The sequence below is a fragment of the Anastrepha ludens genome, chromosome 2, assembly GCF_028408465.1.
Source record: "Anastrepha ludens isolate Willacy chromosome 2, idAnaLude1.1, whole genome shotgun sequence".
Taxonomy (NCBI): domain Eukaryota; kingdom Metazoa; phylum Arthropoda; class Insecta; order Diptera; family Tephritidae; genus Anastrepha; species Anastrepha ludens.
Window position 1 is genome coordinate 104,992,822 of NC_071498.1, and position 121,896 is coordinate 105,114,717.

The 121,896-nt window shown below is 36.9% G+C and overlaps 3 protein-coding genes and 1 long non-coding RNA gene across 7 annotated transcripts; 2 read left to right on the forward strand and 2 right to left on the reverse strand.

Annotated features, from left to right (window-relative positions):
• Positions 1-25,580: 25,580 nt before the first annotated feature.
• Positions 25,581-121,620, forward strand: LOC128855011 (serine-rich adhesin for platelets). Of its 4 annotated transcripts, none has more exons than XM_054089555.1 (12): positions 25,581-25,617; positions 30,902-31,047; positions 76,046-76,265; positions 76,387-77,117; positions 98,183-98,301; positions 98,414-98,616; positions 98,695-99,155; positions 102,463-102,840; positions 102,938-106,108; positions 107,911-108,069; positions 108,333-108,700; positions 118,911-121,620. In XM_054089555.1, exons 2-12 carry the CDS (start codon positions 31,030-31,032, stop codon positions 119,197-119,199), a joined length of 6,117 nt encoding a protein of 2,038 aa, XP_053945530.1. In that variant the 5' UTR covers positions 25,581-25,617; positions 30,902-31,029; the 3' UTR covers positions 119,200-121,620. The 4 variants fall into 4 exon arrangements, with proteins under 4 accessions (XP_053945530.1, XP_053945531.1, XP_053945532.1 ...); XM_054089556.1 differs by lacking the exon at positions 118,911-121,620 and adding an exon at positions 112,427-112,597; XM_054089557.1 differs by lacking the exon at positions 118,911-121,620 and adding an exon at positions 112,427-112,584 and having other exon boundaries at positions 108,333-108,689.
• On the reverse strand, positions 40,188-59,228 carry LOC128855013 (fatty acyl-CoA reductase wat-like). The gene is made up of 8 exons (XM_054089559.1): positions 59,023-59,228; positions 53,276-53,388; positions 46,497-46,745; positions 46,137-46,398; positions 45,846-46,059; positions 45,543-45,776; positions 43,539-43,796; positions 40,188-40,390 (listed from the first exon to the last, which is right to left on the reverse strand). Exons 1-8 carry the CDS (start codon positions 59,084-59,086, stop codon positions 40,291-40,293), a joined length of 1,494 nt encoding a protein of 497 aa, XP_053945534.1. The 5' UTR covers positions 59,087-59,228; the 3' UTR covers positions 40,188-40,290.
• LOC128855015 (uncharacterized) lies at positions 86,245-92,531 on the reverse strand. The gene is made up of 3 exons (XR_008453666.1): positions 92,243-92,531; positions 92,095-92,158; positions 86,245-86,371 (listed from the first exon to the last, which is right to left on the reverse strand). It is a non-coding gene; the product is annotated as an uncharacterized LOC128855015 (long non-coding RNA).
• On the forward strand, positions 88,392-89,258 carry LOC128855014 (uncharacterized). Its single transcript, XM_054089561.1, has one exon. The coding sequence runs from the start codon at positions 88,492-88,494 to the stop codon at positions 89,053-89,055; it is 564 nt and encodes a 187-aa protein (XP_053945536.1). The 5' UTR covers positions 88,392-88,491; the 3' UTR covers positions 89,056-89,258.
• Positions 121,621-121,896: the final 276 nt, after the last annotated feature.

Genomic DNA, 121,896 nt, shown 5'->3' on the forward strand with positions numbered 1-121,896 from the left:
AATGGACTCATTACAGGAAACCAAAGAAAATAATGTCATGGGGACTGCCCGGTCATGCTTCGACGTTGTCACCTCTGCCGAATATTCACGCTCCGAATGTTATGCTATGTATTTGGTGGGACCAAGTTGGTGTTATTTAGAATGAACTGTTAAAACCAAGCGAAACCATCAGTGGGGATCGGTATCGACTTCAATTGATGCGGAGAGGCATGAAAAAGTGATTCTATACCATGACAACGCTCGATCTCACGTCTCCAAACCCGTTAAAACCTACCTGGAAACACTGAAATGGGAAATCCTATCCCACCCGCCATATGCTCCAGATATTGCGCCGTCCGATTATCACCTGTTCCGATCGATGGCACATGGTCTAGCTGACCAGCAGTTCCATTCATATGAAGACATCAAAAAATGGATTGATCCGTGGATGAACAGTTTTACCGCGACGATATACGAGATCTACCAGAAAGATGGGAAAAAGTAGTAGCCAGCGTGAAGACGTGAAGCCACGAGTAGAGATCTAGAAGTTCTGCTGGCTAGGTTTTGCCGTCCGAATGGATACAAACGCTCCGACTCTGAAAGTATTCATTGCGGTAGAAGTAGTTGGTAGCAGAGGAAGTTCAATCCCTCCTCTACGTTAAATAGATCAGGTGGAAATGTACTTGGCTTCACTTGGTGTGTCCAACTGGCGTCGGTTAGCATGAGAAAGAAACAACTGCCGCGCTTTGTTAAGCTCGGCCAAAATCGCTTAAGCGGTTATCGCGGCAATCAAGAAGAAAAAATATATAATATTGGAAACTGTTGTACGATATTAAGACGTTTTTGATTCTTTTAATCGAAAATTTTAATATAAATGATTATTTTTGGTATGATGCTGATATATAGGTAGCAAATTAACACTCCTTAGGATATCCTCATTTAAAAAAAATGCAGTTGATAGTATTGGCAAAAGATGCAAGACGAACTACTTCAACCGCAAAGTAAATTAGTGTTACGTTAGTTCAATCCAAGCTAATTTCACTGCAGGGTAGTTGCAGATCTATATTACCAGTATAAAATATCTGCAGACATACTCCAAAACGTATACATCTATACGTTGCTATGTACACATTTTATGTCCATGCAATATTTGCCTTAGGACCACTACAAATAGTTATATAAAATCATAAATCAAATTAAAAAAGTTATACAGGGAGTATCCCCTGACGAAAAACTCTGATTCCTTCTGCCTTTTGAAAACTTCAATTAGCTGTCAAAAACATTAGTAAAAGTTCGGACATATTTCGCACATCTTTTTTCAATTCAAACTTAAGTAAAAAAAAAAGAAATGAAAACAAATTGTCCTCTCAACCAAGGGTCGTTTGTCTGTTTATCTGGCCTAGCTTTGGCCTATCTGTCCTTGCTTGCCTTTTATTGCTTTCTTTCGCCCAAACAGAAATACAGAATACTATGAATGCTGTTGTTGTTGTTGTTGAATAGCAGGACTCGATCGATTATTTGCCTTTACTTTCGACACAATTCAATTTTTATGGCCTTCTCTATGGCGCGCACTTTATTCTTCCGTTATTACTTTCTGGCCGCCTTTTTATTGCATACATTCCCGGTGTGGATGACTTTCGCGTCCCGTTAGAGTGTATATTTGTATGCATGTGCGTGTGTATTTAGTATGGAGTTCAATTTGTATTTCTTCATTTGATTTTATGTTGTTGCTGCGTCCACTTAAGTTTTACGATTATGTTCGGGCATTCGAAAATGGAAAAAGTTCAGCGGTAAGGAAAACTGAAAGCGTTCGAAGACAAAAACATTAAATTCGTTTGGAAGTGTATACTCGTACGCTTGTGATATGGAGCACCTATACACATCAATAAATATATGCAAACAAGCAAATGGGCCTGTGTATACGTAATTTTTTAGATGCAGTAGTAGCTAAGAAATTAATAGTCAGTTGATAAGGCAGGAAAAGCACAAAAACAAATTGTTTATTTAATTTCGTTGGATATTGTGGGATGAGATACTAAAAATTAGCCACGCTTTCATTTTTGTTTTTGCTTTCATTTTATTCACTCGGCATTTCGTGTCTTCCTTAACTTATATTAATTAGTTTCCATTTTGTATTTTCTTCTGACTTGTGATGGTTGCTGTTGTTGCCTATTCAGCATTCGACGATTAATTTAAATTATGTCGAAATTTATCATTATGTTGTCGTCGAAGTTGTTGTTGTAAAGAACCTATTTTGGTTGGCCTTGCTGAAGGGGTCAAGTACAAGTACACTTAAGTTATGAATACATAGAGAAAAATAGTCTAATATTAGAATGCTTTTACGTGAAGCTTGCGTAGTTCAAAAGACTCGAAACTTGGTGTCGCATGTTGAACTTGTTAAGAGAATTCAACTAGATATGAGGTAATAGCACGGGCCCGTGTTGTGTTTTTCCACCAGCACATAACGGGTTTAAATCTGGCCAAAGGCTGTCCCAAAAATTATGGCGAATATTTTAAGATGTTACAAAAACAACAAAATACAATTGTTCCTCTACTATAATCAGCGGTCGCTGTAGTCACATGGATCCCCGGGTTCGAAACCCCTGTCATGAAACACCAAATGAAAACAAAGGTTTTTTCTAATAGCGGACGTCCCTCGGCAAACCAATGGTAAACCTCCCAAAGTATCTCTGCCATGAAAAAGATCTTCATAGAAAACCATTTGCCGTTGGGTGACGGCAGGACACGCGTTTCACACTTGTGGAAACTCATTGAGACGCGCTCCACAAATAGGGTGTAAGCGCCTGTATATAATTGTACATATATATAGAGTGGGCCATGTAAAATTTGCCTTTTCAATCGGCTATAAAAAAAAAACTAATCAATATTTTTTCAAACTGCTTTTTATTTTGAAGATTGAACATTGTCATTTATGAATGAAAAATAATATCGTTCAAATGACTGCCATGACTGGCTTTACAGTAGGCCATTCGATCAACCCAATTTTTAAGCACATTTTCGATTGTTTGGGCTCCAATTTCATGAATGGCAACTTCGATTTCGTGTTTTAAAGCATCAATCGTCTCTGGACGGTTCGCATAGCATTTGTCCGTAACGGCTCCCCACAAAAAATAGTCCAACGGGCTTAAATCACAGCTCCGAGGCGCCCAATTGATATTGGAATTCAAAAACGGTAGCCAAAAGTTCAAGTCTAACTTTGGCAGTGTGACATCCTATTCAATTTTTGGAAACAAAAACTCGTTGAGCATGTCACGGAAACGCTCGTCATTTACTGTAAGCGCGGAAGAAGAAGAGGACTCACACTTTGGAAATATGTTTTCAATGTTTCCCAATTTTGTTCAAGCATATAGCGTCCCACTTCGTAAATGTCAAACCTTTAAGTAAATTATTGTCATTAAATTTGACATGTCATTTGTGTTACCATTCTCAAAAAAATAGGTGGTTCAAAAAGCAAACGCTATATGGCCCACCCGTTATTAAGTTCGGGGAAAATAAATCCATTATTTTTGCGTAAAATTTTGACGCAAATGGTTTAAAACTGTTTTATGGTCGATCTGGCCAATTTTTTATCCGGCCAACTTCGATTTTTTCTCTAATTTTATTGACGGTTCCGTTCCTTTCCTGGCTAATTTATCTGCCTTTTCATTTTTAGTAATTCTTATGTGCCCTGAAGCTCATAAGATACGTGCCCGATTGTGCTGGCCTAGTCATAGTAATGTGGTCTATTGTAAAACATAACTTAAAATCTTTAACAACTCTAAGTGAGCAATTTTTTTTATTATATTTTTATTTTTATTGGGCCATATTGCACTGCGTTCTCTGAGGTCGTCCAATGTGCTTGACCGCAAACCTAAAATTGGAGACTTTTGGTAAATTTGAGTACCTCCCCAGGCATTTTGTTCCATATTAGAGTGTTTGGATTTAGAGTCGTCCACCTCTGCTCTATGGTTTCATCATCCAGTTCGTAAAACCGGCAGACGTTTGTTTCTTTTAATTCAATCTTCCTGAAATTAGTACGAGAACCATAATGTTCCGTTTAGTATTCAGTGAGAGTTCATAAATCCTTAATATCCAGGCTTAGAGGTCTACTTGACGTACTTCTAGATGGAAGGATAAACTGTTTAGCCTGCATCTGTCTTGTAAATACTTAATACATTCAGAAATAAATTTTACTGGTATCCCATTTTAGACAGAATAATTTTCCCCGACCTACAACCTACATTTTAAAGATCATTATAACTTTTCACGAAAAATTCACTTGAGTGGACTATGCTGAAGCACTGAGTTAAAGATACATTCAATTTCTGCTGCAATATCATTTTCAATGAATCTGATATTCTTCTTCTTCTTAATTGGCGTGGTAACCGCTTACGCGATTTGGCCGAGTTTAACAAAGCGCGCCAGCCGTTTCTTTCTCGCGCCAGTTGGACACACCAAGAGAAACCAAGTCCTTCTCCACCTGATCTTTCCAACGCAGAGGAGGCCTTCCTCTTCTTCTGCTATCACTATCAGCTATCAGCTGACACCGCATCAAATACTTTCAGAGCGGGAGTGTTTGTATCCATTCGGACGACATGACTCAGCCAACGTAGCCGCTCGCTCATCATACAGTTCACTGTTCCATCGCCTGTGATACTCGCCGTCGGCAACGTGCAAAGGTCCAAAAATCTTCCGCAGAATCTTTTGGTCTCAAACACTCCTCCCTTTGTCTTCATCGGATATTGTCATCGTCCACGTTTCTGCGCCATACGTTAGGACAGGCATGATGACAGCCTTGTAGAGTGTTAGGTTTGTTCGTCGAGAGAGGACTTTACTACTCAGTTGCTTACTTAGTCCAAAGTAGCACTTGTTGGCAAGAGAGATTCTTCGTTGGATTTCCAGGCTGACAAACGAAGTCTTTCACAACCTCGAAATCAGAATTGTCAACAGTCACGTGGGTGCCGATACGCGAGTGCGCCGACTGTTTGTGTGATGACAGGAGGTACTACGTTTTATCCTCGTGTAATTATTATTTTGTTGTAGTGCAATTATTTTGACGCCATTGCAGGGACATTGAGTACCGCTAGTTTTATACGAAAACCTTGCAGCAGCACCAACTCCAGAATTTAAAAGTCGTCACACTTCCTTGATTGGTCAGATTTGCGGAGTGCAAGAAGTGAATATATTCAATCTGGGGAATTCAAAGGGAATGAGAAAACACACGAAGCTATGAAATTCTTGTGCGATATTCAAAGACATGAAGTTCTTATAGTATTGCATTTATAACATAGCAGAAGTATTAATTTTCAAATTTTTTGCAGATTTTTATTAAGCGTATAAACTTCTTGTGAGAGAAGATCCATCGTAAAATTTCCGAGGAATATACAATATTTGTAAAACCTCCAAATCCTCTAATTTAATATATGTCGTGACAAGACGTTTTTTGTACTTGCCAATTAAAGGATCAAAAATAGCCAAAATGAGTGACAATAATGGGTTTAAATATTTTGCGAGCTGCTGACAATTTATCTTCTTTACCTGAACACTAACACCTGCGCTTAGTTTGAATTTTAAACGTTATTTCTAATTTTTCGAAACAATCTTTGTCACAAACATGAAAATATAATTTCCCAAAAAAATAAAAAATCACTTCCATAGGTCGAACTCTTTGGAGAATTTGATACACTCACTCGACGCCATCGATCTGCAAAGGAAATTTTTGTCCCCTAAAAATTGTGTCACACAATGCCATATATTGACTTGACTTAAAATTTGCGATCTGTCGAAATCTATAAAGAAATATGTGACACACAAACCTAGGCGCCGAACAATCGACAAAATACGAATTTGGTGGTGGTACATATTATTATTTAGTTGGATGAGGATAAACCGCACCCTTGTGGTTGGCTGCTGCGGCGGCTCAAATTCTTATGCATCTGTCGCCTCTTCTCATCCTTATGATTTGGTTTCGACTATTTTTCTGCCTCCTGGCATTTCAAAGTACTGTGGTTAGTTTGGTTTTGTGGCCATTGTTGGGGTTGTTGTTGTTGTTGCTGCTGCTGTCGTTATCGCAATGCAAGCCGTGTTGCTGTTGTTGTCATGTCTTTAGCTCTCAACTTATTCTCGCACATCTGTATGCAAGTACAAAGCTACACGCTGCCAAATTCTGCAAAGTTGTTGTATTTGTTTTAGTTGTTGCTAACTAGTACTTGTGGCTGTGCTTATGCTCGTCGTTGGTTCACTGGGCGTGTTGCCAAACATTTCTGAAACAAATTGTCGTCGCGCTCGACAACATTCTTCTTCTTTGTGGCGTGTACACACGTTGGGCGACAGCAAAGGCAATAATAACAACAACAACAGCAGCCAATAACAATATACATACATATAGGCATACTTATGCGAGCATCCCTACTTGCAAGTAAAGGGTGTTCTGTTGGGAACATCTATCTGGAATGTAGGGCCGTGTTTTTGCATCACTTATACAGTGTTGTTGGTTGACAGTTGTCATGACTGATCACAGGAGATTACGTCATGGAGAATTGCACGAATGTACATTGCATATAATACAGGGAAATCACTACCGAAAATATCATTACCATTCGACGTGACGTTGTGAAGTAGCTAAGAAGATCATGTGAGTTGATGGCGTTGAACTGTTTTCTTGGAAGTAAATAATTAATGCTAACAACACAGCAAAAATGAAATACGAGGCTGGAGGCATCGTTAATGAAATAGAGCCATTGAAATATCATAGAAAATTTTGTTAAATTTCTCGACGGCCTTGTCTCGGATATTGCGTTTCATACGCACACGCCAAGCATGACTTCCCTTTTTGTAAGAATAAAATCATTGAAATTTCAAATTACGCAGTCTTAATGGCACACGCTATACGCATGTGTGGCTGTAGGTTTGTATGTATGCCACAAAGTAGGTTTGTATGCACTTGTCATAGCAATAACAATTCACTATCACCAGTCAGCCATCGTCAGTCGTCACAATTGCATCCTGTATCAATTTTTAGAGCACCATGGGGCGAATGGAGGGCGTGACAGTAGCAGACAAAAACAAATAAACATAAAAGATATAAAAACACAAAATAAAAAATAAAATAAAATAAAATAAGAGCAAAGTGGTAGCGTTGAGGCGTGACGGCTTCATTCCTCAGATCTGTGAATAATGTTAATTAAGTAGGGACATGCATACACACTTATATACGCACATTTACTAATGTATATGCACCTCAAAAGCTCCAAATGTGAAATATATTGTAATAAAATAAAAAAAAATGAAACCTGCAATTTGGTACCATGGAACGTGGACGCGCGCAGATTTCCTTCACTGTTTGCTACTTCTTCCAAGGCAACTGCGGATGAGTTCCTTAATTTGCAGAAAAAGGATGGTCGTTTGAGTGGTTAATTCGATTTCTGAAAATTATAGCTTATTATTATGTGGGATTGATCGAAACTGATAATAAATACAGCGTGCATTTCAGGATGGTAGTTTTTTTTAATAATTTTATCGTAAATATTTTATTATATTATTTTTAAATATTTTATGTATTGTGCAACCTTTTCATTTATTCTCAAAAAAGGTGGCGAAAAATTTATCATCCAATTTTGTTTTCGAATAACTTTTTTACATAATGAAAACAAAGCAAACTATGTTTTTGAATGTTGGAAATCTTTATTAACACTTAAACGACCGCTCAAGATATTTTTCGCGCCGTACCACCTAGCGTCGGATGATTTATTTATGGAACTCTGTGTTTCCTAGTAAATAAGATGAGTTCAGTTGTGTGTGACTAATTAATTAAAACACATTTTTTTGCCAAAATTCGTTTTTATTCATCAACATAGTCCCCTTTTAGGGAGATACAATCATTCCAACGCTTTTCCAATCTTTCGATACCGCCTTTGTAAAACGATTTTTCTTTGCCTTCAAAATAGGCGATTACTTCATCATTTGAGCCAAATCTCTTACCACGGAGCATCTTTTTGAGGTCTGCGAAGAGCCAGTAGTCGCTGGGGGCCAAATCTGGAGAATACGGTGGATGGGGAAGCAATTTGAAGCCCTTGGTGGAACAACACTTTTTTCTTCGCCATATGAGGCCGTTTCTTTGCGATTTCGTCTTTCAAACGCTCCAATAACGCTATATAATAGTCGCTGTTGATGGTCTGCCCCTTCTGGAGATAGTCGATGAATATTATTCCATGCGCATCCCAAAATACAGACACCATAATCTTGCCAGCCGACTGCTGCCTCTTTGGTCGCTTTGGGCGGCTTTCACCGGCTGCATGCCACTCAGCAGACTGCCGATTTGACTCTGGAGTGAAATGGTGGATCCATGTTTCATCCATTGTGATGTACCGACGCAAAAATTCCGACTTATTGCGCGTAAACATGTCCAAACAGCTCTTTGAATCATCGATTCGTTGCTGTTTTTGCTCCGGTGTGAGCAAACGCGGCACCCATTTGGAAAACACCTTTTTCATACCCAAATGTTCATGTATTATGGTGTGTACACTACCTGCTGATATCTTTAGAATGTCAGCAACCTCCCTCACTTTCACTTTACGGTCGGACATAATGATTTTCAGTGTTTTTTCAACGTTTTCCGGAATAACAGCGTCATTTGGCCTTCCAGTAGATGGAATGTCATCGGTGTCTGTACGACCACGTTTGAATTCGGCATACCAATAACAAATGCTTCGTTTTGATGGAGCAGAGTCCGAATAATGTTTTTCAAGCCATTCCTGGCATTGAACAGTATTTTTTTTCATTAAAAAACAATGATAAATCAGCACACGGAATTGCTTTGAATTCATTTTTTTTTTAACTCAAAAGCAGCGTCACTTAAAGCACTGTAACTTGTAAACAAATGGTCGGATTAACATATGATTTTGACAGTAAGCCTAAAAAGGTTGCCAACTTTCGAAAAAAATATTGATTTAGTACTAGTGCCACCATCTATGTGTCAGTCACACACATTATTGAACGCTCTGGTATTAGGGTTGACGCTTAGCCAGTTTACTTTTGACCAGTTTACAACCATGGTTAGTAAATTTTGCATGATTTCACAAAGTGTATTGGGAAATTTCCCTCATACTACAATCGAAAAATCATTCGCATTAGCTACGATGTACTGTCTTCTCTTCTCTAGGTTCCTTAGCACGAAGATTATTGCCAGAACTTAGAGGAGAGGGGAGAGCACAACGTCTTGAGGAGTTCCCGACTAACGCTTTTCCTGATCTTCGAAGCTCCTAGGGTTGCGTGATACATACATTCTGTCAAAAAAGTACCATTCAAAGCGTTACACATGTGCCAAGAATTAGTTCAGTCATCAAAGCATCTTTTTAACACGTTTTAAGAGATCTTCTTCAGCTCCTTCAACGAATTTTTCTTAATGGCCTCTATTGGCTCAAAGCGGCGTCCGCGGAGTGGCAATTTAAGTTTTGGGAAAAGGAAAAGGTCACTGGGTACTAAGTCCGGAGAATACGGTGGTTGCTCGATGATATTAGTCGAGTTTTTAGCCAAAAAAGAGTTCACAATATGAGCCTTGTGAGACAGTGCAAGATCCATGAGTTTTCTTTCCACAAATTGAGCCGTTACCTACTCACATTTTCTCTCAAACTTCCAAATAATTTTCTTTACTTACCGTAGAAACATTTTTGACGAATTCCGTGTGCACAATGATAATCGAGATAATCAAAGAAAATGAGTAGCATGACTTTCACTTTTGAGCGACTTTGACGTGGTTTTTTGGGTTTCGGCTCATGTGGATAGCACCATTCAGTCAGCTGTGGACTGGTTTGCATGTCAAACTTCATATATCCACGTCTTATCACCTGTTATGATGCGCTGGATAAACGTTGGGTCTTCCGATTAATTTTTTGAAAGAAATTCAACTCTCTTGGAACGAGTCGAGCAGCCACGCGTTTCAAGCCCAATTGATTGTGTAAACTGATACGAATTGATTCGTGAGACACACTAATGTCACGAGCTACCTCTTTCAAACTTAAATGATGGTTATCCAGCACCATTTCCTCGACTCTGTCGACGTTTTCACCCGTTGAAGGGCGTTGATGGGCGACCAGATCGAGGCAAATCTTCTACGACTTCTCGGCCCTCTGCAAAACCCTTATATCACTCGTAGACCCGTGTTTTTGATAAAGCACACTCGCCATAGGCTTTCTGCAACATTTTCAACGATTCGGTACACGAAATCCCGTTCAGAACACAAAATTTAAGACAAATTCTTTGTTGGATATTTTTATCCATAGTATAATCGCAAAGCACACCTGCAGTTGACTGATATAATTAAACGCCAAAAACAAGCTAATTGGCAGATAATTTTTTCATTTAATTAAAATCATTATATTACAGACATTATACTAAAGATATGTCCGTATCTCTTTCTGGGAAGCTAAAATTATTGGATGCAGCATTTTTGATTATCATAACTTATGGAATACTAGCAGCCCTGGTAGTCGTTGCTCTGCGGAAAACTTTGTTCGTCTCTGTTGCTTCACTAAACATTTTTTATACATATTTGAAATTAGTTTAAACAATCAGTAGACGTCGTTTTCTTACTATTTTTACTTTATGTTACGCGTGTGACTAAGCCATTAAACCTTAGTCCTTGGCAATGTTTCTCGTCAATGCCTCAAGTGTGTATGTGAACAAAGTTGGCGGTTTTCAACACGACCAAGTTGAAAAGAAGCCAAGCAAATTAAAAAATTTAAAGCAAAGCCGCCTATGGTGCACAAACATGACTATGAATTTAAAAGTTTCTTATTTGTGAATCTATGTTATATTGTCTTAAGATAAGTACATTAGGTAGCCAGTGTGCTAATTAAGTTAGGGTTATATTGTGTATATCTCCATTTTCGTTATAACTTGACTCCAGCGGAACCTAGGGTTAATTTGTTTCCCAGAGTATTTTTATTGCCAAAACATATTACAAATATGAATACAATTGGACTATAAACCCGGCTTCAAGCAACAAGCGCCAGCGCCACTTACCGGGTCCAATTATAAATCTAAATCAACTGCTGTCCAATCCTAACCTACACGAAAAATTTTATCAAAATCGGTCCAGCCGCTTAGGATACCATATACAACACCAAAATATCTATATGAGAAATAAAAATAAACAAATTCTAGTAGGCATTTCCTTGTTTTTTAGTCCGATTGCTTCTAAATATTTTTACTTGTCTCATCGAGTCTCTTCTTCATAAATGCTGTGAGGCTTTGGAACTATATATTTATATATATATAATTGGCGCGTACACCCTTTTTTTGGGTGTTTGGCCAAGCTCCTCCTCCTATGTGATGTGCGTCTTGATGTTGTTCCACAAATGGAACAGTTTCAAGCCGACTCCGAACGGAAGATATTTTTATGAGGGGTTTTTCATGGCAGAAATACAGTCTGAGGTTTGCCATTGCCTGCCGAGGGGCGACCGCTATTAGAAAAACCTTTTCCTGAATTTTGGTCTTTCACCGAGATTCGAACCAACGTTTTCTCTCTGAAATCCGAATGGTAGTCACGCACCAACCCATTTGGCTACGGCGGCCGCCTCTTGGCTTACGTGCCTATAAAATACAGCTCGTGGAAGAATTGAAGCCAAATCGCCATCGTGAGCGTCGCCGTTTTGCTTTTATTTAGATATATTATTCAGATTTATGAGAAAAGGTAGTCAAAAATGGGTCCAAGTAACTCGTAGCCTGACAAGGTAAACTCCAAGAGGAGGTGTATGCCATATGTGCATGCATTAATTTAGGCAGGAATGAGCGAATAGCCATTCTAAGCGACAGGTAGGCGGCTGTCAAGACTTTGTCTTCTTGTGAGATTAAGTCCTCACTGGTTCATGAGTGTTTCGAGAAACTGAATATATTAGGAAAGAAACGCACAATCGCATCCGGCTAATTTAGACCCCAGGACACAGAGGTATAATTTGGAACTAAGTAGCGAACGCATTGGTAAGAGAGGTTGCGACCTCGTAGTTAATAGAACCGAGCCCTTCCTTGCTATGGAACTACACACCATCAAGGAGAAGTTTGGGAGTGAAGAGCTAAGACTAAGGGAGGCTAGCTGACATCAAACTATGACGCCACGCCAGGCGAAAGGAGGGAACGCTCACGGAATGCTATGGTCCACAGATTCTTTTCGTTTTTGCGATCAATTCCAAGAGACTCCAATGCACCTTTTCTATGAAATCAGCGCTGTAGCGCGGAGAAGGCCGAGACATCTCGGCCATTTGCTGCCAGAAGAAAGGCAAATGAGCTCAAACCAACCCAGGTCTATCTTAAGTTTATTAAGGGAATTGGGTCGAGATGAGGTACTGTGATGAACAGAGGGCACAAAAGACAATGAGGTCGAAGTGCTAACCTCAACTAAACATAAATTTAAAACCACCAGATTAAAATAAAACAAAAAAATTCATTACAAGAATATTTTTGTTTTGCATTATCATTTTAAGTCTTCAAGCTCATGAATAAACCCCCGATACAATTATTTTAATATGTAATAATGAGAAGCTTAGACTTTATTTAGACCTACTGCCTTTATACATCTGGTTGATTTTAAGCTTACATTTTATTGTTTAGCATTAAATTTTCAAATTTCGTAACTTCCATTCTGTAGATGTATTATAAGAGATTAAAAGTCTTACATATACCTTCTGCTCAAATATGAACGAGACGTTATCAATAAAACGGTCCGCGGATGACATATGGCAAAAATAATTTTTTTGTTTTTTGGTAAGACTGTTATAAGCTTACATGGCAAATTTCAGCGTGATATGTTACATAGTTTGTTTTCTGTGCTACTATAATAAACAAGTCAAGCTCGAGTGTGTTCTTCGAATTCTCTTTTATGACTTCAATTGTCTCAAAATGTTTTCCACGGAGCGGCAACTTGAGCTTGGGAAACAGGAAAAAGTCACATGGAGCCATATCAGGCGAATACGGTGCTTGCGGAACGATATTAACATTATTTTTGTTCAAATAATCACGAACAAGACGTGATGTGTGAGCTGGTGCATTATCGTGATGCAAGAACCATGACTTGTTGTCCCACAATTTCTTCCTTTTAAGACGAATGTTCTCGCGCAAACGCTTTAAAACGTCTAAATAATATTCAGCGTTAACCGATTTTGCAATTTGTGCGATTTTCAAGCACAATTTCCTTTACTTTTCCGATGTTTTCGTCGTTTACTGATGTTGCTGGACGACGTTCATGAGGCAAGTTTTCAACCGATGTACGGCCCTCTTTGAACGATTTGTACCACTGGAAAACACGTGCACGCGATAGAGCAGAGTCCCCATAGGTTGTCTGCAACATTTTTAAGGCGTCTGAAGCCGAAATTTTGTTGGAATAACAAAATTTCAAACAAATTCTTTGTTCAACTTGAATTTCCATTGTTAAATTCGAAGAACACACTCGAGCTTGACTTGTTTACAGTCGCACAGAAAACAAACTATGTGACATATCACGCTGAAATTTGCCATGTAAGCTTATAACAGTCCTCTCAAAAAACAAAAAATTTATTTTTGCCATATGTCATCCGCGGACCGTTTTATTGATAACGTCTCGTTCATATTTGAGCAAAAGGTACACCCACAAATAAATAAATAAATAAAATGAATTAGAATCAAATCTTTTCGGGTGGGCATTTTCTTAATTGTCAGTTAGTCTTGCTTTAACTCTCATTGCATGCACATATTAATTTCGTTTTCATTGCATTTTTCATTCATTAATCAACTTTATTACTACAACAAGATCATAAAACGATCTTTATTACAACAGGCCATCAAGTACGAATAACAATGACTAAACCAAGGTTATTATTATTTATATGATATCAGCAATATATGTATCCAAAAATAAATGCAATCCAAGTAAATAAAATAAAATATAAGAAATAACAAAATGTTTGCATATTAGATAAAAATATACACCCTGCGACAAAACAATAGCGCATCAACAATTTGACCAGTTGCGACTAGTTTCCTTTGTTTTAAATGCCATTTTGTTTTTTATAAACGTGTAACTCATTGTCTAACAAAACCATTCAAATGAAAGTTCCAAGCTTTATAAAAATAATATAAAGAAATATGAAAAAATTTCATTCTTTTGTTATATGGAGAAAATGCGCAGCACCGTCAAAAAAAAAAAAAAATTAAAATCAACACTTTTTTAGTAAATCCAGACTTGCACTTTATTGAAATAGAATTTAATACGCTACAAAACTGCGTACCAATATTATTTTTAACATGCAAATAAGATGAAAAATATGTGGAATTTTTATAATTTTTGTTTAAAATTTTAAACAAGATGTATTTGGATCTCATACCGCGAATGCACGAATATTGTACAAGGTGGCGTAAAATGTATCATCCTGCTAGCTGATTTATAAATTTCCGTAAATTAAACAAGAAGACATGCAGTGGAGCACGCGGACAAAATAAAGATTTCCATCACCCAAAATAAAGTGAAATATAATCAAAATAAATACAAAAGTTATTAAAAAACAAAATGAATGACTAATGTTGTACCTCTTTGTATAAATTAATGAAAAATAGACAAAACATTTCTAAAGTTGACCACATACGGGCAGCATTGGCGGAAAATAGTTTTGTAGGGGTTAAGTATCAGGTCAGTCCATAAGTTCGTTCGTTTTTTAAAGGTGGTTTTCAAATTAAAAAAAAAGATGTTTAAAGTATTTATTAATCAATAATATATTTTCCTTCATTATTTACAATCTCTTCCCAACGTTTAGGCAAATTTTGAATTCCCTGCTCAAAAAATTTGTTGTCCTTGGAGCCAAAATTCGTTTCGATATCCCTTTTCATAGCTTCTTTTGAGGAGTAGTTCTTGTTACTCATATGGGATTGAAGTCCACGGAAAAGGTGATAATCACAAGGTCCGGAGAGTATGGTGAATGCGGCATTAGCTCCCATCCGAGTTCGTTCAGCTTGCCTAATGTTTGCCTTGCGGTATGAGGTCTTGCGTTGTCGTGGTGAAACAAAACTTTGCGACTATTCATTAAAGACGGTCGATTTTTGTTAAGTGCCTCATTCAGGTTTGATAGCTGATGGGAATAATAGTCAGCAGTTATCGTCTGGTTTGGTTCCAGAAGTTCACAATAAACAATACCGGCCACATCCCACCAAATCGACAGGAGAATCTTCTTGGGGTGAAGGCCATATCTAGTGGTCGGTTCTGGTGTTTCATTTTTATCTAACCATTGGCGTTTGCGGGATTATTGTAAAGGACCCATTTTTCATCACCAGTAACGAATCGATTAAAAAAACTTCAATTTTCAAGCCATTGTAGCAGCTGAGAACACACATTCACTCTCTGCTGAAGGTTGGCGACGGAAAGTCTATGCGGAACCCATTTTCCCAGCTTTGAAACCTTTCCCAACTGAACCAGATGCCTGTGAACTGTTCCATGCGATTAATTTAACCTCTGAGCTACCATATCGACAGTCAAATTTGGCTCAGCTTCCACGAGTTCGAGCAAGGCGTCGGAGTTAAAGACTTCAGGACGACCAGCGCGCGGGGCATCCTCCACGTCGCAGTTACCACTTCGGAATTTTGAACACCACTTTCGCGCAGTCGTCACACTAAAAACTAATTCGCCTTGTTTTATTCTGTGTTGACAGCTACATAGACACAGCTAAAGAAAAAAACAAATCAGCTGATTTACCAACACCACCTTTAGCAGATTCGCTTTGGTAAGGCGTCTTTCCAACAGATTCCAATTATGCGGCCTAATTTCTTCAACATTTCTTTAAATCAATCGGCACAAGTACTGTTTTGGGCGATTGTCAAATTATGTAGTATCCAACGGAAACAAATCTTCTTGGCGACCAAATGTGGATGCAATAATTATAAATTTCAAAACCTCGAACAAACTACAAAAGGTTCTTACTGACTAAAATGATAACTTAGAACTGAAGTGCTGAAAGCTTACAAGAATTAGAAGATAAAGAATTAAGGAAAATTGAATTAGAAATCTCGCTAAGTTCTCGGAGTGAACGCACTAATGGAATGAATGTATGCTGATCCCGCTATTACTCAAGGATGTCTCTATCTGACGATATGTCACATGACGATCTTTCAATTGACGGACAGCATCGGTTGATTCTGGCACAATAACCGTTTTTGGACGGTCTTCATGAAATTCACCCTGCAAGGATCGACGGCCACATTGGAATTCGTTTTACTAGTTTTTCCGATTGGCTAACGTGTGTGTTGTATATAATCAAAGTACAATTCGACTTTCAGAAGTGTACGATTTTCTTCCGTGACCTAATACAAGTTTGAAATCTAAAATGCCGTTAGTCTAATGCGGCATCATTCTTCCATGCCGAACTGCACTTTGGTTTTTTTTCGGGCGAATCCCAAATATTATTATATAAATACATATAAAATAATAAATATATATATAATTATATTTCTAATTGTTGTTAATGAACAAAATCGCACATAATGCACAAGTCTTGTATTTATGCGCAAATTCCCCAATGGCTTTGAAAACGAACTGCGAACATTGTGAGTCAAAAGTGGCAAATGTCTGCAGAAAGTTTTTGGTCTCGTTGTTTTAAAGTTGACAATCGCGCGCGACTTTTTTGAATCTATGGGCATTTATATATAGTACAGCTATATACATACATATGCATGTATGTATGTATGTGCTCACCCAACGACAACGGCTGCTGCACAATGACAAAACGCGCAGAATATAAAAATAAAATATAAAACAACAATAACCACATAAAATAAAAAGAAAACAGATTGAAATTAAAACAAATTGAATTTAGAAACTAAAATGAACACTGAACTAAAAGCCGCAGCAACCGAAAACAGTAAGTAGCAATCGTAACGGTGCATAGGGAGCGTTGAAATATGCGAAGCGTTTCTGGCTTGTCAAAAACAATAAAAGAATATAAATTTTCACATTTGCAAATCTATGCGCCAAAAACAACAACAACAAGCAAGCCTACACCCTGCACACTCTTCCATTGCTCGCCGCTTGACCGGTGCGTTGGCAACACCACCTTGGGCAAACCGCCGACGCCATTTCGGTGGCCTGCTGTCGTGGACGCCGTCATTTGAAAAACCTCTTACGTATTTGCTTAGGAATTTGGTTGAAAATGCCAATGTTTCACCTACCGGCCATTTTACGCTTATGCATGGACATAACACGGTGGCTGAGGGCTGTGGACTTTGGGTGGGTGCAGTCCAAAAAACAAGAAAAAACACAAAAAAAAAAAAATCAAAAACGGAAAGTAAATAAAAAGTGTGTACGGCAAAATCACGGATGTGCCAAAACATGCCTCAATGTCAACACCTTTTCATTGTATGAGACCTCGACGCCATCAGTCTCGTAATCCTCATCAAATTCATATTCATTCTCATATTTTTCAATATCATCAACATCATTCATCATCTGTGCACGAAAAGATGTGAAATTTAATTAAGCGGCGTACATACATACACAAATGGATAGAATTTAATGAAAGAGGATTGCCAGTTATACCATTTTTTGGCAACAGTTAGAGTGTCTCCATCTATTATTTGTGGTTAACTGTATTTAATATTTTTATACCCAACACATATAAGGATGAACGATGTGAAACTTGTATGCAACAACCTTCAGTTAAATATTAGGTTAGGTTAGATCTCATATAGACCTCAAGGGCCCGTAGTATTACCAATGTTTTTGGTTGGCCAGTTTTAATAAGCAGGTAATTTTAACTAGTTTTGCCTAGATCAAGGCAGTGGCAAAAGAGGTGTTCCCTCGCTTTTCTTCTCCGCATAAGTTACACGCGTCGTTCTGGACCAATCCCATTTTAGCTGCGTGATATGCAGTGCGACATTGCCCCAGCAGTACTCTAACCAATATTTTACTTTTACTCTTTGAGAGAGATAAAATAAAGTTGGTTGTTTTCATATTGCAATGTCGCAGCATTATTTTGGCAACACTGTGGGAGGTCGACGCTTTCCATGTAGACTGTGTTTCCAGAGTTACTTCCTCGTAAAGTTCCATCTACAAAACTGAGAGTGATGGATCATATTCGGCGTACTCATCCTAGGCCGGCGGGCGTTGTCTTAGCAAGCTCGTTAGCTCTCTCATTTTCCTTTAATCTCTTGTGCCCTGGTACCCAGTAAATTTTGACCTGTCTATTCTTGCTCAGAATATTAACAATACCAATACTTGGAAAGAGTCCGAAGAAAAAAGCGCAATACACTACATCTCTGTATATTTGAGAGCGGCTTTCGACAGCGTTTTGTGCGGTGTTATATAAAATGACTTTGAGTACAATTATTAGTTACAATACATTCGAGTTGGTAAGAACACCCACGAGCCGTTTGATACCAAATGAAGGCTTTGGTAGGTTGACTATTTGTCGTGCAACTCTTTCATCTGCTTTTGAAGAATATTTTTCGAGTTACATAATTACAGGGTGCGCCATCTGTTATGTCGGCATTTGAACGCTGAATAACTTTTTCATTTACCAACCGATTGACTTGAACATACATGTTTTCGATACGTCAATTCAGTACGATTTCAACCATCGCTTTACACCGAAACTACCGAAATCGATGCTATAAAACCCGAAATGCTTGACAAGGTGATGAAAAACGCAGAAAAAAGATCGCAGTTTGTGATTGCTAATAAAGGTGGCCACTTGATTGATATTGTGTTCAAAAAATAGTTTTAATAAATTGTAAATAACCAAACCAAATAAAAATACCTTACTTATACAAATCAGTTTTTTTTTCAAAGCTATTCAATGTTTTCATACCGACATAAAAGATGGCGCACCCTGTACATACTAGGTTGTTCAATAATAGCCTAAATTTTTGTTGTTATGTTGGTACACTCTTCACATGAGCGTGTATGGGGGCGTCCATAAATTACGTGAGATGTTTAAGGGGGGGAGGAGGTCGAGTCAAATCTCATCTAATCTTACGTTGGAGAGAGGGGGGGTCTCGGCAAATATCACGCAATTTTTTTTCTGATTGAAACAAAAAAATTGTACATGCTTAAGATTTAATCTCAAGCGTAATCGTAGTATGATTAAGATCATTCACTAATGCGTTCGAAAGAAAATAATTTCATTCATACTTCGACGTTATACATTACTACTGTCAAATCACCATATTTGTTGTATACCAAATAGCTCAATTTAATCTGAATTTGCGGTACAGTGTAGCCCGTCGGTTGTTTTCGCTCCACTATGAGCCGAACGCCCTATCACTCAGGTTGACGTTTGACAATTCCGGACTTTAAAGAACATGACGGAAAATCATTTGCTCCATTTCTATACGCGTACCGATTCAACCGCTGAATGCCTTCATCAGCACGCCTATTGATCTCTATTGCCCAAGTATACGTGATGATTTAGAGAAAATATGCTGCAGTACATGCGGTATTTACTTCGCATCTATCACAAGAGCTGCAGAGCACAGGAGAGCAGCTCACATTGCACCAGCTAAGCAAGCGCGTATGTTCCGCAAAGTGCGACCCTCACGGATTGTCACAAGACGAGCTAATGAGTTACTGTGCGCAAGCGTCAACGGCTTAGAGTGGCTAGATTAGAACGAAGTTGAAGGAGCACATGATTTTACTGAAAATCATATGGACATGTTGGTCCCAATAGTCTCTCTTGAAACCGCGCATGATTCTCCATGGACTGAATTAGAGTAGATATTCTTTTTTTAATCGCAGTAGTTACGATTTAAGTCTTCTATTGTTAAATTTTTATTACACTTATAACTCTCAGCAATATTGATTACTAGTCTTAACTAGTCGTAAATAAAAGCACGAAGCAACTTTTTTTTCTTTTTACAATAACAATCCAACGCGTTTACATAAGAAACCCACATTTTGAAAAATCTCACGTGAGATTGGGGGAAGGGGGAGGGGGTTGAATAAAATCTCACGACATCTCACCAGGGGGGGAGGGAGTGTCAGAAAATTGAAAAAAAAACACCTCACGTAATTTATGGACGCCCCCTATGAAGTTTAATTTCAATCTGCCAATCGATTCTTTGCATACAATCTATCTATTTAGTATCGATGTATCTGATTGAATTTTAATTTTTGAAAGGTTTGAAAGCAAAGGAAATTCATGACCGAATGTTGAAAGTATATTAGATTTTTTCGCCATCAATTAGTATAGTAGAAAGATAGGTTGCTGAATTTAAACGTGGTCGTGCAAGACCATGACGTCAAGACTATTCTGCCATGAAAAAGCTCCACATAAAAATCATCTGACTTTCTGAGTCGGCATAAAGTTCAACCAAACACCTAATGAATTAATTTAAGTCCCATAGTATACAAGTATACCATATTCCCAAAACTTACATTTCGTCATCCCAATTTTTAAAGAAAAATCAGTATTGTATAATTTTCTTAGTCAAAACTAGTTTTTAATTTATAAAATTTTGTATAAACTTCGCCATACACTTTGTTCGGCAATTTTGTTTCGAACAAATTACTGTATGCCTGTATAGATAACCTCTCTCTTGTCAACAATTGCTACTTTGGTCTAAGCAACCGATAATAAGTAAAATCTGCTTTTCGGCGCATTATGAAGCCCACCGACGAAGCGTGAAGTGTTCAAGAGAAAGTTTCTGTGGAAAAGTTTTGGATCTTTGAGCTGCCTAAGACAAGTGCAATGAATTCAGATAAGAAAACACTCAGTTAAGAATAAGTATTCAAAACGATACCTGTTTATGGTAGTACAATAATGGGAAGGCTTACACTGCTTGACTTCCTTTGGTGTTTTTCTTAGTTAGCACATGAAAGAAACGACCGGTGCGCTTTAATGAACTGGGTCAAAAGACTAAAAAAACACTTGGAATCAAATAATCTAGGCGATCTAAGAAATCGGTTCCTATATAGCGTGATAATGTATTAGTGCAAGGAAATATTGACTTGTTCTAGGTGAACTAAGCAGATAGACAAATGCATTGCTGCTCAAGATATGAGAGGATCGTAGTGAAAGAAAATTTCGGCAAAAATTTAAAAATAATGCCAGGAAGGATAAAGTTTCGAGAAAACCAAAAAGTGTAAATCTTGATGATGAAGTTGGATATTCTTGCTTTTAAAAAGCCTAGGCAAAACATTTCTCATGGTAAACGTAACTCTACAAAAGTACTGGGAAGTGTATTTGTCTTATTGAAGATAAAAACTAATAATAAATAACTCAAAAATTTCGCCCACTTTTTGCCATCTCCTCGGACCTGTGTACGAGTATATTTGAGATTCTACAATGAGTGTGAATCTTATGTATGCACTGGGTATAAAAAGATCGGATGCACTCGACCATAAATTATTTTATTTGAATAAGCAAATGTTTTGTTGTTGTTGTTGTTTCGTGGTCACACAAGGCTGAAATTATCTTCCGGTTGAACGACGTAAGCGCCGACGTCATAAACTTAGACTGCCGTAGGTATGTAATGTGAATGCTTAGTATGTAGATGCCCTGCAAGAAAATCGAAAGCTGTCACACATGCCATTCTACTGAATTTTGGAAGCATTCATATATCGTATTACAACTTTCAATCATCTTGCCTTCAAGTGACTGTCTACTAAATGCCAATTAACCTTCAAAGCCTATAGACTGAAAGGAGAACACCGAGATTTCTGATCACTCAATACAATTTTTATTTCTTAAGCAAATTATGGCACTTTCATATATGAGCCGTTTTTTTTTAAATGATGTAAGTGTATTTTATTTTATATGGATATATATACAATAAGTTTTTGCACTTGAATAACTTTCAACATTTGGATATATGTTGTTGCACCAGTTCTGTATTTCTTCATCATTTAGATTAGATTAGATTTGTGGGGGTTGGACAAGTCCAAGCACTCAGTCAGTAGGCATTGTACTACATCCGGATAGGTTTCAGTAGAAAGAATAGAGATAGGAAAGATAAAAAGTGGATGGTAAGACGGATATATTAGTTTGAGGTCACTCTGCCACAAATCTCTTGGATTCATTGATGAATTTTAAGAGATCCGGAAGAGGAAGGGGATGAACTTCATACATACTCAGTATATCGCAACCCAATATCCTAAGTCTGATTCTGGCAAATGCAGGACAGCTACAGTGAAAATGCTCTGCAGTGTCGTCATTCTTAAGACAGGATAGGCATATCAGGCTGTCTACGACCCTCATGGTAGCCATATGCTGACCACAGACGTTGTGCCCTGTACTCCCACTACCCACCAGTACTCTCAGGTCATTTCTGCTGAGTTTTAAGAGAAAGGTCGCTGTTTTCCTGTTTGGGTTTTTCACAAAGCACTTGGCTACTCTGCACGAGTTCAACTCAGATCAAAGACCTCTGTGGGTAGTCCTCATGAAGTCGTCAATCCATAGTTGAATCGATGCGGAATTGACACCTAGAAAGGGTTCAGGGCCTAATGACATACTTGCAGAGCCTGCATTTGCCAATTTATCAGCTAACTCGTTTCTTGTAATACCACAATGTCCAGACACCTAAATAAGCCTAACTTTGTTGTGTTTTGCAACACTGTTCAGTTTTATCTTACTTTCACCGACTAACTTCGAAGAGCTTTCAGTACAGCTTGAGTGTCACTACAAATTCCAATGCTGTTGCCCCGCCACTTTTTCTCAATTAGCCAGTAAGCCACATTCAAGATGGCATAGACTTCCGTAAAGAATACCGTGGCCATCTGTCCTGTGGCATAGGAGTATTTAGTGTCTTCATCTAAGTACCATCCAGATCCGCTTCCATCACTGGTTTTGGATCCATCGGTGTAGAAAGTGTGCTGATATCCCGTTAATAGATTCTCTGTTTGATCTCCATTGATCTCTATCTGGGATCAAAATATCATACTTCCTACTGAAGCTAACGACAGGCACCCGATTGTTCACCGGCATCGAGAACAGTGTGCACCGCTCCGACAACTGGTGGTATATCTGACAGTGGCCAGTGATACTTACTGTATAACATATTTTGTGAAAAACGAAATTAAGTGCGTGGATGACTGTGTCATACGGAGAAACTACTTTGGACAAAAGCAACGTTTATCGGTGGTACAAAATGTTCTCAGAAGGCCGAGAAGATGTGAACGACGAAAAGCGTGCCGGACACCCGAACACTTCAACAACAGACGAAAAAATTGATGAAGTGAAGAAAATGGTATTGGCCCATCGTCGAATCACCGTGAGAGAAGTTGCTGAGGACCTGTACATATCGATTGGCTCGCGTCATTAGATTTTTTTCAATGATTTGGGTATGAGACTGGTCGCCGCAAAATTCGTACCAAAATCGGCCAAAAGCAGCATCGCATGAACATCGCTAATGAGATGTTGGACTGTGTCCGCGATGACCCAAATTTGCTCCAGAGGGTCATAACTGGTGGCGAATCGTGGATGTATGGTTATGACGTGGAAACCAAAGCACAATCATATCAATGGAAGCTGCCTCACGAACCAAGACCGAAAAAAGCGTGCCAAGTTCGGTCGGATGTAAAAGTTTTGCTTACCGTTTTCTTCGATTGCAGGGGAACAGAACAACAAGAACAAAAATTGGCTCTTGCATCACGATAACGCCCCTGCTCACACATCGTTTCTTGTGCGCGACTTTTTGGCCAAAAATGACACACTAATGATGCCACAGCCACCATATTCCCCAGATCTGGCTTCCTGTGACTTTTTCTTGTTCCCGAAGCTAAAGACGCTAAACGACGCTACGCTACGATTGACGACATATAGACGGCATCGAAGGAGGAGCTGAACAAGATAAAAAAAAATGATTTTTTGAAGTGCTTCGAAGATTGGAAAACACGTTGGCACAAGTGCATAATATCTCATGGGGCTTACTTTGAAGGGGACGAAATAGATATTAATGAAAAAATAAATAATTTGTGAAAAACACAAAATTTGCGATACTTTTTGAACACTCCTCGTATTTAATATGTGAATAAGTTTCTGCCCTCATAAAAGAGGTGCCGCTGCTGATACTATTTTTGTGTTCACTCTAGTAATATACTGGAGATTTGAAGATGCATATGTGAGGTCTCGATCACAATGGTAGACATTCGTTTGAATCGTAAAGATCTTTTTTATCTGACGTCAAAAATGTCTACATTCGTTCCGAAAAAACAGCATTTGCGGAAGGCCATGCTTCACTATTACCTTTTAAAGAAAAGTGAAGCTGAAACTTGTCGTATATTGATCAATATTTAAGGTAATCATGCTCCATCAAATGCAACTTGTAAAGAGTGGTTTCGACGCTTCAAAAGTGACAATTTCGACGTGAGTGATAAAGATCGCGAAGGGACACAGAAAAATTCGAAGATACTCGACTACAACAATTTTTGGATGAAGACGCATGTCTTGATGATATGTCTAAAGAGTTGGATGTTGACAGATGAACCGTCGCTAAACGTTTGCCCGCGATGGGAATGATTCTGAAAGCAGGTAAGTGGGTGCTACAACAATTGAAGGAGAGTGGTATTGAGAGGTTTTTGGTGACGTGTGAGATACTTCTTGAACGGCAGAAAAGAAAGGGGTTTCTACATCACATCGTCACTGGTGAATCTATTATGAATCCGTAGGCTGCCTGAAAGATAGAGTAAAATTATAGCTTTCAATGGAATAAGCTTCACATAATATCACGTATTATCTAATTGTTTAAATAATTCGTAACTTTGGCTAAGAAAGTACGGAAACTTATTCCCTATAATAATTGGCGCGTTCACCCTTTTTGATATTAAGTCGCGCTCCTTCTCCTATTTGTGGTGTGGGTCTTGATGTTGTTCCGTAAATGGAGGGACTTACAGTTTTAAATCGATTCCGAACGGTAAATAATTTTTTATGAGGAGCTTTTTGTGGCAAAATACACTCGAGGACTTACATTACCTGTCGAGGGGCGACCGCTACTAGAAAAGCTTTTTATATAATTTTGGTGTTTCATGCACGAAGATTCGAACTTCGCACTGCCGAATAATATTCACCTACCAGCCAATTCGGCTACGGCTCCGAGCGGAGTGCACAAGGAAGAAAATAGAAACTAATTGCAGCTGGCTTTTATTTAGAGGTAGATGTAAGTTATTTTTTGTCTTTTATAATTGGCTGCATTTAAATGTGACTCGTTCCGCGTATGTAGAACCAACTGACAGGCAGGCGTGTCTTTATTTGTATGAACCAATAACTATGACATGCTTCAGCCATGGCACACTTTTTCGCCTCGTCAGCGTCGAGAAGTATACCAAGATCACGATGGAGATCGAGGTTTCTCCCATGGTATGGAGTATTGACGATGGTGCACGCTTACTTTGTTTTGGAATCGTAGCATAATAATAATACAAGATTCGCTTGAGCATCCCCATAGTTGAATGCCCTGTATCCCGATCGTTTTAAGAATTTGGTTATATAGTAGTAGTTTGATGTATAATAAGTAAACAGAATAAAGTGTCTGCCAATAAGGTGACGAAATTTTTTTAAATTTTAATTCCAGGTCTTCACGCTTTTTCTTCACATGCGCCTTCAATCGCAGTTTGGCATCAAGTGTTGTTAAAAGATATTTGTCCTCTTTGACGTACGGTACTCGTATATTTACGCCTGTTATAGAGACTGGCCTGTAAGTTACCATTCCAAGAATCGTAGGTTGCTACCATATTATTTATTTTCTTTTAATTCAATAGGACTTCGCAAATCTGTAAGTCACATTAATTTTTGCCTACATTTTTTTTTATGTGGGACAGTAGGAGATCACGTTAAGAGTTAGGACTAAATTACAGGAGCTAAGGGTTCCTTTTTGTTGGAGTATTTATCGTGCTCAATGAAACCGAGAAGAAAAACATATGAAAAATTTGCGTGCTCTTATTTACTTGGCATGAGGCTGTAAGTAAGATTATTTGGCAGCTTAATCAGTTCAATTTTTGACTACCTTTTCCAATAAATCTGACCGTATGGCCGTATGGTGGCTTAAACATTGCAATAAATCGATTTGAAGTACGCTTGCCATATAGCGCTGCGTCGTCTTGTTGGAACCAAATGTCGTCGATGTTTAGCTGATTAATTTTTGGAAACAAAAATTCAGTCAGCATGGCTCATAGCGCCTGCCGTTCACCGTAACGACAGCTCCTTCCTCAATTCAAATGAAATAAGGACCGATGATACCGCCAGTGCTCTATAAACTATAAACTATAAACTATAAACTTTTCGCACAGGTCTCCTTTTTTTTTTCAAAGTTAATTGCGACAATTTGAAAGCGTTGTTCTGGCCTTAAACGACGATGCCTCTTCAAACCTTACTGAACAGAAATGTCACTTTGCCATTCTCAGCTGTCAAACCGTAGTAATCGATATTGATAGTTCTCATGCTGTTAAAAAAACACCCGGCATGTACCTATATGCTATAGTATGTATATGTATTTGTTAGTAATTTCTTTTAAGATGTGTTTTTATAAGATCTGTTGTGAACATTTTCAAAATTTTCCTCGGACTCCCTCGTTCCCACAGTAAAGTATCAAAAATACTTAAATAGTTTATCTTTTCTTGACAATTACATGGCCATCAAGTAAGTCTAAGTTGGAGCAGTTAGGTATATTAGGCCTGAATCCAGGCCGGTAACATCTGCTGCTAGTTGTCTTGATTTTCTAATATGATAATTTATAATATTATATTTAAGGTATTTTAATAAATAAATACATTTTGGTCCATAATTGCTAAACGATAGGGTTATGTTTAGTGCATTCTTTTGTGATTGACAGTAGAGTGCGATAGTAGTGGAATGATGAATCAAGAGCCTGAAAATGGTGGGCTACGGTGAATAAATAGTTCGCGGCGGTGAAAGCATTAACTAGATAATTGAGTGGTATGGAAAAAGTTGATAAACCCTAGATAAACCTCGCTCGTGGCCATTGAAGGGCGTACATGTTTTAGCAGGACTTCTCTCCTTCTCACCAGGCATGGAAGAATCATCGTGCAAAGAAAATTATGGTGTGAGTATAAGTCAATTAGTTATATTTTTAAAAACTTGAAGTGTTGTCAAGTCAATACACATTTGAGTATGACTTTTTTCTGCCTCCACTACCATATCACATGCTTTCCAAATTGGAGCAATGTGTGCTAGCTTTATTCGCTGGACTAAGTCGTGCGGCCACCGAAGCCGAATGGGTGGTACGACGAGCACGTCGTAACGGACTTGGCTGTTCGATTGTCTACTCAATCCACAATAGACTTTGTTCGCCTTATAATATTTTAAAGTTCTTACTGCGCGCAGTACCTTAGTAGGGGCCCTCACAGGACATTGTCTCATAGGAAATCATGCAAGGAGATTAAGCATTTACATGGTTGATGATTTCTGTCGTGGCTGCAGGAATGAAGAGGAGTTGGAAACAATTCAACACCTTTTTTGCAATTGCCCGGTTCTAGCCAGAAGCAGGAACCGATATTTAACATCCTACTTCTTAATGAATACGTTTAACGCTTTGTCAAAAGCTCAAGACGGTTCAATATGGAAAATGACACACAACACACACAACGGACCCATTTCCTAGTCTAAATGGCATGTCCTTACGTGCGATGCGGCTGCCAAACCTAACCTAACCTGACCTACTGTGCGCAGTGTGATGTGTGCGCGGACTAATTGTTTGATGATGGAATACACTTGGCTGGAATGTCTTGCCCTTGTTAAGCTCCGGATGGGAAAAGACTGAACCACCGGCACGATTGCCAAGGGCGATGATTTCAATTTGATTTTTGAGTATTGAACATCATACATATATGGAAAATATTGATTTGGTGGTGGGAAAAGAAATCCATTATTTTTTCGGTAGATGGCTGTACCGATCGATATCTCGTCAAGTATCGTACAGTTTTTGGTCGTTGTCAAGGTGACAGTTCACACTAAAAAAATTCTTTTGCTGTTTTTTGTTCACTGCATTCAGTTGTGAGTTACACGGTGTTAACAATATTACTAATATTAGGGGTATTCACAAGGGTATCGGAAGTGCCGGGTTTATTTCTTTTTTGTTATATGTCGTAAACTTTAAATAGCTTAAAATGTATTTAGGGTGTTCGTACAACTTCAAACAAGTCATATTATGAATTTTCACTTTGTAAAAGAAAGGTTGGCTGTGGCTTGAAGCTCTAAAAGCATTTATTTAACCGTTAAAATATGCTCGAGATAATAAAATGCCGACACTTACGACGCTTAGTAAAGCATCTAACTATAGGGGGGACCATGTAAAATTTGCTTTTTGAATCGGCTATAAAAAAAACGAATCAATATTTTTTCAAACTTTTATTTTTATTTTGAAGATTGACATTGTCATTTATAAATGAAAAATAATATCGTTCAAATGACTGCCACGACTGGCTTACAGTAGGCCATTCGATCAACCCAATTTTTAAGCACATTTTCGATTGTTGGGCTCCAATTTCATGAATGGCAACTTCGATTTCGTGTTTTAAAGCACCAATCGTCTCTGGATGGTTCGCATAGCATTTGTCCTTAACGGCTCCCCACAAAAAATAGTCCAACGGGCTTAAATCACAGCTCCGAGGCGGCCAATTGATATTGGAATTGAAAAACGGTAGCCAAAAGCTCGAGTGCAACTTTGGCAGTGTGACAAGTTGCACCGTCCTGTTGCGACCAAATGTCGTCCATGTCATCCTCTTCAATTTTTGGAAACAAAAACTCGTTGAGCATGTCACGGTAACGCTCGTCATTTACTGTAACCGCGGAAGAAGAAGAAGACTCACCACTTTGGAAATATGTTTTTAATATTTCCCAATTTTGTTCAAGCGTATAGCGTCCCATTTCGTAAATGTCAAACCTTTAAGTAAATTATGAACACATTTGGCATGTCATTTGTGTTACCATTCTCAAAAAAATAGGTGGTTCAAAAAGCAAACGCTACATGGGCCACCCTGTACAAGGTGGCGTAAAATTAATCATCGAATTTTGTTATTGAAGAACCTTTTTACTACGTAATCAAAAAAAAAAAATGATTTTGGGTGAGGGAAATCTTTACACCGACCTTTACGCGCTCCTCTCCTTGTTTGTTGGTATGCTGCAGCTGTCTAGTTCGCAAGTGCTAAATATGATTGACGTATGCCGCCATTTGAAAAAAATTATAAATCCTCCGATAGGGTGATTAATTTTTAGCAACCCAGTAAATATTTTAATATATGAATTACTATTCATGAGTATGGAAAATTAATTGAACTGATATACTTCTTATATAGGTCTATTTATAAGTTCGTGCGGTTTTACAACAGATGGCGTAACTTGATTATTATTCCATCGATCCACATTTCCAAACATTCATTGGAGAGCTACTGTCGTAAGGCACAAACGTCAGTATAAGTTTTTTATTTGAAGCGTAAACAACAATATTTTTACCACACTTGAAAATGTCGAATTTCGTGCCAAATAATGTGTTTTTGCGGGGAATTCTTCTTCATTATTTTAATATGAAGAAAAAAGCAGCCGAAAGTCATCGTATCTTGGTGGAAGTTTATGGTGAGCATGCTCTATCTGAGCGAACGTGCCAGAAGTGGTTTGCACGCTTTAAAAGTGGTGATTTTGGCTTGGAAGACGAAGAACGCGAGGGTGCGCCGCCAAAGTTCATGGATACCGAATTGGAGGAATTGCTCGATCAAGATCCGGCTCAAACGCAAGAAGAGGTTGCAAAAACTTTGGGAGTTGATCAATCAACCATTTCCAAACGTTTAAAAGCCATGGGAATGATCCGAAAGGTAGGCCATTGGGTGCCGTATGAATTGAAGCCAAGAGACGTTGAACGCCGTTTTATGGCATGCGAACAACTGCTTCAACGGCACAAAAGAAAGGGTTTTTTGCATCGAATTGTGACTGGCGATGAAAAGTGGGTCCATTACGACAATCCAAAACGTCGGGCAACGTATGGATACCCTGGCCATGCTTCAACATCGACGTCGGCGCAGAATATTCATGGCCTGAAGGTTATGCTGTGTATCTGGTGGGACCAGCTGGGTGTTGTGTATTATGAGCTACTGAAACCGAATGAAACGATTACGGGGGATGTCTACCGACGACAATTGATGCGTTTGAGCCGAGCACTGCGAGAAAAACGGCCGCAATACGCCGATAGACACGACAAAGTTATTTTGCAACATGACAATGCTCGGCCACATGTTGCACAAGTGGTCAAAACATACTTAGAAACGCTCAAATGGGATGTCCTACCCCACCCGCTGTATAGTCCAGACCTTGCGCCATCCGATTACTATCTCTTCCGATCGATGCAACATGGCCTGGCTGACCAGCACTTCCGTAATTACGATGAAGTCAAAAAATGGATCGATTCGTGGATTGCGGCAAAACCGACCGAATTTTTCACAAAGGGAATCCGTGAATTGCCAGAAAGATGGGAAAAAGTAGTAGTAAGCGATGGACAATATTTTGAATATTAAATTTGTAACCATTTTACGTCAATAAAGTTTCAAATTTCGAAAAAAAACCGCACGAACTTATTCATAGTCCTTATATATTTTTTATATGGTATAAATACCGATATGTTACATAAATACGTTACCTCAAAATTTAAATTATTTTTAAATATTCCATTATTGTTTTGTGAAGTGTATGTTTGACACTGAAAAAACTCGGTGAAATGAATATAATTTGAATTTGTACAAAGAAATATTTAAAGACTGCACGTGTCAGAACACATCAGCTGTCATAACTATATTAATTTGCGCGTTATTCTTCTAAAATTAGGCAATTTCTTTTAATTAAGTTATACTCGCACACATTTCATATATTAGTACATAATATACTTATTTACATACATACGTATATTATTATGTTTTACGTCATTTTGACTCATCAATGAATTTTTACATCTTTATGTTTCTGTTTCTTTTTTGCAGATTTTTGATTTTGTTCCTCTCCACCATCACCACAACCACAACCAATACCACCAAAACCACCAATACCATTACAACCATAAATACCACCAACAAAATAACCATCGCCACCAACACCACCATTCACCACGATGGCTACCATAAATTCGGTAAGTAGACATATGAATCATTTTTATCACTCATCCGTGGAAATCAACAAAAAAACTATAAAAAAAACGCAAAAATCTCATAAGAATAAATAGTCTAAGAATATTAAGATACAAACGCACATATACGCGTACATATTTATAAAAATATTTAAAAATATAAATAACCCCATACGGAAAATCTGAACTAGTGAAACAATTTTCTGCTTCGGAACTAATCAGAGTTCTCCAGTTGCAAATTCGTCTACAGAGAGTAAAAGAGTGAGAGTAACAGCAAATAACGGCTGGTTCGAGTTTGGCTGGAAGTCATATATTTTGTTTCTTAAAATTCGTAAAGTACGTGGGAATATGAAAAAGTTCTTAAATTGAAGGGTCAAGGGGGTGTAATGAAGTAATAAATAGTTTTTCTTTTAGTTGTATTCTCCACTAAGCCCAATATACTACTCAGGTTTTTGCATACATTTTATTTAAGTATATAAAATTGAAAATAATGTTTATTTATAGAGTTAAAAATGTTTGGTTCAAACTTTCAAAATACGCAGTAATAGCGGATTTCATTTCCTCAGCACCAGTAAATCTTTTTTTTCGAAACTACTGTTTAATTTTTGAAAATACAGTGCTGTTCATATTGCGTTTGCCTCTTTACAAAGTATACAATAATCATTTTCTGCCACACAATTTTTCTTTCATGTGGTAATTGAATTTAAAATGTCTTATTAGTAGATTAGTGTAGAGTTTTATTTTTTTCTGCTGAAGCTAAGGATTGGCTCTCCAGTACTCGATTAAGCCTCGTAGCTCACCCTCTCGTAAAAAGGCAATATTGAAGCTGTTGTTTATCCCGCAAAAGGCTTAGGACCATGAAGGGGATGTTATAGCCCTGTAGCAGCGTATGCTTATAAGATAGGAATCTTGGATAGCAAGGAGTACATGAAATGTAGGGAGCCGGCCTCAAGGGAAATTGTAGAGCATCTCCTTTGTGTATATCCTGCGTTATTGAGTACATACTTAAAATATTTGATGGCACTACAGTTTGACGGATTGAAAGACACCTCAACAGTGAGTTGGAAATGTCTTCTTAAATTCGATTTTTTCAAAACGCATAACTAATGAGCTCCTTCTGGTATCGCTATGACCTGAACCGGTCTATGCGTGACTACAGCTCAACCAGGGCAACCTAACCTAACGTAAATGGAAAAGAGAAGCAACTCAAGCTAGTTGTGATTCTAAATTGACTAGAAGTGTACCAGTTGTTTACCAGAGCATTTTCCTGCAGGGAGGTAGTTGTCTTCATGCATACACATACATATGCAATTGCTCTTACGTATGAGATGTAGTTGTACTTTGAGTACTTCATTAATTTTTGGCAAACCTTTCATGGTTATGACGAATCTAATGATCTCAGCATTGGAGAGTTCATTTCAAAAATAAACAAACAAATTGTAGATTGTAGGAGCTCGTGTTTGAAAAATATAAAATGTGTTACTATATAAAATATAAGCGTGGAGAACATATTTTAAATTTCTAGTTTTTTAAACAAAATTTTTAATAATTGCTGTTAAAAGGTAAATATTACAAATTAACAGCAATTCTCTAATGGTGATGCCTTTAGACGATCGGTAAAGGGCCAAGAAACACTTCACCTGTTATGAGACTGGAGTAATTTCTGAGTAAAAACTGTGTAGAAACAACTGAATATTAATTTTATAAATTTAAATTAAATACACTTTAATATTAACATATGAAGTCGAGCAATGCCTTTTAATTTTTAAAGTTATTGAAATCAACGCTGGCATATAATCTGACCTTCTCGCTAACAATGCGAATGAAACAATGTGTTTTAAGTACTGACAGTAAGCTTACTAAGTCAAGACAAATATGTCACTTCCTTGTTAACATTACCTCAACCGACGAATGAGCATTGCAACAATGAGACCCAACGAAAATCTACAAGCTTTTAAATCATAATATCTCATTTTTTTACTTAGTAATAGTTTTTACGTCATCATGCCCGTCCTTTTTTATAGCACAGAAGCTTGGAAGATGACAATATGCAATGATGCGTCGCTTTGAGTGCTCGAGAGAAAGATTGTGTGAAAGATTTTTGGATTTTGCCAGCTGGTGACGGTGAGTTTTGCAGGCGATGGAAGAATGAGCGGTATGAGCTTTACGGCGAAATATACACAGTGCAGTGACCGCTTGTTGGGTCATGTCAACCGAACAAATACGAATGCTCCAGCTTTGAAAGTATGCGCGCAGTACCAGCTGGTGGTACCACAACAGGAGGAATACCTCCTTTAAGTTGCAAATATCAGGTTGAAGAAGTACTTGGTTTGTTCAACTGGCGTCGGTTAGCACGAGAAAGAAATGACTGGCGCTTTGTTGAACTTGGTCAAAATAGCTTAGGCGTTTATCACGATAATTAAGAAGGAGAAGAATACATTTTACACATTTACTCTTCTCGGGAGAATAGGACCTTGACAACATAAAAAAAAAATAATAATAATCGAAAGTCGAATGTACGTAGCCCGCGAAATTTGAAACCTTCACCTAATTTTTGAACACACCTCTAATATACAATTGAGCGCAAGTTCAGTACAAAGACTGAACGCTCCAATGTTCCCCGCTACAAGGAACCTAACCAGTTCCGCATATGACAGTAAAATATTTCAATTTCCTGTGCGCATATATTCAAGTAGTGCCAATTTTTATGATCACATCTTCACTCTTCTCCACTTACTTTGAAACTTATTTATGTATGTATGTATGTATGGTCATAAAGATGTATTTGTTAATAAAGACTATTGGGTATCCTTTGGGAAATAAAACAAGTGGCTTGAACATTTTATGTGATGATGTTCTTTATATTTTTATTGCATTTGGTATTTGCGCATCCTTTATTACTGTAAACTATTTTTTGTATTCTTTTGGAAGGGGCAAACCCAAATACATGGATTGAAAATCAATCTCGGGTAAATTTTTTAAATCGATTTTTTATTTATTATATTTGGATACTTTGTTTTTAAATGACATTTGCATGTTCTCAGGAGCTTGAAATAAAAAAAAATCATGCTGGGCAAAAAGAGAAAAGTATGTTTAACACCATACATACATACATCAGCATATGTAAGGGTTGACGAATTTGACAAAATTTACGTAGGAGTTCTGCCAAATGGTAGCGGTGTCTATATTTAATACACTTTTTCCGTACACTTTGTTCGCTACAAGAATTCATTTCGGAAAAATCTTCCATTTGGTATCAATCAAATCGATCCATCGATTTTTATATTTGAAAAAAGTTATTTGTTGGTGTGTCTAATCTATTTGGCAGTGTTGCAGCACCATCGATGAAAATATCGATCGTTAGTAGCCTTTGTCACAATCGATTTTTGACGTGATAACGTCTTATAATTCGATTTAGCCGGCTGTGTCGTTACCTTGCTCATTTGTCGTTACCTTGCTCATTTGTCGTTACCTTGCTCATTTGTCGTTACCTTGCTCATTGCCGTTACCTTGAATGAACTGCAAGCGAAAGCGCGGAACGAACGACAAAGCAAACAAAGCAAACGAACGGCAACGTTCGACATCTTGCTCTCTCCTACTTAAGTGAGCGTATATATGTATGTATATGCGCATATGTACATATATAAATTCACGTATTTGTATTTGCATATGCCTTCTTATTGATTATTATTAATTTGATTTACTTGAAGAATTTAAAATAAAACCAAGTTTGTTAATAATACCTGTTGTTTTAATGTTATTATTATTAATTTTTTTATTATATATGAAGGAAAAAATGTACGGTAATATTTACCATATAACTTATAAGATATGTTGTATACTAATATATGTATATAAGCATGCATATACATATACAATTTCGCGAAATTTTCAAAAAGAACAAATCTATATGTAAAGATGCATACAAGTCATATGGACATATCGCATATACGAATCTATTCCGTACGCAAGCAAATGTAAGCTAATTAGTCCAGTCAAAAGAAGATTTAACTTCGTAATTTTAGGAGTATGCGAGTTTATGGTTTTATTATGTAAAGCCCATCACTGTGAACTTAAATTTGAGTTTTCGGGGTCGGGGGTTGTGTCCCGCGGCCGCCATCTTGGAAATAAGGGTGCAACTGGTTTTTTGCAATTATCTCGTGAATTTCGAAAGTTATATTACGAAAATTTTGTTAAATACTTTTTTGTAGATAATAATATTATCTACAACTTTCATTCAAAACGTTTTATTGTAAAATTAATAATAAAAAAGTTATAAACAAAATTACGCGAAAAATTAAGGGATGCATTGTTTTAAAGCGTAATAACTTTTTTTTTATTGATTTTATGGAAAATATACATCAGAGCTTTTTTATAGAGCATTCTTTTGTGAACATTTTTGTCTAAAAGTTTTTTCCGCTATCTTTATTTAGTCGTATGATTTTGAGCTGCTAAGCGGAGCAACCAATACATTAGCGAAGCGCGTACATGATTACACAGGCCGACAAAATTTAACCAACATTCAGACCCAGAAACCAGACTATATATTTCCAAAGGTTTATGATGCGCTAAATCCAAATCTGGCCTCATAATTGCTCTATCAGCTCTGGTTTTCGAGATATCCTAACCTAAAAGTGCAAAAAACACCATTTTTGCCCATATTTGAGGTTATGTAGCCTTGCAGATGTTTTCTTTCACCAAAATTAAAGGATGGCATCTTTAAATACAATCCTTCTTTTTTCAAATGGCGTTTTGTTTGCTCAAATATCATTTTTTTTCGCAGAGATATCGCATTTTGAAATTTTCATGTTTCGAAATTTTCCTACACCTGAAAATCGATTAAGATAACATAGACATGATATAGTCGCTTACTAATTTTCTTGGGTTTGAGGGCCTGAAATATATGGATTAATAGTATGTAAATTTGGAGTTTGTGGGAAAGCCTGCTCGCGGTATGATAGGGGTGGTTTCTAGGGGTTAGGGCTGTGTGTGACTCGGTACCCAAAGGTTAGATAGTGTAGGGATGTGGTGAGTCAGGACACTTATGGTGTGAGACAAAATTTTAAGAAAAATAAGACTCAATTCAAGAAAATTAGTAATCGAATATATCATGTCTATGTTATCTTAATCGATTTTCAGGTGTAGGAAAATTTCGAAACATGAAAATTTCAAAATGCGATATCTCTGCGAAAAAAAATGATATTTGAGCAAACAAAATCATACGACTAAATAAAGATAGCGGAAAAAACTTTTAGACAAAAATGTTCACAAAAGAATGCTCTATAAAAAAGCTCTGATGTATATTTTCCATAAAATCAATAAAAAAAAAGTTATTACGCTTTAAAACAATGCATCCCTTAATTTTTCGCGTAATTTTGTTTATAACTTTTTTATTATTAATATAATTTTACAATAAAACGTTTTGAACGTATTTTACAAAATTTTCGTAACTTTCGAAATTCACGAGATAATCGCAAAAACCAGTTGCACCATTTTCTCCAAGATGGCGGCCGCGGGACACAACCCCCGACCCCGAAAACTCAAATTTAAGTTCACAGTGATGGGCTTTACATAATAAAACCATAAACTCGCATACTCCTAAAATTACGAAGTTGGCTATTTTTTTCGTCTCTTTTGACTGGACTAAATGTGCTTGAACTGCAAGCGAGAGCGCGGAACGAACGACAAAGAGCACAATCGGCCCCCGCGTTCGGCAACGTTCGACATCTGGCTCTGTCCTACTCGAGTGAGCATATATATGTATGTATATGTATGTATATGCGCATTTGTATTTACATAATACATTGCATATGCCTTCTTCCTGTGTGCATGGTAATGAACCATTTCTCTGTTGAGAATAAACGATGATAGGAAAAATAGGAAATGAAAGGGAGTGTTTCGAGTGTAAAGTGTCTTGAAAAAGGCAAATCGATGATGGTGCCTCTTAGTGTTGTTGACTTATTAACGTCTGATGCACAATCGAAATTGAAGATATCTTTCATGAATTTGATAAATGTTTCGTCATTTTTCACGTTTGTGTAAATGTAACTTGACCTATTCCATTGCAATTTCATTTATCTCCTCCTCTATATCCATACAAAATATCTATCAAACAAATAAAATTAAAATTTTGTTTTGAAAATTGCAACCATCCCATCAATATTTTCTTATGACGTTGTCACGTTAAACTATCGTCAGTAAACCGACTTTACAGACAACCTCTTTTTTACATTAAATATTTTTTTATTTATTAACATCTGATTGATGGTTTTGCTGATGGTTTCATTTAAATTTCAAGTTCATTTCAAAATATGCCGACTTAAATATTATGTATTGAAATATTAAATATGCCGCCACCTACACGGCCCCGTCTCTGAGAGTAGATTGTCGCTAAAATGTAAATGTTTATTTTTATTATCTAATACATAAAATATTTAGTATATCAAAATCAATTATCTGATAGTGTAAAGATGTATAACGAAAACGCAGATGGTACGATTGCAATGTTTGTTATTTACGTTTGTTTAAAAAGAAGAAGGGGAAAATACGATAAATTGGTCTCGTTGATGGAAAAATTGACTGCCCAGATCTTTTAGAAAGAATACAGTTGAATGTTCCTTGCGGAAATTGTCGTTGTTCTCTGACTTAGATTATGTCTCAACTCTTTTGGATTTGGACCTTTCTGAGACCAAACAGGTATTTCTAGTACTCGTACAAGTAAAAAATTTCTTTATATGCAACATATCAAACTAATATTACGGAAGTGTTTGTTATTTTATTTTTTAATTATTAATTCGTTAAAATTCAAATTCAACTTGAATATATTTTTAATTTAATGTTTTCTTATGTTGGTAATTTAATTTTACTTCACTTTTTTAAACTTAAATAACTTAAGGTACTTGTAATGTAGTTTTGAATTCTTCTTCTTCTTAATTGGCGCTATAACCGCTTACGCGATTTTGGCCGAGTTTAGCAAAGCGCGCCAGTCGTTTCTTTCTCGTGCTAACCGGTGCCAGTTGGACACACCAAGTGAAGCCAAGTCCTTCTCCACCTGATCTTTCCAACGCAGAGGAGGCCGCCCCCTTCCTCTGCTACCACCAGCTGGTACCGCATCGAATACTTTCAAAGCCGGAGCGTTTGTATCCATTCGGACGACATGACCCAGCCAACGTAGCCGCTGGATCTTTATTCGCTGCGCTATGTCTATGTCGTCGTAAAGCTCATACAGCTCATCGTTCCATCGTCTGCGATATTCGCCATTGCCAACGTGCAAAGGTCCAAAAATCTTACGCAGAATCTTTCTCTCGAACACTCCAAGCGTCGCTTCATCGGATGTTGTCATCGTCCACGCTTCTGCGCCATACGTTAGGACGGGCATGATGAGAGTCTTGTAGAGTGTGAGTTTTGTTCGTCGAGAGAGGACTTTACTGCTCAGTTGCCTACTTAGTCCAAAGTAGCACTTGTTGGCAAGAGAGATTCTACGTTGGATTTCAAGGCTGACATTGTTATCGGTGTTAATGCTGGTTCCTAAATAGACGAAGTCTTTTACAACTTCGAAATTATAACTGTCTACAGTGACGTGGGTGCCGATACGCGAGTGCGCCGACTGTTTGTTTGAAGACAGGAGGTACTTCGTTTTGTCCTCGTTCACCACCAAACCCATTCGCTTTGCCTCTTTGTCCAGTTTGGAGAATTAATCTCTTAAATGCTTGTTCTGAATTTTTGTTAGACCTTACTGAATACATTTTTAATATTTTTGTAAAGTTTTTTATTATTATGTGAAAGTAAATACTTCGAATACTTTTGTTGATTGGAGAATATTTTTACTAGGATAGTTTATATATAATTTCGCAAAAAGAGCAACAAAAAACACTTAAATGTCGTCATGAAAAAAATGTCACATGCGGCAGTCACGCGTGACAGTAATTAAAATTAAATTCAAAAAAGTGCAGTATTCTTAAATATAGTGACTAATTAATTATATATTTATATATAAAATTAGGCAATATTTCAAGCTTCAGTTTCGCTGATGTTGGCCACGAAATCTCCTTCAGTTTTGTCCCGGCGAATGTCTTGATTTTATAGTAACTAAGTTGAAAAATTTCCCAAAATCAGCTTTAGCACCAATTGTAAGACCATAAGTTGAGTCAATTGCCCAAATAAAATAATGTTTTAAATGACTTTTTTTCAGTTGTAATAATGTCTGCGGCCGCCGTAGCCGAATGGGTTGGTGCGTGACTACCATTCGCAATTCACAGAGAGAACGTCGGTTCGAATCTCGGTGAAACACCAAAATTAAGAAAACGTTTTTTCTAATAGCGGTCGCCCCTCGGCAGGCAATGGCAAACCTCCGAGTGTATTTCTGCCATGAAAAAGCTCCTCATAAAAATATCTGCCGTTCGGAGTCAGCTTAAAACTGTAGGTCCCTCCATTTGTGGAACAACATCAAGACGCACACCACAAATAGGAGGAAGAGCTCGGCCAAACACCAAAAAAACGGGTGTACGCGCCAATTATATATATATGTAATATATATAATATAATATACATATATATGTATATATATATATATAATGTGTCTGACGGTCAAGTTCGACATGATGGAAATGACTATATGCCGTTTCAAAAACTCTTACTGTCGTAGAGTTGATTACTTTGGTGAACTTATGCTATTCTTAAGTCTAAAGCGAAGAAGATCATAAAAAAATTAGCGCTTTCTCGATTAAGTACTTAACCCGGGCTGCTTGCGTGGTTCGTTGGCTGATTTTCAGTTCACCATAGTATTTCCTTCCATTGTAATAACAATACTTACCACCGTCGACAAGATAAGGATATAGTTGCTTAAGTAATGCATGATCTGGCACACCTGATACTTATTTAGGCTCCTTTACTGCACAAGAAACTGGGCAATACATTGTACTTATAAGGCGTGGCATTTGTTCTTCATATCATATCATATTATCTCATCTTTCATACTCACAACTCAAGAGTGTTATCAGTACAAAGTGGCGCAAAATTAATCATCGAATTTCGTTTTTGAATAACTTATTTATTAAAAAAAGAAGCATATTTTGCTTGAGATGTTTGTATTTGGTTAGCCGAGAGCTCAAACCTGGATAATATTCATTTAAATATCCCTTCAAAAATTCTCTCAATCACATTTTTGCATAAATGTTTGCCAGTTATTGTTTTTTTATTTGTCTTACGGGTAATTTTTTTACAGCTTATTTCAAAATTGAAATGCAATTAAAAAACGTGATCGAGTAAAAATCTAACTAATATAACGGCGAATAACAATAGGCAAGTGAACATCAAAAGGATAATTGATTGATGAGCCAATTTCAACCTTAAAAGAGAACAGAATACGTTATTTAAAAAACTCTGTGAGTTAAAATAAGTATGTATGTACTTTTTTAGACAATCCAAATGATCCTAACTAAAAAATTGAAAGAAATTCTCGAACCAGTTCCAAATTTAGTATTTTCAAAACGGTAATAAATTTGCAATAATTGTAGAATTTATTTTAAGCCCTCAAGAAGGGTATAGTTCTCTAATGGATGCCAATCAACCGATTGACAGTTATAATAAAATTGATAGCAGTAATATTCTTCAACATGACAGCATAATTTTTAAAATAAAAACCTACAAAAGAATGAAAATTGGAAAATCAGCTATTGCACCTTTCACTTTCAGAAGTAGAAATCATTCAAGCACGTTTTTCAGGCTCTATTTATGTTATTCTTATGATCTACTTAGCGCAATAACTGAACTACAATTAAGAGCTCTGTCAAGTCGCATAAATATTCAGCGTTTTCAACGCAATATAATGAACTGAAATATCTGCATTTATTTCTGGCTTTTGTCAAAGTTATCTGTATATCTTTGTGAAAAGGTGATCTGCTGGTTTCATATTATTTGCTTGGTTTTTTTTTTAATCTTTTATTTCCAATAATGAGACTACAGTGTGCTCGTACTCTCTCTTACGGATACCTCTCTTAAGCGGGCACCTCTCATAAATGGACCATTTTTCAGTAGCAATTAAAAACTTTTAAACTTTTCTCTCTTTACCGGACAACTCTTCGAAAGTAACCCTCCCATACCAAAGCCATTTTAGTTTCCTCATAAGCGGACAGCTTAACAACTCTGTCTTGGAGTTGTTCAAATCCATCAATTGTTAGATGTCGTTTATTTCATACATTAAGGGTGGCAGCCATTGAACCCAGAGGTAGCGAGAAATTGTTTGAGGAAAGCTGGCTTTGGGAAACCAGATATCTTTAACGGCCACAGGGTATGAGCTTCCATTATCAGCAGTTGCTCAGTTCTCCAACGTTATTAATCTACCTAGTTCAGAATGAGATCCAAGTTGACGTAGAATACTGTATCAATTTAGATTATCCAGTCCTCATAAACAACGAAGTTGTATAAAATATTTGTTCCGAAATGATAATTATTTCTTAAGAATACTGGCTAACTATTTTGAAGATGAACTAGAAAATGAGATTGAAGGCAAGTTACACGACTACATATAAAGAGTCTTATTTAGCTCTAAGGAAACTGAAAACTGTTCCTTATATCACAACGACCTCAAAGGCGTTGAATTGCTTACCGATCTTCGCATACACCTCCAAGATATTGCAATTAAAGGAAAGTTGGCCAAGCTAAAATTTTTGACTTTTTTAAATTCTCTTGAATACCTTGCGTTGTAAAATATTGTTCTTACATTTGAGTCTATTTCTCAAAAGTGATATTATCGGTCAACTCTAACTCTACTCTCAACTGGAACGCACATATGCCAGAGTTTGACCCAGATCTCGAAACATTTCTGGAACTCTATTTTCGCGCTAAAGTCATTAGTACCGTTTTCCGGCTGTTAAAAGGCGTTCCCCGTAGAGGTTTTTAAACTCGATCAAACAGAAGAAAATCGCAGGTGAACTCGATGGCTGTTGGATGATATTCGTTTCGTTTTTGATCAAAAATTCACGGATAATGAAGGCTCTGTGCGACGTTATCATGGTGCAAAATGCAGGATTTGTTTTCACTGAAACGTCTCATAACGCCCAAATAATAGTCATAATTAACTTTTTGACCTCCGGCAAAAATTCGCATGGTACAAAACCGCCAGAATTCATAAATACAGCGGTGATCGCTTCTTTTTTGACAGAAAATGATGTGGTTTGTTTTTTGTCTTGGTTCATTCGGAGCTCTCCAATCACTCGCCTGATGTCCGGATTGCATGTCGTACTCATAAATCCACGTCTGGTTTACAGTAATGATGCGTTGAATGCATGTTTAGCCTTGTAAATCATATCTTTGGCGATATCACCGTGATAACTTTTTTGCATGAAATTCAAGTTCTTTGGAACCAACAACTAACTTTCCAGCAACATGGCGCAAACGCAAATCATTTACTAATATACAATGCCCTGAACAGATCCATAAGCAATGTTCAAGTCCTCTGGTTAGTTTGCGGTTTCTTAATGTTTTTTTATTAACGATTCCTATTCATTTTTTAGAAGCCTTGTAGAATTGCATTTAGTATTTATAAAATGATACTAATAGGCAATTTTCATTTGTGGTTATTTAATAACTATCGACGTCGGCGGTTTGCCACCATCCACGTTCTTCATCCTCGATGGATTCTCGATTCCTTCTGAAGCGTTCATCCCACTCGTAAATGGTTGTTTTCTTTAGAGTGTCTTTACCGTAAAGATTTCTAAGGTTTTTGCAAAATTGATTTCAGATCTAACGCAAAATTTAATACAAATTCGTACGACTTTTACAAATGCCAAGCAATGGCGATAAAATTTTAGTAGGAATGTTAATCACAGACGTGGCATCTTAACGAAAATAAAACCGAGCTCTGAATTAAAGCCTTAGAGTCCGTGGCGACTTTTCCGGGAACTTTTTGATTACGATGGTATGTACATACATACGTTCTGGTTTTGGAAATAAAACTGATGAAAAGTTAAAGATCTGTCGAAAATTATTTTTTTTCCACTTGCCCATAAGCGAATAAATTTTTCAGTCCCTTAGGTGTTCGCTTAAGAGAGAGTACACAGTATTACTTCATTTACGCAAATTTGGTCAACCCTAAAGAACATTTAGAATGTTTTGCCTAAATTTAATAATATGTTTTGAATTATGAAAATATGCATGACTTCAGATTGGTAATATGCGACCCAAAAACCCTCAGGTAAAAAGTTTCAAAGCAAATTCAATGAATTTTCAAAAATTCGTCCGTCGTTTTGGGTACGTCATTTTAAATTTCATTTTTGCTTATTCAGTATCTGACAGCCGCAGTAAAACAGTAATCGAGCTATTTTGATTTTGGGATTCAGCCACTTTTTAATTAAGAGGGTATAAGACTACCAATATTTTTACGCACAGAATATCCATTTCTATTAAGCAAAATTTTGAGCCGCTCTTATCGCTCTTAACGTAACAGAAAATCTTACATTACATATAGGGATATATTATATATTATAGATACTCACATTTTTAAACGTTTTGTTGCTTCCGGTATGGTTTCGTCTCCTTCTTTAGCCAAATACCGACGCATACCAAATATTATATCACGACAATATCTTTTCCATATTATGGCATCTACGTTAAAATTGAAGTTCATTTGATCCGTTGCTGATAAAGAAATCCACAAATTTTGAGTATTCGCCACATTATAGGTCCATACTGTTGTTTTGAAATGATGCAATGCATTAAGAAATTGCTGCTGCTTTTGATTCCGGTGGAACATTCTACGTGAAAAAAGTAACGCAGTGTAAGTGCCGTGCAAACTAATCTAGCATTCATATATTAGTTTATACTCGTTGACAAGATGACATTTCACGTTAAAAAAATTCTTATAAAAAAAGAACACATTAAAAATATTTATATACACTGTAAGACATAAAAAGTGAACATCTGTCTGCCTTTGTGATTGTTTTGCAATTGTGGTATCACTGCAATGTTTGTCAAGCAGAGTTTGCAGCAATAAGCTTCCCTTCAACTGCAATCAACATTTTTTGATAGCCACGCGATCACTGAACCTCTTGACCGCTGCAAAACTTCAGCTCGAACAGCGATCGAGTGAAGACAAGTTATGACTGAATTCGCCACTTAATGGTAGTATAGGTGTTAGACGATTGAGGTAAATACTCGTACGTGTATCAGGTTACTGTGTAGCGGACAAATTTACGAGGAGGTCAACTTAACTCTAATTTAATGCTTCGTCGAACAAACAAACAAAAGGTGTTCGGAGGAAGACACTTGTTGCATATTTCTTTCAACAAATTTGACCTAAAATCGTCAAGAAAATTTCGTATCTTCTCAGTCATATGTAGATATTTACTCGATATCATTCCGTGTACAAAATTATTAGTACATTTGCTTTACTAATTACTAAACATTTAAGACCTTTATCCAGGTTCACTGACGGCTGTAGACTAAATACTAAGGTGGGCAGCGTCATCCACTCAGAAGAGCTGCAACTAAACCTAAACTTACGCCTACCGAACAACTGTTATACCATTCAAGCCAAGTTAATAGCTATAAAAGAGGTTGCGTTTTGGGTCAGGGACTCGTTCATATTGGTATAGCTGATCATTATCTACTCTGACAGCCAAGCTGCTATTAAATCTCTCCAGTGCAATAGCACTTCCTCCAAAGTAGTAATTAAATGTATAGTTATTCTAAAAACTTGCTAAGCGGTGCACCACGAACGTTGTCTAGGTCCCTTTACACAGACGCATTCCTGGAAATTGTATGGCAGATGAGCTGAAAAGGAGGGTAACGGATCTTGAATCTGCCAAATCTACCCAGTATGTGGGCATCCCTTTATTCTCAAGCTCTGGAACAGGTTGGTCTACATCGCGCAGGCCAACAGTAGATGGACCGCAGAGCATATGAGGTAACTACACAGGTTTGGTCTGGAAGGAATAAACGTGGAACTAGGACTCTCACCAATCTAGACACTTGGAGAAACTTATGCGGCTTGCCTTTAACGACTGCTGTCGCAGCTGCCAAAACGAGGAGAAGGTGAAAAGCGTTGAATACTTCCTCCGCCACTGTTCCGCTCTTTTTAGAATGAGGCATCACTAAAACCATTACTTCTTTGGATGTCTGGCATACTTAGTATCCCTGAATAACCACATTATTTCATCGTTTATTAGGTAGACGTAGTAGCGTCATCACATTGGAAATTAGAGGGGGAATTTACGCCCAAACTCGTGGTATCATAATGGGCTTCCAGGCTTAAGGGGTGAGTGGCAACTACCGTAACCTATCTTAATCTACTAAATTACCTTATATGAAAAGGCGCGATTTCTATAATTTTCTGTAAGAGTTATTTTACAGAATTCTCGGTTAGTTATGTCTGTTTTCTTTCGAGTTAACGTCTGCATTGACGGTGAACAGCTAAATTCGATTCATGTGGAAAATTGTGGTTGTGGTGGCTTAGTCTGCTGCAAATTACTATTTTATGAACAAAATGGTAATACCCTTACCTCGCTTTTTCCCCGTGCATGAGCCGCCATATATCCTGAATGTATGCAGGTATAATGTGCAAGAAAAACCCAAGAAACGTTTCCACCTCCAGCAAATTCACCTTTATGAAAAACGGGTACCAATTCGTGTTTGAGAGTGGGCGTTCCTTTCCGTAGTGAATGGCAGAATCTGTCAAAGCACCCAATGTAATGGAATTACTCGCACTTGGCACGAAGTTGTAAATTGTGGGTTCACTAAAAGGGAGATAAACCAGAAATCATCATAACTTTTTACAGTAACTCTAAAGCAAATAGTTTGCATACGCTTTTTCCTTCTCGGCATTTTCGAGCTGACCTACTTTGTAGCCACATGCCAAAATCAAATTCGCACAAAAGTCCACTGGTACCAGCAAGGCCACAATATTACTATGTAAACTTAGAACTCGTAGTGAACCAAGCGCTAGAGCCATCAAGGTGCCCATTACCCCAAAGGAATTATCCATCCACCCACGTATTGGTTCGGCATAAGTAGGGGTAACTACAAAATAAAAAAATAAACATTGAAAGTATTACCAAATTATTTATATACGCCAATCTATTGGAAAATATATCTACTGATGCTGGGGCGCAAAATGCAAATTGGCAGCGTTTTGGCTTCTTTGCGAATCAGCTCTTCAGCGAGTGACTTAGTAAAAGTGTAGGTATTGGGAAATTTTCGCACTAATTTTGTAGTCAAATCGTTTGTTAGCTCCGGACCGAGTAATTCGGCGAGGTCGAGTGTTTTGCTGGCATCGATGCCAAGAAGCTGCGGATAGAATTTCTCCTCTATGTGGGGCAAAACACAGTTTGCAAATGCAGTTGAAATGTGTATGAAAGCCTAAAAATTAAATAAAATGTAAAAATTGCTTATCCATCTACGTATGTATTAGTAGATATGTGCGCATTTTTTGTTGCTTGAGAGTATTAATTAATTACTTTTAGTTGCGGCATATCCTTCGCCATTTTCAGTAGATCTCTAGTGGCGCCTACATTTACAAGCAGAGCGTTATAGAGTGGCTCGTTGAAACGTACTGTGGCTGCACAATGAATCACCACATCCACATTTTCCGTTAGCATTTTGCGATCCTCCCGAGAGATGCCCAATTGTGGTTGTGCGCAATCGCCATGTACGGGTGTAATGAGTGTGAAAGCGCTTGGTTTTAACTGGCTTAGTTTTGCGAAGAGCTTATTATTAAAGAGGGAATGCATATACAATAACTGAGTAATAATACTCCCTTGTGCTCACGTAAGTTGACTATTTACAATGTTTGCAATATTTTTCATGTCAAATTTTGTAATTAATTGTTTATAAAACTATGTTTCAATTTACAACAAAAACCTTATAGAAAAAGACCCAAGGTAGGTGAAATGGTTGAAGTACCACTCTGGCACTCCTCAAGTAGCACTTAAACGCCGTTTTGATACCATTATAAGACCTCCAACAGGCAGATATCTACAACCATCCAGCGCTGTTGATGTAATGGAGAAGATTGATGGGATTTAGGTTGGCGACTATATCAGCCGAGAAAAAAAGTATTCAGTGACCCTAATCGTCGGCGGCCGCCGTAGCCGAATGGGTTGGTGCATGACTACAATTCGGATTTCGCAGAGAGAACGTAGGTTCGAATCTCGGTGAAACACCAAAATTAAGAAAAAGTTTTTTCTAATAGCGGTCGCCTCTCGGCAGGCAATGGCAAACCTCCAAGTGTATTTCTGCCATGAAAAAGCTCGTCATAAAAATATCTGCCGTTCGGAGTCGGCTTGAAACTGTAGGCCCCTCCATTTGGGAAAGAACATCAAGACGCACACAACAAATAGGAGGAGGAGCTCGGCCAAACACCCAAAAAGGGTGTACGTGCCAATTATATGTATATAATAATGCCTAGCTGGCAAAAACGGGCGTTTACAGAGAAAGTGCTCAACAGTCTCCTTCTCTGAAAGGTCCCCACAGCTTCTGCAATCGGTATTAAATGGTTAGCCTAGCTTTTTCGCGTGTGTGCCGATCATCCAAACTCAGCTACGAGTTTGAAAATTGAATGATGTGTATTTCCCAGAACTTTCTGAGTTCTTCGTCTACTTTACTAGAGCCAAAGCGTTTTCGAAATAGCACATGAAGAAATGGAGCTCCATCTTTTCTGCGCTTACTTGAGAAGTAAGTTGTGCGATTCTCCTTCGACAACAGCCAGGGGATGACGATGATCTGAGGCCAATTCAGTTCCCTCCCTGGCAAGCTCATCTGCAATTTCATTTCCCTTTATGTTCCTATGTCCGGGAACCCAGATCAGAGAAATGTTACCTGCACACTCCTTATAAGAGTTGACTAGTTTAGATCTGCACCATGGCGTCATCAGAGCCTTGATAGCGGCTTGACTATCGGAAAAAATGTTAATATCTTCTGTGCGTTTGTCCAGCAGTATTAAAAACGAGTTTCAAATGCCTCTAAGACCCAGTCTTTGAGAGTCTGGAGGGCGTCTCAAAAGCGAATCTCCCAGCTCTGCTTAGATTCGTCAAAAGCGTTGGCATTCTACATGATGTCTACTTTCAGAATTCATAGAGGTCGGTCTCCATGTGGTATCGCTAGGGACGAAAAGGTCTATGCGTGGCTTAATGCCAACCAGGCTAACCGAACCTAACCTATTCAGACTTTTTAGAAAAATGCTGTATACGCTATTTTATAGAGCCTATTCAATTTTAGAGTAATAAAGGCAAGCGGTCTTGCGCATTTCCTTCTACATAAAATACGTTCGAATATGCGCTTCCGAAATAATTCTGCACAAAGCTTGAATCTTGTGATTGTGTTGGAAATATATACAATACATGTGGCAACACTTCCCATCACTGTTTTTTCCGTTCTAGTTTATATTCCCTTTTCTTAAGCACTTCAAATGTGCATTCTTTTTCAGTCTGTTTCAATAAATCAACCAAATAGATTTGTAAGACTTTTGTCATGCAATTAACTACATTTTTATAAAAATTAATTAATAAAATTTTGTTTGAGAATATTGTAAAAAGTCAAAGTGACTTAATTATGTAAGCACTATTGTAATATATATCTTTTGTTCAAAAAGTAACCAGAATTTCTCATTTAAATTAACTGTCAGAATCATAACTGCCAATCATTTAAAAGTCACTTTTGAGCGTAATCTGTCAGATAGTGGATATATGTACATAAAACTACAATAGATTACCTACTTTTGCGAGCTTAACTCCCAATCCGTAATTAAAAAGATTACAAGATTTGTCACCCGAAATCCGAGGTTGTAAAATAATCTTATAATATGTTCACATATAAGTAGATGATGTACTTTTTCGCGCGTAACTCAAAATCTGTAACTAAAAAGCGCGATTTCCCATACAAAATTTCTCTCCAAAAATCTGAGATTATAAAATAATCCTAAATAATAACGATACTTTTTGATATGCAACCCTGTGTTTTCTGTGTTATCGATAATTATTATTGCGAATGTAAAGAGAAACATCAGAGTAAAAACTAAATAAAATGTAGTTTGGCAAAGAAAAGAGGTTTGTAGACATAATTGTATTAAAATTTGTATTATTGTAGATATTATTAATTATGCATTCATACTACAGCAAAAAGTGTGCGTCCATAGACCAGCCATTTATTGCTTATTATAAAATGTAATATTGAACTTTGCTTGCATTGCTGCCATAATTTCTTGCAATCTCAGTAGACGTCGTTTACGGAAATCCACTGTCTATTACTAGCAGCAAGTTGGGTAATTAAATTAACTATTGCTTCTCCTTGCCTTTTCTTCATATCTTTAGTAATAATTAAAACAAAAAAAACACTAAAATATTCCACCACGACAGTCGGACGTATTGTCACTTCCGCGGCATTCCTCGTATATGTATGCTGTTTATGCTGCTACAACAACAACAATAACAGAAAAATATTCCACCAAACCAATTTCTGTGAAGATAAACCTTTTAAAACAGTATTGACTGCTGACTGTCAATTTGCAACTAATCTGCCCTTTAAGTGTTGGAAATTAATTTTTTCTTTTTTTTTGTAATTATTTATATAACGACATATATAAATATATGTAATATAGCAAATAAATAATCGATTTTTTTTGAAACACAAAAATGAAAGACCCCTAAAGTCTACACTCATTTAAATAAAATTTAAAATATTCAAACAACTCTCAAAAATATCCATATTTTCAGTAGCTTGTTGGGTACTCAGATTTTTTAAGTCTTTTCTAATTCTATATTATAAGGCATAGAGTTTACCAATTTTATAATCACTTTGACGCTAATCTCCCCCACTCCTTCCACATAACATCTGTCAAGACCTTTTTGCTTGTAATTTAGTGTTTACTTATATTTCTTTCCAGAAGTACCCACAAGTGTTCATTAGGGTTTACATTTGGCGTTTGTGGTGGGGTTGGCAAAAGGTTGGAGACATTATTGAGAAGCTATAACTTTAATTGATGTAAGTTGTATGCTAGAGGTTCTTGTCTGGTTGGAAGCAGTTATCATTTGACAACACTAGGATATCAGCGTCTTACTTTAAATGCTGTTTTAAAATATCTGAATAAGAAAACTTATTGTCTGCTGAATCAATAAACTACAATTTTCTCACGCCACCCGCTGCCATACACAACCATACCATCACCTTTCCAACACCATTTTTCTCCGTTGGTAATAAATTTTCTTATACAAACGCTCCGGCTTTGAAAGTATTCGATGCGGTACCAGCTGGTGGTAGCAGAGGAAGAGGGCGGCCTCCTCTGCGTTGGAAAGATCAGGTGGAGAAGGACTTGGCTTCACTTGGTGTGTCCAACTGGCGCCGGTTAGCACGAGAAAGAAACGACTGGCGCGCTTTGTTAAACTCGGCCAAAATCGCGTAAGCGGTTATAGCGCCAATTAAGAAGAGAAGAATAAATTTTCTTTATTCAGCGCTGCGCCAGATTCCCTCTGAACGACTTTTTTTTCTTTGATACCAAAAATGCGTAACTTGCTATCATCCGAAGAAATAAACTTTTACAAAATTCTAGAGGCCTGTCTAGAAGCTCATTTGCGAGAGCAATGTGTTTTTGCCTATTTATTAGGGAAATTAATGGTTTCCACAGTAACTCTTCCAGGAAGGCGGCTTTTCTTAAGACTCTTGTGGCAGTTGTAGCACAAGTAGGGCTGTCGCAATGGAAACGTTGCGTACGTTGCGTTCGTTGCGGCAACGCAGTTGAATGATGTGAGTTTTAAAACGTGCCGTGGGGCCACAATTAAAAGTATTACCGCATATAAACCAAAATCAGATTATATTTCGGTGTGTATAAACAGGTTTTTATTGGTTTTGAAATATATTATAAATTGAATGCTTATTGAAACAAAATTGAGTTTTTTAGAATTTATGGTAGTTTTAGACGATGCGTGCGACCATAACTTCGTGATCGGGACGCACATTTTAGGCCAATTTGGTTACGCCTAGCCTAAAGGGTGCATTTGAATTGACTGTAGTAATCTAAATTTCATTCATTTTCTCTATTTAATTTAACAAAATGTAATAAGAAACACCATCGGCAAAAATGTGCGCGATACAAAATTGTTCTTCTTTAAACAGTTATCATTTTGGCCACACAAAAGTAGAAAGCTGCCTGTTTTTGTGCATTTTGGCATGGCGTACGGAACGTATGTGGGCCCTTCGACTCAAGTTCACATAATCTATTTTGCTGCCAATCAAATGTGTTACCGTAACGGACACAATGTGACGGCCTTATAACGCCTTTTTTATTCATCAGCCCAAAAATACTGCGTTTTTCCCTTTCTGTTAATTAACAAAGACGCCCAGCTGAAGTTATAGTTTCGATATTTTGTCCATGCCCTGCCTGTTTTTATTTCTATTTGTCGATAGGTTTGGCCTTCATTCTACAATTTTTTTATATGTTTTTTTTAATTTTCCCCTTGCCAATACCAATTTTTCACAGAATTCTATTGAAGACCAATAAACTAATAGCTTATTACACAGTAGCTTACAACAGCAAATGGCGAGTCCGCAAATGATAAACGTGCACTTCTGACACTCGCTTTACTGAATATTGTAGAAAATAAGTACTGTTCGCATCTGTGGGATACCAGCATGAATCACCAGCATGACCACTACGATAGTAAACGACGAATATAATGAATTTAAATTGAACTCACCGTTAGAATTTCACTGTCAAATAGTACTTAAAAATAGAAGGAGCGTGGAATTATGACTCGTATAATTCCTTTTTAAGAAAATTTTTGGTTTGTAATGGCTGAATTTTGCGACTTTAACAAAACTTCATAGAATATTAGCCTATGGAGAGCGCGATAATATTGAGCACCCAAACTGTGAGCAGATAGCAATGATAGTTTTTTCAGTTGTTATGTTTCAGCGACTGTTAAAGTTATCGATGGCATCCAGCTGTTAAAATAATCGTTAAGGTTTGACATTTCATCATTAATCATGCTTGCCGAGCGCGTATAAGTTATTAAAAAGATATTCTCGAAATTGCGCCTAGCAGATATGAACTTTGGCCGAGATATCATCTTCTCGGACTAAGCTCATTTTTGGCTCAGTGGCTATCTCAACAAGAAAAACTTGTATTACGAATATTATCTACGCTTTATGGTATGAAGGCATCAGGGGATCTTATTTCGTTCGAAATGCCATTACCGTCAATAGTCTTCGGTTTAAAGCCTTGATCACCTCCTGTTTGTGGCCAAAGGTGGACAAAATCGCCTTATTTGCCTTATAAGCGATGAAAAGCTTGACGTTGGAAAATAAGCATAATACCACTGGGCTATGTAACGGGGAACGTTTATCCCTTGGCTGCCGCGTTTATACATCTTGGCACCTCCCAGCTGTTTACTTTCATGCTATGCCCAGTCCTCAGTCTACGCTAACAAACCAACCACTTTGGTGGAGTCATAGAAAAATTAAAAAAATTTTACTCGAATATTGTCATGTAAGTATCAGGAAGATCAGAGTCGGTATTGGTGTCTGACTCGATCGATGCAGATCATTATGAACAATGTTTGTGTGAATGAGACAAGCTGAGTGCCGGCTTGTGAGGAAAGTGTTGAACTTTTTGAATAGCATCGCTGTCAGAAATGATTTCGTTAGGCCAAAACCTTATGGAAGGAATTAATAGTGGTAACAAGACATAAGTGTATAAATATGACATCAAAACAAGCCACGAATTATCGGAATGGAGCTTCTTAAATCAGCCAAAACTCTAAAAAACCACGATAAAGTTAATCTAAAATCAGTGGTTTATTGTCCTCTTACTTTGATTGCCAGGTTGTGGTTCAGTCTGTGTTTCCACCGCTAAGCCAAAAAGTAAATTACAAGTATTTTGTGAGTGCACCTAAGCATTTAAGGGAGAATATTCGATGCAAGTGGCCTGAAATGCAGAGAAGTAAGTCGCGGTTCTTCTTCAGCGTCTCCCACATCTCACCTTGTACGCGACTATTTAACCAAAAATATTTTGACGTTAAGTCTGTCAGCCACAAGAATCAAATTACCACTTTGTGGAAAGTGAATGATTGAAACGATTAGGGAGAGTTTACAAAAGGAGGTGAAGGCACTTCAGAATTTGAGTTTTAAGATGATTAGGAGAATTGGAAAATGTTTTGGTTATCATCGAGATTACTTTGAAGGAACTGTTTTCATTTTATTTTAAAATTCCGAGTACTTTTTGAACATAATTTATCTTTCTTCCTACCGGACCCACGAGAATTTCCTTTATTCGCTCATAGGCAGTGCGTCCATGTTTATCACGAATTAGCATATAAATGCATTTCACTTCAGTTTTGCGAAGTAAGTTTTCGATTAGTACTACAAAATTAAAATAAAACAAATTAAAAACATATTAAAATACGATATTTGGCAAATTAAGGTTAATTTTAAATGAATGACGATGTTAGTTCGCTTAAAATGAGCAAAGTTATATTCATGGGGGTGCTTACATTAGGAGTTATATGCCAGTGTGTGATATGATGTACAGAATACAAGTATAGGATTCAATAGGTGCGCTTCAACTTTTTTCCGATAGGGAGGGCGAACGACGCAATATTTTTTATTTTTCGCTTGTCATTTGTAAACTTCATTAGTATACATTTCATCATGGAACGCTACACACTTGAGCAACGATTGCAAATCGTGCAAATTTTTTATGAAAATAATCGTTCTGTTGCTGCTACTTTAAGAGCATTACGGCCATTTTACGGTCCATTTAACAAGCCGTCCCGTTTTGGGGTTATGTGAAGTCATTGGTCAACAGTAACAAGCCGGCGACGATTTGTGAGGTCAGAGCCAATATTGAACGCGAAATTGCTGGAATTTCGGCCGATTTATGCAAAAGAGTGTCGAAAATTGGGTTCAACGATTGGACTTCGTAAAACGTGCACGCGGTGGTCATGCAAAAGAAATCGAATTTCATACTTAAATGTTCAAACTTGATAATAAAAAAAAAATAGTTAAAAAAGTCAAACCGTTTGTGTTTTATTCAAAAAAGTTCAAAAGTTGAAGCGCTCTTACTGAAAAACCCTTTATGTGACGAAAAGCAAACAGTTAATCGGCTCTAAGCGAAATTCAATGAGTCAGCAGATTTGCTGACTTAATAAAGAATATACGAAAAAATCATCATTGGCCTGTCTCTCTTTCTAATCTCCTAAGTTTTAGCAGCCAAAGTTACTCTCACATTTTCTCATTCTTTATTGCAAAGTTTGGACAAATTTAAGGGTCTTGGCGTGATTTTTACGAGTAAGTTCTCATTTGGAAACCAAGCCATGAAATGTACATAAAAAAATTAAACAGATCCGAAATGTTTTTCTCACGCTCTATGTTCGTTGGGCTTTCTTGAGCCGATTCCTGCATATTAGTGTCGTCGACGTGATTAACTTAAAGTGAGTGAAGTATAATTCAGACGATGGCGAATGACGACGAAAAAAGAGGCTAAAAAAGCTGCTAGGAATTATTAAGACAGCTTTCGACTAGGATAAACCGGAAGACGGGCCTTAGCCGTACCAAATGACGTTTGAATCAAACGTGATGATTGTGAAACTTCGAAGTTATTATGCCGAAGAAACGAGGCTGAGTCTTTCAAGGTGTCATCAAACTCACTTTTTCTGCCGGCGAATTTGTGAAGGTGAAAAAGAGTTGATTCTATCGTTTCTTCTGACATCAGCAGCTTGCTTTCCTGACTGTTAGCCAGTATCATACGTGCATATGCAGAATTAAATTGAGGGGTTAGGGGTAGTCAGTATTTTCAAAAAAATATATATTTTTTTCTTAAAGTAGTTTTTTCTTGAAGTGACTCCGACAGATATTTTTCGAGTTATTCACCAATTAACAAAGGGGGCGCGGGCCCTCTGGAGTGTTCGAGAGCAAGTAGCTAGCAGCAGCTTCAAGCAACCGACTTCTCGGGTTTTATTGTTATGAATGTATGATAGAATGCAACGTAGGCAACAGCAAAATGGGATTTTGGAAGCTGCTATGACGGCTGAAGAACTATTATATGGCCCAGAAATAGATGACACTGTGTAGGTAATTAAATAATTCGTTTAACTCTTCAATTATTGATAGTAAAACTTTTAATGCGTTTTTCTCAAAACTATGTTTTTTGAACTGGTGATCACTGTAACTTAAAACCCCTTGGTAGATTTCAATAAAATTTACACTGCTTTTGAAAAACATAAAAAACTCGTGCCTGACCGAAGGATTTTTTTTTTCAAAAATTTCGATTTTTTTTAATAATTAATTGTCGGTTTTTTCTCGAAAACCTGAAAAATATTTCCTGAGACCGCCATATTGTTAATTCTGAAAAACAGCTTCGATCAGGCACAAGATTATCTATTAATAAAACTAATTTCTCTTGTCCGATTGATTTTAGGTGAATCTCCAAGGACTTATGAAGATCACCGCAAGGGACTTCTGGAGAAACGGGCTCCACACAAACAGCGATAACTTTTACAATTATTAATTTTTTTTGAAATTTTGCTAAAGTCAAATCGAAAAATGATGTATTAATTAATTAATATTAATATTAATTAATGTATTAATTATTTGTATGAGCTGTATGAGCTGTGTGAGCTTTAGAACGACATAGACATAGCGCAGCGAATAAAGATCCAGCGGCTTCGTTGGCTAGGTCATGTCGTTCGAATGGATACAAACGCTCCGGCTTTGAAAGTATTCGATGCGGTACCAGCTGGTGGTAGCGGAGGAAGAGGAAGGCCTCCTCTGCATTGGAAAGATCAGGTGTTGAAGGACTTGGCTTCACTTGGTGTGTCCAATTGGCGCCGGTTAGCACGAGAAAGAAACGACTGGCGCGCTTTGTTAAGATCGGCCAAAATCGCTTAAGCGGTTATCGCGCCAATTAAGAAGAAGAAGATTAATTATTTTTGTAAAACTAGCAAAAAACAGAAACATTTTTTTGAAAATCCTCATTGTTTCGGGCTTCTGACTACCCCTAACCCCTTAATCTTTTTATGCTCGGATAACTTTGAAAAATGTTGCCCATTGATATTGGTTTGGAAATAATTGATCTCAATATCTAAACTCCCAGATTAGCTTGTAGAAGCTTCTTGCCCACTTCATCTTGATTGGCGCTATAACCGCTTAAGCGATTTTGGCCGAGTTTAAAAAAGCGCGCCAGTCATTTCATTCTTATGCTAACCGGCGGCAATTGGACACACGTAAAGGGGATCGTCCTCTTCCTCTCCTACCAACAGCTGGTACCTTATTGAATACTTTCAAAGCTGGAGCATTTGCATTCATTCGTGCAAAATGGCACAACTAACGGAACTGCTGGATCTTTATTCGCTGCGCTATGTCTATGTCGTCGTAAAGCTCAACCAGCTCATTATTCCATCTCCTAGGATATCCGCTGTCGTCAACGTGCAAAGGTCCAAAAATCTTGAGGCATGATGAGAGCCTTATAAAGTGTTAAGTTTGTTCGTCGGGACTTTACTACTCAATTGCCTACTTAGCTCAAAGTATCAGTTGTTAGCAACAGAGATTCTCCGTTGGATTTGAAGGCTGACATTGTTATTGGTGTTAGTGCGGGTTCCTAAACAAACGAAGTTTTTTACAACCTCAAAATCATAACAGTCAACAGTGACATGGGTGCCGATACGTAGTTGCGCCGACTATTTGTTTGATGACTGGAGGTACTTCGTTTTGTCCTCGTTCAGCACTAGACCAATTCGCTTTGCTTCTTTATCCAGTGTGGAAAAGGCAGAATTAGGCTCTTATAAAAATTGTACCTGAGTGATTAAGTAGGAGTCCACACAAGTGGGGAAAGTCCAGTTCAGCTCACAACTTCTAGGCCAAGACCACGTAAAAATCCTTCCTCAATCAAAAACCAAACAAAGCAAGAAGCGGGCGTATTAGTGAAAAATTGTTACAGATCTTAGCGTAGTGGCATTATTAACCTTTTTTAAATATCACCGGAAATGGAGTTTGAACAAAGCACACTATATAGCTGTGTTTATCGACTTTTGTGGGCTAAAAATGAAGATATGCTTAGATCCTTGGTGCACGTTATGCGCGCTTCGTTGGTTAATGAATCGATGTGATTGGATCAGAACTGCCATCAGGCTTCGTTATATAATAATTTCTCTGGCCAGCCAATTATGTTATTCTGGCAATCTTAAAACAATTTACTTTAACCTACTCTGAGCACGTCTCGAAGCAGAACCACACACTGGCCGATGAGTAAGTCGCGGAAATCTAATCGCTTGTGAAGAAAAGTGACGAAAATGTTAGAATAGTAAAGCCATAATATATAATAATATAACGAGTAAAAATTTGTATTGATTTCATAAAATTTTATTTTGGTTATTTAAAAGAAACTTGTCGTTGAATACCTGTTTATTTTCAATTGTTATCAGTTTGTCACGCAAGTGAACATAAAATTGGATCGGGTTATTGAACTCAAAACCGGTTGAAATCTATGAATAACACTGATCGACAAAGTTTTTACCTCACGGACTCTGTATGCTAATTATTACTTTACCACACACCCTCATGACAGACTTTTTTTTCACTGTCACCCACAGATTTTTTGTGACAGCTACTTATGAATTACTACTTTTTCCGCTAATATTAGCTTACGTAGCGTCGAACTGCATCATGTTGTCCCTTGCAACAGATCGAAAGCGTCGATAATTACTTAGGTACTTCATTCTTATTGCCGCTTTTAAAAATCGGGGATACACTTGGTAGTTTCCACTCATCGATGACAATTCCAGAAAATTCCAGAAAAATAATGATTTATTTAATATTATTTTTAGAGGTGAAATAACTCACTCACTCGATAACAGTCTGTGAGGAGCGTTTTAAGCTTAATATAACCTCATCGACATCATCATCTGTCAAAAATTCATAGTTGAAGATTGATTTAAAGACCTATCTAAAAAGCGATAAGAATCTGAGTCCCTATCATTCTGAACAAAATAAGATTGAAAAAATTCTGCAAAAAGATTGACTGCTTCTAATGGCGTGTTAGCAGATTTACCATCAAAACAAATAGAAGATGCATCACAACAATAGCATTTCTTAGATTTAATGTAGTGCCAAAAAGTCTTAGGACTAGATTTAGTACTCTCTTCAACACTTCAACAAACAATATAATTATTACGAAGAAATTTATTTAACACTTCAATTTTTTCAATACTTGCTTATCGTGATTATTTTTGTTGCCGTCATAGCTCATATCAAGGAATCGTTTAAAGATAACAAATTTGAAAAAAAATGAAGCCCGTTAAAGAAATTTGCTCTTAAAAGCTTTTAAAATGTTGCGCAAAGTGTTTTTAGGTTTCTTTAAAGCAAGTAACTACAAAGAGCTGATCTGTAATATGCCACTCAAAATAGGGATTTTTATACTCCCAGGCTCACGGTTGCATTAGGATATTTTCAGCATTAAAAAATGATACCAGGCAAAAGGAGTCCTGGTAATTTGTTAGATTTTATAGACCAGCCTCAAGTCAAATACTCCTGAAAATCATTATTTTTAGTTTCAAAAACATATTTTGTATAAGTAGTTGAAGTAGGCCGCCGTGGCCGAATGGGTTGGTGCGTGACTACCGAATCTATTGCTGCCTTGAAAAAGCTCCTCATATAAAATATCTGCCGTTCGGAGTCGGCTTGAAACTGTAGGTCCCTCTATTTGTGGAACAACATCAAGACGCACACCACAAATAGGAGGAGGAGGGTGTACACGCCAATCATCTAAACTTTTTACTTTATAAAGTTCCTGTTAAAAAAAATATAGATGCCTAATACTTTTTATACCTGGCTTAGGGATTCAAAATAAAATAAAAAATTCAACAAAAAAAATGCTTGTGACAAATTTAAAGTTAATTTTTGACGGCCAGTGCGATCAATGGAGCAGATGAAGTGAAAGTGTCAAAATACATATGTAACTGTGATGAAATCATGTTTGCACATACGATGGAGTGCACTTACCCCTCCCAAGAAGACCACTGCCGCCAGTAATGAACACATTCTTGTTTTCATAGAAACTCTGCATTTTCCTTTGGCAAATTTTTATTTTTTTATTTTTTTAGTTTTTTAATTTTAAATCCCTATCTACAGCTGTGTTTATTCACTTCTGATATCGAAGTTTTTATTACTCACAATTTTACGATCATTTAATGTCACTTGTTGTCTTAGCGTACTTACACTGCTTATAAATTGAGAAAATTTTGCATTTTTATACTACAAAGTCTGATCCACGAGCTGTTTACTGTTTACCGGCTCAGTTATTAATTCCAAGTTCAATGCTGCTAAGGTTCTTGACGGTTGCGGGTATTTATATCGCTCGATTATTTTAATATGTAAATATTTAAATTCTCATTGATATTAAAAATAATCGATGTCAGGCTTGACCTGATGTATTTAATGAATTACAAAAATTAATACAAATAAGCATAGAATAAAAGGAAAATTAATAGTTGCTATATGTTTTTTTTTCATAAATGTGAATGTATGTAAATAAATATACACCCCATGGCAAAACGACAGCACCAAATATTTTCACTATTTTCTCCACATAAAAAAACAATGTCATTCATTTGCTATATGGAAAAATTGTGTAGCACTGTCAAGGAAATTTTTTTTAAAAAGTCAACGGCTATTTTGTAGCAACTTCAAACATGCACATTGTTATACTAAACTTTCATAGGCTTACTACAACAAAAAATCTGTCTAGAAAGTCGAGTCAAAACCCGTAGAATTGGGATGGAAAATTTGTGGAATTTTTGTATAACATGTTACAACTGAATTTATATGGTCTTTATTGGACAATGAGCTATCATCATCATCGGACAGCTTTACAGCTCGAGGTGAGCTTTAGCTTCATTCACGATTCGCTTCCATGCATTTCGTTCCTCGGGAACAGTTTCCCAATTTCTAACGCCCACTGTCCTTAGATTCATTAGAACTTGTTCAAAACATGTTAGTCTTGGACGTCTTCGTGCTTTAGGCGATACGGGTTTGTATGACACGATTGATTTCTGGGGACGGTCAACTCTCATACGCGTAATATGACCTAATCATCGCAGTCTTTGGGACTTGAGGTATTTCACGATGTACTCGCCATTACATGGCTGCAGCAATTTTTCATTATAGTGTATCCGGTAGATACCATCTTGCAGTCGTAGCGGATCAAACACCCTTCGCAACACTTTTAGCGCAACACGTTTCATCCTTAGAAGTCATGGTACAGCATTCACAGCCGTATGCAAGAACTCGCCGTTGTTGTTGTTTTAGCAACATACTTAACCCAGTGTCAGTGTTATGTAGATCACCGGTCAATTTCGTCTAGCTTACCTAACGGTAGGCCCAGGAAACTTGCTGTTTCGACAGGTTGGGTCCAGAGAGAAAGTGATGTTAGATGAGTGGGTTTGATGGGCATGTGAAAAGGTGGTTAGTCTCGTGCGGGGTGCCTTCACATCCTGGACATATGTTTAGTATGTCGGGGACAATTCTGGATAGGTAGGAGTTTAACCTGCTACAATATCCAGAACGTAATTGTGTCAAGGTTTCGCGGGACTTTCGTGGAAGTTGGAGTTCTTCGTCTGCAATGGGTGGCAGTTGGACTAAGATGAGGGCATTCGGGGGTCGGGAGCTTAAGAAGGTGGTAAGTGTATCTCGATGAATGCCGTGTATAGTCTGTTTAAACACTGTCCGGTCCAGTAGTTATCGATTTATTTTGTCCTGGATTCGTCGGCGTAATTGAAGAGGTGTCTCCTGACGTGTCTGGGATGCAGCTCAGGTTCAAGCTACATGGGTGAGACCTGCGGTAGTACCCTAGCAGAAACTACTTGCTGACCAGTTTATTGTGTTCCTTCACAGGGAGCATATGTGATTCGTTGTGTAGGTGTTGTAGTGGAGACATCATGAGGCATCCCGTCGCTATCTGAATAGCAGTGTCTTGGCCTGTCTGAAGCTTTTTCCACTGCGTATCACTAGTTCCAGACAACCAGACAGACGCAGCGTAATTTAGAACCGGCCAGCTAATTGCTTAAATGTCGCCAACAACATTTCTTTGTCTTTGCCTCAAGTACTGCCGGTAACGATTTGTCGACCATGTTGCGGTTGGCAGCAATTGCGGTTTTATCTACAGAGAAGTGGAGCAAACTGTCAAAGGTAACTCCCAAAATTTTGGGGTTGTTAACAGTCGATATTGATGTATCATCGACTTTGACCTTGAGTTGCAGTTTGACCTCCTAGACCATGAACTTAGTGGGGGAAAGTTTTAGATTAGTCGCATTAAAAAGAAAGTCAGGTGAGGTAATCGGTTACTTTGGTGTAAGGGTCATCAATGCCCGACGCCATTATCGCCAGTCCTGTGCGTAGGAGACTAGGGAAATGCCCTCTGGTAGCTGCTTCAATATATAGAAGTTGTAAAACAGGGGTGAAAGGACACCACCTTGCGGAACACCTTGCTTTATCTTCCTCTGTTTAGAGATTTGGTCTCGACGATTGTCGCCCACTCAGATAGTTCACGGAACATTTCTTCAGCCCTGGGGGAGTGTCGACTGTAAAATATCATCTAGTTGCGTGGAGTGGTTGACAGTGTCGAAAGCTTTCTTCAGGTTCAGCGCTAGTAGTACCGTTCTCTCGCAGGGTGGGTTTTGTTCAGCCTTCCGTTGCCCTCTGCTGCAGAGCTCTGCAACCGCAACCGCTCCTTATGCCGCGCCCACCCACCACCATCAAGCCGCAACAACAACTGCGGAATGCACAACAGGACCAACGTAGATAACCTCACGCGTCTTTCATACCCGCGCTTCAACAAGAACTCACAGTATTATTGGCTGGTATAGACGCAGTTTGTAATCTCTCGTAAGAAGTTTAGATTTAAATAGTTTGGAAGGAGCGAAATATGTTCTGTTTCCTGCCGCATCCTGCTTTGTATTTATTGTGAGCTACTGTCGTTTTGTATCGTAACGCCCAGATACTTAAACTATTGTACGCTCTCGAAGCGGCTAGTTCCTATTACCATACCCTATTCTTATCTCTGACCTTGTGTGAAATCTTCAGATATATGTTTTTTTCTGCATTAATTTAGAGTTCTACGATTTCAGCACCTCTCTCGATGCTGAGAAAAAGTTTGGCCACTTTGTTTTTATTTTTTATTTCGCGCAATTATCGCGATGTCAACGGCATATGCAATAGTTATCCCTCTCTGGTTAGCATCTTTAATTGCATAATGCAGTATCATGTTGAAAACGGTTGTAGAGAAAGAGAGTGTGACAATGATCAATAATTTTATTCAAAAATTATGAAAATTAACAAAAATAAAAATAAATTAATTAATGATCAAAACGTGGACTGCACCAACAATAATGTTTCGGAATTTGTTTTTTAATTTTCTAGTTACATGTACTAGATATAATATTTATATAAGGTGAAGTAAAAAGTTCTCAATGTTTTTCGCCTTGCCAAGGTTTCTTTTGTATTTCGCACCCAACAATGAAAACACAAATACATAATAACGTAAATCGATTTTCTACAGCTTCCTAAGGCGTTGAAAAACGTTGAGCTCTCATTTTATTTTTAATGTGCGGGAACAAAAAGAAATCATTAGGTAACAGATCAAGGCCAAAGGGCTTATGATCCATACATTCGATTTTTTGATTGCTCAAAAGCTCTCTTGTAAGAGGTGTGTGCCGATACGTGAGAGTTCGCATTGTCTTGGACAAGAAGCATTCGTCTTCGGCGGTTGGTTTTCCTTAATTTCCTTAATACCACTCATAAGTGACTGTTTTAAGTTTCTCTAGTGGAACAGTTGCGACATGACCCGATTTTCTAGTTAATGCGAAAAAACCGGCGACCATTTGATTTGAGGGGCTTTTTCGGTGATGAACTTCTGCTCGATGAAGCTCGTGTTGAAACACCTACACTGTCCATTGCTGTTTTGTTTCCGGTTCAGAGGCATAGATCCAACATTCGTCATCTGTTGCGATATCATAGACGTGTTTTGAATCACCGCGGCTGATTTGCTTCAACATTTTTTTACACCAGTCGACACGAGTCCGTTTTTGGGCAAGAGTCAAATTATGCGATATCCAACGAGGACAACTCTTTATGACGACCAAATGTACATCCAATGAACTAGTGTCCGAGGATGTCTCTGCCTTGTGATTTGTCACTCGACGATCTTGCGTTATCAATTGACAGTTGTGTTTGGCACAACAACCGTTTTTGGCTGCGCTTCACGAAATTTAATCTGCATAGATCGACGGTTCCAATGTTTCACAGATGGTTCGAAAACAATTACTGGAATCAGTGCGGGAACCTATGGTCCAATCATGAAAATCTCTCAACCAATGGGCAAATGTCCTACTGTCTTTCAATCTGAAATTCAAGCAATTTCAAAATGTGCGATAATAAATCATATAAAGGGCAACAAGGATGCACACATAGCTTCACATTCTAGTGTACGAATGCCTTAACAACCTAAACCCTAAGACCTTTCACCTACTATACAATAGCGAATTGCTAACTAAACATCAAGAAAATAGTAGATTTTCTGACATCTCTTAAAAATTCACATTGGGAGCGAACAGAGTTTCGACTATGTCTGGAGGATGATGAAACCACAGTGCATATCTTGTGTAACTGTACTGCCTTGGCTAAGGAAAGACTGCATATCTTTCATCGAGATCAAATGGGTCCGAATGAAATCAAGAATACTCCTGTTGAAGAAAGAATTTGGCTTTCAGCTAATTTCCAGTTGGAAACAGGGAGGATCTAGGTTAAATGGAACCTTATGTAATACATTTAATGGTTGGAGTGCTAGTCAATAGGACTAGTATTAACTACTTTTAAAACAGGTAATAGTGCACAAAAGATCTTTTAGGTCGAATTGTCGGATATTGGGCACACCACAGACACTAAAATTATTTCTTAATTAGTATCCACAGCCACGTTGGAACTCTCTGTACTAGCATTACTCACAGTGGCTAAATGTGGAGATACGTTTTTCAATTCACTGAAAAAATTAATTTTTTTATATGTGTTTTTATTTTAAGTTTGCATTGCGACTATTACAAAGGAAAATATTATTAACTAACGGCGGATCACTTTCTGTGCATCTGCCCGGCCTGCGCTCGAATCAAGCGTGAGGTCTTTGGCGCTGATGTGTTAAGAAGCGATCTCCTTGGCTCTTTGGCACCACAAGATCTACTCGGATTTCTTCGGAGGTCGGGTAGATTTAAAGAAAACGAAAGAGGGAAACCGAGTGCAGTACAATGGCCATAATGTGGTCTGAGTGCTGTACTAGCTAGTCCCGATAAAAAAAAACTAAAGAGAAAAATGGTTTGGAATTTGTAATATGAGATACAATACTCAAGGTGTGATTCTGTTTAGTCCATTATGTCTATGGCTGTTTTACATTTAAATCTTCTATTTCAATTAGTTGGATTAACGAGCAAAGTATTGACGTGGATTTTATCTGTGAACTGAAAAAACTTAAAATATTCGTAGGTAAAAACCTAAAATAAAATATCGAATTGCACATAGTTTCTTTTTATTTAAATTTCCTCACAATACTTGGTTGGTATGGAAATTTGTTTCACGAAATTGGAAAGAGTTTTAATTGTGATAATTTTTTTTCTAGGCGAACTAAAAAAAAAAAAACGAAAGAATACTATACTAATCAAATTTAAATTTTTAAGGCTTGAAAAAAAGTGTCTTTTCAGAAAAAAGTATGCACGATTTTTTATCAAGGTCTTGAAACCATCGATATTAACAATCGACATATAAATCACCCTAACTAGAATTTATATATAGAATAATATAATATATACAGAATAAATAAACACATATATTGTAAAAAAAAATTTATATATGTATATAGATTTTCACATTAAGGTCGTCCATTCTGTGAATAAAAAATCATTTATTTGAAAACTCAGGGTGTATATTATAATGAATGTGGAATGTTCGAATACATTTTTTATTAAAAAAAAGCAAAAAATGATTTTCAGTGATGGAAATCTTTATTTTGAACTTTACACTCTCCCTTGCCTTGTTTTTTTGCATACCTTTACTGTCTAGTTCAAAACTGTCAGATGTGATTGACGTACTGCGCCATTGTAAAGTGCATAAATCCTCCGATGGGGAGACTAATTTTGTGCCACCTTGTATAGAAAACACTATATCCGATAAAGCTCTAACCGGTTGTTTTTTGGTTTATTTTCACGTAGCCAATAGGTGAGTCATAAGCTCTTTTGCTCCGAATTCCTATTTGTGAATATTTTGATATTATCTTTGTTTATTTTAGCTTCGGTTTATAAAGCTTCGCTAGCGATAAATAGAGAGGTTTGCGAGTCCTGATGGCAGGTAGGTAAAGGTTGTTAGTTAAAAAAGGGCTTTATTTTACGAATAATTTTCTAATCACTCCGAAAGAGATTTTGGCATAGTGAAGGCTCAATAAAAAGCGCGTCATATCTCACTTATCAGTTCAGGAATTATTCCTTAATTATTGGAATATATCTTTCTTTAAAAACAATTTCCTAGAATCCAATGATTTTGGTGGCGCGTTATTGACGCCTCTGCGCCGAAATAATCCGTGTAAATGGTCAGGGGCTAAATCTCAACATTCACATCTGTCAAATAACAGCATTATGCGACCGTTACAAAATATTAGCCATAAATTAAAAATATATGTTTTTAATGGAACACCCTATAGTTTATTTTTTGTTTGTTTTCTGTCTGCTAAGCATCTTCCGTAGTGCCATTATCGGCACCTTCCTCTAATGCTGTTGTTCGTCGCTTTCAGCGGGCCTGTTGTCACCATCGCTGTTATTTTACTGAATGACATTGACACTTGATTGACATATGAATCCTGGTGAAATAGCCAAATAAAATTATGCACAAACATATTTACATACTCATACATACCTACACATACATATTCACTAAAAAATAATGTGCGTGCTTTTTATAGTTTTAACCACACAACAAAAAAAGGCAAAAAAAAACATAACATAGCACAGCATACACCCACTCACGCTCGCACGGGTGAATGAAAGCATATAATTAGATGAAAAGGGAAATGGAAAGTATGTAAATAGTACATATGTATATCTGTATGCACAAATCTATGCCTGATGGTAAAAATGCGAAAATTTAATGTTAATATCTCACACATTTGCACGCTACATTTGATAGTCTTGCGGTATTGGCTCAAACTTTATATTCTTCAGGTCGATTTAATGACGCCTTGCCGTCTGCTAGTTTTTATTGCCATGCATACGCATACACATTGAACGTTTATGGGCACCTGTCGACTGAATTATGATCGAAGCGAAAAGCTGCAAACCTTAACCTTAACCGCAATTAAGAGCAAAACTAGTTGAGTGAAAAATTGATATTCTCAATTCTATTTAATTATATTAATATTGAGTATTAAGGAAAATATTTTTTAAATTTAATTTTGAACTCCGTTTTATATGACTGCTTCAATACTTATTGGCAGGCTGTTAAAGCATTTTTAATCATAGGTTTCAAGTCATTAAATCATTACTTCACATGCCTTTGAAATTTTCTTCCGAATTATCTACATTAAACTTTCTATGTCCTATTTACATATATACTCGTATATATGTTAGTATATACAAACATCGTTGGGTGTTTGGCCAAGCTCTCCCTCTTATTTATGGAGTGCGCCTGGATGCTTTCCAAAAAAGGAGAGACCAAAAGTTGTATGCAGCCTTCGAACGGCCGATGGTTTTTATGTGGATATTTTTTATGCCATTGCCTGCCGAGGGGCGGTTGCTTTAAGAAAAACTCTTTCTATCATTTGGGGTTTCATGCACGGACACTCGAATCTGCGCACTTCTAAATGGTAGTCACGCACGAACCCACTCAGCTGCGGCGGCTGCTTTTACTTTAATTGTCTAACGTAATTAAAGGCGTCAAATGTAACACTGGTCCGATTAGATAAAATTATTTTGCCGCCATTCCGTACCAAATTTGGGCTCGTAAATAAAGATATTTCAACCTTTTGCACATTCTGTCAGTAAACCGGAATGGAAAAGTTGCTTCATGTAAAATGTTTTCTGAAGTTTTGTGTAAAAAACGACGGGTAACATTTCTGTGGAACTTTTTAACCCACTTATTTGTGAATAGTTGGTCGCTTTTTCTCTTTTGTGGGAAATGTAAAGTTTGCTCTTAACTCAGGGACATAATAGCGTAAAATTTACCACAAAGGTGATTGCCATACAATTCTACAATAAGTCTCCCATTACACCAAAGCTTGAAATCCCAGAAATAAGCCAAACCCAAAGGGATTTTGTTTTTTTAATTTTCGTTAGCAGGCTTTAAACAAATTATTTTGGTAAAAATTTAGTACTGGCAAGTCACCGTAAACACCTAAATTCATTGTCGAAACCTTTGTTTTGTGCTGTATAGTATAAGCACAAGGTGCGACCTCTGATAAATCCAAGAGTTGAAAATTTGTTAGGTAATGTAATCATTGTATTCGGTTAACTTCATTGAGTGTCATAATCCAAACAAAGTTTGAGGTATGTAATTAGATATACAGAAGTTACTATAAAATTTTGTTTTACGGTGTGCAAAAAACTCAAGGCGATATCCATGAAAATGTGTCTCTTAGCACAGGGAGGCAAATTCAATTAAAAACTTTAGAGTAATTTCCTCAAATTTTTGATTTATGAGTCATGCCGTCCTTGTAGCAAACAAGCGATATTTTCCACCTTAGCATGATTTGTGATATCCATACTAGTATATGGAATAGAATCTATTTTCGAAATCGTGATGTGTCTTCGTCTCATAATTTATTCATACGCTTCAAAACTTTTCAGTCTACTATATATGGATCGCTATTGGCTGTCTCACCAACTCCGTAGAAGTATAGCTCAATGAATATTTTTCAGCAAAAAACGGCGTAGATACTCATCGCACAATGATTTTTGGTCAAAAATAAATAGGTACCCCAACTCGGCGCGCTTCTCGTTCAATAAAATCGCCATCAAAACTCCAAATTTCTTGTCAGAACATTTAAAAAAAATTACGTGAACTGAGAAGTCCCAGGCTTTACAAACAAAACAATTTTTTTTGTTCAAATTTAGCTTTACTCATCAACGTAATTTGCATTATGAACAATGCAATCATTCCAGCGCCGCCCTAACATTTCAATACCACTTTTATAGAACGATTTATAGGTCTCAGTTTCAGCGATAACGCCTTCATTCGAGCGAATTTTTTAACGGCGAGAATTTTTCTTTAGGTCTGCGAACAGTCAACAGTCGCTGGGAGCCAAATATGGCGAATACGGTGATTTGGGAGCGATTTGAAGTTCAATTCATTCAGTTTGAGCAAACACGGCATCCACTATGAAAAAGTCAAACGCTCATGCAATTTAGAGCCAATACGTCCTTTTGACATCTTTACGGTGTCAGCTAACTCACGGAACTTAACTTTTCGATCATTCAAATGCATTTGGACGTACATTACGTTGTGCATCATCGGGGTCTCTATGACCACGAGCCAATGTTTTATTGTTGTTTCTGATGGGGCTGACTCCTCCTAACACTTTTTAAGCCCCTTCTTCGCTTGCACGTGATAACGTCTTATAATTTGATTTAGCCGACTGCACGCACGAAAAAATTTGTTGTTATCTTGCTCAATCGTCGTTATCTTCCTCATGCGTCGTTACCTTGCTTGAACTGCAAGCGAAAGCGCGGAACGAACGACAAAGAGCACAATCGGCCCCCGCATTCGGCAACGTTCGTCATCTGGCTCCCTTCTACTTGAGTGACCATATATATGTATGTATATGTGCATTTGTATATAAATTCACATACTTGTATTTGCATATGCCTTCTTCCTGTGTGCATGGTAATGAACCATTTCTCTGTTGAGAATAGGACGATGATAGGAAAAGTAGGAAATGAAAGGGGGTGTTTCGAGTGCAATGTGTCTTGAAAAAGGCAAATCGATGATGTTGCCTCTTAGTGTTGTTCACTTATTAAAGTCTGATGCCCAATAGAAATTGAACATATCTTTCATGAATTTGATAAATGTTTCGTCATTTTGTGTAAATGTAACTTGACATCATTCCATTGCAATTCCATTTACCCCCTTCTCTATATCCATACAACATATCTATCAAACAAATAAAATTAAACCTTTGTTTTGAAAATTGCAACCGTTACATCAGTATTTTCTTATGACGTTGTCACGTTAAACTATCGTCAGTAAACCGACTTTACAGACAACCTCTTTTTTCCTATCAAGAAGCAGTGTAAAATTAAAACACGAAATTCTTTTTGATCTATCGTTTTGAAAATAACAAAAGTAGCGTCACTCTTAGCACAAAAACTCAGAAACTAATGAGTAGAATATCATGGAATTTTAACAGCTGTCTTTTTAAGGTTAAAACTAACTGAAGAAGAGGTGAATGCAATAAAACTATTGCCATCTATGTGTTAGGCCAGGGGTTTTTCAGTCCATGAGCTACATCTGTACTTAGAATAAAATTGTGCCAGTTGTTAGTGGCTTAACATTTCCGTTGATTTCTGAAAATGTGTTTTTGTTAAGGCTTTTCTTCTTTGAACAAAAACGCGAATCTTGAGCCACTTCAGATTGGGACTTTATTATATCAAAATTCGATGAGCGAAAACTAGACCACCCAAATTTTTCTGGAAATTCTTGGATACTTTTTTCAATTTTGTACAAGGTTTTAAAGTTTGAATTATGTGGTTTTTGTTGTAGTATGAGCTATACTTAAAAAAATTAAACAAGATGTAAATAATTACTTAAATCTTTGCAAAGTGTCATACTTCTATTATTGTGAGCGCAGATTTATATCGGTATGCCGATATAGAAAGTAACGAATTGAGCTGATAATGATATAGTTGATTAGTCAGAAGTTAAATTCAGTAAACCTCTAATAACTGTATATTTCATGATAAGTATAAGGTATATAAATGATGGCTCCTCTTTGCAGCGTACCATTGCGTTCGGCAATGTCTTCGTGCAAATTTAAAGTTGTATACCGCACATATGTTCGGTATGTATGCACAAAAGTGTAATTTTATTGTTCAATACTAGGCTGTACGAAAACAAGAATATAATATTACTGAAATACAATATTAAAAAATTACAAAAAAATAATTTAAAATATAAAAAAAAAAAAATAATTGGCGCGTACACTTCTGTTACGTGTTTGGCCGAGTACCTCCTCCTATTTGTGTGGGTTTTGATAAGGTTTCACAAATGGAGGGGTCTACAGTTTTAAGCCGACTCGCAATGGCAAATGGTTTTTATGAGAAAATTTTTCATGACCGAAATACACTCGGCGGAGGCTTGCCATTGCCTGCCGAGGCGCCACACCTCTTAGAAGAAAACTTTCTATTATTTGTGGTTCATGTTCAAATAATATAATAATATAATAATAATAATAATAATATTACGAAAATATGAAATATTTGCTTCAATTGCCTATACAATTGTTTCTCAAGGAAGACTTAACAATGCTCAATAGCTCGCATCTGCTCTTATAACTGGTGCAATGTCAATCACACTATCAAAAGCATTATATGCGACGCTAAACGTCCAAATCATTCGGTAGCGCTCCTTTTCGCAACTACAGTAACAGCAATTAATAGAAAAAAGTTTTTCTAATAAAAAAAAAACTGTCTGCCATTCCGAAGAAATCATCAAAACGCACACCACAAATTGGAGGAATAGTTCGGCGCTAGCAGATGTATAGTAGGTGCCAATTATGTATATATGCAACATAAGCGTCCTTCCAACAGATCTGCAGGCAATATATATTACTGGCAATGCAGCATAAGCTTGAGCACCTTAAGTAAGTCGTCAAACAAGAGCTAAGGTCACAGTAGGATCCTAACTGCTACTTTGGTGCCTACAACTCACCCCTTTGGGGTGCGCCTTCTATCTTTCAGTGGTATTCCTTTATCCTAAGGTAATATTAGGAGCCTTTTGCAATTTGGTTTATTTACTAATGACATAAAGTGTTGCTGTTAATATGCTGATTTTTTACATTAGCAATAATTCGTTAATAAACAACTTATTTGATTCGCAGATGCTCCAATTTGAATTTTCTTTTTACTTGCGCCAAGCGTTCGTTTTGCTTGTAGACATTTTGCCATGTGCCCCAGATTGATGCTCTAGATCGGTTAATGCAACTATGAACTTTGGAGTTATTTTTGATAAAAAGTTCATTTTTATTGTACTAATCACCTTCATACTCAGAAGTTGCTCTACATGTCATTTCTTCGTTTAAAACTGGCATGTTCATCTTTCATTTAGGTAACTCTTGGCAATAATTGTAAATAATAATAATAATCGGCTGGAACTTATGAACATTTTTTCATATCTGCTCTCCGTCTCCTTCGTTTTCTGGACCACGTTTCTGTGTACTACTCAATATGTTTGCTTATTAAAGTTATCCCTCGTCTTTGATATTATTCTTATTTTTATTTTGTAATTTCTCAACTTTTAATAATATATTTACTATTTTCTCATACTTCATTTTTCAATTTTCCATAATTTTGTCTGGTCAATTCTTATTTATTTAATGTATATTACTTTTGAACTTTTTTATTTTTTTCTATTTTTTGTTGATCCGTGTAAATTTCGATTAATTTTTATTTATTATAGTTTTTCATAATTTTGACATAGTAAACTTTTATTGCTTTTTAAATTTTTTATTTTTTATATTTTTATTTCTTTTTTAATTTACCCATTTTTCATACTTTTCTTTAGGATAATTTTTATAATTTATCATTTTTTAGTTTCTCACAATTTTCTTGGTCAATTTTTATTATTTTTATATCTTGTCGCTTTTAATTTTTCTATTTTTTTATAAGTTTTCTAAAGCGCTATATTGCCATATTGGCTTGGTAAGAACTCTTTATGCAACAAAGCATCCATCATTGGAGAATTCAATGGAGCTTATACATCCATTCGGCACGTCCTTAGACCCTGCCGAAAGTTAGTCACGCACAACCCCTTGTGGCTATGGCGGTCGAAAAAAATAAATATAATATAAGTAAAATTAAGAACACACCTAATAGTCACCGGCTACTTAATGGTACTTATGGCTATAGTGCCTAGAAAGTTTCTGATTTATATGTGACGGCACAATGTCGCACGTTTTGAAAATTTTGCCGTGCTTTATTTTCATATTTTCACACTTTTCCGCGAGAAATGTCATTTGCATATGTGTATGTATGTATGACCATATTAATGTGTGTACCTATACATATTTATTTTATTTTAATTTAAAGTATTTGGTAATTTTGTATTTTCGGCACTTCACTGTATACACTCGTTCGCATACACATACTTACATCCATACATATATGTACTTAGAAGTATCATATAAGTTTGGTTTTATTTTTAAAATTTATTCCATTATTTGTTTAATTCTTTTTGGTGTTCGTTGTCGCACTCCGAAATTTCATGCGTTTTTAACATTTTCGGAGAATCTTCAACGTTTGGATTTCTAATTTGTGTTACTTTTTGTTTATTGCAGCTTTGACGCAATAAGTCCATTGAATTAGAAGGTGTCAGTATGTAGTTTTTCGGTTATTTCATATAGTACACACATACACATATGCATGTGCATGTACGTATGCCGGTATGTTGCATGTGAAATGCATGGGGAAATGCGTTCAACTGTGCTTTGGTGAAATTCCGCGAATTTCCTCCGCATTTGCATGCGCGTTACTGCGTTGTAGTATTTATGTGGCGCGTATTTTGCCAACATTCTGCGGTTGTGGCAGTACTGGCCCTCAATGGCCCAATGGAACACACAAGGCCCATAGCACAGGCTGCCAATGACCAGTTTGGTGGATAACAAATGAATGCACATTCAGTTTTTTGTTGTGATACGAGTTTTTGCAAAGCAAAAATAAATAGTTTATTAAATTTCACAGTCTTTATTTTGACTCATTCTCTATTTATATATTATATATATGATTGGCGCGTACACCTTTTTTGGGTGTTTGGCCGAGCTCCTCTTCCTATTTGTGGTGTGCGTCTTGATGTTGTTCCACAACTCTCTATTTACATTAGTACAAATCAGTGTTGCTAAGAATTTTTTTTAACCCGTCAAGTGAACATAAAATCATAACTAAAAACAAAGAAAACAAAAAAAAAAAATTGAAATAAATATGGAACCAGAAAAAAGAAATTGTTTTAAAAGTGTTACCTACAGAAAATATTAAATTTATTTTAAGATTTTCTTTTTCAGCATTTCTTGTCGTGGAAGTTTCGAGAAAGTAACGTCAAAAATTTGAGTTTTATTTCGAATGTTAATGCTTTCTTATCTTCTTATTATCTTTCTTCGGGAGAAACTGTAATTCGTGAGCGTTACGTCCACCTGACTCACACGCAACACTCCCAAAATAACATCTAAGTATGGTTTGGAAGACACAGAAGCGTGACAAAAAATTAATTCAGATGTTCATCTTCTATTTTTAGTAGTTAGTAGTAGTTTATTGTAAACAATTGCCAATATGCAGATTTAATTTTTTTATTGTTTTTGCGTAAACGAAAACAAAACAATTTGTAATTATTTTGTAAAGGAACACGAAAACTCCGTTGAAGAGGCTTAATTGTTTCATAAATTCATTTGTATACTTGAGGTTACAGGTCGAGTACTTTACCCCTAGCATGCAAGAAATGTTCTTGGGCAATTTTTTTTATTTCAAATTCACTTCCTTCATTGCTTCACATTTTTCAGTTTTTCCATGGTAGCGTTCAGAGAGTTGCCATGGCCTGCCGAGGGCCAACCGCTATTTGAAAAAAAAGCTTTTCTGCCATTTGGTATTTCATACTTACAATGAGTTTCGAGCCCGGGTTCTACTGAATGACAGAATATTAATATTATTATTATTATTTATATTCAGTAAATTTTTCGTTTGTTTTGAATTTTTTTCACACATACACACATTTTCTTCTTTATAAACGATAAGAAATTAAGTACGCGACAGTAGCGTAATTTGTTTTTGCAAATCGATTTGGAATACGGACTATCTTTCTATTAACATTTAGAAGTGTCTCAGACGCTACTCGTTAAGATGGGCGAGCAAGCGTTCTTTCGGGGTTATTATAAAGTTCGAAGTGCATTCATGCGTATGGTGAAGCAGTGCTGCGTCGGTTTTTTGAGGCTGAAAATGGAGCGAAAACATTTTTATATTATAAATAAGAAGCTATGCCCATTTCTTTAACCCAATATTGCCTGCTGATAGGTTCCAAAGTACGATTTTTTTTTTAAATATATCGAAAAGCTGCCTTACGATTTGTAACTTCTGCCATACTTGAGATTTGCAATAGGCTGATTTGAATTCTTAATGGATGGGAAATTTGGAAATCTTAAAAGAGCTTCTCTTAAAAACTATCTTCATATTAACATCTATAATGAATTCCTGAAGTTCGAATTGTTTGCGCCTTCATCGTATTTACCAGATTTAGCCCTTGCCGACTTCCACCTGTTTGCAGACCTAAAAAAAAAGCTTGCTTGGAAAGCATTTTTTATCAAATGATGAGGTCATAACAGTTGCTGAAACTATTTTGCAGCTCTTTCAGATTCTTACTTCAGTGATGGGATTCATAAATTGGAATCTTGTTGGAGCGAGGGTGTCAATGTTCAGGGAAACTATATATATATATTATATATCATAATTGGCGCGACACCCTTTTTGTGTGTTTGGCCGAGCTCCTCCTCCTATTTGTGGCGTGCGTCTTGATATTGTTCCACAAATGGAGGGACCTACAGTTTTAAGACGAATCCGAAATATTTTTTATGAGGATCTTTTTTCATGGCAGAAATACACTCGGAGGTTTGCCATTGCCTGGCGAGGGGCTACCGCTATTAGAAAAATGTTTTTATTAATTTTGGTGTTTCCCCGATATTCGAACCTACGTTCTCTCTGAATTCCGAATGGTAGTCACGCATCAACCCACTCGGCTTCGGCGACCAGTGGAAGACGATACTGAATAATAAAGTGTATTTCAAACCATAAAATTGTGTTTTCTTATCAAACCGCAAAACTTATTGAACAACAACTTCAGGCAGGTAGCAGGTAGCACTCCATCAATCCTTGGTTCCCACAGTTTCCCTAAGTTAAACAATCTTTACATTTGTTACCTGTAAACTGCTCACACTACAATAGTAAACTACACATTCGCTCTAATTTCTGATTCTTTTGTTTTGTTCTGTTTTGTTTTGTCTTACTGCCTAAATTGAGTGCATAGACTTCATATGCTAGTATTTGGTAATTACTGGTTGCTGCCACTGTTGCTACACAATCTATAAATTAAAATGGCTTTTAGATGTTGAAATATAAAATCTTTTTTACTAGCCGTTGGTTTTTGGTTTGGCAATATTTTCATTTGCATCGCATTCGCATGCCTGCTTGTGATGGCGAGTGCGCGCTTTCCTCTTTCGAAATTATATTTTTACTTCCGTCATTACTGGGGTGGCCCAAAACCTGATGGCCATAGGCAAAGGCTTAATACTTTAGTGGCTACTAAGGCGTCAACGTCGGCATGCATTGGTCTTCAAGACTGAATGCATTCATATTTAATTAATTATATTGTAGTCAGACGCATTAGCAGTCTCGGCGGCCTCAATGCGACTATGACTATCTGCGCTGTGGTTGCTGATCGTACGATAGTTGTTGGATTTATATGTAGAAGTGCAAGTGGGCGCAAAGTACCGTGCTCTGGCATTCCGTGCAATAGAATTTTCAATAACTCAATTGAAGAGAAGCGCGCAGACAGCCAAATATTTTTATAAAACATCCGTATATTTGTTAACTTATGAAGCATTCACTTTTATTTTAGTGGGATTTTCTAGAAGTTTCCACATTTTCTTTTCGCAAATATGAGTATTATATAAAAAAATGTACGTGTAAGTAATTGTTGCATTACAATACTGATTGTCTTCCTTGTTTTCTTTGCGTTTTCGCCCTTGCAGGTGCAGAAGAGTATTCACTTGCCCTTAACGAGTTTGTCGTCGCCGCGTGTTTTGATGTGTAGCGCTTCGGTTGGCACCGAAGGTTCCGTAACGCTACAACTGAGAGACTCCTCCGATTCGAATCAGTCGCCGGCGCCGACTTCATTGGAAAATGCCTTGACTATTGGCTATCCGGATCCGGAGATGTTGGCCGACGTATTTGGTACACTGCAGACAGCCTGTAAGTATGCTTTGCACGTCTCTTTTCACAATTTATAGCACTCGTAGTATGCATAATTTGCCATCTTCAACTAAAAAACATTTCGTGCAAAAACAAAAAAAAAAAAAAAAACAAATTCCAGCTTTCAAGAATCACAGCAGTGCGATAGCGTCAACATCACCAACTACAACAACATCAAGTCATAGCCATAACCAGATTGGTGCTTGCAGCAGCAGCAGTAGCAGTAGCTGTAAGAACAAAATCACAACCACCAGCAGCGGCAGTAATAGTAGTAGTAGCAACACGAGCACTAACAACAGCAATACCTCCCCCTCTGCAACTGCTAATAAAATCACAATCAGTCGGCGCAATCAAACTGCAGCGGTAACAACAAAAACAACAACAAACACATCAGTATCAGCATCGACATCTGCCATCACAACAACAGCAACAGCAACAACAACGGGCAAAACATCCGTGCAAACTGTGTCCACAGCAACGAATACCACCAATAAAACAACCAGCAGCTACGTTAAAAATTGCCTCATACGCAGCAGTAGTTGCAGCAATACCAATAACGTCACATCGCTGGCGCAGATAATGAGCAACAGCAGCACCAGCAGCTCATCATCGTTATTGAATCACAGCAATACAAACAGTAACAGCAATTGCAGCAGTAATAGTAATTTCAGTTCGTCGAGTAGCAGCAACGACAGCATTGTCAGCATTAACAGCAACAACAGTGGCGGTGGGGTGTTAAAGACTGGCGGTTGCAGTAAAACTGCGGGTGCGGGTGGTGTTACAAGTGCGGCGCTGAAGAAGAATCGTCCGAAGTTGTCTTCACCAACACGACATGGGCCACAGCAGTGCCAGGTGAGTTAAAAGAAGGGGACCGAGCTGAGAGGAAAGGAATTAGGGTTAATAGTACAAAACAAAAAAAAAATGGAATGTCGGCAATTATGGTGTGTGGTTGGTTTATTTTTCAGATTAAGTAAAATGTAGTTTTCATTTTAGTGTGGGAAGAAGCTGAGAAGAAACATATCAAAAGCAATAACAATAATATTTATTGTTAGTCGTACGAGTACAAGTCCCTGCGTGCTGATTGCGCCAATGCAATAACTTTTTGTATGCTGTGTGAAGAGAGGGGTAACCATACATAAGTGCTTCAAAAGGCAGTTGTAAAGGGTCGGACATTCACTGGTTTCCTTTCAAATCACATGCTTTTTTGCTAGTAACGGCCAGTCCCTTTTTTTGTCGAGTTATTGAACTTTGAAAATTTCGAATTGTTCGATGCCTGCGTGTTTCTTAGGATATTTTAACCTTTTACTGCCTGGATTAATAAACCTTTGAAAAATTAATTGTTTCACAGTGCAAATAGCTTTATTTAATTATCAATAAGACATATTGAAAGCAAATGATGAAACAGTTTTATAGTTTGGTTAGTTTTTACGGGACCACAATTAGGTTGCAATTACAGTGCGCGCTGTGACGAAGACGAAGATGAAGACGAAACGCAAGCAATCAGCTTCAAACGCTGCTGTACTGAATTTGAAGACGAATCGCTTGCTAGTTACCGTGGTTTTTGTTTGTTTGTTCTGTCTATGCTTTGGCACGTTAATTAAGTTAAGACAGTCGATAAACAAATAATTAAATGAGAAGTAATAATCAATAAAAGGCATAAAACTAAATATATTTTAAATAATTTTTTACCTTAACGTCACAATTAGCCTTTCAGCACATATAATTGGCGTTTAATAATAAGTGGCTCAATTTTAATTAGAATATAATCAAATGTGCTAATTGTCATTCTGGTATATTCCACAAATTTATTTTCTTCGTGGTGCAGCTCATCATACAAATGATGAAATTCACCAAATGCATCTCTTCCCAAATTTATAGGGTGTACTTTTTTATTTACTTTTATACGTTTTAATTTAAAATATAAGCTTTGCTCAATCAGCAGGTCATTATCTGATGAGGAATCCATTGCGACTAACATAACAAAAGCGCAACCAATTCGTCTTGCACTATGCAACCTATTCGCTTACTCGCAACGCAAGCAATTTCTCTTCAGCTTCGTCTTCATCTTCGTCTTCGTCTCAGCGTGCACTGTGTTTGCAGCCTGAGTGTCTGCCATAAGTTCTGCTACAAGTGAAGAGCGTTATAGATATGCAATTATAACACTCTTCTTAATGAAGTTAGTTTCATTTAATCATATAAATATTAAAACAACCACTTTCCTTTTACACAAGCCTTCAAACGATTAGGCCATTCAGCTATTGTAGCACGCACGGTTTCTATGAGGTCTTCTGTGAGGTCTTCCACAGGACATGTTCTCCAATTCTTACCACCAACTGTAGTTCAATGGATTCCGATCTGGACTTCCAGACGGCTAATCTTCTGCGGATATGGGCCCAGAAATATTGTTTTTACCCACTGCTGGGTGGTTTTTGCGTTATGGGTTGGGGCGGAATCTAGCTGTGAGATCCAACGCTCTCCATTGAAGAGAGTACAGCTCAACTGTTTCACCACGCTTGCTAAGACATCCTTGTGGTACACTTTTGCCACGGTCTTAACCCCTTTTTCGAGAAAATTATCTGCTTAAACATCAAAAACACTCAAGGAAAGCGACAAGAAACAATCGTCGTGTAATTCACGAAGACTTTCGAAGATTTCTTTAAAAGAGAATTTGCAAAAAACCCAGGCTGAAAAGTCATCATGTAAACTGGTTCTAAGTTAAGTTGACATTCATTCCTTATAGGTATATTAAAAAAAAAAATTTAAAGCGATATTTCGGCGAAAAAGGAGATTGAAGAAAATTGTACGCGATTCGAAAGAAGAATACTTACCTCTTTAAGATGCTATTTATGGTTGTATAGAAAGAAAGAAATTGCAATGCCAGTTAACCTGGAATATCGCGATTTTTGCATTTTAAGTTTGGTGGAAAAACATACTTTGGTTTCTGATAAAATATTTACACTTGATTTTGTCAGCCCGTGTAAATTGCCAAAACCGTATTCTGCTACAATTGTTTTTGAATCCAATAATTTTGTTTTTGAATAGCTTTTTTGCTAACTAAAAAAAATATGTTGAGCGATGAAAATCTATATTTCGTCCTTTACGCGCTCCGCTAGTTGTCTGTTTGTAGCTTCTAGTTCACAAGTATCAAATATGATTCAAGTACGTCGCCATTTGCAAAAATTATAAGTCTTCCCATAGGGTGATTAATTTTGCGCCACCTTGTATGTACTTGCGTTTGTGAAGAGAGTTCGAGAAATTGACGCGTTAATTTAAAAAAACAAAGTTTTCTCGTGTTCGCCTACTGCTTTACCGATAATACTCGTATTGCTGCTATTGTCTGTCTGTAATGGGTCTGTCGCACTAGCCTAAAGAGAATTCTGAACCATTTGTTTTTTGGAAAAAAGACGATAACTATGTTACCGTCAACGGTATGGGCTTTGTAACGTCTAGCACAAGTTTTATAATGAAGCAGATTTAAATAATTGATTTCTCAGCCTTGAGAACCGTAAAAATAAAGATTCTTCAATGAAAAACCATAAATAATTGCAAAACTTGTGTTACAGCGCCACCTGACGAAAGTTTTGGAAAAAAATAACCATCAAAAATGAGTTCGCTCACTTCAAAAAACAGTAATATGCCATAATTTTCCAGAATTATTTTAGAAAAAGAAACATTATTTCATCGAATTTTATTAAATTTCACCTGTATACTGAGTTTCTCGAACTTTAAATAGGCGGCAGCCCTAACCGAATGGATTGGATTGTCACTATTATTCGGAAGTCCATGGATGCGAAAACCCAGGCACAAAAAATTAAATGATAGAAAAAAAATGTCTAACGGTAAAGTTCTGAGTGTATTTCTGCCATTAAAACGTTTTTCTTAAAAAACCTTCTTACCATCGGAGACGGCGTACAATTTTAGGACTCCTATTTGTGGAAAAAACTTGAAACAGACGTGTCAGTTATTATTATTATTATTCACTTCAAATACGCATAAAAACTTGGAATATATCCTCTATAAATACTTTTTCGACCTTATTATGAAAGGTGTAAGCTTTCATTAGCCTTTAGTTTCATCAAATACATATACACCTCCAGTTTGTATTTCTGTGTAACAAAATACAAGTAATAGCAATCATGTCGCGCTGGCATTGCAAAACATTCACTTTTTACATTCAGTAAAAAGCTTCACGGCTCATTTAGTAGGTTTACTAAACAACTTTGCCAAACTAATTTCCTCAACATGTTTCAAAAATCACATTCACATTTACATACAAACATGTGTGCATACTCGTATATTTCAATTCATTTACTGCTAACGAATGACCAAGAGATCGAAGCGACAATGTTGTCAGCGAATGTTGCTCATGCTCAATGTTGCTCGCAAGTATGATAGATTGCTAAGATTGCTAAAACAAAATTGCTAGAAACAAGATTGCTCACATCAGAGAGTGCGTGACGTCACATTAGTGTGGTGCTGTGTTGCTAACTCTTTGCTTTGCGCAATAAATTTAGTGTTTTTTATACCCAAAATGCAAACACTTTTGAGTTTGATGTTTTTTCTTTTTTTAATTCGAAGCTACCAAATTATTAAGCTAAAAAAAAATTTCTGTAAAAAAAAGCTAAAAAGGCCACTCTTGCATTTAAAGCTTATTACAAATTTGTTCTGATACAAGCTGATGTTCTGAATGCGCAAATCTCATTGGACCTTCTTCTTAACATTTTAAATCTTTTTATAAATAATAAGTAAAAAGCTTTTGAATTTACTGAATACGAATTAGAGCCATAGAGGTGTATTCATATTAAAAAAGAAAAAATATATACATATATACCAGATAATACCGAAGAATCCATTATGACCTTGTTGAAAAAGGAGCACCTTATCTTATTATTCCACTTGAAATATAGAAAAAGAGTGTTTGTCGGCCTTTTTTTAAGAAATTCTCTTAACATAGGTAAGTGTTAAATTTAAGGACTCTGCTTTTTCAATGACCATAACACATTTATCTAAAAAACGTACCCAACAAAGACAATTTGTGTCGCATACAAAGTTTTTTAAATAATTTAATAAGAATTTGGATTGAAATTTTAGTGCGTTTTTATATCCAAAACTTTGTAGCACTGCAGTTGCGAGATAGAGATTTGATTGTTCGAAGGAAAGGAAAAACAAACTTGGAAGAAAAATGTAAATAAAGCGAAGAAATATCGCACAGAAATAATTACCAACACGAATAATTATGGCAAACGCCTACAAGGTGATCAGATGATCAAAATAGGTAAATCTAAATAGAACTGAGTAAATTATTAATTGTTATTATTAAAAGAGGCTAGAAAAATGTCAGGAAGAAAGTACTAAAACTCCGAGGCTAGAAGACAAAAAAATGCTAAATCAAGTTACGAAAATGGTAATCTGGTCACACTGATCACCAACTGCACCAGATGCCACCAGGCAAGGCGAATTTATTAAGGTGACAGCATTCACCCAGCTGAATTTTTCACCGTAGGTATGGCTTATGTCAAAATGATATGCTTTGTTTGTATGTATTGGTATATTTACATTCGTATGTTTACATTTGCTTGCTGATTTTGACGTGATGGTTGCACCAAACGCAACAACAAATACATGTAGGGTTTTACTTATATGTGTTTGCTGTCACCTGTAATAAATTCGCCTTGCCACCAGGCAAGAAAATCAGCTGCTATTGTCAAATTCGCTGAGAGCAAAGTAACGGTACCACTATGGGCGCCACTTTATCATTCTCTCTATCATGGTTGGAGACTATGACGATTTTTTTCGAATATCACCAACCCAATAGCAGTTTTTTCCTTAACAAACCGCTGTCATGGCCCCAGTTGCGTCAGCCAATCAGCGGATTCCTTCACAATCACAAGGAGTCGGCTAACGGTCTGATGTTGGCCTCTCTCTGCATTCTGTACATCGTACTCGCTCGTAATCGTTCCGAATTTTGTTATTGCTTTTGAGAAATCGTAAATGCTTCTGATTCGCAGAGAACTATCTCACTCGCAATAACTCGAAAACATTCATTTTTGTAAAGCGATCGATTGCGCGAAAGAACTTATTTCCTACTCGGTACTCTGTCATTAAACCAAGGATGATGGAATTGCAAGGGTAATAGATAACAATCAGGGTATTCAGAAACGTCAGACTGATGAGGGATTTTGAATGAATCGCCTGATTTGCTGATTTAAGCAAAAATCAACTCAGCCATCTTCGTTTTTATAAAAAAAATCCGAGCATTTACCTTGTATGGAAGAAAATGTTAGAAAAAAAATTTTACTTACAACTTGCCCTTTACTAAAACTGAAACTGCCCATCAAAAATTATTCTGAAAATTCTCATTAAAAAGTTTGAAATTTTCAGTGTCGCGGAATTAATCCGAAATATCACCGCAATCGCTTGCAAGTACTGAATGCTATAACATTTACAAAGCAGCAAACTGAAGTTTGCTCGTTTTATTGTCTTGCTTGTAACAGGCAATATTCGAGGACAGATTCTATATGTTTCTCTTAAAGTACACTCGCCGCGTGCATATACTTATGTGTGATTGATTGATTTAGCCTGAAATAATTTTCTAAATTTTGACTTGTATATATTTTATTTAAGAACAAACTACACACATGTGTATATATGTAAATGTACGAGAATATTCACGTTTCACACAAAATTTCTTGTTTTTCGCTAGAATAATTGACCATTGGGCCATTTGCCACCGACAAGAAAGTACAATAGTAATGGCTGTCTGGGTTTCTTAAATTTTGACTATTTAGACATTTTTACTATATAATTATTAACACAAAATCTACTTAAGTGCCTGTCTATTTGTTGTTAAATTTATTTCGTTGCACTCACTCGTCAAAGGTAGGAAATTCTTATTAATATTATGTGTGCAAATAAACACACACATACATACGAGGTGTTCATATTAAATAATGAGACTGACGTTGCTATGGAAGAAGTTGTTTAGCGTGAAACTGCATTCGAAAGCATGACGTATCACTTCTGCAAACAAACCAGTACTACTGTGTTTCTTTTTTCGTTTGTTTAAAAATTGTTATTGTGACACACAAATTTTATATGAAACTTGGAAAACCGGCACTGTACTACACAAAAAAAAAACAACGAAGTTCTGACAATGAATTCTGGTAGAGGGGAGCAAAAAGATATACGTACATATGTATGTACAAGGTGGCACAAAATGAATCACTCTATTCGAAGATTTACAAATATTTTCTATGTCAATCAGATTTGACAGTTGTGAACTAGACAGCTGCAGTATACAAACAGACGAGTAATGGAGCCAATAAAGGCCAAAATAAAGATTTCCCTCACTCAAAATCGTATTTTTTTATTTAGTAAAAAAGTTTTTTAAAAACAAACTTGTATGATTCATTTTGTGCCACCTTCTATGTGTATCGGTGATTTGAAAGTTTACTTCCCAAATTTTTTTGGGGGGGCTGAAAACGTTGAAAAACTGGAAACAAGAAAACTTACACATACTAAATTTTTACCAAAATAATTTGGTCATTATACTTTAATAAATGAAAAAAAAAACTAACAAAATTAAGCAAGCTACCGTATAAATTTTTCCGTTTTGACTTAATCCTGGTGTTTAAGTTGAATTTGGAGCTTAGATGCATTAAAAGACTTATAGTAGAACTTTATGACGAATATTTTTTGGTGCATTTTAACCCGTCATATCCTGCTGAGTTTTTTTTACATTTTCCAACAAAAGATGCTGTTTTTTTATTTAGAACTGCTGAATACATCATATATATATAATATATGTAGGTATGTCGCCGTAAAAACCACACAGCTCGTTGATCCCACCTTCCCCAGAATCTTTTTCTGAAATATTTCCAGAGACGCCTTATCGGATGCTACCACCGCCCAAGCTTCTGCGCTATACAGTAGGACGATCATGATGGGAGACGTTTAAAGTGTAATACTTGTTTTTCGAGAGGGGGATTTTCCTATACTAGTTATGGCCAAGTTTGAATATATAAACTTGATAAAACTTGAGACTACTATTAAAGGAAAGCACCAGTTTTTTAAGTCTTTAACCTCGTATGTTATTCTAAAATTTTTTGTACTTATTAAATCGATTGAGGTGGAATATCAGAAAATAATTTGTTGAGTTTCAGTTGAATAATTTCCAGTTCCATAACATGGACTACCAGCTATGTCGGTTAGATGGATTTTGTTACAGCTTTTAACTTTGGACGAGAAAAGCTGTCTACTAGCTCTATATCTTTGTTACCCCTCCATGGGGTAGGCATCCAGAGAACAAGCTTTATACTTTGGATGTTGTAGTTTCCTCTTCTTCTTACATATAAATACTATACATAACTGTACTCGTAGATCCTGGAATAAGGCGTTTTTCAATAGGTGCGCTTCAACTTTTTTCCGATAGGGAGGGCGAACGACGCAATATTTTTTATTTTTCGCTTGTCATTTGTAAACTTCATTAGTATACATTTCATCATGGAACGCTACACACTTGAGCAACGATTGCAAATCGTGCAAATTTTTTATGAAAATAATCGTTCTGTTGCTGCTACTTTAAGAGCATTATGGCCATTTTACGGTCCATTTAACATTTGGCTCAACAAGCAAAATATGCGTTACTGGGCAGAAAGCAATCCACACGTGATTCATGAGGCACCGTTGCATCCCGAAAAAATCACTGTTTGGTGCGGTTTACATGCCGGCGGCGTAATTGGCCCATATTTTTTCGTTGACGAGAACGATCACCACGCTACTGTGAATGGAAATCGATACCGCGACATGATAAACGATTATTTTTGGCCGCAATTGAATGGTATGGACTTAGACGACATGTGGTTTCAACAGGACGGGGCCACAAGCCACACAGCACACGTTACAATTGATTTGTTGAAGAGTAAGTTCGATGAGCGCTTTATTTCCAGAAATGGACCGGTCGAATGGCCGCCGCGCTCGTGTGATTTGACGCCTCTAGACTATTTTCTTTGGGGTTATGTGAAGTCATTGGTCTACAGTAACAAGCCGGCGACGATTTGTGAGCTCAGAGCCAATATTGAACGCGAAATTGCTGGAATTTCGGCCGATTTATGCAAAAGAGTGGTCGAAAATTGGGTTCAACGATTGGACTTCGTAAAACGTGCACGCGGTGGTCATGCAAAAGAAATCGAATTTCATAATATACTTAAATGTTCAAACTCGATAATAAAAAAAAAATTAGTTAAAAAAGTCAAACCGTTTGTGTTTTATTGAAGAAAAAAGTTGGAGCGCTCTTACTGAAAAACGCTTTATAAAGCAACATTAAAATTCTGACGGCTTTGCGCTAGACGACTTTGATGAGCCACATCTCAAGATTTCTACATCAGATCGGCACACAATTTTCGAGAATTCAAGAGTTATATTAAGTTCAAAAAAAAAAAAATTCTTTGACAATTTTGTTTTTAGTGAGACCAATTTTGTGCAAAAAATTCAACTTCGGTAGATTCTTCAGTATCACTACGACCAAGGGGGAAGATAGGCGGACAAAACAATTTGTGCAGTTTACGGGTCAAATGCGGCACGGAATGCAAGAGTACGGTAGCAGCTCCAAAGATTCTGCTTTGGCACTTCGGCCGTTGTAATTAGGCAGGCTTTGATAGGTCGAAAATATTGATTAAGTCAAGAAAGTGGTCGGTTCGGACCGGAATATGAGTACTTAATCCATTAGCAAGAAGATTAATCAGAAAACTGTTTAGAATCATTTCGCACCCTAAATACAAAAGGGTCACAACTCAAAATGTACCTTCTGCTGATATATGAGCGAGACGTTATAAATAAAACGGTCCGCGGATGACATATGGCAAAAATAAATTTTTTGTTTTTTGGTAGGACTGTTATAAGCTTACATGGCAAATTTCAGCGTGATATGTCACATAGTTTGTTTTCTGTGTTTTTTCATTTAAATTTTTTAGGCTTTTTATTTAACTTCTTTTACTTTCAAAAATTAAATTTTGTTTAATTTAAATAATTTAAAAAATAGCACTGAAGTTAATCCTCCCGAAAAATTGGATCTGAACGGTGTTGTCCATTTTGGCTCTTCTATATATCTGAAACACAAAAACCAAAAAACTTATTAATCAGTATAGAATAAAAACTAATTTGACAAAATGACGGGGTTTTAATTTTAATACTCTAAAAATCGGGGTTTTTTCAGTTTCTTAATAAAAAAAAAGAAAAACCAAATAATTTAAATAATAATATGATTCTAGTAGGGGCGATAGCCATTGATGTTGTGAACAACATATACAAATTACGATCGTATAGAACTTCATTGGTATTAAGAGTCTTTAAGAGGCTCTAACCAATTTTATTGGCGCATATTTTTGTGGATCATTTGAGCCCAACATTCTACTCGTGTTTTGATGGGAAGAATAAGATATGTATGTATGTAAATGTGTCAAAGAAAAAATTAGTATTTAGTAAATACTCAAAGAGAAGTGGAAACAGTTGGCAATTATCTATTATATATATATGTATGTATCGATGTTAAAGCTCGTACAAACATTCCTTCATTTTTATTAGATAAAACATCGCGATAAGTCAAAACGCTTAACTATTATTACGTAATATATACATATTTACGTGTGATAACGGAGGCAGATATAAGGTGTCAATGTTTGATAAAGATATAAAGAAAAACTACTAAACAATTAAATTTCTGTTAGGTGCTTGGCCAAGCTCTCCTAGTATTTGTGTGCGTCTTCATGTTGTTCCACAAACGGAGGGACCTACCGTTTTAAGCCGACTCCGAGCGTCACTATGGGGCACATTCTGGCTTATAGCCCATTGGGTTGCCGCGTGGAGAACTTGTCCTTATCTCTCCTAAGAACAGTGAGAACTTTTCAAAAATTTTAGGAGATCTCCAATTTCTACAGATCTGAGATCTCCCAACTGATTAAAAAATTGTTTACCTCAGTGGTGAATTTACGTCTGGATAGCGCTGGACAGTTACATAGAAGGTGCGAGAGCGTCTCTTTACTCAGACAGCTGTTTTTCTTTCTTTCTGATTTAGACAGCTTTTTCAGAAGTCATGTGTTAGCACACCCATCCTCTCAGTGCGCCTACTTATCAGGCAGTTCGTTATAACGGTAATCAGTGTGCTAACAGTATGCCTATTTTGGCTTAACCGAGATCCCGTACGTTATCATTGAGATGCGGCCAAAATTGGCGTACAATTCTGTAAGTGGGCTCCTACGTCATATTTCATTCACTGTTCTTACAATTTTCTCAAAAATAAGTTACTTACACGTCTGTAAGGGTAATGTAATGTCTCTGTCACTGTCTGTATACTTATCAGTCAATTTGGTGCCAAGTCTCGCCAGTTCATCGGCCCTGTAGTTCTTATCGATATTCGCAAGGGCCAGGAATCCATGTTACCTTTAAATGAACCATCTCGTTGAGAGATGTGCGATATTTCATGGTTAGATACCTTAGAGTTCGTTGCCTGTTTTGTGAGGGATTTTATCGCCGTCTGGCTATCAGTGAAAATGTAGATCCCCAGATGTTTGGAGCATACACCTCCGATCGCCCTACCCTGAATGGACTCATTCATATTGCATTGGATGACATCCCTTGCTGGTTGTTTGCGGAGCTTCTCCTTCTATGTGTGGTGTGCGTCTTAATATTTTTCGACAAATGCAGGGACCTATAGTCCGCATCTGAATGGCAGATAGTTTTTTATGAGGAGCTTGCTTATAGCAGAAATACACTTGGAGATGGGAAAACTACCGCTATTAGGAAAACTTTTTTTTATCATTATCATGCCTATTGTCTTGAACCCAGGCACTTCCGAATGGTAGGCACGCACCAACCCATTCAGCTACGGTGGCCGCCAAACCTGATAGTCAACCGCAAGACTTGAACATGTTTGTTCATGCATGCTCTTAATTATATTACACTCATGCATGTACATATGTATCTACATACATTTTTGTATACGCATACTCAGTTTGCCATGCACACTGCTGCAAATGTTTTAGCGTAAAGATGTAAAGAAACCAAAACATCATAAATATTCGCCATGAAACAAGTATATAAGCTCTGCCGGTTTTTAGTAGAGTCAGTTGTGTGAATAAGATCGCAGAACTCGGTTTATGCAAGAAGTGAACTGCTACATTCTGCAACAATAGAAAATTAGTGTGCATATTTCTCAATTGATTACTGTGAAATGCCCCAACATGCGAAGACTAGTATTCCTTGTGATGAAAGAAATATTGAGATAAAGGCAAGGGTTGGAAGTGACCAAGAATTTGAAAGTAGATTCCAAATAGCGCGCGAACTAACAAAATCTACCGGCGAATTACTGGAACAAAAGGATGTGTTCTTTAATATTCTTGATGAGACTGATGGCACAAGGTTTAAATTACGTTACCTACGGCCGCCAACACCCGCGCAGCTGATTTATTATATACGCCCTAACAAGAGTGGACCTAAACTATCAGTATTCACTAAGTTCGATGTAGCCGATCCCACGTTGCTTGAGAAAATTTTGGCTCAAAGTAATGGCATAAAAGGAGTTTTGGAGAAAAAGAGATATTTATTTATACACGGTCAAACACGTATACATATGGATAAAGTGACGAATTTAGGCAACTTTATGGAATTCGAAGTTTGCCTGCGACCAGATCAGACGGTGGAGGAGGGGCAACAAATAGCTAACGAGTTGATGAAAACATTTAATATAGATGAGGAGGACTTAATGGTTGGTGCTTACTTTGACGAACTAAAATAATTGGAAATTTGTGGAGGCGGAGTATACATTTTATGTAGAACTTGTAACTTATCCTCTCGGAAAAACATATTTATTGATTTATTTTTAAGTCCATACTAGGTAGCATACTAAATTTTAGAAGTTTAACAAATAAACTAGCTCAATTCAGACTCCATGTAAACGCATCGTCTTTATTAAATGAACTTGTTTTTTAAATAGAATAAACTTTTTTATAAGGATTTAATGGTTTTCAGTAGTAATTGAATAAGAATGGTGAAGTACTTTTTCGATACATTTGAGTTATTGGAAAAAAAAATTTTTTTACTTTTTATAAATATTTTTTACATGAGCGTAAACTGTATGGATTTTTTTCGTATGTCACCAACACAATCTTAAATTTTTCGTAAACAACCCAATTTCATGACCCCGGCGATGACAGCCAATCGGCTGATTTTTTCAAATTCGCTTCTGAATTTTTTCCACCATGTGCTTAAATTTCAAGTTTCTAACCGCTGAGGAGGTGACTGTAGGCGGCGTTATTCGTGCGGGCTCAATAATGATATATGTATGTACATATGTATGTATGTAAATAGAATTGCGTCCATCAGAGAGTATGTGTAGTTTCATGAGAGAGATGAGAAAATGGGAACAAGAATGCAAGAAAAAGAAGAAATGACCCATCCAGACAACGACAATGACCCATCCCAACAGACTGATGAAATATCGAGGAAACACTTTATACTTCATCCATTCAAAATTCAAAATAGTGCAAGCGCTTAAGTCTTAATATTACAAAAATTTTTGCGCAACAATGTTGAAGCGATTTTATAAGGTAAACACCATCATTTGGAGTGATAAACCCCATTTTTTAAATAAGCAAAATTGCCGTTATAGATCTCCTAAAGGGCGATTCCACTATTAAAACTTCAAAACTTCTTTTACATTTTGTAATTTTATAATATTCACAGGGGACAGTTTCCTCATCACTTGATGTACAAGTATTTACGCCTGTCAAGAATAGAAGTTCAATGAACGCTTTCAATTCAATATTTGTCACCTTATTCCATATCTTTCTCTAGTGAGAGGATTTTGTTGATTCTAGTTTTAGAAGATTTTCTGGGTTTTTTCATTAGTATCGATCAGAACTTCCGTGATAATCAATGACCAAATATCAGACAAAATACGCAATGAGTAATACATACATACATACATATATTATAACGCTGTTCAATAACTACCTCCCATCCAACTCGTCCTTGAAAACGGCTTTGAACAGTGCGCCTTCTTTGTTCTCATCGTTTAGAATCCAAACTTCTGCAATTATTATGTATTTCATTTTCGAAATAAAACTCTTGAGAATTGACACCATTCAGACCATTAGTTGAATTGAAGCTCATAATGGTCAGAGAGTACGTAGTTGTCATTCGAGTCTAGTCGCCTTTCTGTTTCTACATACAAGTTCGCTCATTAGATTCTCTGTATGTATGTATGTACATATGTATTTACACATATAGTTGAAGGTTATCGTATCTCTAAGTTCTGTTTACACACGACTTTCCCTTTCGCTTCACTTAGACGCAACGGGAGAAACTTGAAATAATGAACGCTTTGACAGCGAAAGCTTTCAGTTGAAAAATGGGTAAACTATATAGTAGAATTCTAGTGCATATGCACATACATACATACATATATTATTTACAATAGTAACTGCATTTATTAAATTTACACATACAGTTAGCCATTTGAGCAAATATAGACCAGTTCTGTCTTTAGAAAAGCTTGAAGTTAACGCGTTTTCAAATATGTAACTACAAATTTTCACGTTTAGTACTGGCGCTTGCTTTCATATGCATACAAATTTAGCTATAAATTTTAGATCCCGCTAAGCAAGTCCCGCTTGGCTTTTGATGCGAGCAAAATTCATATCAAAAAAGTTAGTATTCAGTGGGCGGTTGTTTGGTGAACGTAACGAGACTTAATTGGTTTAGAAAAGTTCAAGTAATTTGAACAAAAAATTCGCAGTGAGTATTATTATTTAAAATTGTAGACTTTTTTGTAATTGTTTACAACATTTTTAGATGGAGGAAACGGCCAAGAAGGAAATGACTTTCTGATTATTTCAAAAATTGTATAATAGAATATCTCGAAGTTTACAAATAAATACCCGAAATCGGTCGTTTAGTAGCTAAAAGTGATGGCAATTCAAAAGATGGTAAATAAATATAAAATTGCGGGCAAAATCTCTAATAAGCCGCACTCCAGGTGCTCAAGAGTCTTCAGTAAGAGGGAAAATTGCGTAATCGTACGCGAAACAAATCCCAAGACAAGTTACCCAAATTGGAATCTGAAGTGGAAAATAAGATTGGAAAACAATGTAGTACCCAAGCCATCCGCTGACTATTCCATAACGTTGGTTATCATGGAGGTAATATTAGAAAGACGCCTTTCGTGAGTTGTAACATACGGCGTGAATGGATCGTACCTATTCGTAAAAGACCATGAAAACTATAACCAAAAGTTTTGTGCGATATTTTCAGATGAATGCAAATTTGTTATTAGTGGAGAAAGGTCAACATAGAGTAAAATGTTAACAATATGGTCGGCACTGTTAAACATAGTGAGGGCGCGGTGATGATTTGGGAATACATGGCAGAAACCATTATCGACTGATATGGCTATTTAAACATTTAAAGAATAAAATCTAAAACAAAACGCTATAGGATTGGGCATCGAGAGATCTTTCATTCAGAATGGATTTATTCAATGTGCGAAAACAGCTGAAAACAATGCCTTAATCACTGGATATAAACCCAATGGAACATTTTTGGAAATGTATATTACAAATAAAATATGTACATAAATATTCGATACGAAATAAGGAACAATTAAAAATGTTCTTCAAGAAGCCTGGAATAACATAAACTAACTGGAAACTTGCTGAAATAGTCATCATGACTTACAGTTATTATTAAGTCCAACGATAGTGCAACAAAAACTAGGATTCGATTTTAAAACAATTTTTAAATAATAAGTTGATCATATATTTTATTGTATACTTACTTTTGTGGTATGAATTTTTACCAAATTTTCTTTAAGATGCCAATTTTGTAAATATTCTGTTTTGCTGATGATTTTTATGTGAATAAGAAACCATTTTATTATAATTTGTGTCATTTCAAAAAATCTAGTGTATCTAATGTATACTTACTTAAGAGACTAACTGTATGAATTTAAATTCAGTTCGAGTTAAACATTTCTGGAATAATTTTGTTTGTTTACATCTGACGTTTGCCAAATGCACGCCCAACTTTACGCTTTGCATTGGTGGTTGCTTCATATAAACGTATGAACGCCAACGCGAAGCGAAAGGTGTATGCATGTACATATGTACATATGTATGTATGTATATGTATGTACATATATGTATGTAGACGGGCCTTTGCTTGAATTTGCAATTTTTAAATTTATAATATCCGCTGTGACGCAAAAAAATAACACACGAAACAAACTAGCCATTCAACGACTCATTGCAAATGGTTTGAAACACGTTCAGACATGTTAATTTCTGTAGTTCCAACATACTTACATGCATATGTATGTATGTAAGCATGCTCATATTCACATTTCTGATTAAATTGTTTCACAATTATCTCACCATTTAACAACAACATCAGCAATGCACACTTCAGCTGGAATGCGAAACTGATTACTACGAATTGTAAACTTGCGTTTCTCTCTTTCCAAAAACATGTTTCGACATGCAGACATCAAAAACAAAACAGTTGAGTTGATCAATGAATTGATGTGATGCACATACATATAGTATGTACATATGTTTCTATACATACTCAGATTATAAGGTGACTACCCTACAAGACAGCTGACTATCATATAAGCACTCATATTATCATCATCACTATCCTCATCCAGCCATGGGAAAGTTCTGATAGTTTCCCCTTGTTTCTTATAACTGAAAAATATATCTAAAGGCAAGGCAATTAATCATTTTTATTCTTGCAATGTAATAACTGCTGACAACTAAACTCCTCATTGTCGTCATCACAAACTTCTCAGCACTAATAATCAGACTTCTCATTTTTGTTCTCAACAAGTAATCAGCACTGATGAGCCAAACTACACATTTTCGTCATAAAAAAGTAATCAGCACAAACTGCTAATTTTCGTTAAAAAGTAATCAGACTGAGGAGTTTCGTTAAAATGTTTTATTTAGAAATTATAAAATTTATATTTTACGGAGATTCAAACTCACGAATTTTCAAGTTTTAGCCAAGCATCTACTCATTCGGCTATGGCGACCTTACAACAAACATAGCCAAATTTTACACTCAAACTTTTTTTAGAGCAGCCACATTATAAGCATACAAATGAGTTGCCTTGGCGTTTAAAATACAGTAGATATATTTTTCATTAATATGAAATTGCTATTGGTAAAAGAGAGATAGAATTCACACCGAACAGGGGAAAAGAGTATCAAATGAAATATTTGATTTCCCCATCAAAAAATGTTTTATATGCTATTTTGATAATGCGCATGTATTAGAGACTAATAAAATATTCCAATAAACTTATTACCGACAATATCAAAAATTGCTGACAAACTGCATGATCAATTAAGCCAAAATGTAAACAAAAAACGTATAATACTGGATTATCAACTTGGGTTTAGAAAAAGTTAAACATAAAATCAAATCAGACTTTGAAAACAATCGTTACTGTGTGGCAGTATTTTTTGGAAAGTTGGAGTGCTCTGTTAGTCGTAAAGCGGGAATTTTGGAAATATATTTTCTAATAATTATAAACGAGATTCGAATACAATTGTTTGCTAGATAAATAACCATACTATGAGGAACAGACATTTCCAAAATATCATATATACAGTGGCTCAATAAAGAACTCGGACATCCAACTGATATGGTTTTAAAACTGAAAATATACTTATGTATATTGAAATGCAAATTGAAAGCGTTTATGTACCCCATTTATTTTCGTTCTTCAAGCGTACTTTTCAAAACTACAAAGAACATAAACAAACTTCAACTCATTCGTACATAGAAAACACAAGCAGAAAAACTTAATAAAATACATGACAAAAAAGAACTCGAACATTTATATAAAGCAGGGTTAGGCAAATGATATTTAAGAAAAAATAATATATGTAATTAATATTTAGCCGGCAAGCCTTTATTTTTTCTCACGGCATCCAGCCTTCTTGGCATGAATTCAATCAGCTTCTGGTATGTTGAAGGATATATTTTCCCTCACTCTTCTTTAATAGCATCTTCTTGGCGTTTTTTGTTTCTAATAACATGCTTTTTCAGTTGGTTTTCCAAATGAGCCCACAGATGTTCAATTACATTGATGTCTGGGGATTGTGGAGGTGTTTCAAGTACTTTAGGGCAGGTGTACATAAGCCATAGGCGGACATCAAGTGCCTTATGATTGGGATCGTTGTCTTGATAGCACTGGAAATTGTACTTAATTCCCAACTTTTCAGCACTTTGGATCAAATTTTCTTTCATAATTGTTAGGTATGGTTTGTGGTCCATATTGCCCTCAATGAGGCACAAATTTCCACTATCAGCAGCGGACATAAAACGACATATCATTACCGACACAAAGGTCAGGTGGAGAAGGACTTGGGTTCACATGGTGTGTCCAACTGGCGATTAGCACGATAAAGAAGAAGAACAGTGTACAGCAGAAGTATTGATACCCTACCACTTCAAAGATGTTTTATAAAAAATATCACGAAGGTTTTTGAATATTTTATTAAAAGTTAAATAAATCTAATTGTTCCCGTGTGAAATATAAGAAAATATAAAATATAAACTAGCTCATTCTTTAATTAGAAGGAAAAAACCATAGAAAATCTGAAAATTCGCACATCAAAAGTGTTGATACTCTTGCAATAAAGTATTTATGAATGAAATAGTTAATAACAATTTGAGAAAATTTCCATTTAATATCTAATAGGATATCCTCGTAATCGAATAACCCCTCTTACTCGGTCAGGCATTGAGTGAATAAAATTGTTTGTATAATCCGAGTTTATATTTTGCCCTTCGGCAAGATAGAGCAAGTTTTTAAGTTGATTTTTGGAAGTTATGAGGTGTTTCCGTAATCGTTTTTGTGAATGATCCCATAAATGCTCTATAGGGTCCATATATGGGCTCTGTGGAGATGTTGATAACAATTGAGGTACTTTATATATTAGCCACATCTTCACTATGTGCGCGGTGTGTTTAGGATCGTTGTTCTGCTCGAAATAAAATCCACCAGACAATCCCGTTTTTTCAGCGCTTATTAATAAAAACAAGATTGCCAACACCTGACGTGGACACGCAGCCCAAACCATTACGCCTCCACCTCCATGCTTGACTGTTTTAATTGTATTATTTTGGATTTAATTCTTCATTTCGCTTTCTCTACGCTTTGAGTCGCCCATCATATCCGAAAATATTATATTTCAACTCGTCGGAGAAAATTACTTTGTCACAGAAGTCAAATTCATTAAGTTGATAAGTTCGGGCAATTTCAAGATTTTTCTTTCTATTTTCTGACAAAGGGATTTTTTCTAGCAATACATGCCTTATATCCATTACTCTTGATTGACTTTCGCACTGTACACTGACAATACAGTAGCTATATTCGGATCACTTTTGAGAGGATTTTTTCTATTGTTCTCTTGATATGGCGTTTATCTCTCTCAGTTAACTTCCTAGGGCGGTCTGATCCCTGCTTATTTTCGATGTTTTCCTTTTTGGATTCTTTGTATTACCTCTGACACTATTGGTTTACTCCTGCTGATCGTATTCTCGATTTCTGAGTATGATTTTCCCATCTTTATACATGCGTACAAAAAATGTTCTCTCCTCTAATGTGAAGTATTTGCGAGACATGATTGAACACGTAAAAAAGTAAACACAGATGTTAATAAATGAACTTCATCAGTTATACTGAAAATTGTCTGCCAACAAATATTATTTCGAAGCATCGCAAAGCCAAACTACCGTCATTGGCTACTTCAACGGGCGAGCGTATCAACACTTTTGCTGTACGAATTTCTTACTTACAGTAACATTTTTGCTTGCCGTTGTTGATGCAAAGTTGGTTCTTGTTTTATTACGAAAGTGTATTATTCATATGATATATTTATTAATAAAGATTTTCAGAATCAATAATAATGTGTGAAATCTCTTCAAATTATCTAGGTGCGACTCTAAATTGATTGGTATTGAATAGAAATAGAACAAAGAGCTTGAGGAAGTGCTCAAATACATTAGAAACTTTTAAATAAATGCTCGAGATGAAGCACATTAGAGATCGCTGTGCAATATAAGCCAAACTCGTTTGCTTCGTCTGGGGAAATATTTTGCCATTCTTCTTCAATGATCCGTTTTAATTGCTTTCTATTTGTAATTGAGTATTTTCTTATTTTTCCCATTTTTGTCCAAAATATACCACAAATGCTCGATAGGATTAAGATCCGGAAACTGGGGAGGATGTGGGAGCACAGATTTAAAATTGTAAAGCAAATAAGTTCGTATAAGTTCAAAATTATTTTTGGGGTCATTGTCTTGCGCCATCTTAAAATCCAACCAGAGACCCAGTTTTTCGACACTTTAGCTTTAAATGGATAAATACTGAAACCTATCCTTAACACATTTCCCAAATGCAGGATTTCCTACTTCTCAGTTGTTAAAATGAAATTGTGCAAATCCATTTGCTGCTCCATGTCTTCATGTGCTCTTTCGAAAACCTTTTGGCTCCAAAACAATAGGCGGAGGGCTCAGAAAGTCGGGGCTCCACACCATTCAATTTCCAAACTCGTAGCTTTTTTACTGATTATTGGGCGATCAGCTTCTACGCTTTACCATTCAACCCCAACGCAGAAGCTTCAACCTCTTCTCCATTACATCAATAGCTCTGGCTGGCTGTAATTATCTGCCTATTGGAGGTCTCATTATGGCATCGAAACGGCGCTTTAGTACTATCTGGAGAGTGCCTAAGTGGCCTAGGACACCTATCTACCTACCTCAACCATAAATATAACTTCTTTCCAAAAGTCATTCGGCTTATCAGCGTAGGTTTACGCGTACTTCAATCATGCATTCTTCGCTGATATAATTGGCTTCTTTCATGAAATACATCTGTTATATTCTTTTGATTTTAGGTAATTTATGATGGTTTGTGGGTTAACAATTGCTCGTCCAGTTTACTCAAGGCTTGCTGCAGTCCGGTCAGCTTTAACCATTCATACGATTATTCGCTTGTCCTTCTCATCCCTTTTTTTATTCCTCCTCTACCTCTTGCCATTTGAAAAGTTTCATTCTTTTCATTTGTTTTCGCGACTGATTGGATGGTGGCGCGTGGTCTGTCAATGATTGCAGATATTGCAAATACCATAACTCTTTCCTTGGGCTTTTTAATTTTACAATTAATTTTTTTATATGAACCTGCACTCTGGATAACTTTTTAGTCGTCTGAACCTCCATGTCGAGGTGCTTATTCTTGGAAAGTAAAAAATGTAATGAAACAAGATGGTATGATTTCTGCTGAATATGTTGCCTGTATGCACAATTATTTCAACTTCACTTGACCGTAAGATAAAGTGTACCTTAATTAAAAAGGAAACTGTTAGAAAACGTCAACAATTTTGTATTGCCATTTCGTCTTTAAATAATGATTTTTGGTTCTGAAAAAGTATTTTCGTTCGTATTCATTAATTCCACTTAGGTACTGTATTTAAAATTTTGTTATGCTTTGTATGAAGAGCGGAAGCTGAAAATTCTCAAATGCGTTGCAAAATGACCAATAGCAATTAACAACACAGAATTTTAAATAATTTTGTTCGTTGGGTGGGTGGCTAGCACAACACACATTTGTGCACACACTCAAGTACCAACAAGTAGGCAAAGCACGCGAGTTCAGCGTGATTTTAATGACCACTAATACATTTTCCATTACTTGCCGTTTGTTGTTTTTGGCGTGTTTGTACAATAGCACGTGTAGCGTGTTTTTAAATTATTTTTCAATTTGCCATCCATTCATATATACAAAATATGCTATATATGTATGCTAATTATACAAAATTTATGATTTTTTTGTTGTTATTTAATATTTGTAGATTTGTAGCAAAATCTTTGGAAATGCGTCAGCATTGGCCAAACATAAACTGACGCACAGCGACGAGCGGAAATACGTTTGTGCGATGTGTTCGAAGGCATTCAAGCGACAAGATCACTTGTAAGTTAATTGCAGCCATTTCCCCAACTTTGATCGAATATCGATCAAATAAAATAAAAAATGTAAATATTTATCTTGCCCCTTCGTATCTTCTTTGTATTTTTGTTTATAGGAATGGACACATGATGACACATCGCAATAAGAAGCCATACGAATGCAAAGCCGAGGGTTGTGGCAAATCGTACTGTGATGCACGTTCATTGCGACGTCACACTGAGAATCATCATTCAGGTATTATAACGCCACAAAATCAAACCCTTTCACCGACCTCGGGCCCACCGACCGGACTAAGTCTTTCGCCGGCCACGGCAAGCGGTAAGTAACTGCCCTGTTGTTTGTATTCTAATAAATTATCGTTCAAGCCCCCATGTTTTCTTCCCTTTTGTTTTGTAGGAGACGCCAGTTCGCCTGACGGCGCTACATGCATACGCACGTACATCTCTACCGGTGGTACTGTTGTTGATGCGGCAACAGGTGTTGCACTTACCGAAGAGCAAATAAAAGCCATTAATTTGCCCATTAAAACAGGCGTTACTTTACTTTCGCCGACATCAACGTCGTCTGCATCCTCCGTGAGTGGCGTATCTTTACCTGCATCATCGCCAACAATTGCCCTCACCGAGACGAGCATCGTAGATGCTAGCGAAGGTCTCACCCGTGAGCAATTGGATTTGATAAGCAAAATTATGCAACAGACGAAACAGACCAGGGCACAAGTGACGGTCTCGTCGCCGACCAGCGTTAATTCGTATAAAGTGGACACGAATCCGTCTTCGGCGGCACTCGGCTCGATGAGTCCACAGAATGCGGTGAGTGGAGTATCAAATCGTCCGCGTACATGGAATATGCAACTGGTGAGTTTAAAAAAAATGGACCCCCACTTTACAAATATATAATTGGCGCTTACATCCTTTTTGGATGTTTGGCCGAGCTTCTCCTTACATTTGTGGTATGAGTCTTGCTGTTGTTCCACAAATGGAAGAACCTTCGTTTTTAAGCCGATTCCGAAGGGCAGATATTTTTATGAGGAGCTTTTCTATGACAGAAATACACACGAAGTTTTGCCGTTGACTTCCGAGAGGCGACCGCTTTAGAAAAAACCTTTTCTTGGTGTTTCGTGCACGGAGATTTGAACCTACGCACTTCCTAATGGTAGTCAAGCACCAACCCATGCGGCTACTAAGGCTCGCCCATGGACTCCCATAACTGCAAGATACTGTGCGTTGTAAAATTAATAATGGAAATTAGGGCCTGTAAGTCCTAGACTGCAATCTGTTTGTTCGCTGGGCATTCCACCTCCTCGTAGTCATCTTGAGTTTGTCGTCATGTGCTTTCATAGTAGTTTAAATGCTGTATTAAAAGGGGAGAACACAGTAACTCTAAAAGTGCGGATTTCGCGGCTAGAGTAAAAATATAGCCATCTATTCCTTATACAAAGTCAACAAACGAGATTTGTTCAAAAAGGTGAATTTTCAATTTTCTCAAACAATATTTATTTATTTATCAATTTCTATTTTATCTCCTTCAAAGTAGTCCTTCTCAGATATAATACACTTGTACAAGCGTTTTTTCCAATCCTCAAGCAGTTCTGATATTCACTATTTGGTATGACCTTGAACTCTCTCCGCGATTCGGCTTTTATCTCCTCAATCGTCACAAAACTCCCACCATTCATGGGTCTCTTCAATCTTGGAAACGGGAAAAAGTCGCAGTGGGCCAAATCTGATTAATACGGTGGTTGAGGCATGATAACGGTGATGTTTTTGACCAAATAAGCTCTCATAAGCAAAGATGAGTGAGCCGGTAAATTATCATGATGCAAAAGCCATGCATTTTTTCCCCTCAATTCCGGGCATTTTTTTCGTATTGCTTCACGCAAACGGCGCATAAATTCAAGGTAATACTCCTTATTTACCGTACGACCCTATGGTAAGAACTTCTGATGCACTACGCTATGGTAATCGAAGAAAACAGTGAGCACAACTTTGAAATTTTATCGAACTTGGACTCTTCCATTGTGATGATTGGGCTTTGGTTTCGATTTCATAACCATATACCATGATCACCAGTAATGACCTTTTTAAGCAAATCTGGATCATCGTTGACTTCATCCAAAAATTTCTGAGCGATGCTTATGCGACGTTGTTTTTGGTCAAAATTTAGCAATTTTGGAACGAACTTCGCTGCCACACGCTTAATGCCCAAAATTTCCGGAAATATTGCATGGCATGAGCCAAGCGATGTGTCGAATGCTCAGCAACTTTTCTAATTTTGATTCGACGATTCTCCATATAATTTTCCTCACTTTCTCAACATTTCATCGGTTGGTTGTTGATATGTTGGGACGTCCAGAGTGAGCACCGTCATTCACATCTTCTCAACCTTTTGTGAAAAGCTTGTACCACTTGTAGACATTTTTCTGACTCAGAGTACTTTCTCTGTATGCCAACATTTCAAGTATTTTTGGCATTTTATTCCATTTCGTACAGAAAATTTGATGCAACTTCTTTGATCCATGTTTTTCGATAGCAGAAAATCGCCGAACACGCAAAACACTTGTCTTATTTATGCCTCTCACAAGCAAACTAAACCGCAATATTTGAAACCTTCCAATTATTTTTTGAACACACCTCGGTATCATATGGCTTTTCGTATTGCCGAAGAGCCTTATACAGGGTGAACGATATGAAGTGTTACCTATTCAAAACACCATAACTTTTTTGTGTGAAATTATTTTTTATTGATTTCAAAGACAAAATTTTTCAAAAATGATTATAGTTTTAACATATATTCACTTTAGCTCGATATTACCACATTTTGCCTTGACTATAGCCTTCAAACGGTAAAAAAATGAGTTGCATGCTGCACGAATTAGATCTTGAGGTATTTTGGTCCATTCTCGTATAATCGCTTTCTTTAGAGCAACCATACTGGAATATTTTTTAGTCCTCACCTTGCTCTCTAAAGTGGACCAGATGGAATAGTCCATCGGACTTGCGTCTGGCGAATTCGAAAGCCATTGTGTGGACGAAATGAAATGTGGAACATGATTTTTTAACCATTCTTGATTCACACGAGCTTTATGAGACGGTGCCGGGTCCTGTTGGAACGTCCATGGTCTACGACCGAAATGTTTGCGTGTCCACGGCTCTAAAGCAGCTTCTAAAACATTTTCCCGATAATAAGTCGCATTCACTTTGACACCAGGCTCGATAAATACCATTACTTGCGATGGGAAATTGCTTCGAGTGGTCATACGTAGGCTCAAATTCTCGTATGAGCATTCGGCCAAGTAAACACGATCGTTTTGAACGGTTATGAACTGCTCAATTCGGAAATTTTTTTCATCAGAAAACACAATGTTAGGAAATTCGCCACATTCGTGCAACCGCAACAACTCCTTTGCTCTTTCGCACCGAACTTTTTTTTGCTGGGGTGTATGCTTTTTGGAACTTGAAAGCCTTGACCTTGAGCTCATTTTTCAATATGCGTCGAATGCTGTCTTGCGATTTTTACAGTTCTTTGGCCATTTTTCTTTCACTTCGACGTGGATTTCATTCAAATCGAGCCTTCACTTTCCGAACCATTTCTGGCGTTGTTGAGGTTTTTTTGGCCCACCTCCATAGCGTTTTGCAATGCTACCAGTATCATTGTAACGTTTTATAGTGTGATACACAAACATTTTATTCACTTTGAGGTGACTGAGCTCTCGAACAATGGCTGGTTGTGATTTTCCAGCCAAATATAACGCAATCACACTATTACGTTTGATTTCCATCACAGAAAAAAAACTTCAACAAAACTGAGACGCAAATGCTTTTGATGACTTATAAACAATATATTGATCTGTCATTAGAACAATTTTGACGTTGATGTCATGAGCTGTTTTACAGATACAAGCAGTGTGAAGTTGGTAATACTTCATATCGTTCACCCTGTATATTCGGTAATTTGAATTGAATTGCCGTTTAAACCATTTCTACTGAACTTTCCTGGTATATTTTCTGTCTCATATGACTCATATCCTTGTTTGGATGTGTAAGATTTTGCCATCTACCGCTATACGTTTTTGAACTATTAGTTCAGACACCATATTAATTTAGTTTGGCTAGTATTTCTGATGCGGAGTTAGTGTCGTTACAAAACCTCATTCATTTTTAGTTAAATACCACCCAAAATGTATCCATCATGGTTGATGATACCAACTCTGATGCAACGTCCAGTACAGCAACATCGCCCATCGAAGTGAAAGAAGAGGAGATTAATCAGCAATTTGTGGCAGCCATCAATCCGCATCTTTTGAACATTGTCAAAATGGATCAGAAACCAGTTGAGTGTAATTTGTGCCATCGAAAGTTCAAAAACATACCAGCACTTAACGGACATATGCGGCTGCATGGCGGTTATTTTAAAAAAGACCCCGAAGCTAAAAAGACGGAAAAGAAAGAACCCAGCGGTCCACCGCTGCAGACAGCCAGTATCGGCGTGCGAGCGTTGATCGAAGAGAAAATTATCAGCAAACGCAAAGATATGAACAAGGTAAATGAGATATAAGTACACATTTTCAGGGTATACATGTTGACAGGCTCTAAAATTTGATGCCAGAATTGTACAGATCTTTTCTTGTCCCCTACAGGGTGCCTTCGTAGTTCCTGCACCACCCAGTAGTGTATCCAGCACTTCCACAATCCGACGATCGATTAGCGATCTAGAAAGTTTCCTTAGCCCCAAATCACACAGCAACAATAGCAATACAAGCGGCGGTAATAGTGCCAATAGTAGTAATACCAATTCCCCGAATCAAAGTGCGCCTACCGCCACCACCACAACCATGTTACCTGCTGCAACAACAATCAAAAATTATAGTGGGGGCTCATTGGGCTTGCAGCAAATCGGTATGTCACAGGGCATAGAGATATTTAGCACAAAGCAACAAAAGACAGTTGGTAATGTTAGTCTTGGTTTGGGCGTAGGTTTTAGTGGAGCTCTACAAGCAACAAATTCAACGATGAATCCGTCAACGATGAAATCAACAGCAACGACAAATACAACGACTACAAAAGCCACCTCGACCGATCCGAAAGACTCTACGCTCATTGAGTTGCTAAAGCGAGGCACCCGCATCGCCGTCACTGCCAAGAAGCCAATAAATAGTACAAATGCGATTACAAATATGGGGAATAGCAGCGGTAGCAATGGCAACGGTAATGGCGGATCGCGGCAGATAATTACGAATAACAATCGCACAGTGATTATCCCATCCGACGTGCAAGTTCTACCCACCCGAATGGCTAAGTCGAATGCTAATGCGCCACGAACTTCTACACCAGTCAGTTTAGCCCTGACCGACACGGCGCCACTGTCACTCACCATCTCTCAGAGTGGTGACAACAGCATGAACGGTGATGTGTACACCGTTACTTATAGTAGCGATGCAACTGGCTTCTTTGATGATGCCGAGGTCTACAATGTTGCTGATACCGATATGTTGCTACAGACGGTGGACTCAATGCAGTTACTCAATGATGACTCGCAACAGCTGAAAAGCGAACATTCCGAACAGTTTGGCACTGTAACTGGTGTCGGCATCGCGGAAGGCGATCAGACTGATCACAACGGCAGTTGCATTCAAACCGAATTCTTAAAGTTAGAAGCCAACGGTAATGTCAATGCCATGCCTACCACTTTACCCACTTTCCAACAATTCCATTCCAAAGAGCTCATTATGCAAAATAGTGCCCAGATACAGGCTGTGACTAGCATGCGACCTAATACGCATCAACTGGGCACAATGTCCTCACCAATAAATTCTCCGCTTGCATATCCCACGCCGCCATCTAGTCATGAAAATATGACACAATCTTCGCCATACGTAGAGGACGGAAACCAGTATTCGGAAGTGACGAACGCTTTCTTCAATGAGAAATGCAATGCGGATTTTCTGAAGCAGTCATCCACCGAAGTAACTTTCTTCAAAGGCAACGACAGTCAACATGAGCTCACTGATACCGAGAAGATATTAAAGCTAAAGACAGTGCTGGAGGAGAGCGCCTTCGATGGTTCCATCAAGGTCGAAGACTTACTAAATGGCACACAGGATGACGATACCGAATGTGATTTACGCGACTTCGCTGAGACTAATCTAGCATTCTTGGACGAGGATCAAGAGTTTCTGAATGATTCGCGAAATGCAACTTCCCCTCTACCCGAATCGTTTTTCACAGGTAGTATTGGAACAGCAGATGAAGTGAAAGAGGTATTACGCGATGTCCTGCCCGATGAGAATATCAATATCAACTGTGAAGAACAGTCCGGTGAGAATATCATTGATTTGTACTATTTACCCGGCTTGGGCCTCCAATCACAAATGATGCCCAACTCCGACGATCCGCTGCTGTCCTCATCTCCTAGAGATTTTGGGCAACAGAGAGGGCAAGTTATACAGACGACGCAGCAAGAGCAGGTACAACAGCAGCAGCAACATCATCAGCAGCAACAACAACAGCAGCAACAACAACATCAGAATCAACAATTGCTAGCACAATCGCAACAAATCCAACAGAGTACGCAGCAAATGCTGTATACGCAGCAAATAGAGCACCAAATCCAACAACAACACCATCAGCAGCAGGAACAACAAACGTCCGCTTCTGTAAACTACGTGAACAATCAGCTTGCAATGGCAATGCAACACACTGTCGGCGACGGTAATGGTGCCAACACGACGCTTCAGTACAATCTACAGAACCTACCACAAGTACAAAACCAACAACAATTCATTGAAGCTAACACTCCGATCCAACATGTGTCAGCCATTGATGGTGGCATTTTGCATCAACAGCTTGTATTCACAGGCTCGACGGATAAACAGGAGATACACATAACAGGACAACAAAGCGACATCGGCCTTCTGTCGACCAGTGCTGCAATGAACACCGACACCAATATTTATTTCGCCAGCAACTCCAGTACTTCCAACAATTCTATGTCGTCACTGCAACAGACCGGCAACCAGTCGAATGCCAGCAATGTGGCATCCTCCTCAACCACATGTCTGCCACCAATAGCATCCACGGTCATCTCTACACTACAACCCCTATCAAACCAAACCAATTCCATACTGAAGCGGCGCTTGCGACCGCACAATTCGAATGATTCCAGCAGTTCGCAAAGTTTCGCTAAATATCACCCGCTTTCGCCGTATCGCTCCAAACTGCGCAAGCCCTCTCGTACACATTACACACCTGCGCCAATACTGAATCCCGACCGAAAAGGCATTGGACTCTATTGTAGTGTGCGAAAGCAGCTCAATACGGGTATGCTGGGCTTTGATAGTTTTGATGATGATTTTGATGATCCAGTTGGTTTGGTGGACTTTTCCGATGAATCAAAAGTCAATCTAGGCTCAGCTTATCAAGCTCAAATACCACCTTGTCGAGAACGTATTCAAAGTGCGGGTAGCGATGCTGCCACCGACGGTGAATTGTGCAAAAACACATCCTGCTTTGAAGTCGAGGAACTTGTAGGCGCAGAGCAATTATGGGATCCCACCGTACAAATGGACGAGAAGATTTTGATGCGCTACATTGACCTGAGCAAATCATCAGCGGTACCGTTGGGCAGTCACTCCGAAGAGGTGGCGTTGCAAACACTGCTCAAAGCATGCGGAAACATGGCTGCGGCAGTACTAACGCTCTTGCAAACACAGTCGAATGCATTCCAGATGAAGTGGTCCGCAACGGAATTGGAGGTATTCTTGAAAGGCTTGGAACGGCATGGCAAAGATTTTGGACGCATTTCGCTGGAGGTAAGTATACTATAGGGTATAAATACCTGGTTTTTGTAAAACTGTTATAATTTTTGGAGTTGAATTGATTAAACTAAGAACAATAATAAAGTATATTTACACACACCTATGGTCAAAATTATAAATAATCCATATTTAGAACAGCTTACTTTTTAATTGAAATTAATATTTTATGAAAATATAGTTCACTCCACAACAAACACCATATAAATCAAAGTGTTTATCTTTTTAAAAGACATTATTAAATTCGACAAATTTATATTGCAATTTTAACTCTCAAAATTAAAAAAAAAATCCCTGCGCATGCGCGACATTTTTTTTATATAGCGAAATTTCTTAAGATGGTCTAGGAAAAATAATTAAAGATCAAGAAGATATTTGCGCCACTTCAGGCAATTTCTTAATGGGCTATAAAACTGTATGCCCCAATTTTTTTAGAAATTTTGATGAACATTTTTTTAATTTTAAAACGAATAAAAGTAGTCAAAACTGGTAAAAATATGGTGTATTTATTATTTTGTTCACAAGACTACACTGCACGAAAAAATTATAATACCAAGATGATTCTGATAAAATCTACTAAATCAATAATAGAAAAATTCCCTATATCGTTTCGTTGAATGTATGTTCAAAACGGTATCTCATAACGAAAATTATTTGGCATTAATTGCTGATATTTCAGTAACGGCCAAATCCATGCTCTGTGCAAAATGAAATAGTTATAAGACCGAAAGCGTTTGTTTTTCATTGAAAAGTGTAAGTTATTGCGTTAACGTTATTATATTTATTATAACTGCTTTCGATCGTTTTATCCCGTACTCATATATATGTGCTGGTCTTGGTTTAGGAACAAAAATATGCCGCGCGGATTTGACAGCATTTGGGCAAGGAAAAAGCCAAAACTCTGCTTCATATCCACAAAAATGAATACTCTCAAGTATATAGAACTTCAAGTCGAAGAACTTCTAGACGAAGTACTTATTACTTGTTTTGATGATAGTTTCGGTGAGGAGTGAATTTCCCAGCATGACAAACTACCCATTCAAACTTTCAAAGTAACAAAAGAGCTCTTGGCAGTCAAAAAATACCAATTTAGAATGATCTGTCTGGAGCTCTGACCTTAAACCCATCAAAAATGTATGGGCAACATTTTCTCAATTGGTTTTCGGAAATGGAAAACAATTGATAGCGAATGGCCAAAAATTGATCGAAATATTATAAAAAACTTAATCAAATCGACGCTTCGACGACTTCAACAAGTTATAATCAAAGGAGGATTCCAAACCAATTAAATAAAAAATAAATAATTGGCGCCTACACTTCTGTTAGGTGTCCAACCGAGCGTGCGTTTTGATGTTGTTCCACAAATGGTCTAAGCTGGATAAATTACTAAGCTCTAAATTATAAGTAAACCGCAAGAGTTCTGTGTGTTTATTTTGAATAGAATAATATTGGTGTTTTACTAATTTCCTTCTATAGATTTTACTTTTCTTAAAAATTAATTTAAGCTTTGTACAATGTGTGCTTATTTCTGGATATTTTTAAAACATTTATCATAAAAGCTTTTAATATTAAAAAAATAAATTTTTAGCCCTAAACTGATAACAAAAATAAAAGAAATTTAATTGGTCTTAGAATTTTTCGTGCGCTGTATGTACTCGTATATATTTCAAAGTGAAAACTTTTAATTTATTAAAAAGGAAATATATTAAATTATCTTAACTTACTGACATAGTGAGGAGTTAGATATACAATGAGTCTTGTAAATTAACGTTACATCATTTTTTTTTTGTTATGCGCAGTTGGGTTCGAAGACAACAGGTGAATGTGTGCAAATGTACTACTTTTGGAAGAAGCTTTGCGTAGACTATAAAGTTTCGCATCTCAAGACGGAAACACCACCACCACCACCGGCAAATGATCCGAAGCCATACGTATGCGAAGTGCCTGATTGCTCCGCGGTAAGTAGATTTCCCAAATGCCAGATGTATGATATTATAACAGAGACATATCCTACAAAACCAATTACCGATGAAACGAAAGGAAGGTTGTCTGTCAGAATTGTATGTGTGAATATATTTGAAGACAAGCGGTGCTTTCATTACAGATAACTTTCTTTTTGTGTCATCACTAAACTCAGAAACACTAATATGTATGTATTTCGCCTAATTTACCCTCTCCGAAAATGTTTTCTGCACATTTCGCGTTGCTGCTAATTCCACAGAGCTTCACCTCAAAAGCTGCCCTGCATGGCCATACTCGCATACATACGTATGGCAGAAATGCCAGTAGCCATAATAGTAGTAACAATAATAATAACAACAACAACAACAATAATAATCACCATAACCACAACAACAACAACAACAATGCCACAAGCAATACAACCAATACAAATGGTGCCACAATAGGGGCCACAACAGTTGTCGCTCAGCAAAGCAACGCCTGCACGTTACAAACGCAATCGCAAACAGCCAACGCGGTCACAGGCGTATGCGGTGTAGTGGTTAAAGATGCTAATCAAAGCGGTGCGGCCAGTAATGCCAACGGCGCAAATAAGGACACCGATTTCCCCTGCAAGGTGTGCGGCAAGTAAGACTCCCCCCATTCTTTCTTTCTCTCTGTCAACTCCGTACTGTCATTCTGTATTCGTAAACGTAAACGCATAAACGTATCCGTTACAGTTACCGTAAAAATATATGCTACACATGTTTCTCATAACTACTACTACACACATACTTATATACATAATTTTGTAATATTTTTCTGTACTTATTTCATTTACATATTCGTTAATAAGAGCAGGAAAAATATTTTCAAATTTATATTTGCCTCGTTTCAATTTTGCAAATTTAAAAAAAGCTTTTTGCTCATAAATTCCTTTCCTTTTTAATTAGGATGTGTATTGAATGAAGGATAATTTTGGTTTTTAATCCAATTTTAATTTATGTCTGCAAAGAATATTTGTTACACTTTTTGTAGTGTAGGCGCAAAGATAATCATCCTATCGGAAAATGTATAATTTTTATAAATTCCGTCGTACGTCAATCATATTTGACACTTGTGAACTAAACAGCTGTACTACACAAAGAGCCAAGCAATGGAGCGCGGAAAGCTCAAATAAAGATTTTCATCATTCAAAATATTTCTTTTACTTAGTAAAAAAGTTGTTCAAAAACAAATGGGATGATTAATTTTGCGCTACATAAACCTGTCAAAAATATTGCAAAGTGGATAGTACAACTGGCAGTGCAACCGCAAAAAAATTGCAGTACCCGAATAGATTTCTTAAAATCTTTAAAAAAGCCTTAAATTCGAAGTTCAAAATTGAATTATTTCGCCTGATCAATTTTGAGAAAATTATTGTGGTTGATACATTATCACCCAAATCCATTCTCTTCAAGAACTTTCAAGTTCTTATTAATGAATGTATGGCCTGGAGAAATAAGTCTATCAATTTCAACCTAGAAGATGGTTGCACAGGGGTACGAATCAATGAGCCTAAATGCAAAAAATCTATTCTAATGTTGTTTTAGCCAACAATCTTCTAGGCAGAACTACACGCCATCGCAATATGCCGGAGGAAATGCCGTAGGAGATAATATTTAATAATTTGTGTTATTTTGATATTCAAAGAAAAATGCAATTTTTTAATATACAATAAATGATCGGATGTTTATGTTATTATAAAGAGGAAGGTACGCCGTTAATAGTGGAAAATAACATCAGGCAAATGACCCCCCCGACAACGCTTACAGGACAATATACTTTTCATAAAATTTTCCATAACCGAATTGCAAAGCTGGCTACTCTTGTCATAGATAGCCTCACGAATTCCATTTATGAGGTCTTGAATCGAACCTGGGCTATTGGCGTAGACCTTCTCTTTCACGTGGCCTCAAAGAAAAAAGTCCCTTTTCCCGTAAAATATCAATGGTTTCGTTGCTTGTGTGGCACGTAGCGCTGTCTTGTTGAAAATAAACGTTGTTCAGATGAATACCATCCAATTCCGACCATAAAAAATAGTTAATCATCGCTCGATAGCGCAATCCATTCACCTGTAACTCCTGTTATTGGAAAGCCCTTTATCAGATAGTCAGTCGGTTTTGATGAACTGTAATCACCTCAAAAATGGTAAATGACTGTTTGAACTTTCCTAACACGTTAAAAAAGTTGGCAGTATTATTATTATAATGGCTGTGCCGAGCCTTTTTGTGGACTTACAAAATCCCATGAATAACGAACTTCTTAGAAAGGATCATAAATTCGAGGGAGAAAAATTCATTGAAAACTGGCGGAATTCCATCGGCCAGCGACAAACGAAACAATGTGTAACGCAAGTCAGAGGAGTTTTTGATAAGCTACTTTCGCTTAGCAGAGCAGACTTAAAGATCTTAACTGCTTACTTTACACGCCACTGTAGTCTGAGATATCACTTTAACAAAATTCGTATCTCTTAGACCATCACCTATCGATACTGTGAAATGGACACTGGAAATTCAGAACGCAGTCTTGGTAAGTCTTCTGCACTAGACAGAAAACGGTTACAGCTCTTTGGTGATATTGCCTAGCCACCATATAAACTATGGAACAATAAATCTCAGAATGTGCTAAAATTAAAAAAAAAACCTTTAAATATAGGATACATAAGCAGGCTTTGCGCAATAGATCTCATTTGCTCACAGTGCGCAGTAGCATAATAATAATAATAGTAATAACAATAGGTTAGGTTAGCTAAAGTGGCTGTCTTACGACGCACCTAGACCCAATAGAAGCCTCTTGTGATACCACGGGAACTATTCCATCCTTACTCCACTAGGTCCTCTTTAAACTAGCCTGTGGGATTTATAAATCTTGTTAGATTAGCTAATATTTTATATGCATCATCCGCGATGCTGTCCAGAGAAGTGGTTCCGAACAAATTCCACCTTCTTCTACACAGAGTCATGCAAAAAGGAGTTCAACTCTTTCTCCTTCTTCCACATCCTGACAGCCATATGGGTGCCTAATTCTACTGGCATGCCTTCCTATAAGACAGTGCTCAGATAGGACTCCTACTAATGTTCGTTCCTATTAGATTTAAGTAGACTGTTAGTGCGGTCCATATTCCATTCTGCCTACTAATGCCAGAGATATGAAACTGTCTCCAGCGATTGTTGGCAATACTTAAGATGTTTCTATTTATTTGCAGCTTACAAGTTGCCAAGGGCATAGGTGCATTTTTGCACTGCAACTTTGTATTGAGTAATTTGGAGCGTAGTGACCAGTCTAGCTAACTCATCCGCCTTACCCTCAATATTACTGTGGCCCGGCACCCAGAGAAGAGTCATAGAGAAAAACTGTGCGAGAATTCTTAATTGTTCATAACACTCTATCACTGTTTTCGAAGAGTGTTTCCATGATTGCAGCGATTTCAGTGGTGTCTGACTCTCGGAATATATGTAGATATTTCTGACTGTAATTGCGAATAATAATAATATTCCTAAGTAAGATTTGGCGTCTATTAATACCATCTATTTATATGAGATATAAGAATTATTATTTATTTTTCACAATGTACTGCTCGCTATGGCTGAGTTGCATCACGAAGACCTTGGTGATGGTTTCTGGCGGGCCTCACGAATGGCTTGCTTGATATTCGCCTTAAAGACGCAAATCGATTTCTGTGCGTGTGCACTGCTCCATTGTTAAAAAACAAATCGAGCAACAACTGTTAAAGTATACATGGACCACCCTGTTTTCGCGCTAGCTTCGTTTCCCTTACTTAAAGTTAGAGTTTCTTTAAGTTGGAATAAGATTAACTTAAAGTAGTTTGTTCAAAAATTTTCAAAAGTTTCCCATAACCGAAAGTAAATCACTTTCAGCTAGAAACGGTTTTAAGCTCTGTTAGGTTACTTATTTACTATATATCACATTTTTTGTTTTCATAAATGTACTTGTTTGTTTCAAATTTTCATTTGTAGTCGACACTTGTGTTACTCTTCATACACACTTTCATACATACATACATATATATAAAACTGATTTATTTTAATGATATATAAGATAATAATAATTGTTGTTATTGTTGTTGTATTGTATTGTTCCATGTTTTAAAATGAAAAAAAAAAAAAAACGAAACGAAAATAAAATAAAATAAAATAAATTATTATAAATTAAATTGCCCAATAATATCTCTCATCAAATATGAATCAACGATTATAACAATAAACAATTAATTACAATATGCGTAACATAATATTAATCATAATTAACGGTGAATTGCAATAAAAAAATGTAATACCAAAAAAAAAAAATTTACACGTGTAAATCGCGTAGAATCAAAAATCACAAGTTGAATTGCGAGTTGACACTCCTCCCTACCACGCTGTTGTATAACGACGCGCACGCGCAAGCGCGCCCATGTTGAAAGTGCTAGCTCGCTCACTGAAGCAGCAGCCGCCATTGCAACCGGCATGTGTCCTTCAGCGTCACACTCAGCCAAAACGTAAAATTGTAAGTGGTGTTCGTAAATTACTTTCGTAAATTATTTAACTCTTTCATTTCCATTTGAATTTACAATTACAATTAAAATTTCGATTATCGAACTGTACAATTCATTTCCAATTCCTCTCTCTCTCTCTCTCTGTCTGTATCTCTCTCTCTCTCACACATGCCGATAATAAATATGTATTACTTACAATAATAATTCCATTTTATAATCAATTATTTTAAACACTTCCTCCTCCCCCTTAGAAACACTCGTATAAAATAACCTTGTGAACACTTGTAAAGAAACCCCATTCCCGCCTAAATTTCTAAGCTAGTTTAAATTATAACATTTACACGCCGCGCTAATCTTGCTTTTAGCATTTTAAATAACTACAACAACACTTTAATTCCATTAATTGCTTGAGTTTTTCCCTAAATCAAATGCAAAGCTATGCAAGTACTCGTATAAAAAATATTTTGATAAATCATAAAAACTGAATCTAAACTCACCTGTATAAAAGTAGATTACTAACACATCCATACTAATTAACGTTTAACATATGAAAATGAAGAAGTATTACTTTTCAACAGTTAAATTATTATAAAAATTCTTAAAAAATATTTTTAGAACAATTGAACTGCTGAATATAACCCATGTACTATTTTCGAAGAGCAACCCCCAGATAACCCTATTTTCCTGCATAAGTAAAGTGCTCTTGAGGCTTTCCTCACCCTGTCTTCTGCATTTAATATCCAATATAGCTTTCTATCTAATATCAAGCCCCGAAAGTGAGCATTTTTACTGAACGACATGGGATTCCAATTAATGTCGGGGGTCTTATTTTAAGTAAATAATACCATTTGAGTCTGGTGGCGTTTGTGCCTAGTCGACATGACGTCGCCTATTGATCTATCTCACTTAGTAAGATCTGCATAATTTCACAGAGTGTCTTCGTAAATTTTTTTTTCAGTGTTTCTATAAAACCCCTTGCCCATGCAGACTCAACAGAAAGCTCTTAATGATATACCTATTATTGCATAATGTAATAAAAATCACCTTTTTTGCTATTCTGCAAACATGAAATTTTTGTACGTGAAATTATGATTTCTTATGCATACCCAGTCTTTGATTTTCTTATCAATTGACCTTTTTAAAGAACATTAAAGTTTCCAGGTGAAAATCGTAATCGGAAAAGTAAGCCATTGCGTATACTTTACTTCACAGGAGGAAAGATCAACTGTTTTTTATGTTTTTATTAAAGAGCAAGAAGAATGAGGTTATGGTACGTATTAATACACACACATATATACAGTGAAACCTTCTTTCGGAGGGCACTCACCGTCAATCAACTTTTGTCCGCCCAGAGCGGTGTCCGCTCCTTTTCAAAAGGAAGCTATTTTGCAGATGTAATCGTACATAATTTGTGATGAGTTTCGTAAAAATGGCGGTAGTTTTTTTTAATATATTTTCCCACTTATCGTTCCTATCAGAGTTAGTTTGCGGCGGATGCCGCTTGAGATTATTTACCAATCCACTCAAACTAACACAACGGCACCTTCGCTTCGGCGTTTCGTTGAACGGACCTAAGGCTAAGGCTTCCATAAATTGCGGAACTACCAAATTTCTATTTACCTAGCTTCATGGGCATCATCTCAAATTCGAATTTTCATTTGTTAATTTGCTTAATATTATTTAATCTAGATTTTTTACTGAATTTTGAAGTAAAATTTTATAAAATATTTTATACTTCGAGCATTTTGAAAGTTTAAAATTTTACCAGTCTTCCCAAAATCCATTTCCCCCTAATAAAAAACAAACTGATTTTGCACAGAATTACACAGATAAATAATTTCTGCATTATCGAGTACATACTGTACTGTGTTCACTTGCAGCGAATTTGCGTTAAGCAAACCAAAACTAAAATAACAAAACTAACAAAATAATTTAATTTTCTAACAACCAAATGAGTTCGGAGTATATTTTTAGTGCATGCGAAGTACAATATAAAGTTGATTTTTTTTAGGAAACTGCAATTTGTGTTTAGATTTGTGATTCATCTTGTCCGTTTCATCTTAAATACACACACGCACCTACATGTGAATTTGAATATAACATACTGTAGTTCTTCATGCTTTTAATATTCTTGCTGTGTACGTTTTTGCTTTTGGTTTTGCTATGAATTACCTAAATATGACTACTTTATAACACACACGCCCACATACATATATGTGCTGAGAGCGTTAAAAGAAAGTGTACGCGACAAAGTGACCGATTTGGACTATTGATTTATTTCTTGCATTTTTTTATGAAAATATAGTTCATTCAAATATAAATAAAAAAAATGGGAAAAATGTTCATCAATTTCAGAAATTTAAACTTTTTAATCAGAATAATAGTAAAAGTCACACGATACTTAGTTATTACAAAGTGGCGCAAAATTAATCATCCATTCGAAAGATATTATACTTTTTAGAAATGGCGTCGTATTTGGCACTTGGCGTTATTGGCGTAATATTTGGCACTTGCGAACTAGACAGCCGCAGTAAACAAACAGACAATCAATGGTGCCCGTAAAGGTCAAGATAAAGATTTCCGACACTCATAATAATTTTATTTTTATTTAGTAAAAAAGTTTTAAAAACAAAATTCATAACAAACTTTCATAAAACTTGTTAGAATATCTAGAAATTTCTGGGTATATAGTTTTATAGGTCATTTGATTATAGTATAACAAAGTGCAAATTTCAAATGGCTCACAATTCGTGTTGATTTCCGACAATTTTTTATTTCACTAATGTATAATATTATGATAAATATATAAAACATTTTTTTTAATTCTGACTAAAAAGTTTGAAATTTTGGTGGAAATTTTTCCGAATTTTCATAAGTTTTATGCAAAGTTTAGAACCTTGTGTCACATAGTTTTTGTTGAGGTATGTTCTATATATTTATAAAACAATATAAATAAAAATGAAAAATAAAATTCAAATATAGTCAAAACTTGTTAATATGCAGTGTACACCTTCTTTCGACGCCGACAGTATATCCATTCATGCAATTACATACATACATAAATGTTGTAACTTTATCCAATTCGTGTCGTTGTATTAGCTTTGCGCTGCCTAGCTGTCTACGCATACTCACGTTGATATACTATTATATAAAGGGTGATCCAAATACAGGTATATTTTTAAATGATTTGCTTTTTTTGAGACTGCCTGGTATAATACTGACTACCCCCGAGGGATGCAATGAATGGATTGAAACTTGAAGCAAGAATTATTAAATTTTAGTCATTCACTCCTCTTGCCACACGTATGTTTGTGTAAAAAGCTTGTGAAACTGGTATACTAAGTTTTGGGGAACATTCACAGCCTTTGTCGCGTAGGGCGATATTTATATATATAAATACTACATAAAAAAAAAAAAATATTTAGCGCACACACTTTTGTTAGGTGTTTGGCCGAGCTTCTCCTTTTAATAAGTCTTAATGTTGTTCTAGAAATGGAAGGGTGTACAGTTTTCAGTACACCGCGAACAACATATATTTTTTATGAGGAAGTTTTTCATGACAAAAATATACTCGGAGGTTTGCCATTACCTACCAAAAGTCGACTGCTATTAGAGAACACTTTTTCAAACTTCAAAAACAAAAAACACGTAGATTATTCGCTCACCAGATCCAGTTGACTCAGCAAATTGGCCATTTGTTTTGCTATCGCCTCTCAGCTATCTCAGCTAAGGTCAGTTCCAATTAAAGAACGAATTTGACAAAAAAAAAATAATGTTATCTAACGTTGCGCATTTTCTTCTCTAAGAAGGCATAGTTCGGTCATTATAAATATTTTTTAAAATGTTACTATAAATGACATTTCGAATACAGAACTTTAATTGCTCATTTTTTACGAGCTGTAACTAAAGATATAATAAAGGGTTTTCAATAAGGGCGGGTAGAGATGCAGAATGTCAATCGTGGCGTTTGCTGTGTGGTACGTAGCGCCGTCCTGCTGGAACCACATGTCATCTAGGTCCATATGGTTCAATATGGGCCATAAGAAATTGGTTATCATCGTTGTGTAGGGCTCGCTGTTGACGGTGACCGCCTCACCAACGTCGTTTTCAAAAAAGTACGGACCAATGACGCCGCCGGCCCAAAATCCACACCAAAACAGTCACTTTTTGAGGATGCATTATCACCTGGTGAACCTCGTGTGGATTGGTGTCGTCCCATATACGGCAATTTCGTTTGTTAACATAGCCATTCATCCAAAAATGCGCCTCGTCACTAAAGATGATTTTTCGTCCAAAACTGGAGTTCTCTTCCAAACGATTCGAAGACCAGTCAGCGAACAAACGGCGCTGTCTATGGTCATCAACTTTGAGCTCCTGGGTCAGTTGGATCTTGTACGGGTGTAGGCCAAAGTTCCGACGCAAAATTCGCCAAGTTGAAGTCTGCGAAAGGCCAAGTTCTTGTGCACGGCGAGGAATCGACTGCCTCGGGTTCTGCTGTACACTTTCACGGACCGCGGCAATGTTCTCGGCTGATCTTGCGTTCCTTGAACGTACGGATGTTGGCTGATTGTTTACTGACCCGGTCCTCTCAAATTTGGCCACCAAACGTTAAAGAGTCGACTTTGAAGGTGCTGTTCAATCGTGTAACTTGCCATGATGATTTGGCATAAACAACTCAATAATAAACAAAAGATTTGACAGATGTCACCAAAACAAAATGGCTGCCACAGGGCGCCAAAATCGACCCGCGCCAATTGAAAAACCCTTTATAATACTTCAACAATCGTTGGTTTCCGCATCTCACTTGTCTGTGGGACGTTGATTGGTTGCCTAAAAGCGGCTGCAATTTAACCTAGTTAGGCTACATTCATGCGATGCCAGTCAAAATTTAAATTATGAGTCAAGCTGCAATCCAGGCACTGGGTTCGGCTACCACAACTTCTAAAGTTGTGGAACAAATCAGGAGTAGCCTCACCATCTTGAGTGAAAACCATAAAGTTACCTTAATCTGGGTCCCGGGACATCGAAACATTGAAGGTAACGAAAAAGCAGATGAACTGGCAAGAGGGTCATGAATAATGTTATTGCAGAATCGGTATTCACACCATTAATTTCCCAAAAATACCTTCGAATCGCGGATTGTAGGTGGAAAGACCACTCGAAATGCAAAATTAGCAGAACGTTATGGCCCACCTATAACCTCAGTCAATCGTCGGCATCAATAAGAATGAAACGACGTGACGCCTGGAGACTAACGGCAGTCATAACTGGCTTTTGGTCTATCGGAGAACATCAGCCAAAATGGGTATCCCTCATAATACATACTGTCACAGTTGTAAACAACCGGAGAAAAAGGAGACAATCTTCCATTTCCTCTGTGAATGCCCTGCCCTATGGAGGGACAGAATGTTAACCCTGGGCCTGCTGCTGTTCGAGAATCTCGAACAACTGTCTGGCTTAGACGTCAACAACCTAATAAGGTTCCTAAACCGCACAGACTGGATTAGTCATACTGTAAATAACCGTTAAACAAGTTGGTAACGAGGATGTGGCAACAAAATGGTGCGGAAGCGCTAGTTGGATTCTGGAAGAATCACCACTTTAACCAACCAACCAACCTAGCAAAAGTACAAAAAAGAGCCCTAAGCCATGAATAGATCCATAAACTTTCAAGAAGGACTTTGAAATAAGATTAAACCGAGGCAGTCCCGCCTATTATAGCCGAATGCGTTGGTTGGTGACTACCACTTGGTGGTACCCGGGCACGAAACCTCGGGCATGAAACACCAAATAATAGAAAAGGTATTTTCTAATATTGGTAGCTCCTCGGCAGTCAATGGCAAACCTCCGAGTATATTTCTGCTATGAAAAAGCTCTTCATAAAAAACCAGCTGAAATTCGGAAGCGGCATAAAAACTCTAGGTCCCTCCATTTGTGGTTAAATATCAAGACGCACACTACAATTAGGAGGATGAGCTCGGCCAAACTCCCAACAAAGCCAATTATATACACTTATATGTTTATATATATAGTCCAGGCAGCGGCTTGAAGCAACGCGTGCTCTAGACATACAAGTTTTTTTTCTAATAGCATCCTAATTTCCAAAACAAAAAAATAGTGGTCTTCACTTTAATTCAGTTTTTCAAACATGCTTGTATTTGGACTACCCTGTGTGCGTACGTAATGAGCTTCTTCTTCTTTGTCTATTAGTTTGTGTTTTTCATAGTACACGTACATACATATGCTAGTGATAATTATATTGAACGGCATCTTTTGAATTTTTCTTCCCTCTCTCGACATTTATCCACGCTCACGCAGAGTTTTTAATAAAGTGAAGAGCAGAAGTGCCCATATGAAGACGCATCGTGTGCAGGAGCAACAGCAACAGCAACAGCAACAGCAACAGCAACAGCAACAGCAACAGCAACAACAACAGCAACAACAACAGCAGCTGCAGCATCAACAGCTGCAACAACAATCAGCTGTCGAAATAGCAACTGCACCTAGCAATGCAGCTGCGTCTGCGCACAGCCAAAATCTAACTGCGAATCAAAGTCAGCAGCAACAACAAAAACAACCACAGCAGCCAATTGAGAAAATATCCTGAATTTAGACGTCCCTTCCCAGTAGTGACTACCCATTATTACCTTAAAGACAACAACCAACCACAACACTCGATTACATCCGACCAAGTGACCGACAATGAAATTCGCTAATATTCCCGAAGTACCAAAAAACAAAAACAACACAACAACAACAAAAAATCGTAAGAATGTACTTTAATAAAAGTAAACCAAATGTTTGTAAAAGCACGTAAATGACAAGCGTAAAATCCATTTGAAATTTGAAACTGACAATCGAAGTGTTATTGAAATGTAACCTTAAAGTTAATTAAAATTAAATTAATGGCGTAATAATATTTAAATTTATTAAACCAATCTGCTAAAATGCAAGTAAATGTGTAATAACAATGTGAAATATATATACATACATACATACCATACATACAAACTCATTTTGTATGCAATGAACTGCAACTCAGTAAGAAGAGTTAAAACATAAAAACAACAAAAAACTAAAATATAACAAAAATTACGCAAAGTCAAAATCAAATAAACAAATCGAAATATTCTTCTAATACGAGTAGGCGCGTCTTCTATTGTAGTTGTTCTTGTGTGGCATAGATTGTAATTGAACTTTATTTACGTTAGAAAAGGAGATTTTATTATAGATTTACAATTTGACTAGTGATTACAATTAAGTGAATTATGTAGTAAATGTAAAGTTAGTCATATTTAACTAACTGAAAAATACTTTTACATGTATTGTAATTTGCTGGAAATGTGAAGTAACTTTTAAGGAAATATTTGTGGTGACATAAATGTGCGAAAATCAGTAGAAAGATTTATGTAAATTTCGTCAAGGGTTTAGTGGCATACAGATACCAGATACCAGAACGAAATGAATTGAAAGTATTTCCTAAATATCAAAACCAAACCGCCGATGAAAGTGAATTAGCAGTAAAACACACAAAATTAAAAAAAAAAAAATATAATTAATATTTAAGTTCCTTGCTACACACACACACATATACAATATAAATTATATATACATTTGCAATATTTCTGCCAATAGTTACACAATTATTTGAATAAGTGAGAGCAATGAAAATTGTATGTGCGCAGAGTAAAGGTTAAATTGGAGTACGATCCAAAATGTCATAACCATTACCGTATCCTCAACCACAACCATATTTGGTAATGGTAATGGATTGTACAGAGAGGAAGAGGAAGACCTCGTCTGCGTTGGAAAGCTGAGGTGGAGAAGGATTTGGCTTAACTTGGTGTGTCCAACTGGTGCCGGTCAGTACGAGAAAGAAACGACTGGCGTGCTTTGTTAAACTCGGCCAAAATCGCGTAAGCGGTTATCGCGCCAATTAAGAAGAAGAATAATGCATTGGACGAGTTAGGCTAAGGCCTTTATGCACTGCGATCAGATGGATCTATTATACGCTTCTAAATGCTTAATTTTAATCATTTAGTATTGTGACGAATCGAACCAGCTGATCCTCTGGTAGGTATGAGAAAGTGTCTCCTGTGACCTAATGCTTCCCAATTGGTATTTAAGTGTTCCATGGGCGCCACTTCATCACATCAGAACCTGCATAAACTAATGCTAGATAGTCCTATTGTATTGAAATGTTTATTGCAGGCAAAGTGGCCTGTAAGTGCGCTACAGAGTAATCTGAGTCGCTTTTTGTCTAGGGTTAGAGCAGGTTTTGCTCTGTTGGTATTGAAGGAAATTTTTGGAGTGATTAAGACCGTTTGTGCCGTTCCTGTATTCCTTAGTTTTTATTTGGATTCATCAAACTATTGCAGAATCTAAAAAAAAGAAAACAACATGAGAAGAGATGCGAAAATTAGCTCGGGGGAAAAGAAATCCATTATTATTTTCGCAAATGGTTTAAAACTGCTTAATGGTCGATCTTTAGTTATTTAAATTATTTGATCGATACTTTACGAGATACGACAGCCATTTACCAAGAAAATAATGGATTTATTTTTCCCCAAATTAATATAGATGCTTTCCATTTCAATTCAACCGGGCTATTCGGGACATGTTCTTCGATTTCGATGTAACTCAAATATGTTGTTCTCTGGTCAAAATAATGAGACACGTATTTTTTTGTTCGCCCGAAAAAAATTTTTTTCAAGCTTTATCGGCAATTTTGTTTTTCGGCTCAAAATCGATTTTTTTTTAATAATATAAGATTTTTTTGTTTTAAATGCTCATAACTTAGTCAAAAATGAACCGATTTTAATAATTTTGGGTTCAAAATGATCGTCATTACCTACACGAGCGATTTCATGTAGAAATAGTTGCAAAAACGTAGTTGAAAATTTTTTATTTTGCAAAAAACAAAAAGTGCGAAACAGGGTGTTTACTCAAAAATTCATTACTCAAAAACAACTCATTTTAGCTACTAGGCATGCAGCTCAATTAAAGTTTGAGATGTTTTTTTGATTTGGAAAAAGTTATAAAAAAAAAAAATACACTTTTTGAAATATTGAATTTTGAAAAAATTTCAATTTTTTTTCTTTTCTTATAATATATATTATAATTAAAAAAAATCGAGTTTGAGGCGAAAAACAAAATTGCCGATAACTCTTGAAAAAAATTTTTTTCGGGCGAACAAAAAAATACGTGTCTCATTATTTTTTAATGGAATTATGTTATAAAAGGGCATTCGATTATATACCTTTTCCTTTTTATTTGCTATTCGTAATCGAATGTAAATGCAAAT

Coding starts and splice junctions, on each gene's coding strand:
- LOC128855013 (XM_054089559.1), bottom strand. CDS start 59,086: ATGCAGAGTTTCTATGAAAACAAGAATGTGTTCATTACTGGCGGCAGT. Junction 46,060..46,136: donor CATTTTGCGCCCCAGCATCA/GTAGATATATTT, acceptor TTTATTTTGTAG/TTACCCCTACTTATGCCGAA. Junction 43,797..45,542: donor ATGCACGGGGAAAAAGCGAG/GTAAGGGTATTA, acceptor TTTTTCACGTAG/AATGTTCCACCGGAATCAAA.
- LOC128855014 (XM_054089561.1), top strand. CDS start 88,492: ATGCCCCAACATGCGAAGACTAGTATTCCTTGTGATGAAAGAAATATT.
- LOC128855011 (XM_054089555.1), top strand. Junction 98,617..98,694: donor TTCGCCGGCCACGGCAAGCG/GTAAGTAACTGC, acceptor TTTGTTTTGTAG/GAGACGCCAGTTCGCCTGAC. Junction 108,070..108,332: donor AAGTGCCTGATTGCTCCGCG/GTAAGTAGATTT, acceptor CTAATTCCACAG/AGCTTCACCTCAAAAGCTGC.